Source organism: Triticum aestivum, chromosome 4D, assembly GCF_018294505.1.
Source record: "Triticum aestivum cultivar Chinese Spring chromosome 4D, IWGSC CS RefSeq v2.1, whole genome shotgun sequence".
In the NCBI taxonomy this organism is placed as follows: Eukaryota; Viridiplantae; Streptophyta; class Magnoliopsida; order Poales; family Poaceae; genus Triticum; species Triticum aestivum.
The window spans coordinates 260,961,920-261,106,098 of NC_057805.1; the positions used below are offsets into that span (position 1 = coordinate 260,961,920).

At 47.7% G+C, this 144,179-nt stretch overlaps 1 protein-coding gene across 1 annotated transcript in view; it reads left to right on the forward strand.

Moving 5' to 3' along the window:
* Positions 1 to 123, forward strand: part of LOC123097419 (E3 ubiquitin-protein ligase RNF25) — a 25,439-nt gene extending 25,316 nt beyond the window's left edge. The window contains exon 7 of the mRNA XM_044519134.1: positions 1 to 123. This exon is cut by the window's left edge and continues 418 nt beyond it. Within this exon, the coding sequence (XP_044375069.1) occupies positions 1 to 11 (11 nt within the window). The 3' untranslated portion in view covers positions 12 to 123.
* The last annotated feature ends 144,056 nt before the right edge of the window (positions 124 to 144,179 follow it).

Here is a 144,179-nt window from a genome sequence, read left to right on the forward strand (position 1 = left end):
CAGAAACTTGACAATAGCATTTTTGCAGCTCTATTTTATCGAACATGTATATTGACGGAGAGTACGGTGGTCAAACAAAAGTGTGACAACTCATTAGAAAGCAGAGTGAGTTCGTGCCACCGAGTCGAAGCCACATTCTGATGCAGAGGCAGAAAATGTCCCTCTCTCGCGACCCGGTAGCCAACCAGTCCCCTGCTGCCGCCGCAATGGCGTCGTTGTTCAGCCTACTGAGCCAGTCCCAGCCCGCCTTCCTTGCCTCCCCGCCGGCCCTGGCGCCCGGGGTGGTTCTTGATGTGGTGATGCCGTCGGGCCGCCCTGCTCGTTGTGCGGGTGAGGTTGACTTCCTTCCGGAGATGCCTCCCAAGCTGCCTTTGACGCTCTCGCCGGCCAGTTCTTTTTGATGGCTTTTTTTTTGTCTTCTAAAATAAGTTCCTCCTACCCAGCTTATTCTAGAACCCTGATCAAATTTATTTTTTTAGAAATCTAATGAGCTGGGTAGGGGCAGCTTATTTCAGTTTATTCTAGAAGTCATCAAAAGAATTGGCCGTAAAAGCGTCCCCATTGCCGGTGATGGAGTGTGACGGACAACTAAGAAGGGGCCAATTTTTTTCTAAAAGGGCAGTAATAGGCATTGGTCGGCCGGCCGTCGCTCAGCCGTCTGATTGGCCCCCTCCAAACTGTCTGATGCAACCCCCGATTTCGTCTTCCTCCTTTCTTTCTTCCCCGTAAATGCGTGTGAGAAAAAAAACAGAGGTTCATGCTCGCCTCGCACTTGTCCTTGGCCGCCCCATGCTCGCCGGCCACCTGCGCTGTCCGTGCTCGCCCTCGGCCGCCCTACTCGCCACCGCCATGGTGTCAATTTTCGATGCCATTTGTAGCGAAAACAAAGACGTTCCAGCAAAAATCAAGGATCCAGCAAAAAAATGATATGGTTCCAGCAAAAAGATAGATCGCGTACTTCCAGCAAAAATGAGATGGTTTCCAACAAAACATGGATATGCTTGTCGCAAAAATATGCATGGTTCCAGCATCGGTGGACGCTGGTTCCAGCTTTGCAACACACCGGTTGCAGCTCCGCCGGCGAAAAGGTTGTTGGAACCAGCAAAAAAGACAGTAGCAGAAAAAGAAGTCGATGCAGCAAACCAGCAAAAACACATTAGCATAAAAAGAAGTCGATGCAGCAAAAAACCTAGGTTCTAGCAACAAATAATGGTGGTTCCAACAAAAAAACACGTCGGTGGTGAGAGGTGTGTCTGGTTCCAGCATCGGTGGACGCTGGTTCCACCTTTGCAATACACCGGTTGCAGCTCTGCCGACAAAGATTGCAGCAATTCGCCCTGTCGGCAGTGGCAGGACACGGCACCGGTGATCCCCCATGGTTCCAGCACAACCCTCCAATGGTTGCAACTCCATCAGGTGCGGGTTGCAGCACCGCCATCCCCGCCGTGTGTTCCCCCATCGCTGCCCATATGCATCACCATCACATCTTTCATGCCGGCCACCTTGTGCACCGTGAGTCGCAACGCTTGTGTGCATGGGGTTGTTAGCAGGGGGATCTACACGAGTTGCGGTGGCCATCATTGGTGACGAGAGAGATGAGTAGTGGGTAGCTAGGAGTGATGCGGTGGAGGGGCGCGAGGTAGCTTTGTGGCTCGCTGGCGGGATTGCAGTGAGGGATTGGGGAAAATGAGTCAACGAGCATATAAGGTAGAGGAGATAAGGATGGTTGGAAGGGAGAGTTAGTGCGTGGGCCTTGGTAGGCATGTGGCTGTGTGGGGGATGTTCCCTTGAGCGAGCGAGTCGAGCATGTGGCTGCATGAGGATGTTTCCTTGAGCGAGCGAGTCGAGGTGACCGGGCCAATCTTCAGCCGGTCCGCCGGCTGGCAACGTTGTCCAAACTAAAATCAAAATATACGTGAAAACATGTGTGATTAATATAGTACTCATTGTAATAGAATATATCCGAATGCCGAATTAGAAATGATAACTGAATTTATGGCAATCGAAATTACAGTAAAGAGTTCTGCTCATGCGTTATTAACTAAACAAGCCTATTCTCTCTCATTTACCCTATGCCCCCACCCCGTAAAAAAAGCACATCCCTATTCACTCTCTGCCTCACATCGGGAAATTTTTTTGCCTCTCAGATCTAGCAGCCATGTAGCTCGTGTAGGAAAAAAGGGATTCATGCTGGCAAGCAATAGAGGAATTTGAAGGCGATGACCCATTCGTGATGGCTACCTAGGGACTCAAATAATAATTGGAAGGCTCTATGGAACCAACGGAGTCCACTAGGGTGTGTTTGGTTCGTGCGATAGCTTTGAGTGGCTATGGGTATCACCTACCACATGGTTAGGGATAGCCATTTTTTCTGTTTGGTTGGATGGGATGTCAAATGGTTAGAGATAACCATATATGCTTTTGGTTTGAGGAACAAGTAGTGGATAGGTTGTTGTGATAACCTCTTTTTTCAGGTGGTGAGATTACCCTTTATCCGAGCAATTTGAGCAAAAAATATGCTAGTGAGTATTCATGTCATTATACTATAACTTCAACATCATATACATATTCTGTAAAATCATTTTCTTTCTTTCAAAACCACCCATTTGACAATATTATCTACAACACTCTAGAAATCATTTTAACTGGAAAAAACCTGCTATGACCCTGAAGCATTTTCACTGAAGAATTATAATCAAAGACGTGCACAACGCATCACCCCTATAAATTCTGCTGATACTTGCTTACGTATTTAGTGCAGTGTATTAATCAGTGCTATCTCTGGGCACAATAGATATTTATTTGGTACATGACTACCTCAAACAAATTAAGATCCCAAATGATAAGTGTCACACGTGTGGCACAAACCTCCATTACCATCCATTTTGTCGCATCAAACAGATGATATCAGCGGAATCTTTTTGTTTTTTGCACTTAAAAAATGTCTTATCGCTTAAATAAAAAATCTAATTAAAAATCCGCTTTCATCATAAAATCAGTCTCGAAGAGAATTTCAAAAACTATATCCCATATTGATATGTTTCAATGACCTTTTTTGGGCCAAAAGCTACTATGATGTTACACTGAAGTTACCATAGTGTTTACAATAAAGTTGCCATGATATGTTTCATTTATTTTTTTCTTCTAGATTTAAAGTTACCATTGCATTTCAACTACTTTTCACAGCAAATTTTATTAATTGACCATGGCAATTTTTAGTAATTAACCACGACAAATTTAATTCATGGATCATGGCAATTTTTGTTTATAGATCATGGCAATTCTAGTATTTTGAGCATGGAAATTATTTTTGTATGAACCCTAGCAAATTTTAGTGCATGTATCATGGAAAATTTAAGTAATTCACCATGGCAATTTTATTTTCTGATTCATGGCAAATTTGAGTCACTGACTATGCATTTTTAAAGTAATTGACGACGAATTTATTTTTAATTATTTTGAATTATGAACCATGTCAAAATTATTTCATGGATCATGGCAAGATCATGGCAAATTATTTCATGGATCTTTTCTATAACATGTCAAAATTTACTTTTAGAAGAAAATCTTTTTGAAACATATCATGACTACTTCAGTGTAAACACCATGACAATTTATGTGCTGTAGACATGGCAACTTTTTACCGCCAAAAATTATCGTCGAAACATATCGATATGGGCTCTAGTTTCGATGACCTCGCCGCGACAGACTTAATGGTGAAAATGGATTTTTAATTGAATTTTCTATTTAAGAGATAAAACATTTTAAAGTTTGAAAAACCTAAAAGATTCTTGCTGCTATCATCTGTTTTTGTCCTTGTTTGCGTGCATGTGTGAAAGAAATAAAAAGACTGACGTGTCATAATGGGTGGCTAGAAGGGCGTTTAGCCTGACCTCCTTCAGCCCTCACACGTGTGGGCGGAATTGCTTCGTGCCATACATGTGACACCTATCAGGGTCCATTAAGATTTGTTCGTTGAAGGCGTAGTAGAGTTTGAGGTCGTGCCTGAAACATATAAGGCACAAAGAGACATATCAAGACCCGGACAAAATCGGCATCATGAACCCACAATTGAGCTCTTGTGCGCCATCAGGCCACCGTCGGCGCAATAAGGTCTGCATCATAAGTCACCGCTCACCCACAAGCGAGCTCCCCCGCGCCCGATAGAGGAGAGGGCGCGTACGTGCATGGACCCGTCCGCCGCCGTTGGCGCCGCCGCCGACTCTGTTGTTGGTCCGGCTGCTGCTTGCCGATCTGGCGATGCCGTCACTAAGGCTGCTGCTTGCCGATCTGGCGATGCGTCATTAAGGAGAGAAACGAGGGGAGAGAGAGGATAATTTTTCTGCTCGACGAGGGGTGAGAGGAGAGATAAATGATTCGGGGGTGACACTAAAAAAAGTGGTTGGCGACGTCCGTGACTTTTCCCTGCAGCACCACGCCAGCATTAGGACCAGGCGCCACTAGAGGAAGTAGCGCATGGACGTCAAGACCGAGCTCCCCTCGTGCGTGCTGCGCCCGTGAGTTCTGCGGGCTGCCACACCGTCACCCCGGAGCTGCGCCGCGTCATCTGGCCCGACAAGTTCAAGCCAGACCTACCTCCATGCTACGACGGCACCCCCGACCATGCGAAGTTCCTCCAGCTCTACTCGCTGAGCATCGAGGCAGTGAATGGTGACGACAAAGTCATGGCGAACTGGTTCCCCATGGCTCTCAAGGATGGCGTGCGCTCCTGGCTCCTTCACCTCCCGGAGGGATCGATCTCCTCCTGGAACGAGGTTTGCAAGTGCTTCATTGCCAACATCCAGGGCACCCGTGATCGCGCCCCTGCAGTGAACGACCCGCGGCACGTGAAGCAGCAGCCGGGCGCGACTCTGCACAAGTACATACAACGCTTCATGAATGTTCGCCTCAAGATCCCGAAGGCAACAGACGAGGCCATCATCTCGATGTTTACCGATGGCGTCAGGGACGTCAAGATGAAAGAGGAGCTTGCCATCCATGACGACTTGTGCTCGACCCTGGAGATGTTCAACCTGGCGAACAAATGTGCAAGGGCTGAAGATGGTTGCCTCTCCCTCCTCGAGCTTCCGGAGGCCGACCTCAAAGACAAGAAGGCCAAGGCTAAGGAGGTGAAGCGCAAGGGCCCCGCCGTGCTGGCAGCGGAGCCCGAGATGAAGCGCGTCCGTGACCATGATGAGCCTCCCAGGGGCAACCGTCCATTCTGCGTCTTCCACAACATACACCACCACAACACCAATGACGGTCAGCAGCTCAAAGACTCTGTGACGGACGCATCGGCCGCCGCCCCGAGTGCGGCGACCGTGGCTACGACCGTGGAGGAGGCCGCAGTGGAGGCCACTGGGACAACCGTGACCCTCGCCATGACTGGTGCGACCATCCCCGCGAGGACCGCTGGCGGGATCAGCCTTGCGACGGCCCCTAGCGCGACCAGCCTCATGAGGACCGTCCCCAGGGCATTGCCGCCCTCCCACCGCTGTCGTCGCCAAGGAGAAATGACGACAACCGACAGGATGATGGGGCTGGGGGCTTCCAGGAACCCTGTGCGATCGCTTGAACCACTCACTACAGAGCATTTCATGGCATGTGAAGTCAACCAACAGTAAGAAGGCATAAATATGAAGCTAAGCATGGCAAGAGCATGTCCATAGGGTGCATGGATCACTATCAAAACACATGTCAAAACTGAACTTAATGTTAACAGGCTGCCATCAACATTATTTAGCAAGTTGAGAGCGAGTTTACAACAAGCTACAGAAGGCTATAAATGCAAACAAGGGCATGGATGGGGAGCATAACATGTATAACAAAACACCCTCAGTGAACATCTCCCGATTAAGCATAGAACTCATGGTGACAGCAGGTTTACATGGCATCACAATGTCACAGCTACAGACTTAGCACAAATGACAGTCCCAGAAATCAGCAACATCATGGAGGCTTCTTTGCATGCTTGTGCTAGTCACCACAGAGATCCTAAAAATACAATACTTACACCACTGTAAATATGGCATGATGTAGTACAAAACACATGTAGAGCTCATGCTCATAGGATGCACACACAAAATGCAATGAAAAAGACAAATCACCAAGTTTTGATAGCAGACAGCAGTTAACATCATCTATCACTCTTGCAACTATGATTAGGGAATCAAGATGAACTCAAACAAGCATGGCACAGTGTAATGAAATGAAGTGCATCTCATGATGAACATTTTGATATATTACATGCACGAAACGGAGCTATATGCGTGGAGATAGAGCCACCCAAACAGGCACACATAAAATGGATTTTCAGGGACTTGCAAAAAAAAAACAGGCGAGCGCGGGTAAACTAAATGACGCTCGGGCGGGCTCTAGAAGGGGACTCACATAGCGGGCTCGGCCCAGGAAGAAAGAAGCAAGGCGGGCCGGCGCTGGACCTGGATCCGGGCCGGATGGGAAGCGGTGGCCCACGCGGGCCCACGAGGCCGGGCCGACGGGGACGTCGTCCTCCTCCCGATCGGGAGCGAGACATGGCGGCGGCGGCGCACCTTGAGGCTCTGTCGAGCCTCGAGGCCGGCAGGACGGCGGCGGGGATGAGCGGATCCGGCGCGGTGGTGCCCACGGGCAGCGGATCTGGCCGGCGGGCCCCCGAATCGGGCAAGGCGACGAGGCGGGGCGAGCTCCGGCGGAGGAGATCACTGGCGGCGGGGCGGAGTGATGCGGCGGCGGGGGACGCGGGATCGACGGTGCGGGGAGGAGCGGGAGGCGGGGCGCCCTGGCGGCGGGGTTGGTGGCGACGGGCGGCGGACGCGATGGTGGCGGAGTCTGGCGGAGGGCGCCGGCGACGCTCGCCGGCGGCGGGGCGCGGGGAGGCGCGCGCGGGGCAGCGCCCGCGGGTGTCGGCGGCGGCGGGATGGGCCCCACGGGCCCGATCCGGGCCCGGTGGGCCTGGCGCGATGCGGGGAAGCGGCGGGACAGGTGGCGGCCGCGGGTTGGAGGAGAGCGGCGGCGGTGGTGACGTGGCGGCGGGGGATTGGCCGGGGTGAGGTGGCGGTGGTCGTGTCCGGTGCCGGGCGGACACGTCCGGCGGCGCGGAGGAGCGGGGCTAGGGTTTAGACTACGATTTGAAAGGGGGAGGGACACATTTATAGGTAGAGGGAGCTAGGAGAGTCCAAATGAGGTGTGGTTTTCTCCCACACGATCGTGATCGAACGACCGAGAGCATGGAGGGGGTTAGGATGGGCTAGGTGGGCTGTGTGAGGAGGTGTTGGGCTGCAAAGGGAAGGGGGTTTTCGGGCTACGCGGTTAACCGTTGGGGCATCAAACGACCTCCAAATGGAACGAAATTTGACGGGCGGCCTGCCGGTGATATACCAAGGCCACTTGGCAAATCTCGGCCCATTCCGAGAACGTTTTTATCCCGCTCATGAAACAAGGTCTGAGAGGGGCGACGAGTGCGGCGAGAGTGTCGGATCGTGAAACGGACAACGGAGGAAAAGGACCGGATGCAAGTTTTGAAAAACATGATGATGCAATGCAGATGATGACATGGAAAAATGCAACACGCAAGCAAATGACATGGCAACAACGACGAATAACTAGAAGACACCTGGCGCATCGGATCCTGGGCGTTACAGCTGTGATGACGTGAGTCATGACGGCCAAGGCCAGGCGGGTGCCAGCGGGCACATATGGGACAGTTTCCTCTTCGGTGCTAAGGGAGCAAGGGCAGGCGCAGGTTCCTGAGGAAGGCCCCAAAGCTTTCCATTCCAGTGCAACGAGACCAAGACCACGAGCTCGGCAGGACGAATGTCATCGCCAAGCCCACTGCTGCGTCATGGCTTTGCAGGCGAAGACCACCTTTCGCCAGGATAAGATGTATTACTTCCCCCCTTTCAAAATTGGCCGTTGTGGGATCCCTTCCCGCCTAAGTTATGAGGGAAGAGGACCAAGGCCACTATAAATATAGGTTAATCACCACCGTAGAGGAGGATCGGTTCCATTTTGGACCCTCACACCCTAAGCCCTGGCGAGGTTGTTCATCCACTGTACTTGTTCATCCCCAACCTCCTCGTGAGGCCAATCCACCAAAAGCAGGAGTAGGATTTTACAACGCAAGGTGGCTCAAACCTGGGTAAATCTCTATGTTCATCTTCTTCCCCGCTCGCGCGAACTCGACGAGACTAGGCCATGGGGTGGTGAGCTTGAGGCTAGAGCTGGTTGGGATCACCGCACACGCCACAGAGTTTGAACCTTCTTTGATCCGCGGAGCCCTGAATCCAACATTTGGCGCGCCAGGTAGGGGCGTGTCGAAGCTCCGCGTCTTCATCAACCGCGCTCCGTTCCCGCTCCACCATGCCTATGGTTGAAGCTCGCCGAGTGCCGGGCCGCTCGCGTCGCTCAGACGGCGCCCGTGGGCCTGGGCGTCCCGCGCCGCTCTGCCTCTCCCGTGGCTAACGCTTCCACTGACCCTGCTGCTCACGAGCAGCAGGACTCGTCACTGCCAGCCTCCGTGGAGCGCGATGGCCGCATCGCCACTGCTTCTCTCACTCCCGCCACGACGTCGTCCTCCCATGGTCGCCGCGGGCTGGCAAACGCGCAAGCTGCGCTGCTCATGGCGTGTGAGCTATTGCGCTACTGTCCCGCCGACGAAATCTATGACGCTTGGCTCGGCCGCATCACCGAGCTCGTCAATGCCGCCGACGAGGCCCCGACGCCCTCCCACTCGCTCCGTCCCCCGCCACCCCGGGCGGGCAACATGGACCATGGCGCGCCTCCCCCTCCTCCTCTGCGCTGCGCTGACCCTGAGCCTAGGCGCGACCCGCTCCCGCGTGACCCGCTGCGTGGGGCGCCTGCACAGGATGAGGCAAGCTGCCAGGTGGTGTAGCGGCCACAAGGTGACGCACGTGCGCTCCCCGCACCACCGCGCCAGCATTAGGACCAGGCACCACTAGAGGCAGTAGCGCGTGGACGTCAAGACCGAGCTCCCCTCGCGCGTGTTGCGCCCGTGAGTTATGCAGGTTGCCGCACCTTCACCCCGGAGCTACGCCGCGTCATCTGGCTCGACAAGTTCAAGCCAGACCTGCTCCATGCTACGACAACACCCTCGACCGTGCGGAGTTCCTCCAGCTCTACTCCTGAGCATCGAGGCGGTGAATGGTGACGACAAAGTCATGGCGAACTGGTTCCCCATGGCTCTCAAGGATGGCGTGCGCTCCTGGCTCCTTCACCTCCCGGAGGGATCGATCTCCTCCTGGGACGAGGTTTGCGAGCGCTTCATTGCCAACTTCCAGGGCACCCGTGACCGCGCCCCTGCAGTGAACGACCTGTTGCGCGTGAAGCAGCAGCCAGGCGCGACTCTGCACAAGTATATACAACGCTTCATGAATGTTCGCCTCAAGATCCCGAAGGCAACAGACGAGGCCATCATCTCGGCGTTTACCGATGGCGTCAGGGACATCAAGATGAAAGAGGAGCTTGCCATCCATGACGACTTGTGCTCGGCCCTGGAGATGTTCAACCTGGCGAACAAATGTGCAAGGGCTGAAGAGGGCCGCCTCTCCCTCCTCGAGCTTCCGGAGGCCGACCTCGAAGACAAGAAGGCCAAGGCTAAGGAGGTGAAGCGCAAGGGCCCCACCATGCTGGCAGCGGAGCCCGAGATGAAGCGCGACCGTGACCATGATGAGCCTCCCAGGGGAAACCGCCCGTTCTGCGTCTTCCACAACGTACACCACCACAACACCAACGACGCTCAGCAGCTCAGAGCACTCTGTGACGGACGCCTCGGCTGCCGCCCCGAGCGCGGCGATTATGGCTACGACCGTGGAGGAGGCCGTAGTGGAGGCCACTGGGACAACTGTGACCCTCGCCAGGATTGGTGCGACCATCCTCGCGAGGACCCGTGGCGGGATCAGCCTTGCGACGACCCCTGGTGCGACCAGCCTCGTGAGGACCATCCCCAGGGCATTGCCGCCCTCCCTCCGCTGCCGCCGCCAAGGAGAAATGACGACAACCGACAGGATGATGGGGCTGGGGGCTTCCAGGAACCCCGTGCGATTGCCTGCATCCTGGGTGGTGCCCAGGCCCCTGCCCAGGCCTCTCGTGAGGTGAATGCGGCCCTCCCAAAGCTTGAGGCCGTGCGTCCCCTCAGGTGGTCGCAGTACGTCATTACCTTCAATTCCAAGGACCACCTCAAGTGCTCGGTCGCCGCAGGTGCACTTCCCATGCTCTTCATGCCCACCATCAGCAACGTCCTTGTCACCAAGACCCTCATCTATGGTATGCTCTCTCTGTGGAAATGTTCGACACGCTCCAAGTGCCTTATGACCAGCTCCTGCCCACCAAGCCTTTCTCAGGAGTGACTGATGGCTCCACCACGCCCCTGGGACAGGTGCACCTTCCTGTCACCTTCTGCAAGCGCGACAACTACCACACCGAGCTCATTGATTTCGACGTCGCCCACATCGGCCTCCCATACAACACCATCCTGGGGTACCCTGCCCTTGCAAAGTTCATGGCGGCAACCCACCATGGCTATAATGTCCTCAAGATGCCAGGGTGCAGCGGCATCATCATGGTCGCGTGCAACAAGAAAGATGCAGTCTGCTCTCTTGAGTGCGCCTACCGAGCCACGGCGGTCGAAAACTCCGACGACGAGGGCGACATCCTGCCTCCTGAGGCCACCCCCAAGAAGAAGAAGCAACTCCTCCCCAAGAGCCGCCAGGAGGCAGAGATGCTCGCTGGCGGTGCCTCAGGCTCCGCGCCCACTGCTGGGGCGCTTCTCCCTCCCGCATAGTAAGGCACGCTCAACGCCTTCCTTAGGCCAGGCTCGGGGGCTTCTGTCTGGAGGGCCTCTGACTTGACCGATGCGACGGGGGAGGTGCTCAGGCACCACCTGGAGGCATGCCTCGGTGTGCGTCCCCACAAGCAAGGCGCATGGCGCCAGGTGCGCGACAGTTCATCACCAAGGCGATCGAGGAGCTTCAGGAGGCGTGGGCCATGCGCGGCGAGCGCCGCCCCGCACGGTCTACTAGTGCAGCTGCCGCCCCCGACGTGGGTGGCGAGCTGCGCGTCTGCGTCAACATCCCGGGCCTCAACAGGGCCGCTTCGAAGGACCTCTTCTAGCCGTCGTGCATCGACCGGAGCAGGGGCTACCCGTTCAACTATGTTCGCATGCCGTTTGGCCTGCTGAACATGGGTGCCTCGTACCAGCGCCTCATGCAGCGTGCTATGGCGTCTCACGAGGCTAGACGCTTGGCGATCATGTCTAAGGAGGCCCCAGACCCTCGCGAGCCCCTTGGGCCTCGGGAGCTCCCCAGGCCTCCGAGTCGCCCAGCTCGTGAGGAGCGGCCTCCACGGCACGTTTCTTTAGCTACCTCGACGTTTCTACAACACCGGTGCAAGGTGACTTTTTGGTTTGTTCAGAAGAGGGCGCCCCTCAGGCTGCATTATCCTCAAGCTGTCTGGGCCTGCCCCTACAACTGTATAATTTTGCGTATGTACCAGAACTGGCTCTGCCTTTTATGAATTTCCTAAGTATTTCAACCTGCATGCCCGATGCCTCATCACCATGAATGTCGCTGCGCCCTCACAACCACGCCCTGGACCGCCTCATGATTAAGGGCTGGCATGGCTCTGTGCTCTTGTCAGTCCCTGCAGTGTTGATAAACCCAAGAGACTGAGCTCTGTCTCGCGGGCCAGCTCCCGTGTACGTCACCTTCCGGGGTCCTGGGTGCCTTGTCCTCTGCGTGAGCTAACTGAGAGCGGGTGAGTCATGGTGCGCGGCCCGGTTCATCCAACCGCAGTTCGGCGCTGCGGCGTCGTGGAAGCTGCGCGCCAGGTGTCCTTCTGCGGGATTGTTGCATGAGAAGACTGAGCATGACGTCTGTGCTCGGGTCCGTCCCTGCAGCATCCATAAACCCAAGCGATTGACCTCTGTCTGGCAGTCCGGCCCCATTCACGTCACCTCCTGAGGTCCTTGGTGTTCGGCCTTCTCATGCGATGGCCTCCGGAGGTTCATTCGGCGCAGGTTGCCCCCATCACACAAGTTTTATAAGCGCGCTCCACGCTAGAAGATTCAGGCGCAACCCACCTTGAGGTAGGGCCTCGTGAGTCCCGCACTGACTCACGGGTGCCCAAATACACCTCCCCTAGTTCTGCCGTGCTAGTCATGCATATGAATGAAATAGGGCTGTACGCGCCCGGAGACTCTAACACAGAGCTCCCATCCCACGCCAAGTGGAAGCCTCATGCTCCGTGCTGGCGGACAACACTGTCGAACAACGACTGTGCCCACGCCCAAGTGGAAGCCCCATGCTCCGTGCTGGCGGATGACACGGTTGAGCAGCGACTATGCCCATGCCTAAGTGGAAGCCCCATGCTCCGCGCTGGTGCAAAACAACTGAGCGCCCCTTAGGGGCTGCACCAATCTCAGGATGGCCTTTCGACCCTTCACGCAGCCCTGTCATGCAGCATTCCCCTGGGATGCACGTGCAAGGGGGCTGGACACGAGGGCTACACTCAGGCCAGGCCTGGCGCATGCCACGTCACCAGGTCCCTTGTACCTGGTCTTCTCTCACCCCTCCCAGGTGAAGGCTGGCGAGGAAAGGTATGGAGGGCTCCGGGCTAACCTCGCCGCTGCCCATGTTTCCTTCATGAGGGCTGGTCGCATGTCACGGGGTACCCCTGAGCATTGCGACTCAGAGGCCTCACTAGTCACTTAGCCCCTCGCCCCTTGGTTTTGTCCTGGCGATCCGGACGCCCCGATAGCGGTCGAGGTATGCATGAGGCTGGGCCCTGCCGATGCAGAGCACAAAGGCAAACAAGAAGGAAACTAAGCACGAAAAGGAAATCACGGAGTTCAAACAGTTATTACAAGCACCAAATGTTCTGCAAACTCGAACGAAGTCTTACGCCTCCACGAGGCATGATAAATGTCGCAAGGTAAAATCTAGGAGGATGGGTCATCGTCGCCATCGCTGCTGCCCGTTCCAGTCACGGCAGGCTCGTCGTCAACATCGTTGCCGCCGTCATCGCCACCACTTGCCTCCACCGCAGGGGGCTCAGTGACAGAAACGCAGGCGAAATTCTTCACCAGCGTGTCCACATGGCTCTTCACGGCTTCCGTAGTAGCAACATAGGATTTAGGAGCAACCGGGCCAACCACCACGTCAAAGTCGAAGCCGGGATCCTAGAGGTAGATGTGGCTGAAGACGCGCGTCGCCGCCGCGGAGAAGAGGGAGCGGCACTTGCCCTCTAGGAAGGAGTCCACCTTGGCGGTGGCACCTTCGAGCTCCTCGACAAGCCTGGAGGAGAGCCTTGCATAACCACCTTCGGGGGGTGCGCGTGGATCCTTGAAGCCTCGCCTGTAGCCTCTCGCGAGCCCTGAGCTCGAGGGAGGGGAAGGCGTCGCGCTCCGCGGATGCCTTCTTCTCGGCGGTGACAAGGGTCTTCTCCCTGGCATCCAGCTGGGCTATCGCCTCAGAGATGCACTGGGCATGGGATGTCTGGGCTTCGACCACGTCCTCCTTCAGCTTAGCCAGGCGCTCGCATTCCGCGGCCTGATCAACATTCACCTGGGACAGCACGGAGTCGCAATAGGCGAGCTTCGCCTCGTGGGCCTTGAGGTCCTCCTCCCACTGGTGGAGCCGCTGTGCATGCGCGGCCTGCTCCTCCTGAAGGGCCTTCAGATTGGCTTCCGCCTCTCCACAACGCTTCATGGCAGACGCTGCCTCGGTCAGTGCCGCGTCGCGAGCCGCCTTGGCATCGGTGGCCTCTTTCTTGCTTTCCGCGGTAGCAGCTTCGGCACGGCCCCAGGCCGTCCTGGTGGCTGTGTCGGCCTAGAGCCACCCTGAAACAAGCCCCAGGCGCTCCCTCATGAGGCACCTGTCGGTGTCTTGGAGGTCGGCCCGGATTCGGCCAAGCGCAGTGTAGGCCTCATTCAAGACGCTCTCTAGGTGGAGGCCCCCGAGCCTGCCCAGAGGGAGGCGCCGGGCCTGCCTTTCTACGCGGGAGGAAGGCAAGCCCCGGCAGTAGGGGCGGAGCCCTGAGTATTGCCATTGACCAGCTGTCCCTTTGCTTCAGGGCGATCCTTGGGGAGGAGCTGTTTCTTCTTTGCGGGGGTAGCCTCAGGAGGCGTGGTGATGTTCTCGCTGTCGGAGTTTCCAGCCGTAGCAGCCCGGTAGGCATGCTTGAGGGAGCAGACCGCGTCTTTCTTGTCACAGGCAACATTGATGACGCCGCTGCAACCAGGCATCTTGAGGACATTGTAGCCATGGTGGGTCGCTGCCATGAACTTGGCGAGCACGGGGTAACCCAGGATGGCGTTGTACGGGAGGCTGATGTGCGCCACGTCGAAGTTGATGAACTCAGTGTGGTAGTTTTCATGCTTGCTAAAGGTGACAGGGAGGCGCACCTGCCCCAAGGGGATGGTGGAGCCATCGTCACCCCTAAGAAGGGCCTGGTGGGCATCAGCTGGTCGTAGGGCACTTGGAGTGTTTCGAAGGTCGCGATGGAGATCACATTGAGGCCAGCGCCTCCATCAATGAGGGTCTTGGTGGCAGCAACGTTGCTGATGGTGGGAGTGCACAACATGGGAGCACACCGGCGGTGGACGAGCACCTGAGGTGGTCCTTGGAGGCGAAGGTGATGGCATACTGTGACCACTTGAGGGGCCGCACAGCCTCAAGTCTCGGGAGGGTAGCATTCACCTCACGGGAGACCTGGTTGAAGAGGCGGTTGCTTGAGCTCCGCCAAGGATGCATGCTATCGCACGAGGCTCCTGGTAGCCCCCACCCCCATCGCCACGCTGGTTGTTGTCGTTCCTTCTGGGCGGTGGCAGTAGCGGTGGAAGGGCAGCATTGTCCTAAGGGCGTGCCTCGCGAGGCTGATCGCGCCAGGCGCCGTCGCGAGGCTGGTCACACTGGCTACCCTCGCGAGGTTGGTCACGCTAGCCCTGGCGTGGGTTACCATTACGGTTGTCCCACCGGCCGCCGTTGGGGCCACCCCCGTGGCCGGCGCCACGCTCGTTGCGGTCTGGGCAACGGCTCAAGCGCTCATCGTGGAGTGCCTTGAGCTCCTGGCAGTCATCGGTGTTGTGCGTGCGCATGTTGTGGTTGACGCGGATAGGCGACTATCCCTCTCGGGCTCATCACGGTCGCGGCCGCGCTTCTGCTCGGGCTCTGCTACCAGCACGGCAGGACCCTTGCGCTTGACCTCCTTGCTCTTGGCCTTGCTGTCATCGAGTGCCGCGTCAGGGTCGTTGTGGAGGAAGAGGAGGCCTTCCTCGGCCTTGGCGCACTTGTCAGCGAGGTTGAATAGCTCCAGCGCCGTGCTCAGGGCATCGTTGATGGTGAGCTTCTCGCACATCTCGTCATCCTTGATGCCATTGGTGAACGCCATGATGATGGTTTCGTCCGAGGTGCGTGGAATCTTGTGGCGCATCTGGCTGTAGCGCTGAATGTATTTGCGGAGGGTTTCGCCAGGGCGCTACTTCACGCGCCGCAGGTCGTTCAGGGTGAGGCTGCGGTAGTGGGTGCCCTTGAAGCTGGCGACGAACTGGTCACAAAGGTCACCCCACGAAGAGATCAACTCCTCGGGCAGGTTCATGTGCTAGGAGCGCGCACCGTCCTTGAGGGCCATGGGGAACCAATTCGCCATGACCTTGTCGTCGCCATTCGCCGCCTCGATGCTCAGCACGTAGAGCTAGAGGAACTCTGTCGGGTCGGAGATACCATCATATCACGGGGGCAACTCTGGCTTGAACTTGACGGGCCAAACCACCCGGCGTACCTCGCGAGTGAAGGCTCGACAACCAACGCTGTTTGAAGGGGCTCCGCGTGCGAGGTGGGGTGATTCTGGCGCCCGTCCGCCATGACCTCCTGGAGGGCCCGTTCTTGGCGCTGCTACCTCAGCTCGAGAAGCACGCGCGCGTCTGGCGGCGCCCGGTGGATGATCTAGCAGCTGGCCTCGTCTCGGGTCGGCGCAGGCGCTCCACACGACGAGTCACGTGGCTGCGCATCAGGCCGGGGTTCGGCTTTGTCACCGCGCAGGGGAGGAGGCGGAGGCGCGACATGTGCCACATTACCAGCATGAGACGGCGGAGAACAGAGCAATTGGGAGGGCGCCGAGGCCTCGCCCACGGTGTTGACGAGCTCCGTGATGCGGCCAAGCCAGGCGCGTAGCCTTCGTTGGCCAGGAGGTAGTGCAGCTGTTCACGCACCATGAGCAGCGTGGCCTGCGCGTTCATCGGCCCATGGAGAGCATGGGAGGATGAGGCCATGGTGACGGCAAGTGAAGGTGTGGCGGTGCAGCCGTCGTGCGACACGGAAGGGTGTAGAGAGGAGTCATGCTGCTCGTGGGCGGCAGGGTCAGTGGCGGCGTTGGCCGCGGCTGAGGCGGAGTGGCGGTGGTCTCCACGGCCCATGGTATCCATCTGGGCGACACGAGCCCCCACAGTGCTCGGCATGAACACAGCGAGCGTCAGCCATGGAATTGGTGGAGTAGGGGTCGGAGCGAAGCGGAAGAACGGTGGAACACCCTTACCTGGCATGCCAAATGTCGGAATCGGGGCTCCGGGGACCCAAGAAAGGTTCGGACACTGGGTGCGCTCACTGAACCTCGCTAAGCCCTACCTCGTGATTCACGACCTCATGGCTGTCGGCATCCTGGGAACGGGGGTCCCCAGACTTGCCTGCCTGCGGCCCATGGCGTGGCTCCACTAGCGGCCCTGTAAGGCCCATCTTCACCAGCGAACACTCAAGACCCTCGCGAGGGGCCAAGCCTCGCGAGGCGGATGACGCAAGACCTCCTCAGGGGCGGCCTCACCAGGTTGGCTCGTGAGGGGCAGAGAGATCAAGGTAAGGGGCACCTCACGAGGTTCCTGTGACGCAAGCCATGACGACCGGGGCCAGGCGGGTGCCAGGCGGGCGCCAGCGCGCACAGTGTCCTCGTTTTCCTCTTTGGTGCTAAAGAGGCAAGTGCAGACGAGGAGTCCCGAGGCATCAGGGAAAGGTTTCCATATCAGTGCAACGAGACCAAGACCAGCAGGACGGCAAGATGGAGGTCACCGTGGAGCCCAAGACGACGTCACCACCAGAGCCTTTGGTAGGCGAAGACCACCTTTAGTCAGGATAACTTGTACTAGTCGTCTCCCTTCAAATTTGGCCGTTGTGGCATCCCTTCCCGCCAGCATTTGGGAAGAGGACCAGGGCCACTATAAATAGGGCTAGCCACCACAGTAGGAGGCAACTGATCCTGGGCTATTCAGATCATCCTCATCCACACAAACTCACCAAGCACAAGAGCACCTCTCCTCAGGAGGCTGTTCTTCCCTTGTAACTATTCTTCCTCAGCCCAAGAGGCAATCCACCACACCACACTGGAGTAGGGTATTACACCACATCGGTGGCTCGAACCAGTATAAACCTTGTGTCTCTTGTTCTGTGGCGCGTTGAGCCTTGGGATTGCCGTGAGGGCGAGTGCTAGGGGGAGGAGAGATCTTCGTGCGCACCCCAGTGTTCAAACCTCAAGGGTTTTGCCGGAACCCGAAATCTGACATTTGGCGCGCTAGGTAGGGGTGCACCGAAGCCTTCCTTCCGTCGATCCACGCTCTGCCATCACCGCGCCTTGCCCCCATGGCCGGCGTTGCTCTTCCGGCTTCGATGAAGGATGCCCATGGCGGGGCCAGGGGGCTTTGAGCCTTAGCCCCGCCTTGCAGCGCGTGCAGTGGCCACCCAAGTTCAAGCCAGAGATGCCGTCGCGTTACGACGGCATGGTGGACCCGTCGGCCTTCCTGCTGGCGTATGAAGAGGCCGTCCTAAAGGCTGGGGGTGATGACAAGGTCATGGCCAACTGGCTTCCCATGGCCCTCACTGGTGCACCGCGCGCCTGGCTACTCAACCTCCCAGGATCTACAGTGGCATCTTTGGAGGAGCTGCGCAGCCTCTTCGCTGCGCGCTTCGCGGCACCGGTGCCCCTCGCTGTCGTGGCCCTCCTCGGCGGCTCGCAAGCGTCGCCCTCGGGCCGTCATACCAAGCAGTTATTTCGCCATATCGGCGCCGCTTCCGCGCGGCAGGGAGCTCCCCCGGGTTGGGCGGCGCCCAAGGCCGACCTGACCTTCGACTTAGGGGATCACCCAGTCACCACCGTCGGCTCAGGCGTGCTCCCAATGCTTTGCACGCCCACCATCTGAGCGTAGCTGTCACCAAGACCCTCATCGACGGCGGCGCCGGCCTCAACGTACGCTCTGTGGAGGCTTTTAGCCTCCTTCACATGCCGCTCAAGCGGCTCCACCCTAGCAAGCCCTTCTCCAGGGTCGGCGGCGGCTCCGCCAGCCCCCTGGGGCAGATCCGTCTTCCCGTGACCTTCGGCACCCGCGACATCTATCGCACTGAGCTGATCGACTTCGACATCGCCCGTATTGGCCTCCCGTACAACGCCATCCTCAGGTACCCGGCTCTGGCTCAGTTTATGGCGGCGACCCATCCGGCCTACAACCTCATGAAGATGCCCGGGAGCAAGGACGTCCTCACCGTAGTCGGAGATACCAAGGAAGCTCTGGTAGCGCTCAGGCTTGCCCTCAAAACCGCCGCGGCAGCATGACCGGCTGACGAGGTCACCTCCGGAGTCAAGGAGGCCGCGCCAGCTAAGAAGAAGCAGTTGTTCACTCAAGATCGGGCAGAAACCAAGCAGGTGCCGGTCGAGGAAGATGGGTCCTCTGGAGCCACCTTCACCATAGGTGCCAACCTCGACCTAGATCAAGAGAAGGCATTGGTGAAGTTCTTGCACACAAACAAGGAAGTATTCGCGTGGGAACCCAAACAGCTGGTAGGGGTCCCAAGAGGGGTGATCGAGCATCACTTGAGGGTGTGCCCCAATGTGCGCCCTGTGAAGCAGAAGGCGCGACGACAGTCCACGGAGAAGCAGTCCTTCATCGTCCAGGAAACCTGCAAGCTGGAGGCGGCAGGTGTCATTCGCGAGGTTCGGTACCCCGAGTGGCTGGCGAACCCCGTCGTCGTGCGAAAGAAAGGTGGGAAGGAGAGCATGTGTGTCGACTTCACCAACCTCAACAAGGCCTGTCCCCAAGATCCATTCCCACTTCCATGCATCGACCAGATTGTTGACTCGACCGCCGAGTGCGACCTGCTATGCTTCCTGGATGCGTTCTCGGGCTATCATCAGATCAAGATGGCGGTAGAGGATGTGGAGAAGACGACCTTCCTAACCCCGTGCGGGGTGTATTGCTACACTTGCATGTCGTTCAGGTTGCGCAACGCAGGCGCGACGTTCAAACGGCTGATGCACATCGCCCTGGGTCAGCAGCTCGGGAGGAACGCTGAAGCCTACGTCGACGACATTGTGGTAAAGTCTCGGGAGGCGAGAACTTTGATTCAGGATCTGGAGGAGACCTTCGCGAGCCTGCGCCAGGTGGACTTGCGGCTCAACCTGGAGAAGTGCGTGTTTGGTGTCCCATCCAGCAAGCTGCTGGGTTTCCTCGTGTCCCACAGGGGGATTGAGGCCAACCCGGAGAAGGTCAAGGCGATCGAAGACATGAGCCCACCGCAAACCCTCAAGGAGATGCAGAAGCTTGCCGGCTGCTGACTTCGCTAGGGCGCTTCATCTCCAAGCTGGGAGAGCGCGCCCTACCATTCTTCAAGCTGATGAAGAAGAAGGGCCCATTTGAGTGGACCCCGGAGGCTGACAAAGCGTTTCAAGACCTCAAGAGATACCTGACCAGCCCTCCGGTGATGGTGGCGCCCCGCCCTCTCGAGCCCCTGGTGCTCTACCTTGCCGCCACTCCTTACTCTGCCAGCGGAGCTCTGGTGGCGGTTCGGGACGAGCGCCAGGCCAAGGATACGTCGCGCCAAACTACGCCCCTAGCCGGGGCGACACAAGACCCGGAGGGCACCGCAAGGGCTGCAGCAACGCCAACGGATGACTAGGCCCAGCAATGCGGCGTCCTTGGGCCTGCAGAGGCCCCAATGAACGACCGGGCTCCAGGGGTTCCACCACTTCCGGAGGCGCCACGACCTTCGACAGACGTAGGCCCCGTCGACGCGCCCGCCCACGTTGAGCACCCAGTGTATTTTGTCAACACAGTACTGCGGGACGCAAGGGCACGGTACCCCATGCCTCAGAAGCTCTTGCTCGCGCTCTTGGTGGCCTCACGTAAGCTACGACACTACTTTCAAAGTCATCCAATCAAGGTCGTCTCGGCCTACCCGCTGGAGAGGGTACTCAGGAGCCCCAACGCTGCTGGAAGGGTCGCCGAATGGAACATCGAGCTGCAGGCGTTCCAGCCGGAATTCAGCACAACCAGGGTCATCAAGGAGCCGCGCTCGCTGATTTCGTGGCAGAATGGACGGATGCCCCGGGGCTTGAAGCAGGCGAGGACCGATCCCTCTCGCCGGAAAGTGAAGTGCCCGACGGCGGGGTTATGTATTTCGATGGCGCGTTTGCACGCCAGTGCGCGGGGGCTAGAGCGCTGCTCATCTCACCCACTCAGGACAAGCTGTACTACGCTGTGCAGCTCTGCTTCCAGCAGGGCGAGAAGGTCTCCAACAACATCGCGGAGTACAAAGGCCTCATAGCTGGCCTTAAGGCTGCGGTGGCCCTAGGGGTGAAGCGCCACACCATCAGGGGTGACTCGCAGCTCCTCGTCAACTTCTCCAATAAGGTATACAAGCCAAGGGACGAGCACACGGAGGCATACCTCGCGGAGGTACGCAAAATGGAAAAGCAGTTCCTGGGTCTAGAATTGCAGCACGTGCCCCGTGGCACCTACAAGGAGGCCGACGACATCGCCAAAAGAGCATCCAAGCGACTACCCCAAGAGCCTGGCGTCTTCGAGGAGCGGCTCTTCAAGCCGTCAGCAGCACCTCCTCTTTCGAGGCCATCGCCGCCTCGGGAGGAGCTCCCCCAACCACCTGCCTCGGGAGCCCCGGCCTGCGGCCCGTCCTCGGGAGCGCGCCTACTCTTGGCGCTCGAGCCTCAGGAGGGGTGCTGGACCAAGGAGTTCAAGGAATACCTGACGCAAGGGACGCTGCCGGAGAAAGAGGAGGACGCGGAGCGCGTGGCCCAATAGGCCACAGCGTACTGCATCCAGGACAGTGAGTTATACAGGAAGCGGCCGAATGACGTTTCCTTGCGTTGTATCTCTAGGGAACATGGGAACGAGTTGCTAGCTGACATACACGGCGGAGACTGCGGGCACCACTCATCGTCACGAACCCTCGTCAGCAAGGCATTCTGCAGGGGGTTTTACTGGCCTACGACGCTCAACGACGCGACTGAGCTGGTGAAGTCTTGCGAGGCCTATCAATTCCACGCCAAGCAGATCCATCATCCGGCTCAGGGCCTCCGGACCATCCCTCTCTCGTGGCCATTTGCAGTCTGGGGGCTCGACATCTTAGGCCCGTTTCCGCGAGCGCCTGGGGGCCACCGCTACCTCTATGCCGCCATCGACAAGTTCACCAAATGGGCGGAGGTAGAAGCTGTCCGCGCCGTCCCGGCCGGATCTATGGTCAAGTTCATCAAGGGTCTCGTGAGCCGGTTCGGGGTCCCTAATCACATCATCACTGACAACGGATCGCAGTTCACTAGCAATCTCTTCAAGACATATTGTGCTAACCTTGGAACGCAGATCTGCTATGCTTCGGTGACACACCCTAGGAGCAATGGTCAGGCCGAACGCGCCAACGCGGAGGTCCTAAGAGGCCTCAAGACCAGGACCTTCAAGAAGAAGCTCGAGGCTTGCGGCAGGGGCTGGCATGACGAGCTCCAGTCTATGCTGTGGTCCATCCGCACCACCGCCACCAAGCCAACAGGCGAGACCCCGTTCTTCCTCGTCTACGGAGCAGAAGCGGTTCTCCCTCACGAGGTCAAGTATCGCTCCGCGCGGGTCCTGGCGTTTGATGAGGCGCAACAGGACGCCATGCGGGGGATGGACCTCGTGCTGGGGGAGGAACGCCGTCGCGAAGCCACGCTTCGAGCAACAAGATACTAGTAGGCGCTGCGGTGGTATCACTGTCGCAGCGTCCGCTCCAGGACGCTCGAGGTGGGTGACCTCGTCCTAAGGCGGGTGCTCTCCAGGGAAGGGCTACATAAGCTTTCACCCATGTGGGAGGGCCCATTTAAGGTCGCCCACGTCTCCAGGCCTGGTGCCGTGCGCCTGGAGATGCAGGACGGGGTCCCCATCCAAAACGCCTGGAACATCCAGCACCTCCGGAAGTTCTACCCATGAAGCAAGGCCCGGCGCCTGTGAAGCAAGGCCCAGTGCCTGTGAAGGTCTCCGCTCGTGACACTCTCACATAATAACGAGTGGGGCTGTACACGCCCCGGATTCTTAGGAGTGCCGCCCTCGGGCCTCGGGGGCTCCCTCCCACATCCTAGTGGCAGCACTTAGGTCCACGCTGGTGAGAAGACTAGACTAGGTGCCGGATGCGGCTTTTCATTTGCTTTCCATAGTTGGCTTGCTCCTATTTAATGAAAATTTGCCTTTTGGTGTTCCTTGCCGGCTTGGTTCCATCGCCTTTTGCCTCCGTTTCTGCCTTCAGTTCCTTGTTTTGACCCGTACTCTCCCTCGCATGCCTCGCGAGGGGGCTGGACAGGTGCCCTCGTGAGCATTTTCCCCGTTCTTCGCGAGGCACCCTCACTCGAGCTCGTAAGTTGGCGCACCTCTCTCAATCCGTGCTCCTCGGGTACCGCGATGTGAAGCGCTTGGTCGTGGCCGGCTGCGCCTGCGACCAGGGCTCGGAAGAATAAGAGTTTCCTAATGAAGTTTTGCTATTCCTAGACGCCTCCCAAGCCAAGGAGGCCTCGCCAGGCACTGGGAAGTGCGCGCCTCACGAGGCGAAAACTACTTCGAGCGTGCCAAGCAAAGTTATTTCTACGCGCCTACATAAAACGCCGATGCTGCAACGTGACACAGGAACGATAAACATAGCATAGCAACTTGGAAATCATGGTTCGTTGCGCGCCCCTGCGGGGCCCCATACTTGTCTCTCTCTTAATGCAGGAAGAAAAGGAAGAATGAAACAAAAGTGGCGCGTGCCCCCGCAGCAGTTCGCGAGGATGGGCCCATGGCGCTCTCCTAGGCTCAGCCAGACCCCTCCTCGCGCTTCACTGGAGTGCGGCGACGAGACGACCCGCTGCCGCCCTCGAAACAGGCGCGGCGGTGTGGCGGCTAGTCGTAGCCGCCGCTGCTGGAGCTGTCGCCGGAAGAAGAGCCGTCGTAACTAGACGAGCCATGGCCGACGCCAAGGACAAGCCCGCCTTCACCCTCGTCGCGGCCGTCGCCGAGGCTGAGCACCTCACCGCCGTCGTTGTCCTTAGGGCAACACCTGACGCGGTGACCATCTTCCCCGAACACCCTCACATAGAGGGTCGCATTGCCATCGTACTTGAAGTGGAGGGTGCACTGCCGGCCCAGGCCGCGCGCGTGGGCAAACGTCTGCCAGCCGCGGGCCAGGGCTGCGTTGCCCGCAACGGAGACCTCGACCGCGACCCATGAAGCCTTGCTGCAGTAGCCGTCCGCCTGCAGCCAGAGACCGCCTGGACCCGTGGCTGGTAGCTCGCCGGCAAAGAAGCGCGGGAGATGAAGCCAGGTGCCGGCCGGGTTCTCCGACCACACGACGAACTCCGGCAGCACCTCCGCCGAGTGGAAGCACGGCCGGGGAGGCCTCGCGACCATGGCGCGCCTCCCTTCATCGATGGGGCTGCCACGACCTGGGCAACTCCCATGGCGCGAAGAGGCACCGCCGCGGCCGCGAGGGGCCACGACGGGGGCCGCAGTGTGCTTGTGGGACGGCCGCGGCCCCTCTTAGGCGGTGGAGAGCCGGGCCCTTCCTGGCGGGCCTTCCCCTTTTCTGCGGTCGAGAACCTCTTTGCAGGCGCCATGGGTGTCGCTGCTAGCGATGAAGCAAGGGAGAAGAAGCGAGTGGAGTAGGAAGGGATGAGCGACGGGGGCTTCCCCCCCTCATTTATAGCGGGAGAAGGCTAACCGGCAATCCCCACGATCATAGGTAATGATGATTTTTCTCTGCATGCAGCAGGGACTCGTCAAGCCAGGCAGTTGCCGAGGCAGCGTGGGGAAGCGGAGACGCCCACGTCCCATCAATCACCACGTGTTAACCGAGGCCACAGGTTGTTGGGGCCCACGACGCTTCAAACTTGCCCCTTGGCTTCGCCTCGAAGCCAAGTCCGAGCGCACCTTGGGCCCGGGGGCTATTGTCGGCGTCCTGGGAATGGGGGTCCCCAGACTTGCCTGCCTGCGTCCCACGGCGTGGCTCCACTAGCGGCCCTGTACGACCCATCTTCACCAGCAAACACTCAAGACCCTCGCGAGGGGCAAAGCCTTGCGAGGCGGATGACGCAAGACCTCCTCGGGGGCGGCCTCACCAGGCTGGCTCGCGAGGGGCGGAGAGATCAAGGCAAGGGGCACCTCGCGAGGTTCATGTGACGCAAGCCATGACGAGCGGGGCCAGGCGGGCGCCAGCGCGCACAGTGTCCTCGTTTTCCTCTTTGGTGCTAAAGTGGCAAGCGCAGACGAGGAGTTCCGAGGCATCAGGCAAAGGTTTCCATATCAGTGCAACGAGACCAAGACCAACAGGATGGCAGGACAGAGGCCACCGTGGAGCCCAAGACGGCGTCACCACCAGAGCCTTTGGCAGGCGAAGACCACCTTTAGTCAGGATAACTTGTACTAGTTGTCTCCCTTCAAATTTGGCCGTTGTGGCATCCCTTCCCGCCAGCATTTGGGAAGAGGACCAGGGCCACTATAAATAGGGCTAGCCACCACAGTAGGAGGCAACTGATCCTGGGCTATTCAGATCATCCTCATCCACACAAACTCACCAAGCACAAGAGCACCTCTCCTCAGGAGGCTGTTCTTCCCTTGTAACTATTCTTCCTCAGCCCAAGAGGCAATCCACCACACCACACTGGAGTAGGGTATTACACCACATCGGTGGCTCGAACCAGTATAAACCTTGTGTCTCTTGTTCTGTGGCGCGTTGAGCCTTGGGATTGCCGTGAGGGCGAGTGCTAGGGGGAGGAGAGATCTTCGTGCGCACCCCAGTGTTCAAACCTCAAGGGTTTTGCCGGAACCCGAAATCTGACAACGGCAATGCTCCGGCATGCTCGAGCGTGGGGAAAGAAGGACAATAGACACGTCAGTTTACCCAGGTTCGGGCCACCTTGCGGTGTAAGACCCTACTCCTGCTTTGTGGTTGGATTGCCTCGCGAGGGAGGATGAGTACGAGTGTACAAGGGAAAATGAGCGGCCTCTGGAGGGTCTAGGGATCGTTCCCTCTCTACGGGGGTGCCCTATCTATATTTATACTGGGATTGATCCTCTTCCCCCGAAAACAAAAGGTGGGAAGGGTTGCCACAACGGCCAATTTGAAGGGGGACAGGAGTACAGCTTATCTTGACTAAAGGTGGTCTTCTCCTACTAAAGCTTCCTGCCATGATGCACCGGTGGGCTTGGTGATGACCTCTATCCTGGCGAGCCCGCCGTCCTGGTCTTCTAGCACCGATCGAGTAACCTTTGGGAACTGCTTTGGGAATCAGTGCGCTGTCCTTGCTCCCTTAGCATGAAGGAGGAAAGCCTCCTCATCTGTGCCTGCTGGCGCCCCTCTGGCTCCGCTCGTCGCCACGTGCGTCACCCACGTGAAGACGCAGGGTCGCGCAGCTCCGTTGCCTGATCCTTGATTTGTATTCCTCCACGAAGGGCCTCGAGAATATGCCTCGTGAGGCTCTCGATGACGCTTGATGATGCACACCTCGCGAGGGTCCTGCTTGTGAAGCCCTGTCGGTGGGCCAACTTTGGGCCTTCTGGTGACGTCGCGTCCTGGGCCACAGGCAAACGGGCCTAGGTACCCCCAATCCCATGGGCCTGACAGTCGATGAGGGGGTTCTTGACTTGTAAGTGCTTGAAGGAGGACGACTCGAAGATGTCATAGCTTGCTTGGAACTAGATTTGTCACCGGGGGTTGATGGAGCTCGAGTAGTAGTTGGTGGTGCCTTAGTTGTGGAAGCTTGGGAGTACGAGCCGTAGGCCTTGGATGAGTACTTGGAGTACTTGAAGTCATCCTGCACTTGTCATTCCACCTTGGTAGCTTGGTGCACAAGCTCGAGGAGGTTGGAGTAAGGTTGGCAGTCAGTTTTTTTATTTATTGGGACAAATGCATTTTTGCCCCTAGTTGGAACCTACGCACGGGTTTTGCCCTTACTTTTCAACTTTGCTCAGTTTTGCCTCTAGATTTGCCTCCGAGGTCGCGCGAATGCCCTTTGACCGTTTGACGAATACTTTGAAAATCCATACCAAATTGATATGAACTCTGAAAAATGCAAATAAGACATCAAAACGTTCAGATAAATATTACCTTTATGTGCATGTCATTTGCATTCAGGACACTACCCGAGGTTATTAATGTTATTAATATTATTAAAAATAAAAAGGTATAACAATAATTTTTGCATGAACAAAAATTATTTACAAATGTAGGTGATGTTTTCTGAACGTCCTGAAATCTTTTTTGCATTTTCTGAGTTCATATCAACTTGATATGAAGTTTCAATATAATGGTCAAAGTTGTTTGAACAATCATAACAAGTTGATATGAACTCGGAAAAATTGAAAAAAGATATCAGGATCTTTAGAAAACATGACCTACATTTGCATGTAATTTTATTCATGAAAAAAGTGTTGTTTATAAATTTTTATTTTTAATTTTGTTAATAACATTAAGAACCTCGGGTAGTTTAAATGGTGCTTTTATCCTGAAAGGAAATTATACACACATAAAGGTAATGCCTGTGTGAACATTTTGATTTCTTATTTGCATTTTTTGTGAGTTCATATGAATTTGTTATGAATTCTCAAAGTTTTAGTCAAACGGTCAAAGGGCATCAGCGCAACCTCGGGGATAAATCTAAGGGCAAAAATGAGCAGAGTCGAAAAGTATGGGCAAACCCCGTGGGTAGGTTCCAACTAGGGGCAAAAATGTAATTGTCCCTTCTTTATTGGGTGGTTGAGGCCATTCAAGAAGTGTGCCATTGTTTGCTCATCATCTTCCTTGACGTTGGCTTGTATCATGGCAATCTCCATCTCTTGGTAGTATTCTTCAAATGACCTGGTGCGTTGCTTGAGGAGTTGTAGCTTCTTGAAGAGATCATGCTATAGTGTGTGGGCACAAAATGAGCTCTCATGACATCCTTCATTTGGTTCCATGTCGTGATTGGTGGGAGGCCATCACCATCTTCTTATCTTCTTCATAATTGTGGATGCGAAATATCTTGTCGACCTTCAATGCCCATGAGAGATATTCTTCAGGATCGGTGCTTCCGGAGAACTTGGGCATGGTGAACTTGAGCTTGCCATAGCGTTGTTCTTCATCTAGTGTTGATGGTGGTGTCGGTCGTGTCTTGGAGGCGGGTCGTCATCCTCATGCTCCTCTTGGCTGGCTTGGCGTTGAGGCCTAGGGATTCTTGCCCGGTTCCTCCTTTCATGGCACTCCTCAAGGCAATGGCTTCATCTTGTTGCTCTTGCCAAAGCGCTTATTCTTGTTCAAGCACTCGACGGTTGCGTTCATTGATGGTGCGAGTGGCTTCTTGGAGAGCACGTTGTGCTTCAAGTGCTTGTTCCTCATGGAGTTGTTGCTCGTGCTATAGCTTGTCACCATCTTGGTTATATTGTCGCGACCATTGTCGAGCTTGCCCTTGGTCCAAGGCATCCTGTTCTTGACACAGATGTCGTTCGCGCTCTCGTAGGCGGTCTTGCAACTCATTGCCATGGAATGGATTTTGTGGAGCTTGATGATCTTGATGGTCGTCGCAACAATGCGAATGAGCTTGTGGAAGAATTGCGTCAGAAGAAGAGTCCGAAGAGTGGCGACTCAAGCGGCGCCTTCTTGATGACGAAGATGTGGAAGAAGTGTGATTTACCATCATCGCACAAAATTCTTCCATTTGAGATTATAGCTTGGCGTCAAGGTAGTCCCATTTTCTTCCTTCTGATTGGTGTAAGTCGGTGGTGAGTTGCTCGATGCGGTCACCCAAAGCTTCACTTTCTTGATGTAGTGCTCATCGAACACCAAAGAGATGACTTCCAGTGACATAGTCAATCGCTTCATCGTGCTCCGCGAAGAGCGGGTTTGATGTGCTTGGCCTATCCATCATAGTCAAGTAGGGGCCTGCAGGAAATGAGATAACAATACCAAAGTTACCTTTTCCGAAGATTGAGGATGCATCGAGTATCACTCGATGTAATGCTATAATAGTAGAATTGGTACCGGGTTCGTTTCTCACACCTACAAAAGTAAGGCTTGTCTAGGAGCTTGGTTATGATAAGTGATACGTCTCCAATGTATCTATAATTTATGAAGTATTCATGCTGTTATTTTATCATTCTTGGATGTTTTACAATCATTTCATAGCAACTTTATATCATTTTTTGGGACTAACCTATAGACCCAGTGCCAGTGCCAGTTGCTGTTTTTTGCTTGTTTTTTACATCGCAGGAAATCAATACCAAACGGAGTCCAAATGCAAAAAAACTTCATGGAGATTTTTTATGGACCAGAAGACCAACAGTGGGCCAAAGAAGCACCTGGGGGGGGGGTGCCCCGAGGGGGGGCACAACCCACCAGGGTGCGCCCAGGTGGGTTGTGCCCACCTCGGTGGCCTCCCGCACCCCCTCTTTGCACTATAAATTCCCAAATATTCCGAAACCCTTCGGGGTTAACCTAGATCAGAAGTTCCGCCACTGCAAGGCTCTGTATCCACCAAAAACCAATCTAGGCCCTTTCCGGCACCCTGCCGGAGGGGGGAATCATCTCCGGTGGCCATCTTCATCATCCCGGCGGCCACCATGATGAGGAGGGAGTAGTCCACCCTCGGGGCTGAGGGTTTGTATCAGTAGCTATGTGTTTAATCTCTCTCTCTCTCTCTCTCTCTCTCTCGTGACCTATATCATGGGCTTTGTTAATATTGATGGATCATATGATGTTTATCCCCTCTATACTCTTGATGTGATGAATTGAATCTTTACCCTTTGAAGTTTTGTCTTGTCGGATTGAATATTCAGATATGAGAACACATGATGTATATCTTGCGGTATGAATGCTTGAGGTGACAATGGGGTATCATATTGATTCACTTGATGTATGTTATGGCACTCAACTTGTGAATTCCCAAGGTGATATTGGGGTAATATATGCATAGGGGTTGATGCACGTTTTTATTATCTTTTCTCCGATAGAAACTTTGGGGTCTCTCTGTAGCTGTTTCTGTGGATTGAGTATTATGAATATGAATTTGCTTTGGTGTTATTTTAGTACGAACTCTTGATTAGATCAATCGGAAAGAATAGCTTGTGTTATTTTAGTACGAACTCTAGGATAGATCGATCAGAAAGAATAGCTTTGAGGTGGTTTCATACCCTACAAACAATTTCTATCTTTTGTTCTCCGCTAATAGGAACTAGGGGGTGATTCTTTATTGCACTTTGAGGGATAATCATATGATCTAACTATGTTAGCACTGTTGAGAAATTGCACTAGCGAAAGTACGGACCCTAGGCCTTGTTTTCAAGCATTGCAATACCGTTTTTGTGCCCGTTTAGTATTTGCTACCTTGCTGTTTTTATTTATTCAGATTATAAAAATATATTTCTACCATCAATATTACACTTTTATCACCATCTCTTCGCCGAACTAGTGCACCTATACAATTTTCCATTGTATTGGGTGTGTTGGGGACACAAGAGATTTTTTGTATTTGGTTGCATGGTCGTTTGAGAGAGACCATCTTCATCCTACACCTCTCACGGATTGATAAACCTTAGGTCATCCACTTGAGGGAAAATTGCTACTGTCCTACAAAACTCTGCGCTTGGAGGCCCAACACGTGTCTACAAGAATAAAGTTGCGTAGTAGACATCAATAAGTGGCACAAAATTCAGGCAAATGTTAGTCAATATATTGATAATGTTGAAGAGATTCACAAATTGCAAGTAGAGAAAGTAGATCAAAACCGAGGATATCACGTGGAACAAATACACGAAAGATAAGTGGGATCGGCACAACCAAGGAATGAGCACAAAATGTGAGACCATGGAAAATGCTCGTGTTGCACAGATACTAGAGAGACAATAGCTTGATTGCTCAAATGGGCTAGATACGCTTGTTCACCAACCTATTAGAGTAACGTGCCATCTTCAATCCCAAGTATGCTATGTATGTATGATCCACTATGATGTACTATCGAGATGGCTCAATGCTATTGCTTACAAGCTCTTTGTTTCTCCTCGTTTGCTTAAAATGCTTTTTTGCTATGCCAACATGCATGCATGATGCACGAGCCAATGTATGAGACAAGTATGTAAGATATGCATGGGAGAGACTTATGGCACAATGATGATAGAAAGATGATTGCATGCTAAGTAGCTATGCGGAGTAAGTTTATCATTAATGTGCACAAAGAGCGTGGCCAGACAATTCTGAACTCACTAGTCTCGATAGGTAAGGTACGCAATAGGCTTGAGGCTATCAATACAATGGCAAGGAGAATGTACAAAGTTGTCGTTGAGGTTACCGTCCTTGCTTATGGTTGGTGTGAAGGTGAAGTGGTCGTTGTCGATGTTGAGTCTGTGGTGATGATGGTGATGTCGAACTGTCCCTAATTAGCCAAAACACCTTAGGAAACTGAAACCGCAACTCAAAAGCTCAAACTAAATGGGTATTAGCGGGAGTGTGGTTGTGCAGAAGGTTAATGGTGAGGAAAATGATGGAAGCTGGAAAATAAAATGGGTGGCAAAAGTGTACTGTGACGAGCCCGTGCGCAAGGGGGTGCCGACAGCGCAAGAACAACTCGAAATCCGGTCTCAACAATTTTTTTCGCAAAAATTGCGCTAGTGGGAGGGGTTTCGGATGGAGGGGGGGGGGGCTGATCCACTTGCCAACCAGAAATTTGTGCACCAAATGAACAAAATCTTACAAGATCTAACAAATTACAAAACTTTTGGTAGGGCTATTTTTGTGGGGATTTCCGAATTGGGAGTAAAAGCAACAGAATTAGCCTAGAAAGTGTGTGTGTGTGTGGGGGGGGGGGTAGGGACTCCAAGATGTGAATCAACATATGCTCTGATCCAAGATGTTGTAGGGTGGAACCCTAGTTATGATCTTTTACACACTTGGAGGGGGAAAAGGGAAGAACAACAAGAGGAATCACTCAAACAAACCCAATCAAGGGAAAATAGCACAAGGTAAAGGTTCTTCTAAAATCCAAAGGAGATGCATTCTTGATGATAATCTTCTCCAAGAGGAGGTCTTGATATCCACTTGTGGATCTTCTCCTAAGAGGTCTTGATCTCCAAGAGGATCCATAGATGAGCAAAGCTCTCTCTAGATCATTACATACACTTTGCTAACCCTAACAAATGGTCTAGGCACGAGATATATAGGTGGCTGGAGGCAGACGAAGAGAGGGGCAAAACGGTCAACTTCAGACACGTCTGTTGGAAGGCCCATGTGCACGGGCTAAGTTGCCCCCATGCGCATGGGGGCCCCATAGGCACGGGGTGCCCAGGCAACTACAGTGGAGGGGCCCATGGGCATAGGGTCCTGGAGGCCCGTGTGCATGGTGTATGTCCAGTAGCTCTTTGGATAGTCCGTGCACATGGGGTCTAACAGGGACTGTGCACATGGGGTCTCCTGGGCGCGTCTCCTTCTTCTTGCCGCTGGTCTCCATATTCCATCCAGCCTTCCCATGCTTCTTTGTGGACTTGGTGAGGTTCCTTCGCTCCATGTTTGGGGTCGTCTTCATACCTAACGATACACAATGTTCCATGATGAGGTAGCAACCAAGTTCCATCTATATTCATTTCAAGCTCGAAGAGGAGTGAGTTCACCTCGCTTTCCATGGTACGTGCGCGAGCTCTTGTTACGGGTCCACTTGGTGATTGACGAGTCTGTGTGGTGTCCATGGGGATGATTGAAGGATGCTCCACAACACCTTGCTTCACTTAGAGATCACTTCGTGGCCTCCTTTGCTACCTTGTACGTCTCTATGCTGTCTGCAGTCCTATCCAGATGTGGGCGTCTGAAACGGTCTTTCTTATCCTTAATAGCCTTCTAGACATTATCGTTCCACCACCAGGTATCTTTAGCTTCGTTTCTACTTCCCTTGGTCACTCCAAACTAATTTGAAGTCACTTGCGAATGCAAGTCATCATCTTCATCCACATATTGTGTGCATCACCTCCTTCGTCACAAGGGCCCTCTTTAATAAACCTCTCCTTGAAAGCCTGAGTTGACTCCACCTTGAGCTTCCATCACTTTTTCTAGCAACTTTGGCACTCTAATCTTGCTTGACATGAATCTGAAAGCGGAAGTCAATCACCACAATCTTATGCTCAGGAACAAAACTCTCTCTAGGTATCACCTTACATTCCAGGCAAGCATGTTTGTCTTCTATTCTCAAGAGGACGGAATCAATCTAGCTAAGAGTGTTGACCACTACCAAAGTCACTAGATATGATTCTCTCTTTTTAAAGCACGGGTTAGCTACAATCATGTCTTAGGCTAGGGAAAAGCTTAAGACATCTTGTCTTTCTTGATTCCTGATGCCATAGCCAATGCCCCCATGCATCCCTTTAAAATATGTGTTAGATGTACCCACGTGGTCATTGAGGTCTCCTCCTATGAAGAGCTTCTCCCCAATAGGTACACTCCTAACCATGCCCTCGAGGCCATCCTAGAAGTCCCTCTTAGTGTTCTCATTGAGAACCAAGTCCCCAACTACCAGTTTGACCCGGATAATCCGGTCCCCACGCCTCTTGACATCTACCACTCTTTTTGTTTGCTTTTGAGCCTCTTGAGCCTCTTTTTGATCAAGATGCCTACTCCATTCCTGTTTGTAATTGTCCCCGTGTAACATAGCTTGAAGCCGATATCCTCCACATCATTCGCCTTCTTCTCCCTCCACTCAGTTTCCTCGACACAAAGGGTATCAACACCCCTCCTCATCATTGTATCAAGTAGCTCCCATAGCTTACCTATCAGGGACCATTGTTCCAGCTACCTAAGTGAATCCTCCTAGGTTTCATCTAGCTTCCTTACCCTCCGCACTCATCGAGTCAAATGAAAAGTCCCTTCCTCATTTTTGCTACCCATGAGCGTCGATGTAGCACGCCACTAAGGATGCGACGACCCGATTCTTGCTCACTTGTCATCATATCTAGATCAAGCCACGGCACACCACCACGGGGGTGATGGTGTTGGGGAACGCAGTAAATGAAAAAAATATCTGCGCACACGCAAGATCATGGTGATGCATAGCAACGAGAGGGGAGAGTGTAGTCCACGTACCCTCGTAGACCATAAGCGGAAGCGTTATTACAACGCGGTTGATGTAGTCGTACGTCTTCACGATCCGACCGATCCTAGTATCGAAAGTACGACACCTCCGCGAACTGCGCACGTTCAGCTCGGTGACGTCCCACGAACTCTCGATCCAGCTGAGTGTCGAGGGAGAGCTTCGTCAGCACGACGGTGTGATGATGGTGATGATGATGCTACCGGTGCACGGCTTCGCCTAAGCACTACGACGATATGACCGAGGTGGATTATGGTGGAGGGGGGCACCACACACGGCTAAGACAATGATCAACTTGTGTGTCTATGGGGTGCCCCCTCCCCCGTATATAAAGGAGTGGAGGAGGGGGAGGGCCGGCCCTCTATGGCGCGCTCTGGAGGAGTCCTACTCCCACCGGGAGTAGGATGCCCCCCCTTCCCTAGTTGGACTAGGAGAGGAAGGAAGGGGGAGGAAGGAGTAAGAAGGGGGGGCCGCCCCCCCACCCAATTCGGATTGGGGTTGGGGGTCCCCTCCTAGGCCGCCTCCTCCTCTCTCCCACGAAGGCCCATTAAGGCCCATGTACTCCCCGGGGGGTTCCGGTAACCCCCTGGTACTCCGGTAAATGCCCAAACTCACCCGGAACCATTCTGATGTCCAAACATAGGCTTCCAATATGTCAATCTTTATGTATTGACCATTTCGAGACTCCTCGTCATGCCCGTGATCATATCCGGGACTCTGAACAACGTTTGGTTCATCAAAACACATAAACTCATAATACCGATCGTCACCGAACGTTAAGCGTGCAGACCCTACGGGTTCGAGAACTATGTAGACATGACCGAGACATGTCTCCGGTCAATAACCAATAGCAGAACCTGGATGTTCATATTGGCTCCCACATATTCTACGAAGATCTTTATCGGTCAAACCGCATAACGATATATGTTATTCCCGTTGTCATCGGTATGTTACTTTCTCGAGATTCGATCGTCGGTATCTCAATACCTAGTTCAATCTCATTACTGGCAAGTCTCTTTACTCGTTCCGTAATGCATCATCCCGCAACTAAGTCATTAGTCACATTGCTTGCAAGGCTTATAGTGATGTGCATTACCGAGAGGGCCAGAGATACCTCTCCGACAATCGGAGTGACAAATCCTAATCTTGATCTATGCCAACTCAACAAGTACCATCGGAGACACCTCTAGAGCACCTTTATAATCACCCAGTTACGTTGTGACGTTTGGTAGCACACAAAGTGTTCCTCCGGTATTCGGGAGTTGCATAATCTCATAGTCATAGGAACATGTATAAGTCATGAAGAAAGCAATAGCAACATACTAAACGATCAAGTGCTAAGCTAACGGAATGGGTCAAGTCAATCACATCATTCTTTAATGATGTGATCCCGTTAATCAAATGACAACTCATGTCTATGGCTAGGAAACTTAACTATCTTTGATTCAACGAGCTAGTCAAGTAGAGGCATACTAGTAACACTCTGTTTGTCTATGTATTCACACATGTACTAAGTTTCCGGTTAATACAATTCTAGTATGAATAATAAACATTTATCATGATATAAGGAAATATAAATAACAACTTTATTATTGCCTCTAGGGCATATTTCCTTCAGTCTCCCACTTGCACTAGAGTCAATAATCTGGATTACACAGTAATGATTCTAACACCCGTGGAGTCTTGGTGCTGATCATGTTTTACTCGTGAGAGAGGCTTAGTCAATGGGTCTGCAACATTCAGATCCGTATGTATCTTGCAAATCTCCATGTCTCCCTCCTTGACTTGATCGCGGATGGAATTGAAGTGTCTCTTGATGTGCTTGGTTCTCTTGTGAAATCTAGATTCCTTTGCCAAGGCAAAGGCACCAGTATTGTGACAAAAGATTTTCATTGGATCCGATGCACTAGGTATGACACCTAGATCGGATATGAACTCCTTCATCCAGACTCCTTCATTTGCTGCTTCCGAAGAAGCTATGTACTCCGCTTCACACATAGATCCCGCCATGACGCTTGGCTTAGAACTGCACCAACTTACAGCTCCACCGTTCAATATAAATACGTATCTGGTCTGTGACTTAGAGTCATCCGGATCAGTGTCAAAGCTTGCATCGACGTAACTATTTACGACAAGCTCTTTGTCACCTCTATAAACGAGAAACATATCCTTAGTCCTTTTCAGGTATTTCAGGATGTTCTTGACCGCTGTCCAGTGATCCACTCCTGGATTACTTTGGTACCTCCCTGCTAAACTAATAGCAAGGGACACATCAGGTCTGGTACACAACATTGCATACATGATAGAACCTATGGTTGAATCATAGGGAATGACTTTCATTTTCTCTCTATCTTCTGCAGTGGTCGGGCATTGAGTCTGACTCAACTTCACACCTTGTAACACAGGCAAGAACCCTTTCTTTGCTTGATCCATTTTGAACTTCTTCAAAACTTTGTCAAGGTATGTGCTTTGTGAAAGTCCAATTAAGCGTCTTGATCTATCTCTATAGATCTTGATGCCCAATATATAAGCAGCTTCACCGAGGACTTTCATTGAAAAACTCTTATTCAAGTATCCTTTTATGCTAGCCAGAAATTCTATATCATTTCCAACCAACAATATGTCATCCACATATAATATTAGAAATGCTACAGAGCTCCGACTCACTTTCTTGTAAATATAGGCTTCTCCAAAAGTCTGTATAAAACCATATGCTTTGATCACACTATCAAAACATTTATTCCAACTCCGAGATGCTTGCACCAGTCCATAAATGGATCGCTGGAGCTTGCACACTTTGTTAGCATCCTTTGGATTGATAAAACCTTCAGGTTGCATCATATACAACTCTTCTTCCAGAAATCCATTCAGGATTGCAGTCTTTACATCCATTTGCTAAATTTCATAATCATAAAATGCAGCAATTGCTAACATTATTCGGACAGACTTAAGCATCTACGGGTGAGAATGTCTCATCGTAGACAACTCCTTGAACTTGTCAAAAACCTTTCGCAACAAGTCAAGCTTTGTAGACAGTAACATTACCGCCAGCGTCAGTCTTCTTGAAGATCCATTTATTCTTGATGGCTCGCCGATCATCGGGCAAGTCAACCAAAATCCACACTTTGTTCTCATACATGGATCCCATCTCAGATTTCATGGCCTCAAGCCATTTTGCGGAATCTGGGCTCATCATCGCTTCCTCATAGTTCGTAGGTTCGTCATGGTCAAGTAACATGACTTCCAGGATTACCGTACCACTCTGGTGCGGATCTTACTCTGGTTGACCTACGAGGTTTGGTAGTAACTTGATCTGAAGTTACATGATCATCATCATTAGCTTCCTCACTAATTGGTGTAGGAGTCACAGGAATAGATTTCTGTGATGAACTACTTTCCAATAAGGGAGCAGGTACAGTTACCTCATCAAGTTCTACTTTCCTCCCACTCACTTCTTTCGAGAGAAACTCCTTCTCTAGAAAGGATCCATTCTTAGCAACGAATGTCTTGCCTTCGCATCTGTGATAGAAGGTGTACCCAATAGTCTCCTTTGGGCATCCTATGAAGACACATTTCTCTGATTTGGGTTCGAGCTTATCAGGTTGAAGCTTTTTCACATAAGCATCGCAGCCCCAAACTTTAAGAAACGACAACTTGGGTTTCTTGCCAAACCATAGTTCATAGGCGTCGTCTCAACGGATTTAGATGGTGCCCTATTTAACGTGAATGCAACCGTCTCTAAAGCATAACCCCAAAATGATAGCGGTAAATCAATAAGAGACATCATAGATCGCACCATATCCAATAAAGTGCAGTTACGACGTTCGGACACACCATTACGTTGTGGTGTTCCGGGTGGCGTGAGTTGCGAAACTATTCCGCATTGTTTCAAATGAAGACCAAACTCGTAACTCAAATATTCTCCTCCACGATCAGATCATAGAAACTTTATTTTCTTGTTACGATGATTTTCCACTTCACTCTGAAATTCTTTGAACTTTTCAAATGTTTCAGACTTATGTTTCATCAAGTAGATATACCCATATCTGCTTAAATCATCTATGAAGGTGAGAAAATAATGATACCCGCCGTGAGACTCAATATTCATCGGACCACATACATCAGTATGTATGATTTCCAACAAATCTGTTGCTCGCTCCATTGTTCTGGAGAACGGTGTTTTAGTCATCTTGCCCATGAGGCATGGTTCGCAAGTACCAAGTGATTCATAATCAAGTGATTCCAATAGTCCATCAGAATGGAGTTTCTTCATGCGCTTTACACCAATATGACCAAAACGGCAGTGCTACAAATAAGTTGAACTATCATTATCAACTCTGCATATTTTGGTTTCAATTTTATGAATATGTGTGTCACTACTATCGAGATTCAACAAAAATAGACCACTCTTCAAGGGTGCATGACCACAAAAGATATTACTCATATAAATAGAACAACCATTATTCTCTGATTTAAATGAATAACCGTCTCGCATCAAACAAGATCCAGATATAATGTTCATGCTTAATGTTGGCACAAATTACAATTATTCAGGTCTAAAACTAATCCCGAAGGTAGATGTAGAGGTAGCGTGCCGACTGCGATCACATCGACTTTGGAACCATTTCCCACGCGCATCGTCACCTCGTCCTTAGCCAATCTTCGCTTAATCTGTAGTCCCTATTTCGAGTTGCAAATATTAGCAACAGAACCAGTATCAAATACCCAGGCACTACTGCGAGCATTAGTAAGGTACACATCAATAACATGTATATCACATATACCTTTGTTCACCTTGCCATCCTTCTTATCTACCAAATACTTGGGGCAGTTCCGCTTCTAGTGACCAGTCCCTTTGCAGTAGAAGCACTCAATCTCAGGCTTAGGTCCAGACTTGGGCTTCTTCACTTGAGCAGCAACTTGCTTGCCGTTCTTCTTGAAGTTCCCCTTATTCCCTTTACCCTTTTTCTTGAAACTAGTGGTCTTATTGACCATCAACACTTGATGCTCTTTCTTGATTTCTACCTCCGCAACCTTTAGCATTGCGAAGAGCTCAGGAACTGTCTTATCCATCCCTTGCATATTATAGTTCATCACGAAGTTCTTGTAGCTTGGTGGCAGTGATTGAAGAATTCTGTCAATGACACTATCATCAGGAAGATTAACTCCCAGTTGAATCAAGTGATTGTTATACCCAGACATTTTGAGTATATGTTCACTGACAGCACTATTCTCCTCCATTTTGCAGCTGTAGAACTTATTGGAGACTTCATATCACTCAATCCGGGTATTTGCTTGAAACATTAACTCCAACTCCTGGAACATCTCATATGCTCCACGCCATTCAAAACGTCATTGAAGTCCCGGTTCTAAGCCGTAAAGCATGGCACACTGAACTATCGAGTAGTCATCAGCTTTGCTCTGCCAGATGTTCATAACATCTGGTGTTGCTCCTGCAGTGGGTTTGGCACCTAGCGGTGCTTCCAGGACGTAATTCTTCTATGCAGCAATGAGGATAATCCTCAAGTTACGGACCCAGTCCATGTAGTTGCTACCATCATCTTTCAACTTAGCTTTCTCTAGGAACGCATTAAAATTCAACAGAACAACAACACGGGCCATCTATCTACAACAACATAGACATGCAAAATACTATCAGGTACTAAGTTCATGATAAATTGAAGTTCAATTAATCAAATTACTTAAGAACTCCCACTTAGATAGACATCCCTCTAATCATCTAAGTGATCACGTGATCCAAATCAACTAAACCATGTCCGATCATCACGTGAGATGGAGTAGTTTTCAATGGTGAACATCACTATGTTGATCATATCTACTATATGATTCACGCTCGACCTTTCGGTCTTAGTGTTCCGAGGCCATATCTGCATATGCTAGGCTCCTCAAGTTTAACCCGAGTATTCTGCGTGTGCAAAACTAGCTTGCACCCGTTGTATGTGAACGTAGACACGTGGTGTCTCGGCATGACGAACTTTCGCAATGGTGCATACTAAGGGAGAACACTTGTACCTTGAAATTTAGTGAGAGATCATCTTATAATGCTACCGCCGAACTAAGCAAAATAAGATGCATAAAGGATAAACATCACATGCAATCAATATAAGTGATATGATATGGCCATCATCATCTTGTGCCTTTGATCTCCATCTCCAAAGCACCGTCATGATCACCATCGTCACCGGCTTGACACCTTGATCTCCATCGAAGCATCGTTGTCGTCTCGCCAACTATTGCCTCTACGACTATCGCTACCGCTTAGTGATAAAGTAACGCAATTACATGGCGATTGCATTTCATACAATAAAGCGACAACCATATGGCTCGTGCCAGTTGCCGATAACTCTGTTACAAAACATGATCATCTCATACAATAAAATTTAGCATCATGTCTTGACCATATCACATCACAACATGCCCTGCAAAAACAAGTTAGACGTCCTCTACTTTGTTGTTGCAAGTTTTACGTGGCTGCTACGGGCTGAGCAAGAACTGTTGTTACCCACGCATAAAAAACCACAATGATTTTTCATCAAGTGTGCTGTTTTAACCTTCAACAAGGACCGTGCGTAGCCACACTCGATTCAACTAAAGTTGGAGAAACTGACACTCGCCAGCCACCTGTGCGCGAAGCACGTCGGTAGAACCAGTCTCTCGTAAGCGTACGCGTAATGTCAGTCTGGGCCGCTTCATCCAACAATACCGCCAAATCAAAGTATGACATGCTGGTAAGCAGTATAACTATTATCGCCCACAACTCTTTGTGTTCTACTCGTGCATATAACATCTACACATAAACCTGGCTCTGATACCACTGTTGGGGAACGCAGTAAATTCAAAAAATTTCCTGCGCACACGCAAGATCATGGTGATGCATAGAAACGAGAGGGGAGAGTGTAGTCCACGTACCCTCGTAGACCGTAAGCGGAAGCGTTATGACAACGCAGTTGATGTAGTCGTATGTCTTCACGATTCGACCGATCCTAGTACCGAAAGTATGGCACCTCCGCGATCTGCAAATGTTCAGCTCGGTGACGTCCCACGAACTCTTGATCCAGCTGAGTGTCGAGGGAGAGATTTGTCAGCACGACGGCGTGATGACGGTGATGATGATGCTACCGGCGCAGGGCTTCGCCTAAGCACTACAACGATATGACCGAGGTGGATTATGGTGGAGGGGGGCACCACACACGGCTAAGACAATGATCAACTTGTGTGTCTATGGGGTGCCCCCTCCCCCGTATATAAAGGAGTGGAGTAGGGGGGAGGGTGGCCCTCTATGGCGTGCCCTGGAGGAGTCCTACTCCCACCGGGAGTAGGATTCCCCCTTCCCTAGTTGGACTAGGAGAGGAAGGAAGGGGGAGGAAGGAGGAAGGAAAGGGGGGGGGGGGGCGGCCCCACCCAATTCGGATTGAGCTCTGGGGGGGGGGGGCGCCCCCTCCTAGGCCGCCCCTCCTCTCTCCCACTAAGGCCCATTAAGGCCCATGTACTCCCCGGGGGGTTCCGGTAACCCCCCGGTACTCCGGTAAATGCCCGAACTCACCCGGAACCATTCCGATGTCCAAACATAGGCTTCCAATATATCGATCTTTATGTCTCGACTATTTTGAGACTCCTCATCATGCCAGTGATCATATCCGGGACTCCGAACAACCTTCGGTTCATCAAAACACATAAGCTCATAATACCGATCATCACCGAACGTTAAGCGTGCGCACCCTACGGGTTCGAGAACTATGTAGACATGACCGAGACACGTCTCCGGTCAATAAACAATAGCGGAACCTGGATGTTCATATTGGCTCCCACATATTCTACGAAGATCTTTATCGGTCAAACCGCATAACGATATACGTTGTTCCCTTTGTCATCGATATGTTACTTGCCCGAGATTCGATCGTCGGTATCTCAATACCTAGTTCAATCTCGTTACCGGCAAGTCTCTTTACTCGTTCTGTAATGCATCATCCCGCAACTAACTCATTAGTCACATTGCTTGCAAGGCTTATAGTGATGTGCATTACCGAGAGGGCCCAGAGATACCTCTCCGACAATCGGAGTGACAAATCCTAATCTCGATCTATGCCAACTCAACAAGTACCATTGGAGACACCTGTAGAGCACCTTTATAATCACCTAGTTATGTTGTAACGTTTGGTAGCACACAAAGTGTTCCTCCGGTATTCGGGAGTTGCATAATCTCATAGTCATAGGAACATGTATAAGTCATGAAGAAAGCAATAGCAACATACTAAACGATCAAGTGCTAAGCTAACAGAATGGGTCAAGTCAATCACATCATTCTCTAATGATGTGATCCCGTTAATCAAATGACAACTCATGTCTATGGCTAGGAAACTTATCCATCTTTGATTCAACGAGCTAGTCAAGTAGAGGCATACTAGTGACACTTTGTTTGTATATGTATTCACACATGTACTAAGTTTCCGGTTAATACAATTCTAGCATGAATAATAAACATTTATCATGATATAAGGAAATATAAATAACAACTTCATTATTGCCTCTAGGGCATATTTCCTTCAGATGGATCAACCGTTGACATAGTTTTCACTAGACGCATCTCTCTTGAACACAAAACATAGGGTGGGTGTCACACCCTGCATTCTGTAACATGTCATTTGCATTAATAAAGCATGAAAATTTGGACCAACAAAAACTTTTGCATTATTTGGCTTTTATTTGGAGTTGGCTTTCTCTCTGTGATTTTCAAGTGCTCTTTAAAGTCAACTACTCCACTTTATATACTTCATCTCCCTGCCCCAAACTTCTGCCCAATGATCATGCCATGTGTATAGTGCAATATAGTATTTTCTTACAAAAATAAATTGGCCAAAAAGTATTTTCAAAATTTAGTTTTCCAAAAACCCCTGAATTGAGGCTTGCACTACAAGTACTTGATTTAGGGTATGAAAAATATTTCAAAGAGTATATTTGAAACCTATTAGATATAGGATTCCCATAAACCACAAAAATATAATTTAAAATTTTATTTTCCTATTTTATTTAAAAGCCTTTTCTTAAGGCCAGAAATGATCTTTAATAGGGAAAAATTATTTTATTGTTTCAAAAATATTTGACAAACATCAGGGAAACTCATTGGACATATATTTTCCATATATAAGAGTTTCAGCACATGGTCATGTTCAAAATATTTGACAAAACCTCCCAAAACCATTTCTGCCCATTTCAAGGATTTGAAATATTTCTACAGGAAATATTTTCATAAAAATCCAAGAAAATTCTAGAAAGTCACATATACATAATATGATGACATTTCAAAGTTTCAGCTCAATCCAAACTGTTTTGGTTCACAAAAGTGCCCCAAAACCATCTCTGTACAGATTCAAATTTGAACAACTTTGTACTACCAACTTTCTCTCCTTGACCCCAACTTTTGTGAGCATGTTCACATGACCAAATGAAGCCACTACACTAAGTGGTGCATCAAGGGGAAGTGATTTGCTCAACTAGATCTGCAGAAGTTCATTTCTGCTAATTTCTAGGGTTTACAAAAGTTGCATTGGCAACTTTGCCCAAATGAGCTCAAAATTGGTGGAAGGCCCTAGTTATATGTGACATTTCACCCTGTGGAGTCTCATGGCAAATGGAAATCATCTACTTGCCCAAACCAGCATCAAACACCTTCTGCCACTTTACCAAAATCCCATTTTTGGCCTCTTCCACTAATCTCCGTAGGCTCAACTTTCTACCACGACCCCTCCTAGTCCCCCTCTAGCACCTGTGTGCTTTGCTGCCCGAGGAAGCAATGATGAAGGGGGGCAGAACCCCATTTTTCTTCTCTGGACAGTGGATTCCTCCCTGTCTCTCAGCCTCCTTCTCTCCCCTCAGCTTTCCAGAGCATCCAAGGCTCTCCCCAGCTTTTGCCCACGCCCCCTTCAGTTGCCAGACGCAAGTGGACGCGCGCGGACGCGGGAAAGCTGCGAATGCCGGCCAAAGTCGCGCTCTGGAGCGCCTGGCAGGGCACCCGACCGTGGATGCCGCGTCCCCCGGCCACCTCGAGCCTCCCCCGCGCGCCAGTCGATGCCCATCGACGTCCGCTCCACGCCAGCAGGCCGCCCACTTGCTCCCGCGCCCTCCTCTCTCTCCTGCAGCTCGCGCCAGAACGCCGCCCCGCTCGGCCAATGCTCGCCTGAGCCGATCCCGCGGGCACACGTAGGCCGCGCCTACGATGGACCTCGGCCAGCCTATATAAGGCGACCCCGAGCCTCTCTCTCACTCCCTGTCGCTCCCCACACTCCTAGTCAACCTCCCGCACCACCCATTTGTCTCCAGAGCCGCTCGAGCTCGAGATCGAGCTCGAGCTCCACCGCCTCGGGTCGCCGTCGATCTCAGGGTACATGACCTCTCCGCCACTCCTCTTCCTCGATCTGGAACCGCCGCGGCTCACTGATCATTTCCCCTTTCCTCCCAGCTTCTTTTGCAGCCGGAAACGGCCGGAACGCCGCCTCCCGAAGCTCTTCCGCCGGTCTCCTCGTCGCCAGCGAACCCCAACACTCCGGCGACCGTCTCCACCTCCACCCGAACGGCGACTCCGCCCTGAGCACGCCGGTGCCCTCGGATCGTCTCGCCGTCGACCATAGTGACGCTGGTGAGCTCGCCTCCCTCTTTGGCCCGAGGTTGAAGACGACGGCCGTGGGGCCCGTCAGTCAGCCTCACATTCTGACGGGTGGGCCCCACCCGTCAGGTTTAAAACGCACGCGTACCGGTTCGCCCGTCGGCCGAAGGCGTATTTTGCATTTGCGCCTTCGGCGTGGCAGCCTCGCGCGGGCTGGATCCTCTCTGGGCCTGCTGTGCTGTGGCCTTTCTGGCCCAGTGGCACAGTGCCCTCTTGCCTTTCTTTTCTGTGCAACTTACAAAAATTCCACAGGATTAAATAAATATCCAAATGCAATAATTCTAGCTCCTAAATTCTTGTAAAAATCTCACCTATTTAATGGTGTAACTTTCATACATGCCCAACCAACTTTTCTGTGCTGTTCAAATTTAAATTCAAATTTGAGCAATTAAATCCTTGTTTGAAAATCCATTGCTCTGTGTCTGTAGCTCCAAATCCAGAAATAAGAATTTTCCCCTTCTTAGTTTTAACCCTAGTATTTAACAAAAATGAGTTGACATTTTTCTGAGCACTTTGGTTTTTCTGTTTTATTATTGCCTTATTTTGTCGTTATTATTTTGTGACGATAGATTTGCGTTGCTGATGAAGGAGTTGGACCAGAAGACTTTGAAGACCCAGAAGACTTTGCTGAGCCAGGCAAGCAGCCCTTTGACCATGTCTATGAAACCCTTTTTATGCATGTCATATAGCACTTTATTATTGTTGCATCGGATCATGATGAGATGGTAACCACTTTGGTGGGTTGCCTCGTTACTTCCTCATTGATACTTGCATTGTGCATGACCCTACCTTCTTATGAGGGTTATGTCGGTGGGAGAGATAGGATGCTAAACTAGATGCTACGCAAATGGGACGGGTATATGCATGGTGAAGGAAACCAAGTTGTTTTCAAAGGACTTTTTCAAAACCCCGTCGGGTGCCACTTATGCCCGAGGGAGATGGTGAGCTAGGTTACCGCTTGATAAATAAGTGGTGTACCGGAGCAAGTTGTGTGGGAGTGTTTTCAAAAACGGATTAGATTTAAGATTTGTCGACTATCCCAACCTTACATGCGCAACCACTCTACCCTTATATGCGAAGGGGAATTATTGATTACCTAGGCCGATACTAGCTTGTACCCCGCATTACTAGTGACGGGAGAGTCGTTGTTGCGCTCTCTTGGGACGGGGTCGTGCCAGGTAGGGCGGCCATGAATGTTTTCACAGGGCACCAGACACACCTTTGGTACCCCGTGCTTGTGGTATGTGATGAATATGGGAGCGAGGCTCCACAATTTTAAGATGTGAAATGTTGGGCACAGGGGTTACTACCAATCGAGTGGACTCTATGTTAGTGTCGTCTAGGGAAATATAGTGATCGGGTGCTTACCCTGGGTACTTGAGGTACCGCGGGTCGTGGATGACACAGAAGTTCCCCGGATCTTGTGGGTAAAGTGTGCAACCTCTGCAGAGTGTAAAACTATTTGAATAGCCGTGTCCACGGTCAAGGACAGTTGGGCGGTGCTGCTTAAACTACGTCCAGAGTTTTACAGACCGTGTGTGTTGATAAACCATTTGGGGTAAGTCAGATGGCTTGACACGATGATCAAGTTGGATTGGTGTCCAACTCCGCTTATGTTGATATCTGTAACTTGTTCATATAGATATCTGTACTCTCGTGATGCATACTTTACATGTTGATAGATCATGTCATTGCACTCAAAACTAGCTTTCTGCAAACTACCTACTTAGTGCTATATCATTGCATTATTGTGCCCTGTTCTAATCATGGGTTGCTTGCGAGTTCATTCAAAGTACTCATTGGCTTGCCACTGGTTATTTAATTGGCCAGGCATGGAAGAACAGGAATTCGAAGAAGAGTTCTTTGGAGACGAACATGCGAACTAGGACGTTTCCCAGTCAGAATGCCTGTAGAGTTAAGGCAGATGGCATGGGTTCTACTTATCGACGAAGATTTCCGCTACTTAAGTTTATTTGGTACTCAGCCCTTATGGCTTTATCTATGTAAGACTTGACCATAATGGTCATAATTTATGTAAGACGGTATGTATGGATGTAAGACTCTTGTTATTCAGCTTCTGTGTGTTCAGTGAGCATTGATCTCTGGGATCACTGTACACATGCATTCGGTGATCACGACTTACGAGTCAGGGTCCCCACATAGCTGGTATCAGAGCCAACCTGACTGTAGGGAGCCTTAGTTAGCATGAACATTAGTTAGAGTGAGACTATCTACAAAATTACCTATATACCTACGTTTTCTAAAAATATCCCAAACATGGGTCATATCTCCTCTTCTGACCCTTCCCCTTCCACTTTTGTAGATGCCGTCGTACCCGAGGACTTCCTGACCACTGGATTTCCCGTGCTTCTTGAGGACAGCCTCAAGAAGTGCCAGTTCACTCGAGCCCCCACCTTCTCCTATCACGAGCATTGGATCAACAACGCCAAGAAGGAGTATCACGTGGAGGTAGTCGTGAGGGCGAACGACTCTCCGACAAGCTGGTTCTTTGAAGGACCCCAGATGGCGACCCTGCTCCTCGCCGTTGAGACTGCTGCACTCAAGGCGCTGACTCGCCTTCGGGATCTTCTGCCAGAGATGGCAAGTGAGCCAGCCACTCGTTACCTGCCTTATCGTAAGGAGGGTGATGACGAGAGCAGCGCACCAGCTCCACCCATGGACGAGGGGCTTCCCCTCCGTTTCTAGACCTACTTCAGCTTGTGTGCTGACAGCCTTGCACAACACTTGGCCTCGGAGTCGATGGAGCTTCGAGGGAACTCCATGAGACCAAGGAACTCCTACGCCTAGCTCAGACAAAGGCGGACAGGATCAAGAAGGATGGTGCACCCCCTGGACAGCCCGTTGTTCCTATCGAGGCGGGCGACCCCCACAGGCTAAGCAGTTTAGGGATCATCTCGGCCACGTCGTATGACGGCGAAGGAATATCGCAACCTCTTCATGGTGCCACCAGCGAGCAGCGCCGTGTTCAGCTCCTCCACTCCCCCACTCCCTCAAGTGACGAAGAAACTGAGACAGATGAAGATGAGGAGGAAGACCCGGAGGAGCCGGAATACGCGACCGAGCATTCCACCACTTAGACACCGTTCGGGACTAGGATAGGCCAGTCCGTAACCCTTAAGGTAGGATAGGTCGTGTATCCCTTATGCGAAGTCGAGTCCATGTAATGGTTCAAATGAAACCATGTTGTGTTGTGTTTGCTTTCAACTTGTTTTGATGGAAGTCGTACTTTCCCTTCGGGAACTTGTAAACGACTACATCACCCATTTGGTTTTAATGCATGAGTTTGGCCCTTCTGGCCCTTGCTTAACTTAAAATTGTGTCACGCCCACCCCCTTACTAGGCATCCCATCTATATTGCTTTCCCTCATCTTTCCCAATCATGAGACCTTGACCGCTCCAACAGGATGCCTGTTGTAACACGTACTGGTGCCTCTACTCAGTAGCAAGAAGCCGGAGCAGGAGCTAGTCAGGACCAAACCCAAGGACAAGCTCCACCACCGCCACCACCTCCAAACATGGACATGACTCAGCTTCTCCAAGCCTTCCGAGAGGAACGCCAAGCCAACACTGTAGCCCTCCAGATGATAGCCCAGGCTGTCAACCGCCAGCCGGCGCGGAACGGCAATGGACGTTCCACGTTGGTAGAGTTCAAGAAGCATGCACCACCCACCTTCATCGAGACTGCTGAACCCCTGGATGCAGACGACTGGGTCCGCACCATTGAGGATTTGTTGGAACTAGTCGGCTGCACTGAAGACCGCGAGAGGGTGGCATATGCTGCCCACTGTCTCGGGGGAACTGCCAGAGCTTGGTGGGATGGATTCAAGGTCATGCATGCTAGGCAAAACATCACTTGGAATGACTTCAATATAGAATTCCGCAAGGCCCATATTCCTTCCGGAATCATGGCCATCAAGAAGCGTGAGTTCCGAGCCCTGAAGCAAGGAAGTAGCACTGTCAAGGAATACATGCAGAAGTTCAGTGTTCTGTCAAGGTATGCTCCTGAGGATGTCAGCACTGATGCTGCCAAAAGAGAGCGCATCATGGAAGGCCTTAACCAGACTCTGCAGTACTCGCTTGTTGTATGTGACTGCCCAACCTTTACTGATTTGGTGAACAAGGCACTCATGCTTGAGGACAAGCGACGTGCTTTGGATGATACCCGTAAGCGCAGGATGATCAGCAAGAGTAGCTCCAGCAACCAGAAGCCTCGCCCGTGGCAGCCAGCCCCGGTCAAGCCAACCTATCAGCAGCCAAGAGCCCCTGCACCCCGCACCAACTATCAGCCTCAGCAGTACGCCAACCCCAGGCCGGCTTAAAACAACCCCAATAACAATGCCGGCAAGAGCAACAACCCCAATCAAGTCACTTGCTTTGGATGTGGTCAGCCAGGACACTACTCCAAGAATTGCCCCAACAAGAAGCCCGACGCTCCGTGCCCCAATGCGCAGAACCCAGGACAAGGCCACGGAATGCCACCAAGGAACCAAGCTCCCCGCAACCCGCCCAACAATGGCAAGGGTCGTGTGAACCATGTCACTGCAGAAGAAGCCCAGGAAGACCCGGACGTCGTGCTGGGTACGTTCCTTGTTAACTCAGCACCTGCAACTGTCTTGTTTGATTCTGGAGCCACGCATTCATTTGTCACCCAAGAGTTTGCATTAAAAAGTGGCATGACCCCTACACCCCTGAATAACCCTATGGTGGTACAAACCCCCGGAGCAGAGATGAGAGCCAATGTAGGCTATAAGGGAGTCAGAATTGTCATTAACGGGGTAGGCTTCCTAGCAGACCTTATCGTCTTAAGATCACAAGGCTTGGATGTGATCTTAGGAATGAATTGGCTCATCAAGCACCAAGGCTTGTTAGATTGCGCCAACCGGACTGTCACTGTGACCAATGACCAAGGAGTCGAAGTTAAGTTTGCTCCCAACCCCTCCTCTGCTCAAGGCGCCCAAGTCAACTGTCTGTCAGAAGTTGGATTGGAGCAAGTGCCGGTAGTAAACGAATACCCTGATGTCTTTCCTGATGAGCTACCGGGAATGCCTCCTGACCGAGACATTGAGTTCATCATCGAGCTCATACCCGGAGCAGGACCCATCTATAAGAAGCCTTATAGAATGGGATCGGAAGAGTTAGCAGAGTTGAAAAAGCAATTGGAAGAGCAGTTGAGTAAGGGATTTATCCGCCCTAGTGCCTCCCCTTGGGGATCACCTGTTCTGTTTGTGGCAAAGAAGGACGGTACCATCCGCTTGTGCATTGACTATCGCTCCCTCAATGAAGTTACAATCAAGAACAAGTATCCACTTCCCAAGATTGAAGATCTGTTTGATCAACTCAATGGGGCCAAGGTGTTCTCCAAGATCGACCTCAGATCTGGGTACTCCCAGCTGAAAATCAGACCCCAAGAGCCATGACTGAATGGCAAACCCCGAGCAATGTGAAGGAAGTCAGAAGCTTCCTCAGACTCGCGGGATATTACCGCAAGTTCGTTGAAGGATTCTCAAGCATTGCCCGACCCATGACCCAGCTCTTGAAGAAGGACAAGAAGTTTGAATGGACGCCGAAGTGCGAAGAAAACTTCCAGGAGCTGAAGAAGAGATTGACCACCGCCCCAGTTCTGGCCACACCTGATATTCACAAAGAATTTGTGATATATTGTGATGCGTCGAGAGCCGGGCTTGGAGGTGTTCTTATGCAAGAAGGCAGAGTCGTAGCATATCTGTCCAGACAGCTACGTCCTCACGAAGAGAACTACGCTACTCATGACCTCGATTTGGCAGCTGTAGTTCATGCCCTGAAAACATGGCGGCATTATCTCCTAGGGAAGCGGTGTGAGATATACACGGATCACAAAAGTCTGAAGTATATTTTCACTCAGAAGGAATTGAACATGAGGCAGAGAAGATGGCTAGAATTGATCAAGGATTATGATCTCAGTGTTCAATACCACCCTGGAAAGGCTAATGTGGTAGCAGATGCATTAAGCAGAAAGGCTTGTTCCTTGAATGCTATGCTTAAGGAAAAGCTACCCGCCTTGTATAAGGAACTTGAAAGCTTCGGGTTGGAACTGGTTGCACCAGGATTCTTGGCCAACCTCGAAGTCAAGCCTACCCTGATGGATGATGTTAAGGAAGCTCAGAAGGGACACGAGAGTATTGAAGGCATCAAGAGGAAGATCAAGGCAGGCAAGGCCCCAGGATTCTCAGAGGATGAGCAAGGAATTTTGTGGTTCAGGAATCGCATTTGCGTACCCAACAAGGTTGAGCTCAAGAACTTGATCTTGCAAGAAGCTCATGACACCCCGTATTCCATCCATCCTGGAGGGACCAAAATGTATCAAGACCTGAAGGAAATATTTTGGTGGCACGGGATGAAAAGAGAGATTGCCACCTATGTTGCAAAGTGTGATGTATGCCAAAGGGTCAAGGCTGAATATCAGCGACCTGCTGGATTGCTGCAACCACCCAAGGTCCCCGAGTGGAAATGGGATAAAGTCGGAATGGATTTCATCACTGGACTACCTAGGTCAAACAAGGGACATGACTCCATCTGGGTCATAGTCGATCATTTGACCAAAGTAGCCCATTTCATTCCTGTCAAGACTACCTATGATGGCAACCAGCTGGCAACCCTTTACATCAACAGAATTGTAAGCCTTCATGGTGTTCCTAAGGAGATTGTGTCCGATCGAGGGACCCAGTTTACCTCGAGGTTCTGGAAGAAGTTCCAAGAGGCTATGGGTACCAAGTTGTCCTTCTGCACTGCTTTCCACCCACAGACCGGAGGTCAGATAGAGCGAGTGAATCAGATACTCGAAGACATGCTCCGAGCCTGTGTCTTAGCATATGGAGCTAAGTGGGAAGAATGCCTCCCTTTTGCCGAGTTCTCCTATAACAACAGTTATCAGTCAAGCCTTCGGATGGCACCATTTGAGGTGTTATACGGACGGAAGTGCCGCACGCCCCTCAATTGGTCAGAAACGGAGAAGGACTAGTATTTGGGCCCGATATCCTCCGTGAAGCAGAAGAGCAAGTTCAGCTAGCCAGAGAGCGACTGAAGACTGCCAAGTCAAGAGAGAAGAGCTATGCTGACACTCGTCGCCGACAAGTAGACTTCCAAGTCGGAGACCATGTATACCTGCGAGTAACTCCTCTTAAGGGAACCAAGCGTTTCCACGTTAAGGGAAAGCTCGCACCAAGATTTATCGGCCCCTTCGAGATCACCGCACGACACAGAGAAGTGGCTTACTAATTGGAACTGCCACCTAAACTATCCGATGTGCACAACGTATTCCACGTGTCACAACTCCGGAAGTGTCTCCAAGTTCGAGACAAGCCTGATCTTTACAAGGACGTCAATCACAAAGCCATTGACCTTCAGCCTAATTTGACCTACCATGAGAGGCCCATCTGCATTTTGGACGAGGCTGAAAGATGCACTCGAAGCCAAACCATTAAGTACTTCAAGGCCCAGTGGAGCAACCACACTGAAGCAGAAGCAACCTGGGAACGTGAAGACTACCTTAGATCCGAGTTTCCCGATCTCTTTTAAAGCCTAGTTTGGGAATCTCGGGGACGAGATTCTTGTTGGGGGGTAGGTCTGTCACACCCTGCATTTTGTAACATGTCATTTGCATCAATAAAGCATGAAAATTTGGACCAACAAAAACTTTTGCATTATTTGGCTTTTATTTGGAGTTGGTTTTCTCTTTGTGATTTTCAAGTGCTCTTTAAAGTCAACTACTCCACTTTATATACTTCAGCTCCCTGCCCCAAACTTCTGCCCAATGATCATGCCACGTTTATAGTGCAATATAGTATTTTCTTACAAAAATAAATTGGCCAAAAAGTATTTTCAAAATTTAGTTTTCCAAAAACCCCTGAATTGAGGCTTGCACTACAAGTACTTGATTTAGGGTATGAAAAATATTTCAAAGAGTATATTTGAAACCTATTAGATATAGGATTCCCACAAACCACACAAATATAATTTTAAAGTTATTTTCCTATTTTATTTAAAAGCCTTTTCTTAAGGCCAGAAATGGTCTTTAATAGGGAAAAAATTATTTTATTGTTTCAAAAATATTTGACAAAAATCAGGGAAACTCTAGTGGACATATATTTTCCATATATGAGTTTCAGCACATGGTCATGTTCAAAATATTGGACAAAACCTCTCAAAACCATTTCTGCCCATTTCAAGGATTTGAAATATTTCTACAGGAAATATTTTCATAAAAATCAATGAAACTTTTAGCAAGTCACATATACATAATATGATGACATTTCAGAAGTTTCAGCTCAATCCAAACTGTTTTGGTTCACAAAAGTGCCCCAAAACCATCTCTGTCCAGATTCAAATTTGAACAACTTTGTACTACCAACTTTCTCTCCTTGACCCCAACTTTTGTGAGCATGTTCACATGACCAAATGAAGCCACTACACTAAGTGGTGCATCAAGGGGAAGTGATTTGCTCAACTAGATTGCAGAAGTTCATTTCTGCTAATTTCTAGGGTTTACAAAAGTTGCATTGGCAACTTTGCCCAAATGAGCTCAAAATTGGTGGAAGGCCCTAATTATATGTGACATTTCACCGTGTGGAGTCTCATGGCAAATGGAAATAATCTACTTGCCCAAATCAGCATCAAACACCTTCTGCCACTTTACCAAAATCCCATTTTTGGCCTCTTCCACTAATCTCCGTAGGCTCAACTTTCTACCACGACCCCTCCTAGTCCCCCTCTAGCACCTGTGTGCTTTGCTGCCCGAGGAAGCAATGATGAAGGGGGGAGAACCCCATTTTTCTTCTCTGGACAGTGGATTCCTCCTTGTCTCTCAGCCTCCTTCTCTCCCCTCAGCTTTCCAGAGCATCCAAGGCTCTCCCCAGCTTTTGCCCACGCCCCTTCAGCTGCCAGACGCAAGTGGACGCGCGCGGACGCGGGAAAGCCGCGGATGCCGGCCAAAGTCGCGCTCTGGAGCGTCTGGCAGGGCACCCGACCGTGGACGCCGCGTCTCCCGGCCACCACGAGCCTCCCCCGCGCGCCAGTCGATGCCCCTCGACGTCCGCTCCACACCAGCAGGCCGCCCACTTGCTCCCGCGCCCTCATCTCTCTCCTGCAGCTCGCGCCAGAACGCTGCCCCGCTCGGCCAATGCTCGCGCCGCCCCTGTGGCCCGCCCGCAGCTCGTCCCGCTCCTCCTCTCTCTCCCTGGCACCCTAGACCACTCCCACGAACACCCCCGAGCCCTCCATTCCCTCTCTAACGGTCACCCGAGCCAATCCCGCGGGCACCTGTAGGCCGCGCCTACGGTGGACCTCGGCCAGCCTATATAAGGCGACCCCGAGCCTCTCTCTCACTCCCTGTCACTCCCCCACACTCCTAGTCAACCTCCCGCACCACCCATTTGTCTCCAGAGCCGCTCGAGCTCGAGATCGAGTTCCGCCGCCTCGGGTCGCCGTCGATCTCAGGGTACATGCCCTCTCTGCCGCTCCTCTTCCTCGATCTAGAACCGCCGCGGCACACTGATCATTTCCCCTTTCCTCCCCGCTTCTTTTGCAGCCAGAAACGGCCGGAACCGCCGCCTCCCGAAGCTCTTCCGCCGGTCTCCTCGTCGTCGGTGAACCCCTACACTCCGGCGACCGCCTCCACCTCCACCCGAACGGCGACTCTGCCCTGAGCACGTCGGTGCCCTCGGATCGCCTCGCCGTCGACCACAGCGACGCCGGTGAGCTCGCCTCCCTCTCTGGCCCTAGGTTGAAGACGACGGCCGTGGGGCCCGTCGGTCAGCCTCACATTCTGACGGGTGGGCCCCACCCGTTAGGTTTAAAACGCACGCGCGTGTGTACCGGTTCGCTTGTCGGCTGAAGGCGTATTTTGCATTTACGCCTTCGTCGTGGCAGCCTCGCGCGGGCTGGATCCTCTCTGGGCCTGCTGTGTTGTGGCCTTTCTGGCCCAGTGGCACAGTGCCCTCTTGCTTTTTCTTTTCTGTGCAACTTGCAAAAATTCCACAGGATTAAATAAATATCCAAATGCAATAATTCTAGCTCCTAAATTCTTGTAAAAATCTCACCTATTTAATGGTGTAACTTTCATACATGCCCAACCAACTTTTCTGTGCTGTTCAAATTTAAATTCAAATGTGAGCAATTAAATCCTTGTTTGAAAATCCATTGCTCTGTCTTTGTAGCTCCAAATCCAGAAATAAGAATTTTCCCCTTCTTAGTTTTAACCCTAGTATTTAACAAAAATGAGTTGACATTTTTCTGAGCGCTTTGGTTTTTCTGTTTTATTATTGCCTTATTTTGTCGTTATTATTTTGCGACGATAGATTGCGTTGCTGACGAAGGAGTTGGACCAGAAGACTTTGAAGACCCAGAAGACTTTGCTGAGCCAGGCAAGCAGCCCTTTGACCATGTCTATGAAACCCTTTTTATGCATGTCATATAGCACTTATTATTGTTGCATCGGAATCATGATGAGATGGTAACCACTTTGGTGGGTTGCCTCCGTTACTTCCTCATTGATACTTGCATTGTGCATGACCCTACCTTCTTATGAGGGTTATGCCGGTGGGAGTAGATAGGATGCTAAAGTAGTTGCTACGCAAAGAGGGACGGGAATATGCATGGTGATGGAGACAAAGTATTTCCAAAAGACTTTTCGAAAACCCCATCGGGTGCCACTTATGCCCGAGGGAGATAATGAGTTGGGTAGCCACTTGATGACGAAGTGGGGTACCAAGGCAAGTGTGTGTGTTGTTTTCCAAAATGGATTAGATTTAAGATTTGTCGACTGTCCCAACCTTACATGCGCAACCACTCTACCCTTATATGGGAAAGGGCATTATTGATTACCTAGGCCGATACTAGCATGGTGCCCGCATTACTAGTGACGGGAGAGTTGTTGGTCTCTCGGGACGGGGTCGTGTCAGGTAGGGCGGCCAGGAACATTTTTATGGGGCACCGGACACACCGTTGGTACCCCGTGCCAGTGGTATGTGACAAATATGGGAGCGAGGCTCCACAATTTTATGTTTTGAAATGTTGGGCACGGGGGTTACTACCAATCGAGTGGACTCTAGGTTAGTGTCGTCTAGGGAAAGATAGTGATCGAGTGCTTACCCCGGGTACTTGAGGTACCGCGGGTCGTGGAAGACACGAAAGTTCCCCAGATCTTGTGGGTAAAGTGTGCAACCTCTGCAGAGTGTAAAACTATTCGAATAGCCGTGTCCATGGTCAAGGACAGTTGGGCGGTGCTGCTTAAACTACGTCCAGAGTTTTACAGACCGTGTGTGTGTGTTGATAAACCATTTGGGGTAAGTCAGATGGCTTGACACGATGATCAAGTTGGATTGGTGTCCAACTCCGCTTATGTTGATATCTGTAACTTGTTCATACGGATATCTGTACTCTCGTGATGCATACTTTACATGTTGATAGATCATGTCATTGCACTCAAAACTAGCTTTCTGCAAACTACCTACTTAGTGCTATATCATTGCATTATTGTGCCCTGTTCCAATCATGGGTTGCTTGCGAGTACATTCAAAGTACTCATTGGCTTGCCACTGGTTATTTAATTGGCCAGGCATGGAAGAACAGGAGTTCGAAGAAGAGTTCTTTGGAGACGAACATGCGAACTAGGACGTTTCCCAGTCAGAATGCCTATAGAGTTAAGGCAGATGGCATGGGTTCTACTTGTCGACGAATATTTCCGCTGCTTAAGTTTATTTGGTACTCAGCCCTTATGGCTTTATCTATGTAAGACTTGACCATAATGGTCATAATTTGTGTAAGACGGTATGTATGGATGTAAGACTCTTGTTATTCAGCTTCTATGTGTTCAGTGAGCATTGATCTCTGGGATCACTGTACACATGCATTCGGTGATCACGACTTACGAGTTGGGGTCCCCACAGTGGGTGAACAAATTACTATTGGGCAACCGATAGAAAAGAGCATAGTTATGACTATATTCAAGGTAACGATCATGTATATAGGCATCACGACCGAGACAAGTAGACTGACTCCTGCGTGCATCTACTACTATTACTCCACCCATCGTCCGCTATCCAACATGCATCTAGGGTATTAAGTTCATGAAAAAACAAAGTAACGCCTTAAGCAAGATGACATGATGTAGACAAAGTAAACTCAATCAATATGAATAAACTCCATTGTTTTACCCTTAGTGGAAATAATACAAATGTTTCTTGTTCCCTTCTGCCATTGGTATATAGAGCACCGCAAAATTGGACCCATTACAAAGCACCTCTCCCCCTAAAGATAAATTAATCTAGTTGGACAAACCGAACGGATAGACCAAGAGAAATACAAAGCTATAACAACCATGCATAATGAAGTTTAGAGAAGACTCCATTACTTATCGTAAATATTCAGATCATTAACCGACAAATCATTGGATCCCAACAAACACACCACAAAAGAAGATTACAATAGTAGAACTCCAAGAACATCGAGGAGAACATTGTATTGAAGATCAAAGGGAGAGAAGAAGCCATCTAGATACTAGCTATGGACCCATAGGTCTGTGGTGAACTACTCACGCATCATCTGAAGGCATCAAGGATGATGTAGAAGTCATCCGTGATCGATTCCCCCTCCGGCAGAGTACAGAAAAAGGCCTCCAGATGGGATCGCGGAAGAACAGAAACTTGCGGCGGCAGAAAAAGTGTTTCGGGTGGCTCTCTGTTGGTTTCCCAATATTTGAGAATTTATAGAAGTGGAATTGGGTCAGACGGAGCCTCAAGGAGCCCACGAGGCATCAGGGTGCGCCCCCTAGGCGCGACTTGTTGCCTTGACGTCTCCTTGTACGTCCTCCGTTCTCCTCCCGTAGCTTCCAGGGTTTCTTATGTCTAGAAAAAAATGTCAAAAAGTTTCGTAGCGTTTGGACTCCGATTGGTACCGATTTTCTGGAAAACCGAAAACAGCAACTCGCACTAGGTTAATAGGTTAGTCCCAAAAAATGATATAAAATAGCATATAAAACATCTAGGATTGATACTATAATAGCATGCAACAATAAAAAGTTATAGATACGTTGGAAACGTATCAACATCTCCAAGCTTAAATCCTGCTCGTCCTCGAGTAGGTAAATGATAAAAATAGAATTCTTGATGTGAAACACTACCTAACATGTTCATCATGTAATCTTTTTTTAGGGTATGAATATTAAGATCCGAATGATTCAAAGCAATAGTCTATAATCCGGTATAAAGACATCAATACTCAGGCATACCAATAAACAATCGTGCCTTTCCAAATAAAAATGCTAAAGAACGCTATCCCTAGAAAATCATATAATATTGTCATGCTCGATATTCCTAACACAAAGTATTAATCATGTACAACCCTGACGAAAATACGATCAATTGGTTCATACTTTTTAATGTGCTTCAACTTTTTCAACTTCCGTGCAATACATGAGCGTGGGCCATGGATGTAGCACTATGGGTGTAATAGAATGCGGTGATAGAGATTAATTAGGGGAAGTCAAAAAAGGAAGATAGTCTCACATCGACGCGACTAATCAACGGGCTGTGGAGATGCCCATCAAGTGATGTCAATGCGAGGAGTACGGATTGCCATGCAACAGATGTACTAAGAGCTATAAGTGTATGAAAGCTCAACATGAAAACTAAGGGGTTCTGCATCCAAGTTGCTTGCTCATGAAGACCTTGGGAATTTGAGGAAGCCCATCATTGGAATATACAAGCCAAGTTCTATAATGAAAAATTCCCACTAGTATATGAAAGTGACAACATAGGAGACTCTCTATATGAAAAATATGGTGCTACTTTGAAGCACAAGTGTGGAAAAGGATAGTAACATTACCCCTTCTCTCCTTTTATCTCATTTTTTTGTTGGGCTCCTTTTGGCCTCTTTTTTTCATCTAGCTCCTCATCCCGACTTGTGTGGGAGTCATAGTCCCCATCATCCTTTCATCACTGGGACAATGATCTAATAATGATGATCATCACACTTTTATTTACTTACAATTCAATGTTACAACTCGATACTAGAATAATATGACTCTATATGAATGCCTCTGGCAGTGTACCAGGATGTGCAATGATCTAGCGTAACATGTATAAAAAATGATGAACGGTGGCTGAGCCACAAATACTGTGTCAGCTATATGATCATGCAAAGCAATATGAAAATGAAGGTGTACGTCATAATAATGGAAAGGTGGAAGTTCCATGACAATATATCTCGGAATGGCTACCGGAATGCCATAACCGGTAGGTATGGTGGCTGTTTTGAGGAAGATATAAGGAGGCTTATGTGTGATGGAGCGTATCATATCATAGGGTTTGGATGCACTGGCGAAGATTGCACCGACTCTCGAGGTGAGAAAGGGCAATGCTCGGTACCGAAGAGGCTAGCAAATTGCGGAAAGGTAAGAGTGCGTATAATCCATTGATTCACATTAGTCATAAAGATATCACATACTTATTGCGGAAGCCTATTATCCCTCGAAGCAAAGTACTACTAGTCTACTAGCGTGCCCCTAGGGGGATATATTGGTAGGAAAAGACCATCGCTCGTCCCCGACCGCCACTCATAAGGAAGACACTCAATAATAAATCATGCTCCAACTTCATAGCATAACTAGAGACTATACGTGTATGCTTCGGGAATCACAAACCTTAACACCAATATTCTTACTAAACCACAATCATTCACTAGTACCTCCCACATATTACCATCTCAATATCGCAAAACTATTGGAAGGAATCAAACTTATCATATTCAGTGATCTACATGAAAGTTTTTATTATATCCTTCTTGAATGCCTATCATATTAGGACCAATTTCATAACATGTGCGTATTGCCATTACTATTTACTAGACTCTCAAAAAGATATAAGTGAAGCATGAGAGTACAACTATTTCTTTAAACTATAACCACCACCGTGCTCTAAAAGATATAAGTGAAGCACTGGAACAACTGCCTAGCTCAATAGATATAAGTGTAGCACATAGAGTATCCTAACAAATCGCGAATAAATGTGGGGCAAAACTCGTATCATTTGATAAATAAAAATATAGCTCCAAGTAGTATACCGATGGATTGTAGACGAAAGAGGGGATGCCATCCGGGGCATCCCCAAGCTTAGATGATTGTGTCTCCTTGAATATTACCTTGGGGTGACTTGGGCATCCCCAATCTGAGGGTATTTTCGCTCCTTATTCCTTTATCCATCGTCATCTCACCCAAAACTTGAAAACTTCATCACACAAAACTCAACAAAAACCTCGTGAGCTCCGTTAGTATAACAAGCAAATCATAAACTTTAGGTACTATTAGGAACCCATTAATATTTTATTATTGCATAATGCCTACTGTATTCTAACTTCTCCATGACTTATACCCCCTGATATAATCCACAACATCATTAAAACAAGCAAACTATGCATAAAAAACAGAACAATCTTTAATGATCTGAACAAATACTTCTATAACTCCAAAAATTCTGAAAAATTAGGACAACATGGGAAATTTGTATATAAATAATGTGTAAAACATTCAGAATTTTGTCACGTTGCACTAAATTTTTAAAATTCCAGTGCTAGACGCAAAAGTTTCTGTTTTTTTCACAGAATCAAGTCAACTATCAACAAAATCATTCCAAAGGCTCGCACCAACACTAATTAATAAACACACACAATCATAACAGTAGCATAATTGTGTGAACACTCAAAAATAGAAAAGAAAAGAAGAAAAATAAGATAACTATTGGGTTGCCTCCCAACAAGCGCTATTGTTTTATGCCCCTAGCTAGGCGTAAGGCATAGTTTCAAATATTATCATCCTTCAAATCCAACTCCTCAATTACACATCCATGCTTCCTAGGAGGTTTAGCATACAAATTTTCAACAATCACACTCCTAGGGACAAACTTGAGAAATTTGTTTTCAATAAATGGTTCCTTTATCAAATCAACGAAGTTGAGGAGCACACTAATCATTTTAAGATCTTCTCCATCACTAGGTGTGGCACCTATATTCTTAGGAAGAGACATAAATTTAGGACTCTTTTTAGGAGTAGTTCTCTCAATAGTTTTAACGAAAGAAAAAGCGGAACCCAAATTATTAATAACTTCTTCCAACTTATCAATTCTAGAAGGACTTTGTTCTATTCTCTCATTAATTATAGGTTCCTTCTCTTTTGGCATATTCAATGTAGTTCCTATATTTGATCCAAATTGAGTTACTTGATTATGAATCTTTTTATCTAAATTTTCAATATGTTCTATGGCACACATTTTATTTTCAATAGCTTCCAATCTTTGCATCACATGTTCCAAAGTTAATGTTGTTTCATTACTAATCATAGGTGGTGATCCTACTAAATTTCCCACAGCATTGAAAGCATCCATAGGGTGACTACTCAAAAAATTCCCTCCAATAATAGTGTCAAGCACAAATCTATATCAAGTAGTAACACCCACATAAAAATCACGAAGAAGAACGGTAGTGGATTGCTTATGATTGGATATATTTTGGGCATCACAAATCATGTGCCACACATCTTTTAAACTTTCTCCTCCCCATTGTTTAAAATTAAGCATTTCATTCTCGGGGGTACAATCAATAAGATAAGAACTAGCCATAATGGCAAAGCAAGCAAACGAGCAAACAAAAATATTTTTGTATAAATTTTTTCAGAAGTGGGGGAGATGAAAATGAGAAGTAAAGGAAAATAATAATTAGAGCAAGTAGATGATAGTGTATGCGAAGGTACTTGATAGGTTTTGACGATGTCTCCCCAGCAACGGCGCCAGAAATTCTTCCTGCTACGTGTGAGTTGCGTTGGGGTTTCGCCGAAGAGGAGAGGAGATGCAACAGAGTAGAGATAAGTATTTTCCTCAGTGAGAACCAATGTATCAATCCAGTAGGAGAATCACACAAAGCCACGTGAATAGCACCTACACACACAAAAACAAATACTTGCACCCAACATGGGCAAGAGGGTTGTCAATCCCCTTGAACTCGTTACTTGCAAGGATTAATTTTGATAGTGATAGTCAGATAAAGTAAATTGCAAAATAAAATAAAAGAAATAAAATTGCAGCAAGGTGTTTTTGGATTTTATTTATGATAAAAGTAGACCCAGGGGCCATAGTTTTCACTAGAGGCTTCTCTCTCGAGCACATAACAAACGGCGGGTGAACAAATTACTGTTTGGCAATTGATAGAAAAGCGCATAGTTATGACGATATTCAAGGCAATGATCACGCATATAAGCATCACGTCCGAGACAAGTAGACCGACTCCTGCCTCCATGTACTACCATTACTCCACCCATTGACCGCTATCCAGCATGCATCTAGGGTATTAAGTTCACGAAAAAACAGAGTAACACCTTAAGCAAGATGCACATTATGTAGACAAAGTAAACCCAATAAATATGAATAAACCCTGTCGGTTTATCCTTAGTGGCAACAATAGAAATACGTGTCTTGTCCCCTTTGTCACTAGGACATAGAGCACCACAGGATTGAACCCATTACAAAGCACCTCTCCCACTGAAGATAAACCAATCTAGTTGGCCAAACCAAACGGATAGATCAGAGAGAAATACAAAGCTATAACAATCATGCATAATAAAGTTTAGAAAAGACTCCAGTACTTATCATAAATATTCAGATCATAAACCCACAATTCATCGGATCCCAACAAACACACCGCAAAAAAGATTACATCGGATAGAACTCTAATAGCATCAAGGAGAACATTGTATTGAAGATCAAAGAGAGAGAAGACTGTTTCCTCGACGAGACAATCTCAGATTGAAGCATCGACACGGCATACCTATGTCGGTGCAACAAACCCTGGGTTCGTTGCCCAGACTATGCACAGGCACAAGAACAAGATTGAGGCACCAGCTTAAGTCAAAGATTGAGGGACCAAGAGACTTGAAGAACCAACATGCAGTTCAGAGGGACCGAGATCAAGCCAGAGGAGCAAGATATCGGCAAGAGAAGAGCCTCCCTTGCCGGGCAGGCGAGCCCGGCAAGGGGCGAGGCCACCGATAGAAGCAGGCTACCAAGGCACCCCGGCAAGGTCTGCCGGGGCTCGCGGGGGCGGAACTACCCCACCAAACACTCAAGCATGACCCACGTCGTCAATCAGTGCGGTGTCAAGCCGCAGGGTGATTAAGTGGCAACCATTCGCCACATGGCAGCCATTTCCTACAGAAGAAACCCACATATGACACCCGTCCTGCGACGTGTCAAGAGAATAGGCACAGAGTTGGCAAGATATCCCGGCAAGCCTTGCAGGGCAACCAGTGATGCGACACTAAGCGGTGCATTTAATGCACCCTGTCAGCCCGCATAGTTAGGTATGATAGCACTGTTTCCTATCATATCAGTGGATAAAGACTACTTTGCCATTGTGGTGACCCCTTAATCTATAAAAGAAGGCCCATGGCACCCGTAGGAAGGGTTGGAAAGTTGACGAACCCACACCACCATACGCGCGTAGTCACTGCGGCCCTACGGCAACCCCTGCCGGGCAAGTGTACTACGTTCCACCATCCCCATTCCACCATCAATCCACTAAAGTAGGAGTAGGGTCTGACGCCTCGCGGCAGCCCGAACCTGGGTAAATTGCTTGTGTGCTCTCTGCCATGCTACCGTGCGCTGGTCTGCTCTTTGCGCAACGCGATGTTCCCCTGCCAAACCAGCAAGGGGCCTCCTGGTCCCATAGGTGGCCATGGATATACCGTGACATCTTTGGCACGCCAGGTAGGGGACTCTCTTGCGCGAACCTGAAAGCGTGCGCAGCGCGTCATCTTCATCACCATCTTCGTCTTTGACGACGCCATCGCCATGGCGCCTAAGAAGATGAAGTCCGGCCCTTTGGCCCATCCGTCCACCTCGAAGGCTCCGCCGCCCGCGGCCTCTAGTGCCTCGAAGGATGTGGGGGCGAGCGAGGACGTGAACGCTACTGGGGGCATGATTGGAGCAGGTGGCGCCATCGCCACTCCTCCCGTGACCGACACAGGGGCTGGAGATGTCGGAGGAGAACATCATCAACAACGCCTTGGCGGTCACGCTCCACAAGGTGCAGGCGAGGGGGTCACTCCGTCTGCACCCTCTCCTCCCACTGACGGGCACAACGGCAGCAACGGCGCTCGGTCTGGGGTGAGCCATCGCCCTCCGGCCGCTCCCACCGCAGGAGCGACTGCGGCCCATGTGCCTCCTCCCAGACGAGCCAACCAGACCGCTGCGCTCGACAGAGCCGCTGACCCTCGAGCACCACCGCTGCATGAGCCCGTTGCCCAGGTGGTCGTCCCACAGCTACGTGGACATGGCACCACCGCCGTTTCCACCGCTGGCACCATCAGGAGCCAGGCGATGGTGCGGCTGACGTCATCAACATCTATGCCAAGCACAACCACAGAGGCTATGGTGCGAGCTCAGTTGCTACTAAGGTTCCTGCCTGCGGCCGAGCAGATGGATGAATGGCGTGCCACCATCCAGAGCCTGCTCGGTTTCACCGAAGCTGGGGGCTCACGACGAGCTGGCCCGCTGTTGAGGACATAGCTATTGGGTATGACCCGCCCAGGAGGGGCCGGGTCATACCACTGGCGGTTCATCATTAACGAAAGCCCGTAAAGATGTTGAATATGGCGGTCCATGAAGAAGGCTTACTGAAGGGCCGGAGCCCAATGGCGGCTTACGGCCCACAGGTGTAAACTGTCGTATATGTGTGACTTGTATTGTAAGGCATGAGTAGTTAGTCACCGAGCCGGACACGTTGTATAAGCTGGCCGGGACTCCATGAGCCGCTGGGCGTCAACCTGTGTATATAAAGGGATGACCCGGTGGCGGTTTAGGGACAAGAAACAACAAATCGAGAACTAGGTCAAGCGTATTCGCTCCCTGGTAATCGAAACCCAAGCAATACCACCTCAAACTGGACTAGGCCTTTACCTTCACAGCAAGGGGCCAAACCAGTATAAACTCCTGTGTCCTTTGTCCTGTTTAAGCCCTTTAAGCTAACCTAGTTGTGATGGCTCCACGACTAAGTCCTTCCGCTAGGACATCTGCCGTGACAATTCCACGACAGTTGGCACCCACCATGGGGCCAGCGCATGGTGGTTTCGAGTTCTTGAAGGGCAGCTTTGAAGGGATCAAGGAATACGCTGTGGGCCGGATGACCAAGAGTCATCGCGGCAAGCTCTACATTGACGATGTAGGCTGGGGCCCTGAGGCCGGCTCAATTGAGTAGGGGTACCGGGTCCCCTTTGGCGGAATCCACATCTTCATCGGCAAGATCGGTGAACCGGGACCTGAGCCGGACATCTGCACCGACATCATCGAGATGGCTCAGCGTGCACGACCCGCCCTAGTTCGACCCGCTGGCAAGCGTGTCTTCGTCGGCTTCATCCATGGGGCGGAATTTGAGGAAGGATCTCTGTCTGGCGGTGAGACGGTCATCTATTCTGATGGTGAGTCGTCCACAGGCGAGACTACTTCATTGTATCAACTGCAAGACGGCCGGCTTGGGGGCTATTACGATGGTGACAGTATTCCGGACCACTATGAGCCGCCGAACAAGGTTGCGATCTTCATGGCTGGTACACAACCGATGCTTGGTTCAACAACCGCCGCGGCTATGACCTCCAGTTCAATGGCTGCAACGGCGGCTGGTGCTAGCAACTCGGCACGCCCGCCGGCTCAAGTTCTCACTGAATTGTTGGAGGCTCTGGCGACGCTGATGGAGGTAGAAGTAACCCCGTTCAACCAGGAACACCATAAGGTAGAAGTGGCTAAGCTGCGAGGTGAGATAGCTCAAGCCAAGGAAGAGCTGGCGGCTGAGAATGCCAGGATGGCTGCAAAACTGGCTATTTTGGAGGCTCGGGCACAACGAATCCAAGCCGATTCCTTCCGGCTCACATTGGATCAGAACGCTTCAAATGAAGTCATGAGGAGGAGGCACCGGAGTTGTCTGCCTTCGGTTTACGAGGCGAGGAATCTCTTCAACACGCCTGGCGCAGGGACCAGTGACCCGCCGGTGGTAAACCGGGCGGTTGAAGCACCTAGGGGTGGAGCGCCGGTCAGCCACGAGTGATGGGCTCTCCGCGTGTGAATAATACCCCGCCTCAGCATGTTTTGACGCCGTCGGGTCATTATTCCAACCCCCTGGACAATATGATTGCTGCTGCGACACGATTGGTAGCTCTGCCAGTTGAAGGCGAGTCTCCGATGGCGGTTGAAACACGGAGAGCCAGAGAACTTCTTCAGACAGTGTTGGAGCAGCAAGCGGCTTATTCCTATAGTCGTGAGCGGATTCACTCAACTCCTCGTCCAAGCCGGAGTTACAGCCGACACATTGACTCACCAGCGGTTTCAAGTACTGAACAGCGCCGTAACCAGCCCCGTGGGCATGACCCGGCACATGGTGGAGCCAATGCCCAGACTTTGTTGGATCAGGGCAAAGCGCGTAGGGAGGCCGAGCTAGCGGTTCAGCTAGCAGCTCATCAACACGCCCTGGCTTACCCGATGAATTCAGTGGAGGCAGGCATGCCTCCAGAAGCTTGGGTGTGCCGTGTTTAGCGCCGGCTCTATGTAACAAGCGTCTACCCAAGGATTTCAAGGGTCCTCGTAAGGTGCCTAATTACATAGCAGATCAGCCCCTAAAGCTTGGGTGGAGAGTTATGAGATGGCCATGGAGATGTTAGATGTTAGTGAAGCTGCATGCGCTAAGTATTTCACCATGATGTTGGAAGGGCCAGCTCGTACTTGGTTGAAGGGGCTGCCCGCCAACTCCATTGGGTCATGGGCGGAGCTGAAGGCCCGTTTTATTCAAAATTTTAAAGATACGTGCAAGCAGCCTATGTCAATCACGGATTTAGTCTCTTGTGTTCAAGGTGAGGGTGAGTCAACAACTAGCTGGGTGCGTCGGGTCTCAACTATCATACACTCATCAGATAGTATCGACGTCGGCTCAGCAGTTTTAATGTTGGAGAAAAATTGCCATTTCCTCCCCCTCAAACAGAAACTTGGGCGGCTTAAGCGCCATTGCAGTGACATGATGGAGCTCATGGCGGCCCTTGTCAAGTATGCCGACTCTGATGGTACCAAGGACGCCGAGTCCGGTGATGAAAGGACAGGCAAGGGAAAGAAGAGTAGTGGCATGAAGGGGCATCAACACAACCCGGCTAGTCAGGGTGGCAATTGCAAACGCAGAGCTGAAGGGAATCTAGACTTCGTGGCCAACACTGGTATGAGGAATAATAACCAGCAGCGCAGAGGGAGGCCGGCTCAGTATGGATGCTCAAAACTCGACCTTGAGGCGATGATGAATCAGCCGTGTCCGAAGCACGGAACACGTGAGCGGCCATCGGCCCATTTGTGGAAGGATTGTTATATCATGAGAGAGTTCAGGGATTCTCATCTTTTCCAGCATAACCATGGTCCGAATGGCGGTTCAGGGTCCGTCCCTCACGGTCCGTGTCATGGAGGTGGCCGTTCAAGTTTCGGTTTTCAAGGACAAGGTAATCACGGTGGTTATAGCCAGCAGAATAATCAGGGGAATCAGCAGCATCAATTTGGTTATCAGAGTAACCTGAAGCAGTTGAATAGTGGGCAGTACCACGTCTTCACCACAAGTTTATGTAAGCGGGATCAGAAGCTTCATAAAAGGGCAGTGAACACTATTGAGCCGGCGGTGCCCCGTTATTTGCGATGGTCTGAACACCCCATTCTCTGGAGCCATGAGGATCACCCGCCCCGGGTTGACAATCCGGGTCACTCGGCGCTGGTGGTGGCGCCTCAGGTTTGAAGATACAAGTTCACTAAGGTGCTCATGGATGGAGGCAGCAGCATCAATATCCTTTACTATGAAACTTTTCGTCGCATGGGATTGACCGACAAAAACCTTAAGCCATCGAACACTGTTTTTCACGGTGTGGTGCCTGGTAAGTCGGCATATCCAGTTGGTAAAATATCTTTGGAGGTTGCTTTTGGAGATGAGTATGATTCCAGATCTGAGATGTTGACCTTTGAAGTGGTTAAAATCAAGAGCCCTTCTCATGCTGGCGGCCGGCTTATGCTAAGTTCATGGCAAGGCCCTGTTATGTTTATTTGCAGCTGAAGATGCACTACTGCAGGATGGTCCAAACGCGACACTACCATCAGAGGCCCTTCGACGAAACTGTGTGCGATGCCATAATCGCAAATGGTGGTGTAAAAAAATCATCAAAAAAGGTGCAAAACGTTTGCGATGACAGATGCATCAAACACGGTTCAAAATTTAGTTGCGTGTGCGATGCAGGGCATACGGTTCAGCTCAATTAACTTTTTGGGATGAGGAGGCACAAAAGAAACGGGCAGCCAGACGAAGGCGTGTGCGATATACAGCTTACGGTTCACTGGGATGAACTGTGTGTGATTAGGCAACACAATGGAAACGGTTCAACTGAACAAGATGTGTGTGATACGCGGCAAACAGGTCCGTAATCTCAAATGTGTGTGAAGACCAATAATAACATAGACGATTGCTGCTAATAAGCTGTGTGAATTGCTCTGTCTATAGTAGAATAACATGTATATATATATATATAACTCAAATAAAAATCCAATTACATAAGTGACTATACAGATCATTCGCACACACCTCAATAAACAATTGCATGCATTCTAAAGTAGGAGAAACGATCGTCTAGTCATCTACTTCTTGTGACGCTCCTGCCACTGCTATGTGGCTTGATTCCTTGTCTGGGTCAAGAAGAAGGCAGTTTCTCATGTCAACGATCCGCCTATACATCTCGTAGCTTGTGTACGCGTCCATGGCCGCGTACTTGACATGTTGTTCATCCAGTCTCTTATGCCACACACTATGGCAGGCGTTCTTGTCCTTATTGCTCTCTTGCTTCATCTTTGCGTAGTAGGGGTCGATGATGGCCGAGGCGAGGTAAACTAGGGAGTTCAATTTGCTTTTGTCGGTGCCCCAGACCTTGTAGTGGTGCTGGATGTTGACAAGATTCGGGCATTTCAAGTCCGAAACCTTGAGCGCTTTTAGATCGTTGGTGGTGTCCACCGTAGCGAAACTGTAGTCGGAGCTCTTGATAAACCTGGAGAAATGCTCGCAAGGCCTTGTGGCAAGGTGGAAGTGGTAGACGAGGACGTCATGTCGCACGCGCAACTGGCAACGGCAACCTTCTGATCGTGCCCGGCACGACCGATGGTGTACTCGAGGTCGAAGCCGACCACTCGGTACTTGTCCTCGGCAAGGAACTGCTCCATAGTTTGGATGGAGCTCTCCACCGAGACCAGATCGTTCATGTACACCACGGAGAGGGCCTTCCCCCTCATGTGGGTGTCCACTACGTGATGCGTGGTGAACTGCCTTCCGTTGTCATCGTCGGCCGCTGGGAGCGCCATTGGAGCCACGGGGAGCACCATTGGAACCGCTGGATGTCTTCTCTGTATGTGTCCTCGTGGGTGTGCTTATAGTGTCGTGTGAGACGAGAGATGAAGGTAAATGGCCGCAGGAATAAAAGGGGGCCGGGCGGCGTGGATTCTCGGCGCGTCTGCATGGCAGTTTTTGCAGCGGGTAACTGCATCGTCGCGCCGCGCCCGGCGCAACCGCTTGCACACGAACGTGCGTGATCGTGCGCCGGCCCAAAACACTGGTAGCGCGCATGGAGGGACGAGGGCAGAGCACCCAGAGGGACGCGAGAGCAGAGCGCGCGCGGCGGGACGCGAGCAGAGCGCGCCGCGGCCGCCTGAACCGCAAGCAACCACACACATGGAGCAGTTGAACACGTAGGAAATGGTCGCCTACAAGCCGGCCGACAGTTGCGTCGCTGCGTAGAGAGTGGCTGTGTGGTACCACCTCCGTCTAGTCTATAGTCTCCTTTATATTCCGTGCCATACTTTGCCCTCAAATTTAACCAACAAAATGTTAATGCATGTTTTAAAAATTATATAATTGGAAACTATGTTCAAATACAAATCCAACTATATAATCTTTGGCGACATGCATTGGTATTTTATTAGTTAAATCATACTTATAAACCAGGACGGTGGTATAGTAGGTAATTAAATCGCAAACGTTTTTTTATTAACTGTATGTGTACGTGGCCTTTCGTCCTCCTCTCGCACATCTTGTCACCCCGCTGCCGCAGACGGCTTACAGCGCAAGCTTGCGTAGCGCGCGGGGGCGTTCTTTTTGCCAAACGGTGGCGCCAATGAATCGTCGATGAGCCCATTCCCGCGCAACCTCGCAGGTTCCCGCGCAAGCTTCCCGCCCGACTCGGTGAAATCCCCCAAAATCCCAATGCTTACCGGCCTGCTATAAAAACCCTCACGGCCTGCGAGTCCTGCGTAGCATTTTCCCCTCCATCCGTGTAGCTTATCTCGCCTGCTTCTCCCACATTCGCCACCGGTCCGTCGTCGTCGCTCAGCCACTCTGCCATCATCCGAGGATAGCTCTAGCTGGGAGGCTACACCGCGGCGGCGGCGCAGTCTCCGGCGTAGTGTAGTGCGGGTGGCGTCCCTGTTGGGTGTGCGCGGAACACCCACCACACGCTCCGCCGCCGGTGCCGGTCGGCAGCTGTTGCCGGCCTCTGTTGCCGCCACACCACCGTCGAAAGCCAGGGCCATCGCCCGCTCCGCCGCCGCGGCCCGAAGGCGGGAGATGGTCGTCGTGGCCGCCACCCCACTGCCGACCACTGTGGCCATCACCCGCTCCACCACCACGGCCCAAAGGCGGGAGGTGGTGGTCGTTGCCGCCACCCCGTCGTCGGCCGCGTGGCCGCCAGCCCACTGTCGACCGCCGAGGTCATCACCCGCTCCACCACCGCCGCCCGAAGGCGGGAGGCGGAGGTGGATGCCCGCACGTGTGACAACGACCTTGCGCGCTACACCGAGTTCCTGTGGGAGGAGGAGGAGCGCCTCGTCGAGCACGCAAAGAGCCTTACCGCCGCAGTGGCAGCGGCACACGCCGCCTCAGAGGTGAGGAGTCAGGAGATCTATGAGGGGAACCACCGCTTCGAGAGGGGTCGTCTGGAGCGGCAGAGGGCGTTCGAGGCGAGCGTCGTTGAAGCTGCATTAGCGGCAGGCACCGCATTGCGGTTGCCCAGCTCGTCGTTAGGCTCCTCCTCCGCCTTTTACTGAGCGCGCTCGGCAGAGGAGAGGCAGACGGAAGTAGTACAAAGCCCCTCCGCAGTAGTAGTAGTAGTATTTAGGGGCTATTTTGTTCAGTTCATCTGACAATAGATGTGGTGGAACTGTACGACGTACTTAAAATTAGCTAGTATATATAGTTGAACTAGCTATTTCAGTACGTGGTTGGCAACAATTGGGGAAAAGTTTGGTCGCTTCAGCTGTCAAGTTGAAATGTTTGTATAAATTAAGAACGACTGCTTAATCTATGAATGAAATCTATGCTTAATTACTGAATTTTAGTTGCAAAAATTAGATACTGCTAGTGATTTTTAGCTTCATATTTTGACAAATCGCAGTGTTACAAGGATTGACAAATCTTACCAAATTGTTTGTACGTGGTTCCACACGGGTGATCCAAAACAACCATTTGCGTTGAAGGGATGCACAAATCCTGTGCTACTCTCACTTTGCATACGGGTGTTCTATCTAAAACGTTTGCGATCAAGAGCTGCAGAAGTCCTGCTCGGCACATTTTCTCTTGGCTTCCTGGGGAAGCTGTCGGTTTGCATACGGGTGTTCTAACTAAAACGTTTGAGATGAGTGTTTTATATTTAAAAAGTGAATTAAACTGCAGCTTGTGCGCCATTAATGGAGAGGATGCGAGCAAGGCGGGCGGCCATGGAAGTCAAAGGGCTCGCTTCCCAGTGAGCCTGCGCAGCGTACAACTCGCACGCTTCCCGGTGAGCCTGCGCACTCAAGGACAGCTTGCACGCCTCTCGGTCAGTCTGCGCACCGGACAGCGCTCGCACGCCTGCCGTTCAGTCAAGGTCAAGCAGCTGTCCGCACGACACCTCCTACAGCCATTAAAACCAAGATACATGGCGTCACATGAATGGTTAACATAATTTTGGATTTACTAGAATTTAAGAACCAGGCATCTCAATGGTTTGCCGGCAATCAACGGTGCCCTGGTGTTTGAAATTCATTCCCATTTCTTGCATGGAACCTAAACATGCACCCAAGGACACATATTTGATTTTTCAACCAATTTATATGCACTTGAGGATGTGCATGTACTTCAAATTTGAATTATGCACATAAAACGCATTGAAAACTCAGTTAATGCATAAAAATGTCCAAACGAACCCCGAAAAATCACAAGAAATCACACAACACTCCTGTTGTTCTATGTTGACATGAGAAAAAAATTTGAAAGCAATAAGAGGCAACGAATATCGTTTCGTCCCCAAAGGTGGGACGTTCCCTACCGAAAACCATCATGCTTGTCGTGAGAAGCTCCGGTTTGTGAGAAGCATATACCCAAACCTGCCCCAAATGGTACAAAATTTGTACCACGACATGTTGATGCCGCTCCATGATACCATGCCAAGTTTCATGAATTTTAGACGAGTTTTGGATGTACTAGAATTTAAAAACCAGGCATCTCCATGTTTTGCCCGCAGTCAACGGTGCCACGGTGTTTGAAATTCATTCCCATTTCTTGCATGGGACCTAAGCATGCACCCAAGGACACAGATTTGATTTTTCAACCAATTTATATGCACTGGAGCATGTGCATGTAGTTAAAATTTGAATTATGCACATAAAACGCATTGTAAACTCAGTTAATGCACAAAAATGTCCAAGCGAACCCCAAAAAATCACAAAAAATCACACAACACTCATGTTGTTCTATGTTGACACGAGAAAGAAATTTGAAAGCAATAATAGGCAATGGATACCGTTTCGTCCCCAAAGGTGGGACGTTCCCTACCGAAAACCATCATGCTTGTTGTGAGAAGCTCCGGTTTGTGAGAAGCATACACCCAAACCTGCCCCAAATGGAACAAAATTTGTACCACGGCATGTTGATGCTGCTCCATGATGGCATGCCAAGTTTCTCGAATATCAGACGAGTTTTGGATTTACTAGAATTTAAAAACCATGCATCTCAATGTTTTGCTGGCAATCAATGGTGCCAAGATGTTTGAAATTCATTACCATTTCTTGGATGGGACCTAAGCATGCACCCAAGGACACATATTTGATTTGTCAACCAATTTATATGCACTGGAGCATGTACATGTAGTTCCAATTTGAATTATGCACATAAAACGCATTAAAAACTCAGTTAATGCATACAAATGTCCAAACGAACCCCGAAAAATCACAAAAAATCACACAACACTCCTGTTGTTCTATGTTGACACGAGAAAAAAATTGAAACCAATAAGAGGCAACGAATATCGTTTCATCCCCAAAGGTGGGACGTTCCCTACCGAAAACCATCATGCTTGTTGTGAGAAGCTCAGGCTTGTGAGAAGCATATACCCAAACCAGCCCCAAATGCTACAAAATTTGTACCACGACATGTTGATGCCGCTCCATGATACGGTGCCAAGTTTCATGAATTTCCGACGAGTTTTGGATTTACTAGAATTTAAAGACCGGGCATCTCAATGATTTGCCGGCAATCAACGGTTCCCCGGTGTTTGAAGTTCATTCCCATTTGTTGGATGGGACCGAAGCATGCACCCAAGGACACATATTTGATTTTTCAACCAATTTATATGCACTGGACCATGTGCATGTAGTTCAAATTTGAATTATGCACATAAAACGCATTGAAAACTCAGTTAATGCACGAAAATTTCCAAACGAACCCCGAAAATCACAAAAAATCACACAACACTCATGTTGTTCTATGTTGACACGAGAAAGAAATTTGAAAGCAATAAGAGGCAATGGATATCGTTTCGTCCCCAAAGGTGGGACGTTCCCTACCGAAAACCATCATGCTTGTTGTGAGAAGCTCCGGTGTGTGAGAAGCATATACCCAAACCTGCCCCAAATGGAACAAAATTGTACCACGGCATGTTGATGCTGCTCCATGATAGCATGCCAAGCTTCATGAATTTCAGACGAGTTTTGGATTTACTAGAATTTAAAAACCAGGCATCTCAATGTTTTGCCGACAATCAACGGTGCCCCGGTGTTTGAAATTCATTCCCATTTCTTGCATGGGACCTAAGCATGAACCCAAGGACACATATTTGATTTTTCAACCAATTTATATGCACTTGACCATGTGCATGTAGTTCAAATTTGAATTATGCACATAAAACGCATTGAAAACTCAGTTAATGCATAAAAATGTCCAAACGAACCTCGAAAAATCACAAAAAATCACAAAACACTCATGTTGTTCTATGTTGACACGAGAAAGAAATTTGAAAGCAATAAGAGGCAATGGATACCGTTTCGTCCCCAATGGTGGGATGTTCCCTACCGAAAACCATCATGCTTGTTGTGAGAAGCTCCGGTTTGTGAGAAGCATATACCCAAACCTGCCCCAAATGGAACGAAATTTGTACCACGACATGTTGATGCCGCTCCATGATACCATGCCAAGTTTCATGAATTTCAGAAGAGTTTTGGATTTACTAGAATTTAAAAACCAGGCATCTCAATGTTTTGCCGGCAATCAACGGTGCCCCGGTGTTTGAAATTCATTCCCATTTCTTGCATGGGACCTAAGCATGAACCCAAGGACACATATTTGATTTTTCAACCAATTTATATGCACTTGAGCATGTGCATGTAGTTCAAATTTGAATTATTCACATAAAACACATTGAAAACTCAGTTAATGCATAAAAATGTCCAAACGAACCCCGAAAAATCACAAAAAATCACACAACACTCCTGTTGTTCTATGTTGACACGAGGAAAAAAATTTGAAACCAATAAGAGGCAACGAATATCGTTTCGTCCCCAAAGGTGGCACGTTCCCTACCGAAAACCATCATGCTTTTTGTGAGAAGCTCCTGATTATGAGAAGCATAATCCCAAATCTGCCCCAAATGGTACAAAATTTGTACCACTGCATGTTCATGCCGGTCCATGATACCATGCCAAGTTTCATGAATTTCAGAAGAGTTTTGGATTTACTAGAATTTAAAAACCAGGCATCTCAATGTTTTGCCAGCAATCAACGGTGCCCCGGTGTTTTAAATTCATTCCCATTTCTTGCATGGGACCTAAGCATGCACCCAAGGACACAGATTTGATTTTTCATCCAATTTATATGCTCTGGAGCATGTGCATGTAGTTCATATTTGAATTATGCAGATAAAATGCATTGAAAACTCAGTTAATGCATGAAAATGTCCAAACAAACCCCGAAAAATCACAAAAAATCACACAACACTCATGTTGTTCTATGTTGACACGAGAAAAAAATTTGAAAGCAATAAGAGGCAATGGATATCGTTTCGTCCCCAATGGTGGGACGTTCCCTACCGAAAAGCATCATGCTTGTTGTGAGAAGCTCCGGTTTGTGAGAAGCATATACCCAAACCAGCCCCAAATGGAACAAAATTTGTACCACTTCATGTGGATGCCGCTCCATGATACCATGCCAAGTTTCATGAATTTCAGACAAGTTTTGGATTTACTAGAATTTAAAAACCAGGCATCTCAATGTTTTGCTGGCAATCAACGGTGCCCCGGTGTTTGAAATTCATTCCCATTTCTTGAATGGGACCTAAGCATGAACCCAAGGACACATATTTGATTTTTCAACCAATTTATATGCACTGGAGCATGTGCATGTAGTTCAAATTTGAAATATGCACATAAAACGCATGAAAAACTCAGTTAATGCATAAAAATGTCCAAACGAACCCCGAAAAATCACAAATAATCAAAAACACTCCTGTTGTTCTATGTTGACACGAGATAAAAAATTGAAAGCAATAAGAGGCAACAGATATCGTTTCGTCCCCAAAGGTGGGACGTTCCCTACCGAAAACCATCATGCTTGTTGTGAGAAGCTCAGGTTTGTGAGAAGCATATACCCAAACCAGTCCCAAATGCTACAAAATTTGTACCATGACATGTTGATGCCGCTCCATGATACCATGCCAAGTTTCATGAATTTCCGACGAGTTTTGGATTTACTAGAATTTAAAGACCGGGCATCTCAATGATTTGCCGGCAATCAACGGTTCCCCGGTGTTTGAAGTTCATTCCCATTTGTTGGATGGGACCTAAGCATGCACCCAAGGACACATATTTGATTTTTCAACCACTTTATATGCACTGGACCATGTGCATGTAGTTCAAATTTGAATTATGCACATAAAACGCATCGAAAACTCAGTTAATGCACGAAAATTTCCAAACGAACCCCGAAAATCACAAAAAATCACACAACACTCATGTTGTTCTATGTTGACACGAGAAAGAAATATGAAAGCAATAAGAGGCAATGGATATCGTTTCGTCCCCAAAGGTGGGACGTTCCCTACCGAAAACCATCATGCTTGTTGTGAGAAGCTCCGGTGTGTGAGAAGCATATACCCAAACCTGCCCCAAATGGAACAAAATTGTACCACGGCATGTTGATGCTGCTCCATGATAGCATGCCAAGTTTCATGAATTTCAGACGAGTTTTGGATTAACTAGAATTTTAAAACCAGGCATCTCAATGTTTTGCCGACAATCAACGGTGCCCCGGTGTTTGAAATTCATTCCCATTTCTTGCATGGGACCTAAGCATGAACCCAAGGACACATATTTGATTTTTCAAGCAATTTATATGCACTTGAGCATGTGCCTGTAGTTCAAATTTGAATTATGCACATAAAACGCATTGAAAACTCAGTTAATGCATAAAAATGTCCAAACGAACCCCGAAAAATCACAAAAAATCACACAACACTCCTGTTGTTCTATGTTGACACGAGAAAAAGAAATTGAAACCAATAAGAGGCAACGAATATTGTTTCATCCCCAAAGGTGGGACGTTCCCTACCAAAAACCATCATGCTTGTTGTGAGATGCTCCTGATTGTGAGAAGCATATACCCAAATCTGCCCGAAATGGTACAAAATTTGTACCATGGCATGTTGATGCCGGTCCATGATACCATGCCAAGTTTCATGAATTTCAGACGAATTTTGGATTTACTAGAGTTTAAAAACCAGGCATCTCACTCTTTTGTCGGCAATCAACGGTGCCCCGGTGTTTGAAATTCATTCCCATTTCTTGCATGGGACCTAAGCATGCACCCAAGGACACAGATTTGTTTTTTCAACCAATTTATATGCACTGGAGCATGTGCATGTAGTTCAAATTTGAATTCTGCACATAAAATGCATTGAAAACTCAGTTAATGCACAAAAATGTCCAAACGAACCCCGAAAAATCACACAACACTCATGTTGTTCTATGTTGACACGAGAAAAAAAATTGAAAGCAATAAGAGGCAATGGATATCGTGTCGTCCCCAATGGTGGGACGTTCCCTACTGAAAACCATCATGCTTGTTGTGAGAAGCTCCGGTTTGTGAGAAGCATATACCCAAACCTACCCCAAATGGAACAAAATTGTACCATGGCATGTTGATGAAGCTCCATGATAGCATGCCAAGTTTCATGAATTTCAGACGAGTTTTGGATTTACTAGAATTTAAAAGCCAGGCATCTCATTGTTTTGCCGACAATCAACGGTGCCCCGGTGTTTGAAATTCATTCCCATTTCTTGCATGGGACCAAAGCATGAACCCAAGGACACATATTTGATTTTTCAACCAATTTATATGCACTGGAGCATGTGCATCTAGTTCAAATTTGAATTATGCACATTAAACGCATTGAAAACTGAGTTAATGCATAAAAATGTCCAAACGAACCCCGCAAAATCACAAAAAATCACACAACACTCCTGTTGTTCTATGTTGACACGAGAAAAAAATTTGAAAGCAATAAGAGGCAACGAATATCGTTTCGTCCCCAAAGGTGGGACGTTCCCTACCAAAAACCATCATGCTTGTTGTGAGAAGCTCCTGTTTGTGAGAAGCATATACCCAAACCTGCCCCAAATGGTACAAAATTTGTACCACGGCATGTTGATGCCGCTCCATGATACCATGCCAAGTTTCATGAATTTCAGACGAGTTTTGGATTTACTAGAATTTAAAAACCAGGCATCTCAATGTTTTGCCGGCAATCAACGGTGCCCCGGTGTTTTAAATTCATTCCCATTTCTTGCATGGGACCTAAGCATGCACCCAAGGACACAGATTTGATTTTTCAACCAATTTATATGCACTGGAGCATGTGCATGTAGTTCAAATTTGAATTATGCACATAAAACGCATTGAAAACTCAGTTAATGCACAAAAATGTCCAAGCAAACCCCGAACAATCACAAAAAATCACACAACACTCATGTTGTTCTATGTTGACATGAGAAAGAAATTTGAAAGCAATAATAGGCAATGGATATCGTTTCGTCCCCAAAGGTGGGACGTTCCGTACCGAAAACCATCATGCTTGTTGTGAGAAGCTCCGGTTTGTGAGAAGCATATACCCAAACCTGCCCCAAATGGAACAAAATGTGTACCACGGCATGTTGATGCCGCTCCATGATAGCATGCCAAGTTTCATGAATATCAGACGAGTTTTAGATTTACTAGAATTTAAAAACCAGACATCTCAATGTTTTGCCGGCAATCAACGGTGCCCCGGTGTTTGAAATTCATTCCTATTTCTTGGATGGGACCTAAGCATGCACCCAAGGACACATATTTGATTTTTCAACCAATTTATATACACTGGAGCATCTGCATGTAATTCAAATTTGAATTATGCACATAACATGCATTAAAAACTCAGTTAATGCATACAAATGTCCAAACGAACCCCGAAAAATCACAAAAAATCACACACCACTCATGTTGTTCTATGTTGACATGAGAAAAAAATTTGAAACCAATAAGAGGCAAAGAATATCGTTTCGTCCCCAAAGGTGGGACGTTCCCTACCGAAAACCATCATGCTTGTTGTGAGAAGCTCCTGATTGTGAGAAGCATATACCCAAACCTGCCCCAAATGGTACAAAATTTGTACCACGGCATGTTGATGCCGCTCCATGATACCATGCCAAGTTTGATGAATTTCAGACGAGTTTTGGATTTACTTGAATTTAAAAACCAGGCAAATCAATGTTTTGCCGGCAATCAACGGTGCCCCGGTGTTTTAAATTCATACCCATTTCTTGCATGGGACCTAAGCATGCATCCAAGGACACAGATTTGATTTTTCAACCAATTTATATGCACTGTAGCATGTGCATGTAGTTCAAATTTGAATTATGCACATAAAATGCATTGAAAACTCAGTTAATGCACAAAAATGTCCAAACGAACCCCGAAAAATCACAAAAAATCACACAGCACTCATGTCGTTCTATGTTGACACGAGAAAAAAATTTGAAAGCAATAAGAGGCAATGGATATCGTTTCGTCCCCAATGGTGGGACGTTCCCTGCCGAAAACCATCATGCTTGTTGTGAGAAGCTCCGGTTTGTGAGAAGCATATACCCAAACCTGCCCCAAATGGAACGAAATTTGTACCACGGCATGTTGATGCCGCTCCATGATAGCATGCCAAGTTTCATGAATTTCAGACGAGTTTTGGATTTACTTGAATTTAAAAACCAGGCATCTCAATGTTTTGCCGGCAATCAACAGTGCCCCGGTGTTTGAAACTCATTCCCGTTTCTTGCATGGGACCTAAGCATGAACCCAAGGACACATATTTGATTTTTCAACCAATTTATATGCACTTGAGCATGTGCATGTAGTTCAAATTTGAATTATGCACATAAAACGCATTGAAAACTCAGTTAATGCATAAAAATATCCAAACGAACCCTGAAAAATCACAAAAAATCACACAACACTCCTGTTGTGCTATGTTGACATGATAAAAAAAATTTGAAACCAATAAGAGGCAACGAATATCGTTTCGTCCCCAAAGGTGGGAAGTTCCCTACCGAAAACCATCATGCTTGTTGTGAGAAGCTCCTGATTGTGAGAAGCATATACCCAAACCTGCCCCAAATGGTACAAAATTTGTACCACGGCATGTTGATGCCACTCCATGATACCATGCCAAGTTTCATGAATTTCAGACGAGTTTTGGATTTACTTGAATTTAAAAACCAGGCATCTCAATGTTTTGCCGGCAATCGACGGTGCCCCGGTGTTTTAAATTCATTCCCATTTCTGGCATGGGACCTAAGCATGCACCCAAGGACACAGATTTGATTTTTCAACCAATTTATATGCACTGGAGCATGTGCATGTAGTTCAAATTTGAATTATGCACATAAAATGCATTGAAAACTCAGTTAATGCACAAAAATGTCCAAACGAACCCCGAAAAATCACAAAAAATCACACAGCACTCATGTTGTTCTATGTTGACACGAGAAAAAAATTTGAAAGCAATAAGAGGCAATAGATATCGTTTCGTCCCCAATGGTGGGACGTTCCCTAGCGAAAACCATCATGCTTGTTGTGAGAAGCATATACCCAAACCTGCCCCAAATGGAACAAAATTGTACCACGGCATATTGATGCCGCTACATGATAGCATGCCAAGTTTCATGAATTTCAGACGAGTTTTGGATTTACTTGAATTTAAAAACCAGGCATCTCAATGTTTTGCCGACAATCAACGGTGCCCCGGTGTTTGAAATTCATTCCCATTTCTTGCATGGGACCTAAGCATGAACCCAAGGACACATATTTGATTTTTCAACCAATTTATATGCACTGGAGCATGTGCATGTAGTTCAAATTTGAACTATGCACATAAAACGCATTGAAAACTCAGTTAATGCATAAAAATGTCCAAACGAACCCCAAAAATCACAAAAAATCACACAGCACTCATGTTGTTCTATGTTGACACGAGAAAAAAATTTGAAAGCAATAAGAGGCAATGGATATAGTTTCGTCCCCAATGGTGGGACGTTCCCTACCGAAAACCATCATGCTTGTTGTGAGAAGCTCCGGTTTGTGAGAAGCATATACCCAAACCTGCCCCAAATCGAACGAAATTTGTACCACGACATGTGGATGCCGCTCCATGATACCATGCCAAGTTTCACGAATTTCAGAAGAGTTTTGGATTTACTAGAATTTAAAAACCAGGCATCTCAATGTTTTGCCGGCAATCAACGGTGCCCCGGTGTTTGAAATTCATTCCCATTTCTTGCATGGGACCTAAGCATGAACCCAAGGACACATATTTGATTTTTCAACCAATTTATATGCACTTGAGCATGTGCATGTAGTTCAAATTTGAATTATGCACATAAAACGCATTGAAAACTCAGTTAATGCATAAAAATGTCCAAACGAACCCCGAAAAATCACAAAAAATCACACAACACTCCTGTTGTTCTATGTTGACACGAGGAAAAAAATTTGAAACCAATAAGAGGCAACGAATATCGTTTTGTCCCCAAAGGTGGGACGTTCCCTACCGAAAACCATCATGCTTTTTGTGAGAAGCTCCTGATTATGAGAAGTATATACCCAAATCTGCCCCAAATGGTACAAAATTTGCACCACGGCATGTTGATGCCGGTCCATGATAAAATGCCAAGTTTCATGAATTTCAGAAGAGTTTTGGATTTACTAGAATTTAAAAACCAGGCATCTCAATGTTTTGCCAACAATCAACGGTGCCCCAGTGTTTGAAATTCATTCCCATTTCTCGCATGGGACCTAAGCATGCACCCAAGGACACAGATTTGATTTTTCAACCAATTTATATGCACTGGAGCATGTGCATGTAGTTCATATTTGAATTATGCAGATAAAATGCATTGAAAACTCAGTTAATGCATAAAAATATCCAAACGAACCCCGATAAATCACAACAAATCACACAACACTCTTGTTGTGCTAAGTTGACACGAGAATTTTTTTTGAAACCAATAAGAGGCAACGAATATCGTTTCGTCCCGAAAGGTGGGACGTTCCCTACCGAAAACCATCATGCTTGTTGTGAGAAGCTCCTGATTGTGAGAAGCATATACCCAAACCTGCCCCAAATGGTACAAAATTTGTACCACGGCATGTTGATGCCGCTCCATGATACCATGCCAAGTTTCATGAATTTCAGACGAGTTTTGGATGTACTAGAATTTAAAAACCAGGCATCTCAATGTTTTGCCGGCAATCAACGGTGCCCCGGTGTTTGAAATTCATTCCCATTTCTTGCATGGGACCTAAGCATGAACCCAAGGACACATATTTGATTTTTCAACCAATTTATATGCACTTGAGCATGTGCATGTAGTTCAAATTTGAATTATGCACATAAAACACATTGAAAACTCAGCTAATGCATAAAAATATCCAAACGAACCCCAAAAAATCACACAACAATCCTGTTGTTCCATGTTGACACGAGAAAAAAATTTGATACCAATAAGAGGCGACGAATATCGTTTTGTCCCCAAAGGTGGGACGTTCCCTACCGAAAACCATCGTGCTTGTCGTGAGAAGCTCCTGATTGTGAGAAGCATATACCGAAACCTGCCCCAAATGGTACAAAATTTGTACCACGGCATGTTGATGCCACTCCATGATACCATGCCAAGTTCCATGAATTTCAGACGAGTTTTGGATTTACTTGAATTTAAAAACCAGGCATCTCAATGTTTTGCCGGCAATCAACGGTGCCCCGGTGTTTTAAATTCATTCCCATTTCTTGCATGGGACCTAAGCATGCACCCAAGGACACATATTTGATTTTTCAACCAATTTATATGCACTGGAGCATGTGCATGTAGTTCAAATTTGAATTATGCACATAAAATGCATTGAAAACTCAGTTAATGCACAAAAATGTCCAAACGAACCCCGAAAAATCACAAAAAATCACACAGCACTCATGTTGTTCTACGTTGACACGAGAAAAAAATTTGAAAGCAATAAGAGGCAATGGATATCGTTTCGTCCCCAATGGTGGGACATTCCCTACCGAAAACCATCATGCTTGTTGTGAGAAGCTCCGGTTTGTGAGAAGCATATACCCAAACCTGCCCCAAATGGAACGAAATTTGTACCACGACATGTGGATGCCGCTCCATGATACCATGCCAAGTTTCATGAATTTCAGAAGAGTTTTGGATTTACGAGAATTTAAAAACCAGGCATCTCAATGTTTTGCCGGCAATCGACGGTGCCCCGGTGTTTGAAATTCATTCCCATTTCTTGCATGGGACCTAAGCATGAACCCAAGGACACATATTTGATTTTTCAACCAATTTATATGCACTTGAGCATGTGCATGTAGTTCAAATTTGAATTATGCACATAAAACGCATTGAAAACTCAATTAATGCATAAAAATATCCAAACGAACCCCGAAAAATCACAAAAAATCACACAACACTCCTGTTGTTCTATGTTGACATGAGACAAAAATTTGGAACCAATAAGAGACAACGAATATCGTTTCGTCCCCAAAGGTGGGACGTTCCCAACCGAAAACCATCATGCTTGTTGTGAGAAGCTCCTGATTGTGAGAAGCATATACCCAAACCTGCCCCAAATGGTAGAAAATTTGTACCACGGCATGTTGATGCCACTCCATGATACCATGCCAAGTTTCATGAATTTCAGAATAGTTTTGGATTTACTTAAATTTAAAAACCAGGCATCTCAATGTTTTTCCGGCAATCAACGGTGCCCATGTGTTTTAAGTTCATTCCCATTTCTTGCATGGGACCTAAGCATGCACCCAAGGACACAGATTTGATTTTTCAACCAATTTATATGCACTCGAGCATGTGCATGTAGTTCAAATTTGAATTATGCACATAAAATGCATTGAAAACTCAGTTAATGCAGAAAAATGTCCAAACGAACCCCGAAAAATCACAAAAAATCACACAGCACTCATGTTGTTCTATGTTGACACGAGAAATGTTTTTGAAACCAATAAGAGGCAATGGATATCGTTTCGTCCCCAATGGTGGGACGTTCCCTACTAAAAACCATTATGCTTGTTTTGAGAAGCTCCGGTTTGTGAGAAGCATATACCCAAACCTGGTCCAAATGGAACAAAATTTGTACCACGGCATGTGGATGCCGCTCCATGATACCATGCCAAGTTTCATGAATTTCAGACGAGTTTTGGATTTACTAGAATTTTAAAACCACGCATCTCAATGTTTTGCCGGCAATCAACGGTGCCCCGGTGTTTGAAATTCATTCCCATTTCTTGCATGGGACCTAAGCATGCACCCAAGGACATAGATTTTATTTTTCAACCAATTTATATGCACTGGGCATGTGCATGTAGTTCAAATTTGAATTATGCACATAAAACGCATTGAAAACTCAGTTAATGCACAAAAATGTCCAAGCGAACCCCGAACAATCACAAAAAATCACACAACACTCATGTTTTTTTATGTTGACACGAGATAGAAATTTAAAAGCAATAATAGGCAATGGATATCGTTTCGTCCCCAAAGGTGGGACGTTCCCTACCAAAAACCATCATGCTTGTTGTGAGAAGCTCCGATTTGTGAGAAGCATATACCCAAACCTGCCCCAAATGGAGCAAAATTGTACCACGCCATGTTGATGCCGCTCCATGATAGCATGCCAAGTTTCATGAATTTCAGACGAGTTTTGGATTTACTAGAATTTAAAAACCAGGCATCTCAATGTTTTGCCGGCAATCAACGGTGCCCCAGTGTTTGAAATTCATTCCCATTTCTTGGATGGGACCTAAGCATGCACCCAAGGACACATATTTGATTTTTAACGAATTTATGTGCACTGGAGCATGTGCATGTAGTTCAAATTTGAATTATTCACATAAAATGCATTAAAAACTCAGTTAATGCATACAAATGTCCAAACGAACCCCGAAAAATCACAAAAAATCGGACAACACTCCTGTTGTTCTATGTTGACACGAGAAAAAAAATTGAAACCAATAAGAGGCAACGAATATTGTTTCGTCCGCAAAGGTGGGACGTTCCCAACCGAAAACCATCATGCTTGTTGTGAGAAGCTCCTGATTGAGAGAAGCATATACCCAAAACTGCCCCAAATGGTACAAAATTTGTACCACGACATGTTGGTGCCGCTCCATGATACCATGCCAAGTTTCATGAATTTCAGACGAGTTTTGGATTTACTAGAATTTAAAAACCAGGCATCTCAATGTTTTGCCGGCAATCAACGGTGCCCCGGTGTTTGAAATTCATTCCCATTTCTTGCATGGGACCTAAGCATGCACCCAAGGACACAGATTTGATTTTTCAACCAATTTATATGCACTTGAGCATGTGCATGTAGTTCAAATTTGAATTATGCACATAAAATGCATTGAAAACTCAGTTGATGCACAAAAATGTCCAAACGAACCCCGAAAAATCACAAAACATCACACAGCAGTCATGTTGTTCTATTTTGACACGAGAATTTTTTTTGAAAGCAATAAGAGGCAATGGATATCGTTTCGTCCCCAATGGTGGGACGTCCCCTACCGAAAACCATCATGCTTGTTTTGAGAAGCTCCGGTTTGTGAGAAGCATATACCCAAACCGGCCCCAAATGGAACAAGATTTGAACCACGGCATGTGGATGCCGCTCCATGATACCATGCCAAGTTTCATGAATTTCAGACGAGTTTTGGATTTACTAGAATTTTAAAACCAGGCACTTCAATGTTTTGCCGGCAATCAACGGTGCCCCGGTGTTTGAAATTCATTCCCATTTCTTGCATGGGACCTAAGCATGCACCCAAGGACACAGATTTGATTTTTCAACCAATTTATATGCACTTGGGCATCTGGATGTAGTTCAAATTTGAATTATGCACATAAAATGCATTGAAAAGTCGGTTAATGCACAAAAATGTCCAAACGACCCCGAAAAATCACAAAAAATCACACAACACTCATGTTGTTCTATGTTGACACGAGAAAAAATATGAAACCAATAAGAGGCAATGGATATCGTTTCGTCCCCAAAGGTGGGACGTTCCCTACCGAAAAACATCATGCTTGTTGTGAGAAGCTCCGGTTTGTGAGAAGCATATACCCAAACCTGCCCCAAATGGAACAAAATTTGTACCACGGCATGTGGATGCCGCTCCATGATACCATGCCAAGTTTCATGAATTTCAGACGAGTTTTGGATTTACTGGAATTTAAAAACCAGGCATCTCAATTTTTTGCCGGCAATCAACGGTGCCCCGGTGTTTGAAATTCATTCCCATTTCTTGAATGGGACCTAAGCATGAACCCAAGGACACAGATTTGATTTTTCAACCAATTTATATGCACTGGAGCATGTGCATGTAGTTCAAATTTGAATTATGCACATAAAACGCATTAAAAACTCAGTTAATGCATAAAAATGTCCCAACGAACCCCGAAAAATCACAAAAAATCGCACAACACTCCTGTTGTTCTATGTTGACACGAGAAAAAAAAATTGAAAGCAATAAGAGGCAACAGATATTGTTTCGTCCCCAAAGGTGGGACGTTCCCTACCGAAAACCATCATGCTTGTTGTGAGAAGCTCAGGTTTGTGAGAAGCATATACCCAAACCAGCCCCAAATGGTACAAAATTTGTACCACGGCATGTTGATGCTGCTCCATGATACCATGCCAAGTTTCATGAATTTCCGACGAGTTTAGGATTTACTAGAATTTAAAGACCAGGCATCTCAATGTTTTGCCGGCAATCCACGGTGCCCCGGTGTTTGAAATTCATTCCCATTTCTTGGATGGGACCTAAGCATGCACCCAAGGACACATATTTGATTTTTCAACGAATTTATGTTCACTGGTGCATGTGCATGTAGTTCAAATTTGAATTATGCACATAAAACGCATTAAAAACTCAGTTAATGCATAAAAATGTCCCAACGAACCCCGAAAAATCACAAAAAATCGCACAACACTCCTGTTGTTCTATGTTGACACGAGAAAAAAAAATTGAAAGCAATAAGAGGCAACAGATATCGTTTCGTCCCCAAAGGTGGGACGTTCCCTACCGAAAACCATCATGCTTGTTGTGAGAAGCTCAGGTTTGTGAGAAGCATATACCCAAACCAGCCCCAAATGGTACAAAATTTGTACCATGGCATGTTGATGCTGCTCCATGATACCATGCCAAGTTTCATGAATTTCCGACGAGTTTTGGATTTACTAGAATTTAAAGACCAGGCATCTCAATGTTTTGCCGGCAATCAACGGTGCCCCGGTGTTTGAAATTCATTCCCATTTCTTGGATGGTACCTAAGCATGCACCCAAGGACACATATTTGATTTTTCAACGAATTTATGTTCACTGGTGCATGTGCATGTAGTTCAAATTTGAATTATGCACATAAAATGCATTAAAAACTCAGTTAATGCATACAAATGTCCAAACGAACCCCGAAAAATCACAAAAAATCACACAACACTCCTGTTGTTCTATGTTGACACGAGAAAAAAAATTGAAACCACTAAGAGGCAACGAATATCGTTTCGTCCCCAAAGGTGGGACGTTCCCTACCGAAAACCATCATGCTTGTTGTGAGAAGCTCCCGACTGAGAGAAGCATATACCCAAACCTGCCCCAAATGGTACAAAATTTGTACCACGGCATGTTGGTGCTGCTCCATGATACCATGCCAAGTTTCATGAATTTAAGACGAGTTTTGGATTTACTAGAATTTAAAAACCAGGCATCTCAATGTTTTCCCAGCAATCAACGGTGCCCCGGTGTTTGAAATTCATTCCCATTTCTTGCATGGGACCTAAGCATGCACCCAAGGACACAGATTTGATTTTTCAAGCAATTTATATGCACTGGAGCATGTGCATGTAGTTCAAATTTGAATTATGCACATAAAATGCATTGAAAACTCAGTTAATGCACAAAAATGTCGAAACGAACCCCGAAAAATCACAAAACATCACACAGCAGTCATGTTGTTCTATGTTGACACGAGTAAAAATTTTGAAAGCAATAAGAGGCAATGGATATCGTTTCGTCCCCAATGGTGGGACGTTCCCTACCGAAAACCATGATGCTTGTTTTGAGAAGCTCTGGTTTGTGAGAAGCATATACCCAAACCTGCCCCAAATGGAACAAAATTTGTACCACGGCATGTGGATGCCGCTCCATGATACCATGCCAAGTTTCATGAGTTTCAGACGAGTTTTGTATTTACTAGAATTTTAAAACCAGGCATCTCAATGTTTTGCCGGCAATCAACGGTGCCCCGGTGTTTGAAATTCATTCCCATTTCTTGCATGGGACCTAAGCATGCACCCAAGGACACAGATTTGATTTTTCAACCAATTTATATGCACTGGGGCATGTGCATGTAGTTCAAATTTGAATTATGCACATAAAATGCATTAAAAACTCAGTTAATGCACAAAAATGTCCAAACGAACCCCGAAAAATCACAAAAAATCACACAACACTCATGTTGTTCTACGTTGACACGAGAAAAAATATGAAAGCAATAAGAGGCAATGGATATCGTTTCGTCCCCAAATGTGGGACGTTCCCTACCGAAAACCATTATGCTTGTTGTGAGAAGCTCCTGATTGTGAGAAGCATATACCCAAACCTGCCCCAAATGGTACAAAATTTGTGCCACGGCATGTTGATGCCGCTCCATGATACCATGCCAAGTTTCATAAATTTCAGACGAGTTTTGGATTTACTAGAATTTAAAAACCAGGCATCTCAATGTTTTGCCGGCAATCAACGGTGCCCCGGTGTTTGAAATTCATTCCCATTTCTTGCATGGGACCTAAGCATGCACCCAAGGACACAGATTTGATTTTTCAACCAATTTATATGCACTGGAGCATGTGCATGTAGTTCAAATTTGAATTATGCACATAAAACGCATTAAAAACTCAGTTAATGCATAAAAATGTCCAAACGAACCCCCAAAAATCACAAAAAATCACACAACACTCCTGTTGTTCTATGTTGACACGAGAAAAAAAATTGAAAGCAATAAGAGGCAACAGATATCGTTTCGTCCCCAAAGGTGGGACGTTCCCTACCGAAAACCATCATGCTTGTTGTGAGAAGCTCAGGTTTGTGAGAAGCATATACCCAAACCAGCCCCAAATGATACAAAATTTGTACCACGACATGTGGATGCCGCTCCATCATACCATGCCAAGTTTCATGAATTTCAGACGAGTTTTGGATTTACTAGAATTTAAAGACCAGGCATCTCAATGTTTTGCCGGCAATCAACGGTGCCCCGGTGTTTGAAATTCATTCCCATTTCTTGGATGGGACCTAAGCATGCACCCAAGGACACATATTTGATTTTTCAACCAATTTATATGCACTGGACCATGTGCATGTAGTTCAAATTTGAATTATGCACATCAAACGCATTGAAAACTCAGTTAATGCATACAAATGTCCAAACGAACCCCGAAAAATCACAAAAAATCACACAACACTCCTGTTGTTCTATGTTGACACGAGAAAAAAAATTGAAAGCAATAAGAGGCAACAGATATCGTTTCGTCCCCAAAGGTGGGACGTTCCCTACCGAAAACCATCATGCTTGTTGGGAGAAGCTCAGGTTTGTGAGAAGCATATACCCAAACCAGCCCCAAATGGTACAAAATTTGTACCACGGCATGTTGATGCTGCTCCATGATACCATGCCAAGTTTCATGAATTTCCGACGAGTTTTGGATTTACTAGAATTTAAAGACCAGGCATCTCAATGTTTTGCCAGCAATCAACGGTGCCCCGGTGTTTGAAATTCATTCCCATTTCTTGGATGGGACCTAAGCATGCACCCAAGGACACATATTTGATTTTTCAACGAATTTATGTTCACTGGTGCATGTGCATGTAGTTCAAATTTGAATTATGCACATAAAATGCATTAAAAACTCAGTTAATGCATACAAATGTCCAAACGAACCCCGAAAAATCACAAAAAATCACACAACACTCCTGTTGTTCTATGTTGACACGAGAAAAAAAATTGAAACCACTAAGAGGCAACGAATATCGTTTCGTCCCCAAAGGTGGGACGTTCCCTACCGAAAACCATCATGCTTGTTGTGAGTAGCTCCCGACTGAGAGAAGCATATACCCAAACCTGCCCCAAATGGTACAAAATTTGTACCACGGCATGTTGGTGCTGCTCCATGATACCATGCCAAGTTTCATGAATTTAAGACGAGTTTTGGATTTACTAGAATTTAAAAACCAGGCATCTCAATGTTTTCCCAGCAATCAACGGTGCCCCGGTGTTTGAAATTCATTCCCATTTCTTGCATGGGACCTAAGCATGCACCCAAGGACACAGATTTGATTTTTCAAGCAATTTATATGCACTGGAGCATGTGCATGTAGTTCAAATTTGAATTATGCACATAAAATGCATTGAAAACTCAGTTAATGCACAAAAATGTCGAAACGAACCCCGAAAAATCACAAAACATCACACAACAGTCATGTTGTTCTATGTTCACATGAGTAAAAATTTTGAAAGCAATAAGAGGCAATGGATATCGTTTCGTCCCCAATGGTGGGACGTTCCCTACCGAAAACCATGATGCTTGTTTTGAGAAGCTCTGGTTTGTGAGAAGCATATACCCAAACGTGCCCCAAATGGAACAAAATTTGTACCACGTCATGTGGATGCCGCTCCATGATACCATGCCAAGTTTCATGAGTTTCAGACGAGTTTTGTATTTACTAGAATTTTAAAACCAGGCATCTCAATGTTTTGCCGGCAATCAACGGTGCCCCGGTGTTTGAAATTCATTCCCATTTCTTGCATGGGACCTAAGCATGCACCCTAGGACACAGATTTGATTTTTCAACCAATTTATATGCACTGGGGCATCTGCATGTAGTTCAAATTTGAATTATGCACATAAAATGCATTGAAAACTCAGTTAATGCACAAAAATGTCCAAACGAACCCCGAAAAATCACAAAAAATCACAGAACACTCATGTTGTTCTACGTTGACACGAGAAAAAAATATGAAAGCAATAAGAGGCAATGGATATCGTTTCGTCCCCAAAGGTGGGACGTTCCCAACCGAAAACCATTATGCTTGTTGTGAGAAGCTCCTGATTGTGAGAAGCATATACCCAAACCTGCCCCAAATGGTACAAAATTTGTGCCACGGCATGTTGATGCCGCTCCATGATACCATGCCAAGTTTCATAAATTTCAGACGAGTTTTGGATTTACTAGAATTTAAAAACCAGGCATCTCAATGTTTTGCCGGCAATCAACGGTGCCCCGGTGTTTGAAATTCATTCCCATTTCTTGCATGGGACCTAAGCATGCACCCAAGGACACAGATTTGATTTTTCAACCAATTTATATGCACTGGAGCATGTGCATGTAGTTCAAATTTGAATTATGCACATAAAACGCATTAAAAACTTAGTTAATGCATAAAAATGTCCAAACGAACCCCCAAAAATCACAAAAAATCACACAACACTCCTGTTGTTCTATGTTGACACGAGAAAAAAAATTGAAAGCAATAAGAGGCAACAGATATCGTTTCGTCCCCAAAGGTGGGACGTTCCCTACCGAAAACCATCATGCTTGTTGTGAGAAGCTCAGGTTTGTGAGAAGCATATACCCAAACCAGCCCCAAATGATACAAAATTTGTACCACGACATGTTGATGCCGCTCCATGATACCATGCCAAGTTTCATGAATTTCAGACGAGTTTTGGATTTACTAGAATTTAAAGACCAGGCATCTCAATGTTTTGCCGGCAATCAACGGTGCCCCGGTGTTTGAAATTCATTCCCATTTCTTGGATGGGACCTAAGCATGCACCCAAGGACACATATTTGATTTTTCAACCAATTTATATGCACTGGACCATGTGCATGTAGTTCAGATTTGAATTATGCACATCAAACGCATTGAAAATTCAGTTAATGCACGAAAATGTCCAAACGAACCCCGAAAAATCACAAAAAATCACACAATACTCATGTTGTTCTATGTTGACACGAGAAAGAAATTTGAAAGCAATAAGAGGCAATGGATATCGTTTCTTCCCCAAAGGTGGGACGTTCCCTACCGAAAACCATCATGCTTGTTGTGAGAAGCTTCGGTTTGTGAGAAGCATATACCCAAACCTGTCCCAAATGGAACAAAATTGTACCACGGCATGTTGATGCCGCTCCATGATAGCATGGCAAGTTTCATGAATTTCAGACGAGTTTTGGATTTACTAGAATTTAAAAACCAGGCATCTCAATGTTTTGCCGACAATCAACGGTGCCCCGGTGTTTGAAATTCATTCCCATTTCTTGCATGGGACCTAAGCATGAACCCAAGGACACATATTTGATTTTTTAACCAATTCATATCCACTTGAGCATGTGCATGTAGTTCAAATTTGAATTATGCACATAAAACGCATTGAAAACTCAGTTAATGCATGAAAATGTCCAAAGGAACCCCGAAAAATCACAAAAAAACACACAACACTCCTGTTGTTCTATGTTGACACGAGAAAAAAATTTGAAAGCAATAAGAGGCAATGAATATCGTTTCGTCCCCAAAGGTGGGACCTTCCCTACTGAAAACCATCATGCTTGTTGTGAGAAGCTCTGGTTTGTGAGAAGCATATACCCAAACCTGCCCCAAATGGTACAAAATTTGTACCACGACATGGTGATGCCGCTCCATGATACCATGCCAAGTTTCATGAATTTCAGATGAGTTTTGGATGTACTAGAATTTAAAAACCAGGCATCTCCATGTTTTGCCGGCAGTCAACGGCGCCCCGGTGGTTGAAATTCATTCCCATTTCTTGCATGGGACCTAAGCATGCACTAAGGACACAGATTTGATTTTTCAACCAATTTATATGCACTGAAGCATGTGCATGTAGTTCAAATTTGAATTATGCACATAAAACGCATTGAAAACTCAGTTAATGCACAAAAATGTCCAAGCGAACCCCGAACAATCACAAAAAATCACACAACACTCATGTTTTTTTATGTTGACACGAGAAAGAAATTTAAAAGCAATAATAGGCAATGGATATCATTTCGTCGCCAAAGGTGGGACGTTCCCTACCGAAAGCCATCATGCTTGTTGTGAGAAGCTCCGGTTTGTGAGAAGCATATATCCAAACCTGCCCCAAATGGAACAAAATTTGTACCACGGCATGTTGATGCCGCTCCATGATAGCATGCCAAGTTTCATGAATATCAGACGAGTTTTGAAGTTACTAGAATTTAAAAACCAGGCATCTCAATGTTTTGCCGGCAATGAATGGTGCCCCGGAGTTTTAAATTCATTCCCATTTCTTGCATGGGACCTAAGCATGCACCCAAGGACACATATTTGATTTTTCAACCAATTTATATGCACTGGAGTATGTGCATATAGTTCAAATTTGAATTATGCACATAAAATGCATTGAAAACTCAGTTAATGCACAAAAATGTCCAAACGAACCCCGAAAAATCACAAAAAATCACACAGCACTCATGTTGTTCTATTTTGACACGAGAAAAAAATTTGAAAGCAATAAGAGGCAATGGATATCGTTTCGTCCCCAATGGTGGGACGTTCCCTACCGAAAACCATCATGCTTGTTGTGAGAAGCTCCGGTTTGTGAGAAGCATATACCCAAACCTGCCCCAAATGGAACGAAATTTGTACCACGGCATGTGGATGCCGCTCCATGATACCATGCCAAGTTTCATGAATTTCAGACGACTTTTGGATTTACTAAAATTTAAAAACCAGGCATCTCAATGTTTTGCCGGCAATCAACGGTGCCCCGGTGTTTGAAATTCATTCCCATTTCTTGCATGGGACCTAAGCATGCACCCAAGGACACATATTTGATTTTTCAACCAATTTATATGCACTGGAGCATGTGCATGTAGTTCAAATGTGATTTTGCACATAAAATGCATTGAAAACTCCGTTAACGCACAAAAATGTCCAAACGAACCCCGAAAAATCACAAAAAATCACACAACACTCATGTTGTTCTATGTTGACACGAGAAAAAAATTTGAAAGCAATAAGAGGCAATGGATATCGTTTCGTCCCCAATGGTGGGACGTTCCCTACCGAAAACCATCATGCTTGTTGTCAGAAGCTCCGGTTTGTGAGAAGCATATACCCAAACCTGCCCCAAATGGTACAAAATTTGTACCACGGCATGTTGATGCCGCTCCATGATACCATGCCAAGTTTCATGAATTTCAGACTAGTTTTGGATGTACTAGAATTTAAAAACCAGGCATCTCCATGTTTTGCCGGCAGTCAACGGTGCCCCGGTGTTTGAAATTCACTCCCATTTCTTGCATGGGACCTAAGCATGCACCCAAGGACACATATTTGATTTTTCAACCAATTTAACTGGAGCATGTGCATGTAGTTCAAATTTGAATTATGCACATAAAACACATTGAAAACTCAGTTAATGCACAAAAATGTCCAAGTGAACCCCGAACAATCACAGAAAATCACACAACACTCATGTTGTTCTATGTTGACACGAGAAAGAAATTTGAAAGCAATAATAGGCAATGGATATTGTTTCGTCCCCAAAGGTGGGACGTTCCCTACCGAAAACCATCATGCTTGTTGTGAGAAGCTCCGGCTGGTGAGAAGCATATACCCAAACCTGCCCCAAATAGAACAAAATTTGTACCACGGCATGTTGATGCCGCTCCATGATAGCATGCCAAGTTTCATGAATATCAGACGAGTTTTGGAGTTACTAGAATTTAAAAACCAGGCATCTCAATGTTTTGCCGGCAATGAATGGTGCCCCGGAGTTTTAAATTCATTCCCATTTCTTGCATGGGACCTAAGCATGCACCCAAGGACACAGATTTGATTTTTCAACCAATTTATATGCACTGGAGTATGTGCATGTAGTTCAAATTTGAATTATGCACATAAAATGCATTGAAAATTCAGTTAATGCACAAAAATGTCCAAACGAACCCCGAAAAATCACAAAAAATCACACAGCACTCATGTTGTTCTATGTTGACACGAGAAAAAAATTTGAAAGCAATAAGAGGCAATGGATATCGTTTCGTCCCCAATGGTGGGACGTTCCCTACCGAAAACCATCATGCTTGTTGTGAGAAGCTCCGGTTTGTGAGAAGCATATACCCAAACCTGCCCCAAATGGAACAAAATTTGTACCACGGCATGTGGATGCCGCTCGATGATACCAAGCCAAGTTTCGTGAATTTCAGACGACTTTTGGATTTACTAAAATTTAAAAACCAGGCATCTCAATGTTTTGCCGGCAATCAACGGTGCCCCGGTGTTTGAAATTCATTCCCATTTCTTGCATGGGACCTAAGCATGCACCCAAGGACACATATTTGATTTTTCAACCAATTTATATGCACTGGAACATGTGCATGTAGTTCAAATGTGATTTTGCACATAAAATGCATTGAAAACTCACTTAACGCACAAAAATGTCCAAACGAACCCCGAAAAATCACAAAAAATCACACAACACTCATGTTGTTCTATGTTGACACGAGAAAAAATTTGAAAGCAATAAGAGGCAATGGATATCGTTTCGTCCCCAATGGTGGGACGTTCCCTACCGAAAACCATCATGCTTGTTGTGAGAAGCTCCGGTTTGTGAGAAGCATATACCCAAACCTGCCCCAAATGGTACAAAATTTGTACCACGGCATGTTGATGCCGCTCCATGATACCATGCCAAGTTTCATGAATTTCAGACGAGTTTTGGATGTACTAGAATTTAAAAACCAGGCATCTCCATGTTTTGCCGGCAGTCAACGGTGCCCCGGTGTTTGAAATTCACTCCCATTTCTTGCATGGGACCTAAGCATGCACCCAAGGACACATATTTGATTTTTCAACCAATTTAACTGGAGCATGTGCATGTAGTTCAAATTTGAATTATGCACATAAAACACATTGAAAACTCAGTTAATGCACAAAAATGTCCAAGTGAACCCCGAGCAATCACAGAAAATCACACAACACTCATGTTGTTCTATGTTGACACGAGAAAGACATTTGAAAGCAATAATAGGCAATGGATATTGTTTCGTCCCCAAAGGTGGGACGTTCCCTACCGAAAACCATCATGCTTGTTGTGAGAAGCTCCGGTTTGTGAGAAGCATATACCCAAACCTGCCCCAAATAGAACAAAATTTGTACCACGGCATGTTGATGCCGCTCCATGATAGCATGCCAAGTTTCATGAATATCAGACGAGTTTTGGAGTTACTAGAATTTAAAAACCAGGAATCTCAATGTTTTGCCGGCAATGAATGGTGCCCCGGAGTTTTAAATTCATTCCCATTTCTTGCATGGGACCTAAGCATGCACCCAAGGACACAGATTTGATTTTTCAACCAATTTATATGCACTGGAGTATGTGCATGTAGTTCAAATTTGAATTATGCACATAAAATGCATTGAAAACTCAGTTAATGCACAAAAATGTCCAAACGAACCCCGAAAAATCACAAAAATCACACAGCACTCATGTTGTTCTATGTTGACACGAGAAAATTTTTTGAAAGCAATAAGAGGCAATGGATATCGTTTCGTCCCGAATGGTGGGACGTTCCCTACCGAAAACCATCATGCTTGTTGTGAGAAGCTCCGGTTTGTGAGAAGCATATACCCGAACCTGCCCCAAATGGAACAAAATTTGTACCACGGCATGTGGATGCCGCTCCATGATACCAAGCCAAGTTTCATGAATTTCAGACGACTTTTGGATTTACTAAAATTTAAAAACCAGGCATCTCAATGTTTTGCCGGCAATCAACGGTGCCCCGGTGTTTGAAATTCATTCCCATTTCTTGCATGGGACCTAAGCATGCACCCAAGGACACATATTTGATTTTTCAACCAATTTATATGCACTGGAGCATGTGCATGTAGTTCAAATGTGATTTTGCACATAAAATGCATTGAAAACTCACTTAACGCACAAAAATGTCCAAACGAACCCCGAAAAATCACAAAAAATCACACAACACTCATGTTGTTCTATGTTGACACGAGAAAAAAATTAGAAAGCAATAAGAGGCAATGGATATCGTTTCGTCCCCAATGGTGGGACGTTCCCTACCGAAAACCATCATGCTTGTTGTGAGAAGGTCCGGTTTGTGAGAAGCATATACCCAAACCTGCCCCAAATGGTACAAACTTTGTACCACGGCATGTTGATGCCGCTCCATGATACCATGCCAAGTTTCATGAATTTCAGACGAGTTTTGGATGTACTAGAATTTAAAAACCAGGCATCTCCATGTTTTGCCGGCAGTCAACGGTGCCCCGGTGTTTGAAATTCACTCCCATTTCTTGCATGGGACCTAAGCATGCACCCAAGGACACATATTTGATTTTTCAACCAATTTAACTGGAGCATGTGCATGTAGTTCAAATTTGAATTATGCACATAAAACACATTGAAAACTCAGTTAATGCACAAAAATGTCCAAGTGAACCCCGAACAATCACAGAAAATCACACAACACTCATGTTGTTCTATGTTGACACGAGAAAGAAATTTGAAAGCAATAATAGGCAATGGATATTGTTTCGTCCCCAAAGGTGGGACGTTCCCTACCGAAAACCATCATGCTTGTTGTGAGAAGCTCCGGTTTGTGAGAAGCATATACCCAAACCTGCCCCAAATAGAACAAAATTTGTACCACGGCATGTTGATGCCGCTCCATGATAGCATGCCAAGTTTCATGAATATCAGACGAGTTTTGGAGTTACTAGAATTTAAAAACCAGGCATCTCAATGTTTTGCCGGCAATGAATGGTGCCCCGGAGTTTTAAATTCATTCCCATTTCTTGCATGGGACCTAAGCATGCACCGAAGGACACAGATTTGATTTTTCAACCAATTTATATGCACTGGAGTATGTGCATGTAGTTCAAATTTGAATTATGCACATAAAATGCATTGAAAACTCAGTAAATGCACAAAAATGTCCAAACGAACCCCGAAAAATCACAAAAAATCACACAGCACTCATGTTGTTCTATGTTGACACGAGAAAAAAATTTGAAAGCAATAAGAGGCAATGGATATCGTTTCGTCCCCAATGGTGGGACGTTCCCTACCGAAAACCATCATGCTTGTTGTGAGAAGCTCCGGTTTGTGAGAAGCATATACCCAAACCTGCCCCAAATGGTACAAAATTTGTACCACGGCATGTTGATGCCGCTCCATGATACCATGCCAAGTTTCATGAATTTCAGACGAATTTTGGATGTACTAGAATTTAAAAACCAGGCATCTCCATGTTTTGCCGGCAGTCAACGGTGCCCCGGTGTTTGAAATTCACTCCCATTTCTTGCATGGGACCTAAGCATGCACCCAAGGACACATATTTGATTTTTCAACCAATTTATATGCACTGGAGCATGTGCATGTAGTTCAAATTTGAATTATGCACATAAAACGCATTGAAAACTCAGTTAATGCACAAAAATGTCCAAGCGAACCCCGAACAATCACAGAAAATCACACAGCACTCATGTTGTTCTATGTTGACACGAGAAAGAAATTTGAAAGCAATAAGAGGCAATGGATATCGTTTCGTCCCCAATGGTGGGACGTTCCCTATCGAAAACCATCATGCTTGTTGTGAGAAGCTCCGGTTTGTGAGAAGCATATACCCAAACCTGCCCCAAATGGTACAAAATTTGTACCACGGCATGTTAATGCCGCTCCATGATACCATGCCAAGTTTCATGAATTTCAGACGACTTTTGGATTTACTAGAATTTAAAAACCCGGCATCTCAATGTTTTGCCGGCAATCAATGGTGCCCCGGTGTTTGAAATTCATTCCCATTTCTTGGATGGGACCTAAGCATGCACCCAAGGACACATATTTGATTTTTCAACCAATTTATATGCACTGGAGCATGTGCATGTAGTTCAAATTTTAATTATGCACATAAAACGCATTGAAAACTCAGTTAATGCATACAAATGTCCAAACGAACCTCGAAAAATCACAAAAAATCACACAACACTCCTGTTGTTCTATGTTGACACGAGAAAAAAAATTGAAACCAATAAGAGGCAACGAATTTCGTTTCGTCCCCAAAGGTGGGACGTTCCCTACCGAAAACCATCATGCTTGTTGTGAGAAGCTCCTGATTGTGAGAAGCATATACCCAAACCTGCCCAAATGGTACAAAATTTGTGCCACGGCATGTTGATGCCGCTCCATCATACCATGCCAAGTTTCATGAATTTCAGACGAGTTTTGGATTTACTAGAATTTAAAAACCAGGCATCTCAATGTTTTGCCGGCAATCAACGGTGCCCCGGTGTTTGAAATTCATTCCCATTGCTTGCATGGGACCTATGCATGCACCCAAGGACACAGATTTGATTTTTCAACCAATTTATATGCACTTGAGCATGTGCATGTAGTTCAAATTTGAATTATGCACATAAAATGCATTGAAAACTCAGTTAATGCACAAAAATGTCCAAACGAACCCCGAAAAATCACAAAAAATCACACGACACTCATGTTGTTCTATGTTGACACGAGAATTTTTTTTGAAAGCAATAAGAGGCAATGGAAATCATTTCGTCCCCAATGGTGGGACGTTCTCTACCAAAAACCATCATGCTTGTTGTGAGAAGCTCCGGTTTGTGAGAAGCATATATCCAAACCTGCCCCAAATGGAACAAAATTTGTACCACAGCATGTGGATGCCGCTCCATGATACCATGCCAAGTTTCATGAATTTCAGACGAGTTTTGGATTTACTAGAATTTAAAAACCAGGCATCTCAATGTCTTGCCGGCAATCAATGGTGCCCCGGTGTTTGAAATTCATTCCCATTTCTTGGATGGGACCTAAGCGTGCACCCTAGGACACATATTTGATTTTTCAACCAAGTTATATGCACTGGAGCATGTGCATGTAGTTCAAATTTGAATTATGCACATAAAACGCATTGAAAACTCAGTTAATGCATAATAATGTCAAAACGAACCCCAAAAAATCACAAAAAATCACACAACACTCCTGTTGTTCTATGTTGACACGAGAAAAAATTTGAAAGCAATAAGAGGCAACGAATATCGTTTCGTCCCCAAAGGTGGGACGTTCACTACCGAAAACCATCATGCTTGTTGTGAGAAGCTCCGGTTTGTGAGAAGCATATACCCAAACCTGCAACAAATGGTACAAAATTTGTACCACGGCATGTCAATGCCACTCCATGATACCATGGCAAGTTTCATGAATTTCAGACGAGTTTTGGATGTACTAGAATTTAAAAACCAGGCATCTCCGTGTTTTGCCGGCAGTCAACGGTGCCCCGGTGTTTGAAATTCATTCCCATTTCTTGCATGGGACCTAAGCATGCACCCAAGGACACAGATTTGATTTTTCAACCAATTTATATGCACTGGTGCATGTGCATGTAGTTCAAATTTGAATTATTCACATAAAATGCATTGAAAACTCAGTTAATGCACAAAAATGTCCAAACGAACCCCGAAAAATCACAAAAAATCACACAACACTCATGTTGTTCTATGTTGACACGAGAAATAAATTTGAAAGCAATAAGAGGCAATGGATATCGTTTCGTCCCCAATGGTGGGACGTTCCCTACAGAAAACCATCATGCTTGTTGTGAGAAGCTCCGGTTTGTGAGAAGCATATACCCAAACCTGCCCCAAATGGTACAAAATTTGTACCACGGCATGTTGATGCCGCTCCATGATAGCATGCCAAGTTTCATGAATTTCAGACGACTTTTGGATGTACTAGAATTTAAAAACCAGGCATCTCCATGTTTTGCCAGCAGTCATCGGTGCCCCGGTGTTTGAAATTCATTCCCATTTCTTGCTAGGGACCTAAGCATGCACCCAAGGACACAGATTTGATTTTTCAACCAATTTATATGTACTGGAGCATGTGCATGTAGTTCAAATTTGAAATATGCACATAAAACGCATTGAAAACTCAGTTAATGCACAAAAATGTCCAAGCGAACCCCGAACAATCACAAAAAATCACACAACACTCATGTTGTTCTATGTTGACACGAGAAAGAAATTTGAAAGCAATAATAGGCAATGGATATCGTTTCGTCCCCAAAGGTGGGACGTTCCCTAGCGAAAACCATCATGCTTGTTGTGAGAAGCTCCGGTTTTGTGAGAAGCATATACCCAAACCTGCCCCAAATGGAACAAAATTTGTACCACGGCATGTTGATGCCGCTCCATGATAGCATGCCAAGTTTCATGAGTATCAGACGGGTTTTGGATTTACTAGAATTTAAAAACCAGGCATCTCAATGTTTTGCCGGCAATCAACGGTGCCCCGGTGTTTGAAATTCATTCCCATTTCTTGGATGGGACCTAAGCATGCACCCAAGGACACAGATTTGATTTTTCAACCAATTTATATGCACTGTTGCATGTGCATGTAGTTCACATTTGAATTATGCACATAAAATGCATTGAAAACTCAGTTAATGCACAAAAATGTCTAAACGAACCCCGAAAAATCACAAAAAATCACACAACACTCATGTTGTTCTATGTTGACACGAATTTTTTTTTTTGAAAGCAGTAAGAGGCAATGGATATCGTTTCGTCCCCAATGGTGGGACGTTCCCTACCGAAAACCATCATGCTTGTTGTGAGAAGCTCCGGTTTGTGAGTAGCATATACCCAAACCTGCCCCAAATGGTACGAAATTTGTACCACGGCATGTTGATGCCGCTCCATGATACCATGCCAAATTTCATGAATTTCAGACGAGTTTTGGATGTACTAGAATTTAAAAACCAGGCATCTCCATGTTTTGCCGGCAGTAAACGGTGCCCCGGTGTTTGAATGTCATTCCCATTTCTTGCATGGGACCTAAGCATGCACCCAAGGACACAGATTTGATTTTCAACCAATTTATATGCACTAGAGCATGTGCATGTAGTTAAAATTTGAATTATGCACATAAAACACATTGAAAACTCAGTTAATGCACAAAAATGTCCAAGCGAACCCCGAACAATCACAAAAAATCACACAACACTCATGTTGTTCTATGTTGACACGAGAAAGAAATTTGAAAGCAATAATAGGCAATGGATATCGTTTCGTCCCCAAAGGTGGGACGTTCCCTAGCGAAAACCATCATGCTTGTTGTGAGAAGCTCCGGTTTTGTGAGAAGCATATACCCAAACCTGCCCCAAATGGAACAAAATTTGTACCACGGCATGTTCATGCCGCTCCATGATAGCATGCCAAGTTTCATGAATATCAGACGGGTTTTGGATTTACTAGAATTTAAAAACAAGGCATCTCAATGTTTTGCCGGCAATCAACGGTGCCCCGGTGTTTGAAATTCATTCCCATTTCTTGGATGGGACCTAAGCATGCACCCAAGGACACAGATTTGATTTTTCAACCAATTTATATGCACTGTTGCATGTGCATGTAGTTCACATTTGAATTATGCACATAAAATGCATTGAAAACTCAGTTAATGCACAAAAATGTCCAAACGAACCCCGAAAAATCACAAAAAATCACACAACACTCATGTTGTTCTATGTTGACATGAATTTTTTTTTGAAAGCAATAAGAGGCAATGGATATCGTTTCGTCCCCAATGGTGGGACGTTCCCTACCAAAAACCATCATGCTTGTTGTGAGAAGCTCCGGTTTGTGAGAAGCATATACCCAAACCTGCCCCAAATGGTACGAAATTTGTACCACGGCATGTTGATGCCGCTCCATGATACCATGCCAAGTTTCATGAATTTCAGACGAGTTTTGGATGTACTAGAATTTAAAAACCAGGCATCTCCATGTTTTGCCGGCAGTAAACGGTGCCCCGGTGTTTGAATGTTATTCCCATTTCTTGCATGGGACCTAAGCATGCACCCAAGGACACAGATTTGATTTTCAACCAATTTATATGCACTGGGGCATGTGCATGTAGTTAAAATTTGAATTATGCACATAAAACACATTGAAAACTCAGTTAATGCACAAAAATGTCCAAGCGAACCCCGAACAATCACAAAAAATAGCACAACACTTATGTTGACATGAGAAAGAAATTTGAAAGCAATAATAGGCAATGGATATCGTTTCGTCCCCAAAGGTGGGACGTTCCCTACCGAAAACCATCATGCTTGTTGTGAGAAGCTCCGGTTTGTGAGAAGCATATACCCAAACCTGCCCCAAATGGAACAAAATTTGTACCACGGCATGTTGATGCCGCTCCATGATAGCATGCCAAGTTTCATGAATATCAGACGAGTTTTGGATTTACTAGAATTTAAAAACCAGTCATCTCAATGTTTTGCCGGCAATCAACGGTGCCCCGGTGTTTGAAATTCATTCCCATTTCTTGGATGGAAACTAAGCATGCACCCAAGGACACATATTTCATTTTTCAACCAATTTATATGCACTGGAGCACGTGCATGTAGTTCAAATTTGAATTATGCACATAAAACGCATTAAAAACTCAGTTAATACATACAAATGTCCAAACTAACCCCGAAAAATCACAAAAAATCACACAACACTCCTGTTGTTCTATGTTGGCACGAGAAAAAAAATTGAAACCAATAAGAGGCAACGAATATCGTTTCGTCCCCAAAGGTGGGACGTTCCCTACCGAAAACCATCATGCTTGTTGTGAGAAGCTCCTGATTGTGAGGAGCATATACCCAAACCTGCCCCAAATGGTACAAAATTTGTACCACGCCATGTTGATGCCGCTCCATGATACCATGCCAAGTTTCATGAATTTCAGACAAGTTTTGGATTTACTAGAATTTAAAACCAGGCTTCTCAATGTTTTGCCGGCACTCAACGGTGCCCCGGTGTTTGAAATTCATTCCCATTTCTTGCATGGGACCTAAGCATGCACCCAAGGACACAGATTTGATTTTTCAACCAATTTATATGCACTGGAGCATGTGCATGTAGTTCAAATTTGAATTATGCACATAAAATGCATTGAAAACTCCGTTAATGCACAAAAATGTCCAAACGAACCCCAAAAATCACAAAAAATCACACAACACTCATGTTGTTCTATGTTGACTCGACAAAAAAATTTGAAAGCAGTAAGAGGCAATGGATATCGTTTCGTCCCCAATGGTGGGACGTTCCCTACCGAAAACCATCATGCTTGTTGTGAGAAGCTCCGGTTTGTGAGAAGCATATACCCAAACCTGCCCCAAATGGAACAAAATTTGTACCACGGCATGTGGATGCCGCTCCATGATACCATGCCAATTTTCATGAATTTCAGACGAGTTTTGGATTTACTAGAATTTAAAAACCAGGCATCTCAATGTTTTGCCGGCAATCAACGGTGCCCCGGTGTTTGAAATTCATTCCCATTTCTTGCATGGGACCTAAGCATGCACCCAAGGACACAAATTTGATTTTTCAACCAATTTATATGAACTGGAGCATGTGCATGTAGTTCAAATTTGAATTATGCACATAAAATGCATTGAAAACTCGGTTAATGCACAAAAATGTCCAAACGAATCCCGAAAAATCACAAAAAATCACACAACACTCATGTCGTTCTATGTTGACACGAGAAAAAAATTTGAAAGCAATAAGAGGCAATGGATATTGTTTCGTCCCCAATGGTGGGACGTTCCCTACCGAAAACCATCATGCTTGTTGTGAGAAGCTCCGGTTTGTGAGAAGCATATACCCAAACCTGCCCCAAATGGTAAAAAATTTGTTCCACGGCATGTTGATGCCGCTCCATGATACCATGCCAAGTTTCATGAATTTCAGACGAATTTTGGATTTACTAGAATTTAAAAACCAGGCATCTCAATATTTTGCCGGCAATCAACGGTGCCCCGGTGTTTGAAATTCATTCCTATTTCTTGGATGGGACCTAAGCATGCACCCAAGGACACATATTTGATTTTTCAACCAATTTATATGCACTGGAGCATGTGCATGTAGTTCAAATTTGAATTATGCACATAAAATGCATTGAAAACTCAGTTAATGCACAAAAATGTCCAAACGAACCCCAAAAAATCACACAACACTCATGTTGTTCTATGTTGACACGAGAAAAAAATTTGAAAGCAATAAGAGGCAATGGATATCGTTTCGTCCCCAATGGTGGGACGTTCCCTACTGAAAACCGTCATGCTTGTTGTGAGAAGCTCCGGTTTGTGAGAAGCATATACTCAAACCTGCCCCAAATGTTACAAAATTTGTAGCACGGCATGTTGATGCCGCTCCATGATACCATGCCAAGTTTCATGAATTTCAGACGAGTTTTGGATGCACTAGAATTTAAAAACCAGGCATCTCCATGTTTTGCTGGCAGTCAACGGTGCCCCGGTGTTTGAAATGCATTCCCATTTCTTGCATGGGACCTAAGCATGCACCCAAGGACACAAATTTGATTTTTCAACCAATTTATATGCACTAGAGCATGTGCATGTAGTTCAAATTTGAATTATGCACATAAAACGCATTGAAAACTCAGTTAATGCACAAAAATGTCCAAGCGAACCCCGAACAATCACAAAAAATCACACAACACTCATGTTGTTCTATGTTGACACGAGAAAGAAATTTGAAAGCAATAATAGGCAATGGATATCGTTTCGTCCCCAAAGGTGGGACGTTCCCTACCGAAAACCATCATGCTTGTTAGGAGAAGCTCCGGTTTGTGAGAAGCATATACCCAAACCTGCCCCAAATGGAACAAAATTTGTACCACGGCATGTTGATGCCGCTCCATGATAGCATGCCAAGTTTCATGAATATCAGACGCGTATTGGATTTACTAGAATTTAAAAACCAGGCATCTCAATGTTTTGCCGGCAATCAACGGTGCCCCGGTGTTTGAAATTCATTCCCATTTCTTGGATTGGACCTAAGCATGCACCCAAGGACACATATTTGATTTTTCAACCAATTTATATGCACTGGAGCATGTGCATGTAGTTCAAATTTGAATTATGCACATAAAACACATTAAAAACTCAGTTAATGCAAACAAATGTCCAAACGAACCCCGAAAAATCACAAAAAATCACACAACACTCCTGTTGTTCTATGTTGAGACGAGAAAAAAAAATTGAAACCAATAAGAGGCAACGAATATTGTTTCGTCCCCAAAGGTGGGATGTTCCCTACCGAAAACCATCATGCTTGTTGTGAGAAGCTCCTGATTGAGAGAAGCATATACCCAAACCTGCCCCAAATGGTACAAAATTTGTACCACGGCATGTTGATGCCGCTCCATGATACCATGCCAAGTTTCATGAATTTCAGACGAGTTTTGGATTTACTAGAATTTAAAAACCAGGCATCTCAATGTTTTGCCGGCAATCAACGGTGCCCCGGTGTTTGAAATTCATTCCCATTTCTTGCATGGGACCTAAGCATGCACCCAAGGACACAAATTTGACTTTTCAACCAATTTATATGCACTGGAGCATGTGCATGTAGTTCAAATTTGAATTATGCACATAAAATGCATTGAAAACTCAGTTAATGCACAAAAATGTCCAAACAAACCCCAAAAAATGACAAAAAATCATACAACACTCATGTTGTTCTATGTTGACACGAGAATTTTTTTTGAAAGCAATAAGAGGCAATGGATATCGTTTCGTCCCCAATGGTGGGACGTTCCCTACTGAAAACCATCATCCTTGTTGTGAGAAGCTCCGGTTTGTAAGAAGCATATACCCAAACCTGCCTCAAATGGTACAAAATTTGTACCACGGCATGTTGATGCCGCTCCATGATACCATGCCAAGTCTCATGAATTTCAGACGAGTTTTGGATGTACTAGAATTTAAAAACCAGGCATCTCCATGTTTTGCCGGCAGTCAACGGTGCCCCGGTGTTTGAAATTCATTCCCATTTCTTGCATGGGACCTAAGCATGCACCCAAGGACATAGATTTGATTTTTTAACCAATTTATATGCACTAGAGAATGTGCATGTAGTTCAAATTTGAATTATGCACATAACACGCATTAAAAACTCAGTTAATAAGAGGCAGTGGATATCGTTTGTTCGCTATCGAAAACCATCATGCTTGTTGTGAGAAGCTCCGGTTTGTGAGAAGCATATACCCAAACCTGCCCCAAATGGAACAAAATTTGTACCACGGCATGTTGATGCCGCTCCATGATACCATGCCAAGTTTCATGAATTTCAGACAAGTTTTGGATTTACTAGAATTTAAAAACAAGGCATCTCAATGTTTTGCCGGCAATCAACGGTGCCCCGGTGTTTGAAATTCATTCCAATTTCTTGCATGGGACCTAAGCATGCACCCAAGGACACATATTTGAATTTTTCAACCAATTTATATGCACTGGAGCATGTGCATGTAGTTCCAATTTGAATTATGCACATAAAACGCATTAAAAACTCAGTTAATGCATAAAAATGTCCAAACGAACCCCCAAAAATCACAAAAAATCACACAACACTCCTGTTGTTCTATGTTGACACGAGAAAAAAAATTGAAAGCAATAAGAGGCAACAGATATCGTTTCGTCCCCAAAGGTGGGACGTTCCCGACCGAAAACCATCATGCTTATTGTGAGAAGCTCAGGTTTGTGAGAAGCATATACCCAAACCTGCCCAAATGGTATAAAATTTGTACCACGGCATGTTGATGCCGCTCCATGATACCATGCCAAGTTTCATGAATTTCCGACGAGTTTTGGATTTACTAGAATTTAAAAACCAGGCATCTCAATGTTTTGCCGGCAATCAACGGTGCCCCGGTGTTTGAAATTCATTCCCATTTCTTGCATGGGACCTAAGCATGCATCCAAGGACACATATTTCGTTTTTCAACCAATTTATATGCACTGGAGCATGTGCATGTAGTTCAAATTTGAATTATGCACATAAAATGCATTGAAAACTCTGTTAATGCATAAAAATGTCCAAACGAACCCCGAAAAAACATAAAAGATCACACAACACTCCTGTTGTTCTATGTTGAGAAGAGAAGAAAAATTGAAAGCAATAAGGGGCAATGGATATCGTTTCATCCCCAAAGGTGGGACGTTCCATACCGAAAACCATCATGCTTGTTGTGAGAAGCATATACCCAAACCTGCCCCAAGTGGGATAAAATTTGTACCACGACATGTTGATGCCGCTCCATGATAACATGCCAAGTTTCATGAATTTCAGAAGAGTTTTGGATTTACTAGAATTTAAAAACCAGGCATCTCAATGTTTTGCCGGCAATCAACGGTGCCCTGGTGTTTGAAATTCATTCCCATTTCTTGCATGGGACCTAAGCATGCACCCAAGGACACATATTTGATTTTTCAACCAATTTATATGCACTGGAGCATGTGCATGTAGTTCAAATTTGAATTGTTCACCTGAAATGTCTAGAATACCAATTTAATGTATAAAATGTTCAAACGAACCCTGAATAATTCCAATTCTTTTACGACACACATATAGTTGCATGTTCACTCCAGATAAAAGGTCTAGCAATTCAAACACCGTCCATTGCCGCTGTGACCCCATTATGTAATTCTAATCAAGATATAAAATCAGGTAGATCTCACACAGTTTATTATTAGCAACCGTGCGAGATGTAGTACAAAATATCTTGGAGCACTGTCGGTGTATAGTACACCTATGGCTTACGCGAGAAGGTGCATCGGCTATAGTCCACAGCTGGCGTATCAAGCACACTAGCTCGCTCCCCAAATATCATTTCAATGTTCGATCGTCGCCGGTGAAAGATGGGCACGTGGACCCGCGTTGTGAGGGCAACTTTGGTGGCCCACTCCGGCGAGAGCGCGGCCGCAGCTGCCATGCGCGTGCTAACAAGGTGAATGAGCGCGGCCGCAATTTGCGACCGGGCGGCAAAGGCAGCCCAAACGGTCGCTGTTGCTTCTCAGGTGGTGGCAGCAACATCTGCCTCGGGGATAGCAACTGGCGAGAGCGGCACAGCAGCTATCCGTTCCGCAGCGGCGGCCTTAGCCCTGATGGAGGCCGCCCACAACCATGTCGAGGCCTCCCGCGCCCAGCTCTTGGCGGTCACCACACAAATCGAACGAAGCTTCTCCGACAACAGTCGGCAACCCATGGCCGAAGAGCTGGCAATCGCCGATAGCGTTCGAGCAGCCATCTGTTCCTCCGCCGCATACCTTGCAACGACGGAGCCCGTCCAAGCCCAGATCGCATCCGCCCACGCCCAGCCCGTGGCGGCCTTTTCCAAAGAGATGGCGGACGCGGATGGTGAGATGCTTGCCGAGTATGGTGCGATGGATGCCATGGAGCCCCTTCCCCAGGAGACCGTCGGGTGCGAGCTGGACATGGAAGCGGCGGCGGAGATCGACGAGCACCAGCCGTAGTAGTACTCTTTGTTTTGTTTAATTTAGAGCGCTGGTCTTTAATTTGTTAGAGTAATGTTTAGGTCAGCTAGCTCTGTTTAATTGCTAAACTTGCTCGATTAAGAAGTGTGGGTGTGCTGTAGTCTCCTTTGTGTACCCAAATTATGCAATGACGTGGATGACCACTGTAACCATGGAAATTCAAACCAAAACTTTTGACGTTCAAACTCATCACACACGGGTTAAGCTATCTGAATCGTTTGTGATGTCCACATATCGTACACAGTTCTGAATAAGGGACCGTGTCTTATGACACTTTGTGCGCCAGTTTTTGGCTGAAGCGATTCCAAATTTTCGGCTTCCGCGGAAATATCTACCTCCCCGCCCCTCCCCCTTACCAAAAGCAACATTTCCCCTCTTTCGCCTTCCTTCCAAGTTGAAACCTTCACCCTTTCCTTGCAGCGCTGCCGCCTCCTCGCCGACGACCCTCTTTCATGCTGCTCGTCTTCCTTTATCCAGGCAGGTAATCCACACCCGACCCCCATCCTCCACCTCCTTCCACATCCCACATGCCCCGACTGCCGGCGTGAGCGCGACACCTTCCACCCAAATCACTGACCCCTCCACCAAATAAGCGCTGGCCTAAGCCATGGTGCATGCAGTATAGCCAGGACCTCAAGGAGCATTTGGCAGCGGAGAAGCAAATCGCGGCCGCACGCGTGGATGAGGTCGCGATGGCTGCCATTCGTGCCGACCCCCAGATCTTGGAGGAGCACCTTGCCAATTGGTAGCTACGCCGGTTAAGCATGCTCGGTTTACCCGTTGCGTGTGCTGCTCCTGCCTTTCCTTCACAAAATCTAGTGAATTGTGCTATCTAATTTCACCATGCAATCTGTTGCTCTAGTGTATATGTTCTATATGTCGTGCAGTGTGGTGCTCACTTATTAACTGTTTTGTTAATTAGTTATCGTCTTCAGTTAACTGTTTGGTTCAATTATGCAAATGTGATGTTCAATTCTTCAGGCTGCAATTTTGTATTGTCTTCCATGTGAGAAATAAATTGAATTTATCTTTCCAAAATTGTGGGTGCATTCTGTTATTGTATACCATGTGAGGAATAAATTGAATTTGGCTGTAGTAAATACATGAGAAACAAATACAATTGGCTGTAGTTAACTGTTTGGTTAATTCTCTGATCTTCTATTAGGAGTATGTCATATTGTGCAATGTGGTGCTCAGTTAATGTTTGGTTCATTTGTTGTGGTGTTTAGTTAACTGCTTGGTTCAATGTTATATTGTGCAATGTGGTGCTCAGTTAATGTTTGGTTCATTTCTTGTGGTGTTTAGTTAACTGCTTGGTTCAATTCTGCAATGCGATGTCCAATTGTTGTGGGTAGAATTTTGTATTGTTGTGCATGTGAGGAATAAATCAAATTTGGCAGCACTTAATACATGAGAAACATATACAAGTGCTATATTTCCTAGTTCTTAATCATGCTTGGTTTGGGTAAATGGGTTTTCCGTGTGGCTTCAATTAATCTGATGAATCTGCAATGTGCTTATTTTTCATCAATGTATTTTACTGATAGCATGCGAACCCTTACTTAACCTGATGACTAACTACCTTATATGTGTTGCAGGGAAACAATGGGAAGCACTGAGGTTTACAATCGAGGTTAGCACGTGCATGGTCCGTTGTCTAATAGCACATTACTGTGCAATTGCAGGAACCATTCTAATATTTTGGTTTTTAACAATTTGGTCTTGCACATGTAGGTCCTGCTGTCAGAGGTTTTGACCCACTGTTCGACCCTTTTTGCATATGGGGAAATGAGTTGTCCATGAATATCAATCAAATCAAGAAACTCGGAAAGATTGTTAGGATAAAGAAATTAGTGACAAAAAACAACAAGATCTTTGTCTGCACAATGAAGAAGACATCGGTTCACTACAAGATGGTACTAACTATTATACCTTGCCTTTTTTTATTCCTTTGCCCCATTTCCAATATAGAGAAGATCTTTATGCACATCCTTTTTTCCAGGCCTTTCCAAAGTAGTTCACTGTTGATTACCTCTCAAACCACCTCTATGGTCAGGAGGCGAGGAAGATTTTCATACAACACCCACGTTTCAATATTGAAGTGTTCCTAAAGAGGACGAAGGACAGACGGTCAATCATCCACAGGCACTGGCCTAAAGTTGCAAAGACCTTCAACATGAATGGAGGCTCAATATTCTCCTTCCGCTTCAGCAGTTTTCCAGATGAGATGCATCTGTCTACATACCGTCTATGATGCTAATTTCGAAAGGTTCTACATGTTGCATGTGGAACTTGCTGCTGGTGCAGTTGTGTAATGGGGTAGCTAAGTGCTGAAGCTATATCATGTTGTACTCTGATGTGTTTCAATTATGAAATTTTGCTTCCTTAATATGGAAATGAAATATATTGTGTGCTTAATATGAATGTCAATTAGATTAATAAATTGATTATTAACAATAGGGCAATTAGCCTGCTAATTGGGTTTTGATATTGCAAACAGTTGTTGAAAAAATACCGTGGGCGATGACCTCAGGCAACGCACACAGTTTCTAGGCATAAACTGTGTTGGATCGATGAACAATCACACACGACTTTCTCTTGAAAACTGTTTGCGTTAGGCCACCTTGCGCGAACGTTTACCACATAAAAACTGTGTGTCATGGACAGCCTTTGCCACACAGTTTCTTCTACGGACCGTGTGTGATACATTCAATGACGCAAATGATTTAATGGGAAAAATTGTATGTGATGTACCTGTGAATGGAAAAGTTTTCCTTGGAGCGACTGTGTGGGATGTGCATACGAACGGAAATGTTTAGCGGGGACTGACTGTGTGGGATGTACTTGCGATCGGAAACAATTTTGCCATATAATTGTATTTTTTAGCTCTACTGTACGTATTTCCGTATTTGAGTGCTCGCCGGTTGCACACGACCTCATTTTGCCGAACGTGTGTGCCAGGAGGGCATATCCCCGACGGTTTCTGGGTCGTGTGGGAAGGAGCCCCCCCTATCGCCCACACTCACTTGGCGACGGTTCCAAATGCCGTCGCGCAAAGGGGTAAAAAACCGTTTGTTTAGGACCGACGCGCACCAGTGATGCCGGGTTACAAGCGCACTATAACAGTGCATGGGAGTCGCAAAATAGCCTTGGAGTGTGAAGAAGGCGATGCTGCTTACGCCGAGTCTGTTTGTGCAACAGAGGAGTTGAAATTTTACAAGGATAATGTTGACCCGGCGGATATGACATCTTTGAAGAAGCCAACCACAGAGCATGACCCCTTATTGAAGTTTAAGTCGGCAGATGACACTAAGCTAGTTGACTTAATTTGGATCAGAAATAGGAAAGCATGCTCATCGGGTTTATCCGTGAGAACCGGGACATCTTCGCATGGAAGTCTTCAGACATGCCATGTGTACCGAGGGAACTCGCTGAGCACACTCTTAATATTGATCCTAAGTTTAAACTGGTCAAACAATTCCTTCGCGGTTTCAATGAAGAGAGGCGCAAGACTATTGGTGAGGAGGTAGCCCGGCTCTTGGCGGCTGGGTTCATTATTGAAGTTTTTTCACCCTGAGTGGCTGGCTAACCCGGTGCTGGTACTTAAGAAAAATGGCACCTGGCACATGTCTGTGGATTATACGGACTTAAACAAGGCTTGTCCGGCTGATCCCTTTGCTCTCCCCCATATTGATCAGATTATTGATGCTACGGCGGGTTGTGAGCGTTTAAGTTTTTTGGACGCTTATTCTGGTTATCATCAGATCAAGATGGCAGTTAAGGACCAGGAGAAAACAACTTTCATCACTCCCTTTGGAGCCTTCTGTTATGTGTCTATGCCTTTTGGGCTCAAGAGTGCCCAGGAGCCTTACCAACGGTGTGTGCAGAATTGTCTTCATGATCAGATTGGGCGCAATGTTCATGCCTATGTGGATGATAATGTGGTGAAATCCAGGAATAAAGAAACCTTGATAGATGATTTAAAGGAGACCTTTGACAATCTCCGGGTTTACAAGATGATGCTTAACCTGGCCAAGTGTGTTTTTGGTGTTCCAGCAGGCAAGCTCTTGGGATTTCTAGTTTCAGAACGGGGTATTGAAGCTAACCCAGAAAAATAAAGGCTATCACCTCTCTGGCTAAGCCGGCGTGTATCAATGATGTTTAGCGTTTGACGGGTCGTATTGCGGCCTTAAGCTGGTTCATAAGCCGGTTGGGTGACAAGGCTATCCCTCTGTACCAGATGATGAAGAAGACAGATCACTTTGTCTGGAGTGATGCTGCTGATTAGGCATTCGAGGCCTTGAAGAAAAAATTGGCTGAGCCGCCGGTTCTTTCTGCTCCCATTGATAAGGAGCCTTTGTTGTTATATGTGGCTGCTAATAGCCGAGATGTTAGTGTAGCAATTGTGGTGGAAAGGAAGGAATCAGGCAAGGAGCATCCGTTTCAACGGCCGGTTTATTACATCAGTGAAGTGCTTACTGAGTCCAAGCAGAGGTATCCGCATTGGCAGAAGCTTGTGTATGGGGTGTTCATGGCTAGTCGAAAGCTCAAGCAGTATTTTTTGGGTCACCCATCACTGTGGTTAGATCTGCTCCTTTAGGGGATATTGTTCAGAACAAAGAAGCCACAGGTCGGGTAGCCAAGTGGGCCATTGAGCTTGCACCTCATGGTTTGAAATATATGCCTCGAATAGCCATTAAGTCTCAAGCACTTGTGGATTTCATAAATGATTGGACAGAGCTGCAGATGCCTGAGGAGAAGCCGGATAAGACTTATAGGACTATTCACTTTGATGGATCTAGGCAGTTGGAGGGTTCGGGGGCTGGAGTTGTCTTGACTTCCCCATGAGGTGATAAATTTTCTTATGTTCTCCGGTGATGTTCCATTGTACTAACAATGCAGCTGAATATGAAGCCTTGCTCCATGGTCTTCGGATGGCTAAGGTGATGAACTTAAGCCAGGTGAGGTGTTTTGGCGACTCAGATTTGGTGGCTCAGCAAGTTTCAGGCACTTGGGATTCCAAAGATCCACTCATGGCGGGTTATGATTGTTTCTGCTTAATAAACATCAGTTTATGATTGTTGGTGGTTTGAAGCCTCCGGGTCTTCCTGCACCTCCTCTTCATGTTCAGCTCCTTGGTTATCCACCAGCTGTAAGTCAGGCGTAGCCCAGTTGATACCGGCCCAAGCGACAACAACCGCCCGTACTGCTGGCCGAACGGAGGGGGCCGTCCCCACGGTGCAGTCCCCACCACGGCAGCCGATGCGAGCGCATCTGAATCAAGACCCCGAGGATGTCTCGATGGCCTCTTCTGACCCTCGAGCACGTCCAGGCCAACGTCGAGCCCTGGAGGATAGGCGGCGGGGAGACGCGCGTGTCGTCATAGATCGGCACCACGACGACCTTCGCCAGACCGACGGGCGCAACAGCCTCAACATCGACGAGCCTGCGCTCGGTGTTGGCGGGTGCCTACCTTTCAAGGTCGGCTCCCCTGCCTTTACACGAGAGCTATGAAAAGTCCGTTGGCCGTCCGTTCGCACGTTCAAGCCAGAGATACCTGAGAAGTACGATGGGAGGCTGAACCCGGCAGAGTTCCTGAGCATCTACACCATCGCTGTTCAAGCTGCCGGGGGAAGAGATGAGAAGGTGTTCGCCAACTACTTCCCTTTGGCCCTCAAGTCCAACATGAGGTATTGGCTGATGCACCTGCCAGAGAACTCCATTTCGTCATGGGCAGACCTGTGCCACGAGTTCTGTAGCGACCAGACCTCAGACGGTCAAGTCTCTGTGCTTAAGTGTCATCCCTGGATCGGTATTGCTGACACACACAGTACTCGAGGATTTATAACAGAGTTCAACCACACACTTATTACATCGGGTGTCTCAAAAGAGTACTTATTATCATAATATGGCCGAAGGCCATCTAAATAAGATAACCGCGGAAGCATCGAAGGTAAATGAGTCCATTCAACTCCACGGCAATACTGAGTGTATGACAACGGCCTAGCGCACCTTACTCTTCGTCTGAAAATTCCGCAACAGGATACGTTGCAGCTGTGTAGGTCAACACATGGAATATGCTGGCAAGATAACACCATAGAGTAATTGTTAAGGATATAGACCTTAGAGTCACCCGCCAGGAGGGGCCGGGTTACTCGTATGGTTGTTGCTAGAAGCCCGGAGCCAAGCTTGAAGACGATGGGCCAGAGATGGGCTTAAGACCCGGATATGGCTTAAGGCCCGTAGTTATAATCATTATTATGGTAGAACTTGTAGTGTACGGCAAGAATAGTTGGGAGTCCGAGCCGGACACTCTTATGAGCCGGCCGGGACTCTGAGAGCTGCTGGGCGTCAGCCTCCCTATATAAAGGGACGACCCGGCAGCGGTTTAGGGACAAGAACAATCTCGACGAAAGCCAGGCATAGCAGTTAAGCTCCCTGGTCATCGAAACCCTAATCAATACCACCGCAAACTGGACGTAGGCTTTTACCTTCACCGTAAGGGGCCGAACCAGTATAAACCCTCGCATTCCTTGTCCCGCTTAACCCCTTCAAGCTTCCTAGTAGCGATGGCTCCACGACTAAGTCCTAGCTCGAGGATATCTGCCGTGACAATTCCACGACAGTTGGCGCCCACCGTGGGGCCAGCGCACGGTGGATTTGAGTTCTTGAAGGGCAGCTTCGAAGGGCTCAAGGGATACGCTGTGGGCCGGATGACTAAGAGTCGTCGCGGCAAGCTTTACATCGACGATGCAGACTGGGGCCTCGACGCCGGCTCAATTGAGTACGGGTACCGGGTCCCCTTCGGCGGAATTCATGTTTTCATCGGCAAGGTTGGTGAGCCGGGCCCTGAGCCGGATCTCTGCACCGATCTCATCGAGGTGGCTCAGCGCGCACGACCCGCCCGGGCCCGGCCTGCCTTAAGGCATGCTTTTGTGGGGTGTATCCACGGAGGACTCTCTGATCGATCTGGATCTAGTGATGAGACGGCCGCCGGCTCTGACGGCGAGTCGGCCACCGGTGAGTCAAACTCGTTGTATCAACTTCAAGATGGCAGGCTCATGGGTTGTTCCGATGGTGACAGTATTCCGGACCTATTTGAGCCGCCAAGGCGGGTGGGAGTCTTTATGGCCGGTGCACAGCCTGTTCAGAACCCCGCGGCTGGAGTAGGAAACCCGGTGCCTTCTCCGGCTCAGGTACTGATGGATCTCACGGACAAGATGACGGCCCTGTTAACCGCCACGGTTGACCCGGCGGATCAAGCTCAGCATGATGCGGAGGTGGCACAGTTAAAATTGGATCTAGTGAAAGCTAAGGAGGACCTCGCAGCGGAAGGGATCAGGATGGCTGCGGAGAGGGCGGCCCTCGATGCCCAAACTCAGTTGATCCAGGCGCAGTCCTTCCAACTCACGATGGATCAGAACGCGTCCAATGAGGTCATGAGAAGGAGGTATCAAAAGATCCAATCTCGGCTCCCGCCGGTTTACGATCCACGCAACCTCTTCAGCACGCCAGGTGCAGGGTATAGTAACCCGCCAGGGGTCATAGTGCCCGGGTCTGGGCCCCCTATTCAGCCACGAGTGATGGGGCCTCCCCAGGTGCCCCCTGCCACACCTCAGTATGTGCCAACACCCCCGGGTCATTATAATAACCCGCTGGAGAACATGGTTGCTGCGGCAGCACGGCTGGCGGCTCTCCCAGTTGACGGCGACTCTCCGACGGCTATTGAAACCCGGCGAGTCAGGGAACTCCTTCAGACGGCACTGGCGCAGCAAGAGGTGTACTCCTACAGCCGGGATAGGATCACTCGACCCCTCGTCCGGGTCGGAGCCCGAGTTACAGCAGGCACATGGTCTCAGCGACCGGCTCAAGCAACGTCCGACGCCATGACCCGCCCCCTGGCCATGGCCTGGCTTATAATGGAGCCTGTCACGCAGCGGACCAAGACAGAGCGCGGCAAGAGGCGGAGCAGGTGCCTCAATTGACGGATTACCAGACCCCCCGGCTTATCCGACGACTTCCGTTGACGTGGGTATCCCTACCAGGACGGGAGGTGTCCCCTGTTTAGTGCCGGCTATCTGCAATGAACGTTTACCCAAGGACTTCAAAGGCCCTAGGAAGGTGCCCAACTACACGGCTGACTTACAACCCGCAGCCTGGATCGAGAGTTGTGAGATGGCCATGGAGCTACTGGAGGTCAGTGAGGCGGCAATGGCCAAGTACTTCACCATGATGTTGGATGGGACTGCCCGCACTTGGTTAAAAGGGCTACCACCGAATTCCATCGGGTCCTGGGCTGAGCTGAAAGCCCGGTTCATCCAAAACTTCAAAGATACCTGTAGGCAGTCTATGTCAATTGTGGATTTGACTAACTGTAAGCAGCAGGAGGGTGAGTCTACGACACATTGGGTTCGCCGGGTTAAGGAGATCATACACTCGTCAGACAAGATGGATGCCGGCTCAGCAGTCTTAATGCTGGAGCAAATTGTCGTTTTGTGCCCCTGAAGATGAAACTCGGGCGGCTTAAGAGCGACTGTAGTGACATGGGTACACTAATGGCGGCTCTTGTCAAGTACGCCGATTCTGACGGTACCAAGGATCCCCCTTCAGATGATGAAAGGACAGGGAAGGGAAAGAAGAATGGCAATGGCAAGGGTCCTCAGCATAACCCGGGGAACCAAGGAGGAGGCAAGCGCAAGGCAGATGGCAGCCTAGAGTTTGTAGCCAACGCCAGCGCACAAGGCAATAACCAGCGACGCAAGGGGAGGCCCCCTCCCCGAGGCGGCGGGTCAGGACCGACACTGGAGCAGCTGTTGAATGAGCCTTGTCCAAGGCATGGCTCTAGAGAGAAGCCAGCGACTCATCTATGGAAGGATTGTGCAATCATGAAGGCCTTTAAGAACTACAATGGCCCGGGCGGCGGCTCAGGCGCTGGCGGTTTTCATGGCTCGGGCGGCGGCTCAAATTCTAATCCTCAGAACGGTCAAGGGGGCTTTAATCAGCAGTCTGGCCAGGGTCATCAGCAGCAGCAGGGAGGTTATCAGACCAATCCAAAGCAGCTTAGCGGTGGACAGTATCATGTGTTTACCACCAGTCTGTGTAAACGAGATCAGAAGCTTCATAAGAGGGCAGTAAATGCCGTTGAGCCGGCGGTTCCACGCTACTTGCGGTGGTCTGAACAGCCCATAGTGTGGAGTAGGGAGGATCACCCTCCTCGGGTGGATAACCCGGGTCACTTGGCCTTGGTAGTGGCTCCTCAGGTAGGAGGATATAAGTTCACTAAAGTGCTCATGGATGGAGGCAGCAGCATCAACATCCTCTATTATGAGACTTTCCGTCGTATGGGGTTGATTGATAAAAACCTCAGCCAGTCCAACACTATTTTCCATGGTGTGGTACCGAGTAAGTCGGCTTATCCGGTCGGCAAGATTGAATTGGAAGTGGCTTTTGGAGATGAGAACAACTACAGGGTGGGGAAATTGACCTTTGAGGTGGTCAAGATAAGAAGCCCGTACCATGCTATATTTGGACGGCCGGCTTACGCCAAGTTCATGGCGCGGCCGTGTTATGTGTACTTACAGCTCAAGATGCCAGGTCACAATGGGACCATTACGGTTCACGGCAGCCGGAAGGTGGCCTTGGAATGTGAGGAAGGCGATGCGGCTTATGCAGAATCTGTTTGCGCAATAGAGGAGTTGAAGTTTTACAAAGATAATGTTGACCCAACAGACATGACCTCTCTGAAAAAGCCAACTACGGAAAATGAGCCGACGATGAAATTTAAGTCGGCTGATGAAACTAAGCTCGTTGATTTTGTCCCAGGAGATTCATCTCAGCAGTTTAGCATCAGTGCAAATCTGGATCCGAAATAGGAAGGCACGCTCATCGAGTTCATCCGTGAGATTAGGGACATCTTCGCATGGAAACCTTCTGACATGCCAGGTGTACCTAAGGAACTCGCTGAGCACACTCTCAATGTTGATCCGAAATTTAAGCCGGTCAGACAGTTCCTTCGGCGGTTTAATGAAGAGAAGCGGAAAGCCATTGGTGAAGAGGTGGCCCGGCTCTTGGCGGCCGGGTTTATTGTTGAAGTCTTCCACCCAGAGTGGTTAGCTAACCCGGTGCTCGTACTCAAGAAGAACGGCACTTGGCGGATGTGTGTAGACTACACGGACTTGAACAAGGCGTGTCCGGCTGATCCATTTGCCCTTCCCCGTATTGATCAAATTATTGATGCTATGGCCGGTTGTGCGCGTTTAAGTTTTCTGGACGCTTATTCTGGATATCATCAGATTAAAATGGCGGTTAAGGACCAGGAGAAGATGGCGTTCATCACTCCCTTTGGAGCCTTCTTCTATGTGTCCATGCCCTTTGGACTCAAGTGTGCATAGGCGACTTATCAGCGTTGCATGCAGAACTGTCTTCATAAACAGATTGGGCGCAATGTTCACGCCTATGTGGACGATATTGTGGTTAAGTCCATAAAGGAGGAAACCCTGATAGATGATTTGAGAGAAACCTTTGATAATCTCCGGGTCTACAAGATGATGCTTAACCCGACCAAGTGTGTCTTTGGTGTTCCTGCAGGCAAACTCTTGGGCTTTTTGGTTTCTGACAGAGGCATTGAAGCTAACCCGGAGAAGATCAAGGCCATCACCTCCCTGGCTAAGCCGGCGTGTATAAATGACGTTCAGCGCTTGGCGGGTCGCATCGCTGCATTAAGCCGGTTTATAAGCCGTCTGGGTGAGAAGGCCATGCCATTATATCAGTTGATGAAAAGACTGATAACTTTGTCTGGAATGATGCAGCTAATACTGCCTTCGAGGATTTGAAGAAGCAGCTGGCAGAGCCTCCAGTCCATGCTGCTCCGGTTGATAAGGAGCCCTTATTATTATATGTAGCGGCGAACACACGAGCCGTCAGTGTGGCTATTGTGGTGGAGCGCAAGGAGGAGGGTAAGGAGAATCCGGTTCAGCGGCCGGTTTATTATGTCAGCGAGGTGCTCATTGAGTCCAAGCAGCGGTACCCGCATTGGCAGAAGCTTGTGTATGGTGTGTTCATGGCGAGCCGGAAACTTAAGCATTATTTTCAGGGTCATCCCATCACAGTCGTCAGTTCTTCCCCTCTTGGTGATATCATTCAAAATAGAGGGGCCACAGGGAGAATTGCTAAGTGGGCTATAGAACTTGGACCTCATGGTCTCAAATACGTGCCACGCACTGCTGTTAAATCTCAGGCCTTGGTGGATTTCATCAATGATTGGACAGAGTCACAGGTGCCCGAGCAGAAGCCGGATAACACATATTGGACTATTTACTTTGATGGGTCCAGGCAGTTGGAGGGCTCGGGGGCCGGAGTCATGTTAGCTTCTCCTAAAGGTGACAAGTTCCATTATGTGCTACAGTTGCTGTTTCCTTGTACTAACAACGCGGCTGAGTATGAGGCCTTGCTCCATGGTCTTCGGATGGCTAAAGAGATGAGCTTAAGCCGGGTAAGGTGCTTCGGCAACTCAGACTTGGTGGCTCAACAAGTATCAGGGAAGTGGGATTCCAAGGACCCTCTCATGGCGGCTTATCGCCGCGAGGTTGATGCCATTGCTGGACATTTTCAGGGTTACCAAGTGGAACACATCGACCGCAGGAAGAACGAGGCGGCAGATGCTTTAAGCCGGCTGGGCTCTCAGCGAAAGCCGGTGCCGCCTAACACTTTCCTGGACGTCCTGTATAGCCCTTCTGTTAAGTTGCCTACAGAGGAAGACTTGGCTATCCCTGACCCGGAGGCACGACTGGTGGCGGCTCTCCATATCATACCAGACTGGACAATGCCGTATCTGGCTTACATGACCCGGGGCGAGTTGCCCGAGGATGAAACCTTGGCCAGGCAAATAACCCGGCGGGCTAAGTCAATGATTGTTATCAATGGGGAATTGCATCACCGCAGTGTGACGGGAGCGTTTCAGCGTTGTGTTTCCCCTGAGGAAGGTCAAGAAATCTTGCGTGAGATTCATGAAGGGGATTGTGGCCATCACGCCGGCTCAAAGTCTCTTGTGGCCAAGGCTTTTCGTCATGGTTTCTATTGGTTGACGGCTCATGCTGATGCAGAGGACTTGGTCAGTAAGTGTGATGGTTGCCAAAGGTTCTCGCGACGGGCTCATATACTGGCTCAAGAGCTGAGGATGATCCCAATTACTTGGCCCTTTGCGGTCTGGGGGCTTGATATGGTTGGGCCTTTCAAAAGGTCCAAGGATAAGAAGACCCACCTTTTGGTGGTAGTTGACAAGTTTACCAAGTGGGTTGAAGCGGAGCCCGTTAGCAAGTGTGATGCAGCCACGGCGGTTCAGTTTATGAAAAAGGTGATCTTTCGCTTTGGTTTTCCGCACAGTATTATCACTGACAATGGCACCAATCTCTCCAAAGGCGCCATGGAAGAATTTTGTCAACGAGAGCATATCCGACTTGATGTTTCCTCAGTAGCTCATCCTTAATCCAATGGTCAAGCTGAGAGAGCTAATCAGGAGATTCTGAAGGGCATCAAGCCCCGGCTTTTGGTCCCTTTGCAACGGACGCCGGGTTGTTGGGTGGAGGAGTTGCCCTCCGTGTTATGGAGCATCAACACTACTCCTAACAGGTCTACAGGTTTTACACCTTTCTTCATGGTTTACGGGGCAGAAGCTGTCCTCCCCAGTGACATCCGTCATGACTCACCACGAGTGGCGGCTTATGTTGAGGCGGATAATGAGCAGGTGCGCCAAGATGCTCTTGACTTGCTGGACGAACAGCGTGATGTGGCAGCAGCCCGTTCAGCGATTTACCAACAAGACCTGCGCCGTTATCATAGCCGCCGGGTTAAATCCCGGGTCTTTCAGGAAGGGGATCTCGTGCTCCGGCTTATCCAAGATCAAACTGATACGCACAAACTATCCCCGCCTTGGGAAGGGCCCTTTGTGGTCAGCAAGAACTTGCACAACGGGTCGTATTACCTCATTGACGTCCGGGATCACAAAGATTCACGTAAGTCGGAGGAAGAGACCCGTCGGCCGTGGAACATAGCTCAGCTTCGGCCTTACTACACTTGAGCCACCGGCTTTCATAATGTACATATTTCTCTCAGCCATGTATATATTATGATAAAGCAATAAAGCAGGACCTCTGTCCTTTTTCTCCTCCAAATGTGCATATGTTTTCTTTGCAAGATCAACATGGTAACTTGAAGGAGGATCCGGCTCATGATCGTATTCGAATCTAGCCGCAGGTAATAAGGTCACTTGGGGGCTTCCTGTTCAAACATGGGTCGTATTCGAACCAAAGAAGAACATAGCTGTCGATACCCATTTGATTGGCAAAGTGCCGAGCTCATTGGGAGGTTTTCTCTGATCATATTTGAATCATAGTTTAACCCCTTTGAGAACCGACGTGGATCGTATTCGAATCAGCGTCGTTAAACAATTCTTAAAATCACTTGGGGGCTTCCTGTTCAAACATGGGTCGTATTCAAACCAAAGAGAACATAGCTGTCGGTACCCTCTTGATTGGCATCGCCACACCCACTGGGGGCTATATGATCGTATCCGAATCTTAGCTTAACCCCTTTGGGCCGGGTCTCTGGTCGAATTCGAACCGGAAGCCCCCAAGTTCTTCTGCTTTATCACAAGATTTCTCTGATTATGTCAAAGTGTGTACAGCCAGGTCTCGCTTGGCCGGTTTAAATTTTGATTTCTAGTGTTGGTTCAGCACAATAGGTGTCATTAAAACAGATACACCGGAGTTAAGGTACCACCCTTATTACCCAGGTTATCTAAACCGGAAATGCGCAGGCAGGCCGCTAAGTGTGTTATCACGGCCATATTAAAGACATGATTAAGGGTCAATCTTTTTGATTCATATTCGGGTTATATATCTAAAACCGATGATTCTCAGTGCGGTAAGCCGCCCAGAGACTTGTGATTTGTCCTTGTATGCAGGATAGTTCAAGGCAATTATTTGAGACTAAGGAGAATGAATGACCCGGAGAAATATCAAAGAGACAACTTCAATAGACTTCAGCATTCAATATGTGCACGATGGCACGACAGAGATAAACTGTTGCACCTACTCTATTACAAGACTCATCGAGTCCAAAAGGGTGGAGCATTGTTTGGTAAACCGGCTGCAAAAGTTAAGACGCTTGCTGGGTGGAAGTCTCCGGCTCATCTCTTCCTTCTCCTCCGGCTGTCCCCAAGGTCTGGAAGGTCGACGACTTCCAGTCGCTCAGCGCTTCGAATTGGGCTTCCTCGTCAATTAACCCGGCCGGGTCAATCTCCGGGGCAAAGGTGTGCTGACGAGCCGGCGGAATTAAACTCAGAGCTTCATAGCGAGGGGTTGGAATCCTCTGATTTTCCGCATTATAACCCGGCTGGTACTTGGTCAGATCCGTGTCGTTTCCAATAAGAGTCGCCACCGGGCGCACGATCTTCACGCAGGCAGCGAAGTCTTTTTGGTCGAAAGCCGTGCCATCCTCCTTCAGACTTGGATAGCCGAGGGCGATGTCTGCCGGGTCCAGCTCCGGCAGGAAAGCCTTGGCCCGGCTCAGCGCGGCGATCGCTCCGGATCTCGCGGAGGCCCGTCGCAGCTCTTGGATACGTTGCGGGAGGACGGCGAGCCGACGAAGAACCTCCGCCAAGTGAGTCGGCACCTCGTTGGATAAGGCTACCACAGCTAAGGCACGTTGTGACCCGGTGTAGAGTTGCTCCACCAGGGTGTACACGGCCTTTAGCTTGGTTACTACACTCTGGTTGAGGTTGGCACTTCTGAAACATGTTTCATAGAGCAGGACAAGCCGCCGACCAGGGTGAGTTATGAGGCATTAAAATTTTCAACTGAATAAAAGCCGGCGGATGACTCACCAAAGATTGCAGCAACCATTTGAGACACTTGGCGCTTTAAGCCGGAGAGTTCGGCCGTCTTCTCTGACAGGGCCCTCTCCGCCTGATCAACCCGGTTCACCAATGCGGCCTTTTCTTCGGCCCACGCTTTTCGTTCAGCGTCAAACTCTGTCTTCAGCTTCTCTTGTGAGGCGATGCTGGACACGAACTTGACACGAACTTGGCATTTGCCTTCCGGGTCTCCATCTCTTGTATCTTCAGCCGGTTCTTGAGGTCAGCGAGGTCAGCCTCCAGTTTCTTGCCAGCAGCCTGTATAAATGTCCGGGTTATGACATGCACAGTTGCTACACAAATTTAAAGTCCCAAGTGTTTTCCAAGCAAAGACACTTGGCACTTGGGGGCTAATGCATGTTCAACGTTTCTATTTCCCAATTTCCGGTTCATGGAAGCAAGCCGAAAGATAAGTCCCAAGTGTTTTCTAAAGCAAAGACACCTGGCACTTGGGGGCTAATGTGTATCGAAGGCTCTTATCTACAAATTACCGGTTTAGTTGGCTAAGCCGGAACTTCAGTCTACAACATATTTAATCATAAGTTGTTGACTTAAGGGCTAGCATGGTAAAAGTAACTAGGCAGTAAGTAAGAGGACAGAGGATAATACCTCAGATTTCTGCTGGATCTGGGTCACCATGGCAACCTCTGCATCCCGGCTCTTGTGCACTTGGTTGATGTAGCCGGAGACGAGCTCTCCAATGCTCAGGTTGGCATAGTCAGTTAGATCCAGACTGACCCGGTGGGGCTGCAGTACTTCCCCCTTGGCAGAGCACTTGGCCAGTGCCGTAGGCCTCCCCGGCTCAACAAATTCTGTCCGGGTGATTTCCACGTACGGGTCATTTGTTGGCTGAGCCGAGCCGGAGGCCTCCGGGTCAGCAGAAGCTTCTACAGGTGCCTTGTCGATTGGAGTGGTGGCTTCGGGGGCGGAGGCAGCTGGCGGTTCTTGAACCGTCACCTCCGGTTCAGGCAAATCCGGCTCTCCGGCCGACTTGGTTTTCTTCGCTCTCTTGGTGAGCTTTGCCTGGGCACTGAAAGAACAACAAAGGTTAGTACAAAAAGTATGAGCAAAGATTAGAACAACATGAGATGGTTATCATTACCCGGGCACGGTCTTGAAAGTTGGCAGATTCGACTGCATATAATCGCCGGAAGAAGGGGAAGTCTCCTGATAATTTGAATCAGAGGAATTGAGCAGTTGGCGTATAACACCCGCAAAAGGATGAAAAGGGTACAATTTTGTGGTCACCTCGGTCCGGCGTTTCCTTGATGCATCAGGTAACCCGGAGGAGAGGTCAGCGTCCTTGTTGGTCCGGGTATGCCGCCGGCTTTCATGAACCTGTCGCTTCAAAATAAATTGAGGATCTTGGTAAGCTAAAGGATGGGAAAAGCTTACTTTCCGGGTTACTCTTCAGGTTTTCAGCCGTGGCAAGGGTTCCGAGTCGGAGGAAAGTATTGTTACCTCTTCAACCACCGGGTTACTGGCTCCGGTGTCCTCCTGTTGATAAACAACATTGATAAGGCGGACAGAACTAAAGCAACAAGTATAACAAGAGCTTACAGGTTAGGAATTACCTCAGACTCGGAGCTGTCACTCAGCTGCAACAGCTCGGAAGCAGTGGGCCGACTTCCCTTCTTACGGGGAGCGGCTTTCTTGGCGGCTTTCTTCGCCTTTCTGGCCTTTTTGGCGGCGTCATGATCATACTTGACCCGCCAGAACTTGTCATCAGCCTGAAAAATACAATGATGAATTCTTAAAACGGTTCAGATGAAAGTTATATGCAGAAGAAGATAAAATGTTAACGTCAGCGGCTTACCGTTGGGGCTGGGTTGGTCTTGCAGAAGGGGGCTAACCCGGTCCTCCCGCAGTCTGCCAGGCTCTCCTTCAGAAGAGCCTTGGTCATATCTTCCGCAACGTCTTCAGGAAGATCGTTGCGGCTGTGTCTCTGAGGGTCATCCTTTCGGCCCGTGTACTCGCACATTAAGCCGGGGCGACGGCTCAATGGGATCACCCGCCACGATATCCAGACCCGGACCAGATCGATTCCATTCAGACCATTGCCCAGGAGAGCCTTGATCTTGTTGATGGTGGGGAGCAGAGGTTGGCGCTCCGCTTGAGTCAGCTTGTCTGACAGTGGGTAAGTCGGCTCCAGACGCGAGGGGCGAAAGCCGGGCAACGGACTCTCGTCAGCCGGCGACGTGTCTTGGCAGTAAAACCACGTCAGATTCCAGTCCTTGGGGTGGCTGGGCAGCTCTGTGTAAGGGAAAAGGCAGTCCCTACGCCGCTGGATGGAGATGCCACCTAACTCCAGACTTGGCCCATTGGCGCACTCATTCTGACGGTTCAAGTAAAAAAGCTCTCTGAAGAGCAGCAGACTAGGTTCTTCTCCAAGGTAAACCTCGCAGAATACTTGGAAGTTGCAGATGTTGGACACTGAGTTGGATCCTATGTCCTGAGGCCGCAAGTCGAAGAAGTTCAGAACGTCTCTAAAAAACTTTGAGCCGAGCGGTGCGAAGCCCCGGCTCATGTGATCCGCAAAAATCACTACCTCCCCGTCCTTTGGCTGTGGTCTCTATTCTGACGGGTCGGGGGCACGGTAGGACATGACGTCCTTCTTGGGAAGATATCCAGACTTAACAAAATCTGCTAGTGTCTCACTGGTGACATTGGACCTCATCCAGTTGCAAGTGATGGAGGCTTTGGGAGCTTTGGGAGGCATGGTGAAAGTCGGTAGTCTATGACAAAAAGGAAAACGTCCGGATTAATTATAAGCCGGAGGAGATCTACAGTTCAAAGCCAAGGTGGCGGCTTATGAAGGGGACTAATGGTATATACCTAAGTACAGCGGGTTATTTAAGCCGCAGGGGTATTCAGAATAATTTGATTGTCTACGGCCTTGTCACAGCTAAGCCGGAGGATTCTACGGAGCATGGTTTTCTTTAACCCGGAAGGTTCTATGGCGTGTGGTTTCTTTAAGCCGGAAATGTAAACCGCCGTGATTCAATGGTTGCAGTTTTTTACTAAGTGTGGTAAAACAGGTTTCACACTTTGCAGTAACTATTTTGGATCAAAATGGTCGGGCGAAAGAAATGTTTCTAGACCTAGAAACAGAAGCGAGGGAGTTCTTGGGCTCGAACAAGGCTCTTATGGAGTAAAAAGAGGGCTGCTTGCATATAAAATGGGTGCTAAACAGTCACCGCAATAGTTCTATGCAGGTCTAAGATCAAAAGGAGGCAGTAATAATCAAATCTACTGAGGCCCGCGATGAACTACGAGGAACACGGATGAACTACTCGAACCCTACTGCGGATCTGTTCTACAGGCAGAAGAAACTTATAGGGGCTGGTGAGTCGCGAAGGTCGTCGCGTTTCTCTGGTCAAATCAGGGTGATGCAGCGACCTGAGTTGGTGACGACGAGAAGACCCGTGGCGGCGGCAGCAGCAGAGCTTGAGCAGGGGAGCAGTGGCGCGAGGAAGAAGACGAAGAAGGGAGAAGTGGCTGAAAGCCCGTCAGGCCGGCCTATTTATAAGGGAGAGCTCATAAGTGGGCGCGAGAATCAAGGAGACCACGGCGTGGTTATCTCCTCATGAGACGCCTCGATTTTTGGGATGACAGTAAATGTAAAGATCCATTGCGGATCTAGCGGAGTAAAAAATGGGTTTAATGGAAGATGACGTCACGGCGGATTATCCGGAGTCCAGAGGATGACGTCACGCCGGGTTATGGTCTTCACACAATTGTAAGCCGGCGATTTTCTGTCGAAGGGATTGACGATTGACATGAGCCGGCTCAAATCAATCTGGGGCCTAATGTTGAGGATATAGACCTTAGAGTCACCCGCCAGGAGGGGCCGGGTTACTCGTATGGTCGTTGCCAGAAGTCCGGAGCCAAGCTTGAAGACGATGGGCCAGAGATGGGCTTAAGACCCGGATATGGCTTAAGGCCCGTAGTTATAATCATTATTATGGTAGAACTTGTAGTGTACGGCAAGAATAGTTGGGAGTCCGAGCCGGACACTCTTATGAGCCGGCCGGGACTCTGAGAGCTGCTGGGCGTCAGCCTCCCTATATAAAGGGACGACCCGGCAGCGGTTTAGGGACAAGAACAATCTCGACGAAAGCCAGGCATAGCAGTTAAGCTCCCTGGTCATCGAAACCCTAATCAATACCACCGCAAACTGGACGTAGGCTTTTACCTTCACCGTAAGGGGCCGAACCAGTATAAACCCTCGCATTCCTTGTCCCGCTTAACCCCTTCAAGCTTCCTAGTAGCGATGGCTCCACGACTAAGTCCTAGCTCGAGGACATCTGCCGTGACAATTCCACGACAGTAATGAACAAATAACAGCTATCACTACATGCATATTTGGCTGGTGGAGGCTCTACTGTTATCATTTGCATAAAGCTAATTTTTCCATACAACAAAGGAATATATTTTATGTAACTACAAATTTTGTTGAAAATATTGAGAAGGTAAACCCAACTCAATCCCAAATTAACATTAAGTAAAGTGATGAGATCAACATAATAACTCAAGTACCAGATACTCAAGATGTCCATAACCGGGGACACGGCTAACCATGATTAGTTTGTACACTCTGCAGGGGTTTGCGCATTTTCCCCACAAGACTCGATCTCCTCCATTGAATTTCTCGCACTGCATGATGTTTGAGAAGCGGATGACCGAGACACAGCCTTTCCGAAGAGGTCCCCTTAACCGATAGATAGGCCGGTACACCTACAATCCCCTACATCTGCTAGCCCATCATGGAAAGGATTCCCACAACATACTCAACTATGTCAGTGCCCATAATGGCTTGTGGCTGCACACGGAAGTTTCTAGCAGGAGGGTCACACAGGTACACCAGGATCTCCTTGGACAACACAGGATTCCCCAGGTGCCCACAACCAATCCACCCAGATGTGTATTTAAGTAGCCACCTTAAGTTTCCCTTTGTTAATATTACTCTCGCAACTTTCATGAATCTCACAAACCAATCCACGTCTACGAGCATAGCATAACAGTATAAGCACAACGTAGTGAGACCCAGGGTTTGAATATAAGACAATAGGTTCCTACCTCATCAACTACTTCCCAAATACCCACATGTTATCACATCCTACTCATGCTATTTTGAGGATTGAAACTAATGCATAAAAACTGGGTAATAATGGGGTATGATCAAAGTGCTACTTGCCTTGCTGACGATCAAAAAACCCTAGAGATTCGTAGTAGCAAGCCTCGTACTCCGGAAACTCTATCATGAACAAACAACAACATTCATAAGCACTCATGCAAACCAAAAGAAAAGATCTAAATAGAAAGCTCAAGTGAAGAGCTTCGATTTGCAAAAAGGATCAATCGAATCAGAGTTACGAAACACAAACTACGATCAAAAGAAGTTCAAATCCAAAAAATCTTGAAACCAAATTTTAAATTTCCAAAATCATGTTCTAGTTGATTATCTGGATAGAGGGGAACAAGACGAAGATTTTGGCGTTCGTTTCACTGGATTTTGATAAACGAGCAAAAAGTAGAGAGGGTTTAAAGATCAGGGACTAATCTGCGATGAAAATAATTACGAATAGGTCCATGGCCGAAAATTAAACTAAAAATAAAAATCTATCGGACGAACGTCTGGTAACAGAAACTAATGAACGAATTCGTTCGTTAAGAAATCTAAACGAGTGAACGCTCGCTATTTAATCTAACTGAATAAAAATAATCCGATCTAAAAGCAAAACCGAAAAAAACTAAAGAACCGGATCAGTTTTTACCGGTTCGGCGGTTTTCGGCGAAAACCGGCGGCGACTCGGAAACGGCGGTGGCAGCAGCGAACTCCGGCGAGCGGGGCGGCGGGCGTCGGCGCGGCACGGCTCCGGCATCGATGGGAGGCGGCGCGGCGCGGGCGGAGTGCCGCAGCAGCGAAGGCGAGCAACGGCGGCAGGAGGTGGGGCTGCGGCGGCAACTGGTGAGGAGGACAGGGTGGCGGGGCGGCGGCTTATAAGGAGGGGGTGGCGGCCGACTTGGGGAGGGGGTCGGGCGCGGTGGCGTGCCGGCATCGGACTCCGGCGGAGTCCGGATCCGGGACGTTGGCGGGAGGCGGTGGCGCAAGCGGGCCGGCTGGGCCTCGGCCCAGTTCGGTCTGGGGAAAACTTTTTTTTAAAATATTTCGCCGAAACGGAAAAATCCAAATTAAAATAAATAAAAATCCTAAAATCCCAAAAATAATTTTCACGGTCCTCTACTAATATTTAGGACAACGTGAACATTTTTCTGGGCTAAAAATGCAATTTTTCCTAATTTTACCTGAATAAAATCTCAATTAAAATTCAAATAAATAAATATTTTTATTTAAAATTATATTCCCATTATTTTCTCACTGTTTTTTGAAGAAGTCATATTATCTTCACTCATTATTTTAAATATTTCAAAATAATTGGAAAAATAATTTCAAATAAAAGTCATCTTGATCCAATTTACCAATTTTGAAAAAAAATGGAATTTTATGAAAACCTCCAACTCTCTCAAATGGTCCTTGAGTTGCTTAAGGTCTCTAGGATCAAAATGTCCAAATAAAACCAATTCAGAATGCAAAAATCATGGATGCATATGATGACCTAATGTTTAACATCCAAATTGAAAATTGGGATGTTACAAACCTACCCCCCTTAAGATGAATCTCGCCCTCGAGATTCGGGTTTGCTAGAAAATAGGTGTGGGTTGTCTTTCCGTAGGTCTACTTCTCGCTCCCAAGTGGCTTCTTGCTCGGTATGGTGGCTCCACTGAACTTTGCAAAACTTGATGACCTTGCTGCGTGTAACTCGGCTGGCAAACTCGAGAATCTTGACGGGTTTCTCCTCGTAGGTTCGGTCACTCTCCAACTGAATTGCTTCCATGGGCACTGTATCTCTCAGAGGAATATCGACCATCTCTGCATGGCACTTCTTCAACTGGGAAACGTGAAACACATCATGAACTCCTGATAAACCTTCGGGTAATGCCAACTTGTAGGCCACCTCTCCCATACATTCCAAAACTCGGTATGGTCCTACAAATCTTGGGGCTAACTTTCCTTTGACTCCAAATCGTTTAACTCCTCAAAGTGGTGACACACAGAGATATGCTCCATCTCCGATGTCATAAGCTACCTCCTTGCGTTTAGTGTCAGCATAACTCTTCTGTCTGGACTGAGCTACCTTCAGTCTATCACGAATCAACTTAACCTTCTCTTCAGACTCCTTGATTAAATTTGGTCCGAACAATTGTCGGTCTCCAACCTCATCCCACATCAATGGTGTCCTGCACCTCCTTCCATACAAAGCTTCAAAATGGGCCATCTTCAAATTGGCTTGGTAGCTGTTGTTATATGAGAACTCTGCATAAGGCAAATTATCATCCCAACTAGATCCATAATCCAACGCACAAGCTCTCAACATGTCCTCCAGAATCTGATTGACCCTCTCAGTCTGTCCATCTGTCTACGGATGAAAGGCTGTACTGAACTCTAGCCTGGTACCCAAAGTCTGGTGTAACTGATTCCAAATCTTCGAAGTGAACTGTGTTCCTCTATCTGATACGATGGTCCTCGGAACTCCATGCAGACATATGATTCTAGTCATATATATCTTGGTCAACTTCGCGCTCGTATAAGTGGTTTTCCCAGGGATGAAGTGAGCCACTTTGGTCAAGTGATCAACTACTACCCAGATGGAATCATAACCTGATCATGTCCTGGGTAATCAGGTGATGAAATCCATGCCAAGCTTATCCCACTTCCATTTGGGTAACGGCATAGGCTGAAGTAATCCTGCTGGCTTCTGGTGCTCTGCCTTAACTCTCTGACATACATCACATACGGCTACATACTCGGCAATATCCTTCTTCATTCCTGTCCACCAGAAACGTTCCTTCAAATCCAAATACATCTTGGTGTTTCCTGGGTGAATCGAGTATGGCGAGTCATGAGCCTCCTCAAGTATTAACTTCCTAATCTCTGAATCATTGGGCACATAAATACGATCCTCAAACCATAAAGTCTCGTGCTCATCCTCACGAAAACCTTTGTCTTTTCCTTTACTCAACTTTTCCTTTATCTCCGAAATCTCCTTATCAGTCTTCTGGGCTTCTCAAATCTTTCCCAACAATGTGGACTGAACTTCCAATGCTGCAACAAAACCACTCGGAACTATCTCCAAACGAAGTTCCTTGAGATCGTCGGCTAACTCTTGCGGTAATCCTCTGGTCATGAGAGTATTAACGTAGCTCTTGCGGCTCAAAGCGTCTGCTACAACATTTGCTTTTCCTGGATGATAATGCAATTTCATATCATAATCCTTTATTAGCTCCAACCATCTCCTCTGCCTGAGGTTCAACTCCTTCTGCGTGAAGATATATTTCAAACTCTTATGATCTGTGTATACATCACAACGGTTTCCAATAAGAAAATGTCTCCAGGTTTTGAGTGCATGCACTACGGCTGCTAACTCCAAATCATGCGTGGCATAATTCAACTCATGCGGTCGAAGCTGTCGTGAGGCATATGAAACAACTCCTTTGTCTTGCATAAGTACACCTCCAAGTCCCAGGTGAGAAGTGTCGCAATAAACTTGGATGTCCTTGCGTATATCTGGAAGAATTAACACTGGGGCTGTAACTAAACATTTCTTCAACTCCTAAAAACTGGCCGCACATTCTTCGGTCCATTTGAACTTGGTGTCCTTCTTCAATAACTCCATCATGGGCTTCGCAATCTTGGAGAAATTCTCAATGAATCTCTGATAATATCCTGCGAGTCCAAGAAAACTTCGTATCTCTCCAACTGAGGTGGGTGCCAACATCTTAGTGACAGACTGAACCTTAGAAGGGTCTACTGCTATACCTTCTCCTGATATAACATGTCCGAGAAATCCAACTTCCTTCAACCAAAACTCACATTTGCTGAACTTGGCATATAACTGATGTTCCCTGAGCTTCTCAAGAACCAAACACAAATGTTCCTTGTGTTCTTCTTCATTCTTCGAGTACACCAATATATCATCAATGAACACCACAACAAACTTATCCAAGAACTCCATGAATACCTTATTCATCATACCCATAAAGTGTGCAGGGGCGTTAGTCAATCCAAATGACATGACAGTGTACTCATATAGCCCGTACCTTGTGGTAAAAGTTGTCCTGGGTATATCCTGTTCTCGGATCTTTAGTTGGTGGTATCCTGATCGAAGATCGATATTGGAGAATACTTTAGCTCCCTGTAGCTGGTCAAACAAATCATTTATCATCGGTAGTGGGTATTTGTTCTTGATCGTTACCTCATTCAGTGCACGATAATTAACAACCATGCTCAAAGATCCATCCTTCTTCTCAACTAAGAGCACAGGGGCTCCCCACGGTGATGAACTTGGTCGAATGTAACCTTTCTCCAATAACTCCTTAATCTGCTTCTTAATTTCCTCCAGATCATTTGTGGGCATCTGATACGGTCTCTTCGATATTGGTCTGGTGCCTGGCAATAGCTCTATCAAAAATTCTATGACTCGATCTGGTGGCATGCTTGGTAATTCCTCTAGAAAAACATCTGGATAATCCCTCACAACTGGCACTTCCTCCCGAACAACTCCTAAAAGTGAATTTACTTGAGTCCTCCTTGGTGCATGCCTAGACACATACTTGATCCTTTTTCCCTCTGGGGTGGTGAGGAGAATTGACTTACTCGCACAATCGATATTTCCCTCGTACGTCGATAGCCAATCCATGCCTAGTATCACATCCAATCCTTGTGACTCCAAAATTATTAGGTCTGAGGGGAAAACATGCCTACCTATGGTTAATGGCAGCTGAAAACATCCTCCGCTAGCCATATACTCCGCTCCTAGTGAGCTTACTAACATATGGGGTCTTAAGGGCTACGGTGGGTGTCGGTGTCAAAACAGGCGGATCTCGGGTAGGGGGTCCCGAACTGTGTGTCTAAGGTCAATAGTAACAGGAGACGGGGGACATGATGTTTACCCAGGTTCGGGCCCTCTTGATGGAGGTAATACCCTACTTCCTGCTTGATTGATCTTGATGAATATGAGAATTACAAGAGTTGATCTACCACGAGATCGTAATGGCTAAACCCTAGAAGTCTAGCATGTATGATTGTGATTGCCTCTACGGACTAAGCCCTATGATTTATATAGACACCGGAGGGGCCTAGGGTTGTACAGAGTCAGTTTACAGAGGAAGGAATCTTCATACCCGAATGCCAAGCTTGCCACCCACGCAAAGGAGAGTCCCATCCGGACACGGGAGGAAGTCTTCTGTCTTGTATCTTCATGGCCCATCAGTCTGGCCCACGTTACATAGCCCGGACGCCCGAGGACCCCTTAATCCAGGACTCCCTCAGTAACCCCTGAACTGGGCTTCAATGATGATGTGTTCGGCACACAGATTGTTTTCGGCATTGCAAGGCGGGTTCCTCCTCCTACTCCAAAGCAGCCCTCGAGCACAGAGAACGTGTCCGACTCTGCAAAACAAGCTCCACAAAGAGATAATATTTAACAAGTCCCATCTACTGACATCTTCTATAGTGAGACACCAAGTCTCCGCCCGGTCATTATTTTGAACCATTTTTTAGCCTCTCGCTCCGTGTTTCTAGATGCGGTTTCTTGTCGAAGCAGAGATCGTGTCCCGTTATTGTGGAATTCTCATCAATATGGGTGTGGGTAATCCAACCGCACCGTCTGCATGGCCCTTTGGCAATAGGCGAGTTTTAAGGCGAATGGGGAGGCGCTGGATATTCGCTGCCTTTATAAAGAGATAAGGATTCACCTTTTCACCCACGCCTTCTTTCTCTCTGCCCACCCATTCTTGAGCTCCAGCGCCCAAGCTTCCATCCTTTCCGCCTCAAAAAAGCACTCCGACCATGTCCGAATCTGGAGCGCAGGGCAAGTGGATGGCCTCCTCCGTCACGGAGAAGGACATCACGAAGCTCCGGGAGGCGGGGTACTTGGCCCAGGAAATCGCCCACCGGCTTCCAGCCAAGGGGCAGATCGTCCCCACCCAGGAGCCCCATGAGAGGGTGGTATTCATCCCCCACTTTGTCCGCGGGTTAGGATTTCCTCTCCACCCATTCGTTCACGGACTCATGTTCTACTACGAGCTAGATTTCCATGATCTGGCCCCAAACTCCTTCCTCAACATCTCGGCATTCATTGTCGTATGCGAGGCCTTCCTCCGCATCCCACCTCACTTCGGATTGTGGCTGAAGATCTTTAATGTGTGGGGACCCCGACTCATAAGTCGTGATCATCGAATGCACGTGTAAAGTGATCCCAGAGATCAATGCTCACTGAACACACAGAAGCTGAATAACAAGAGTCTTACATACATACATACCATATTACACAAGTAGAACCATTATGGTCTAGTCTTGAGTATAACTTCGCAGCGGAAATCTTCATCAATAACTTGGACCCATGCCATCTGCCTTAACCCTACAGGTATTCTGACTGGGAAGCGTCCTAGCTTGCATGTTCATCACCGAAGTATTCTTCATCATATCCTGTTCTTTCATGCCTGGCCAATAAAATAACCAGTGGCAAGCCAATGAGTACTTTGAATGTACTCGCAAGCAACCCATGTTTTGGTTCAAGGCACAATAATGCATGATATAGGTAAATTTTTGCAGAAAGCTAGTTTTGAGTGCTATGACATGTTCAACAACTTGCATAGCATGCATCATGAGAATTCAAGTAACCCTAAGGACAGGTTACATATATCAACATAAATGGAGTGGGCACCAACCCAACTCAATCATGTCAAGTCCTTTGACTTGACCCAAGTAGTTCTTTCCACTCATCCATACACGCTCACCAGGTTTCGTAAACATGTGGACGTAGCCCAAGAGCGGTTACCCAACTGTCCTTGACCATGGACACGGCTATTCGAATAGTTTTACACTCTGCAGAGGTTGCACACTTTACCCACAAGATCCGGGGAACTTTCGTGTCATCCACGACCCGCGGTACCTCTAGTACTCGGGGTAAGCACCCGATCACTACCTTTCCCTAGACGATACTAACATGGAGTCCACTCGATTGATAGTAACCCCCGTGCCCAACATTTCACATCTTACAATTGTGGAGCCTCGCTCCCATATTTATCACATACCACTGGCACGGGGTACCAACGGTGTGTCCGGTGCCCCATAAAAATGTTCTTGGCCGCCCTACCTGGCACGACCCCGTCCCGAGAGAGCGCACCAACAACTCTCCCGTCACTAGTAATGTGGGCTCCAAGCTAGTATCGGTCTAGGTAATCAGTAATGCCCTTTCCCATATAAGGGTAGAGTGGTTGCGCATGTAAGGTTGGAATAACGGTCACAACTTAAACCAATCCATTTTTGAAACCACACTCACATATCCTTCTCCGGTACACCACTTCTTTGTCAAGTGGTTACCTAGCTCAACATCTCCCCCGGGCATTAGTGGCACCCGACGGGGTTTTCAAAAAAAGTCTTTGGGAGCATACTTGCCTCCATCACCATACATATACCCGTCCCATTTGCGTAGCATCTACTTTAGCATCCTATCTACTCCCACCCGCATAACCCTCGTAGGAAGGTAGGGTCATGCACAATGCAAGTATCAACATGGAAGCAACAAAGGCAACCCACCGAAGTGGTTACCATTTCATCTTGATCCCGATGCAAGAATAATAAAGTGCTATATGACATGCATAAAAAGGGTTTTGTAGACATGGTCAAAGGGCTGCCTGCCTGGTTCATCAGAGTCTTCAAGTCTTCAAATATCTCTGGTCCAACTCCACGCATTTCGTCTACTTCGTCAACTATCGTCGAAAGCAACCATAATAAGCAACACAACAAGGCAGAAAATAAAAGTGCTCTAAAAATATTAATTTGACTTTTCTAGGATATCTCTAGTTATATGAAAACTAACCAGAGTGGTTTCATTGGGATTGGATCAATGGGTATTTCTGAACATTTCAATATGGTGGAATCAAGGGGTTTATAGATTTGCAAGAAATGTACAGAAATATATTTTTGAAAAATGAGCAAAGGCACCCATTTAACAAATCATGACTTTAGAAACATCTAGGAGTTGGTTTCACTGGATTTGGAGTTCAAATGAATATCCTATGATTTTGCAAAGTTGGCTATACATGAAGAAATAGACCATTATTTGAGGTGATACAGAAAGTATTATTAAAAATGTTCATAAACTAAGTTATGAACTTAGAAGTATCTAGGAATTTGAATCATGGCATTTGGATCAATTTTGAGCTCTCTGTGATTTTCTAAAGTTCATCACAGAAATGGAAAATGGGGTTTTGATAAATATGTGTGAAGATAAAGTTCCTGGAAAAATGTGCAAGTTGCACCATGAGATAGATCATGAGTTTATCAGCTACTAGAAATTTGAATCATCAAATTTGGAGTTAGTTTGAATTATTTGTGGATTTTACAAATTGTACAGAAAAGAAAAAGGGAAAAGGTTTTTACCCAAACGGGCTGGATCTGGGCGGCAACCGCGTGCACTGGGTGAGACATAGCGGGGCAGCGCACTGGGCCTGGCCCAGCCGCACGGCCGCACGGGGCGACAGGCGGTGACGCCGAAGGCGCCCGCCCAGAATACGCCTTGGCCTCGGGGAGACGACTCCCGAAGAAGCCGTGTCCACTTAACTCGCGGGCCCGACCCTGAGGGTCGCCGACACGCGGGACCTATCTGTCGGGTTCATCCCCAACCTCCCGCTCGAATAGAGCAGGGGCAGGGGCGGTGTCGACGGCGGCTTGCCGGTGCCACAGGCCACTGTTTCCGGTGAGCTGACCACCGGCGTGCTCAGGGGACCCGGCCACGTCCAACCGTGGGTGGCATGGTCGCCCAGGGGCACTGGGTTGAGCAGGGCGTCGGCCGCGGCAGACGAGGCTGGCGGTAATGATGGAACTCGACGGCACGACCACGGGGAGGAGAGGGAGAAGCGCGGGAGGGGCTCGCGGTGATGGTGGAGGTGCTCTAGTGCGTCCAAGAGGGGAGGAGGAGGAGCGGTGGGTGCAAATTTAGGCGGAGTCCGGCGGCTCGGCTCCGGCCATGGGGAGCGACGGAGGGCACCGGGAGAGGTTTGGCTTCGTCCAGTGGGTCTTTGGGAGGGAAAGAGGGCGAAGGGGATCCAGAGGGAGGCCTGGGGAGGCTCTATATGGCGAAGCCACGGCTCACCGTGGACGCGGCACAGGGGTGGCCACGGCAACAGCTCGGGCGACCAGGAGAGAGGGCGAGGGACTGTCTGAGGCGTTTGTGGGCGTGGTGCTGGGTGCAGGGAAGGGATAGAGAGAGCGGGCGAGCTGCTGGCGGAGCCACGGGCTCGCGCAAGCATTGGCCGAGCGGGCGGAGCTCTGACGCGGGCTGCAGAGGAGAGAGGAGGGCGCGGGAGCAAGTGGGAGACCTGCAGGCGTGATGCGGACGCCGAGGCGCGTCGACTGGCGCGCTCGGGCGGCCCGAGGTGGACGGGAGGCGGCGTCAACGGTCGGGTGCACGGTAGCGTGCTCCAGAGCGCGTCTTTGGCCGGCATGTGCGGCTTTTTCCCATGTCCTCACGTAGCCACTTGCGTCTGGGGGCTCTGGGAGGGAGTAAACAAATTGGCAAGGGCATTGGATGCCTTGGGGAGCCAGTAGAGGAGGGGAGGGGTGGAGAGAGAGTGAAAATGCTGCTGTCCAGAGAAGAAAAGTGGATCCCTGCCCCCCTTCATCATTGCCTCTCGGGCAGGGAAGCACACCAGTGGTAGAGGGGAACTAGTAGGGGTGGTGGTAAAAAGTAGAACTCATGGAGATTAGTGGAAGTGGTCAAATTGGTGTTTTTAGAAAAATGGCAGAAGGTGTTTGATGCTTGTTTGGTTAAGCAAATGATCTACATTTGGCATGAGACTCCACAGGGTGAAATGTCACATATAATTAGGTCCTTCAACCAATTTTGAGCTCATTTGGGCAAAGTTGCCAATGCAACTTTTGTAAACCCTAGAAATGAGCAGAAATGGACTTTTCAAGATTTAGTCATGAAAATCTATTCTCCTTGATGCACCACTTGGTGTAGTGTCCGCATTTGAGGTTCTGAACATGTCCACAAAAGTTGAGATCAAAAGGAGAAAGTTGCCAATGTAGAGTTGTTCAAATTTGGTTCTGGACAGGAAAGGTTTTGGGGCACTTTGATCAAGATAACATTCTCTCCAACTTGTGATATTTGGTCTAGATGAATAAATAGACCATTTAAGCATGTTCACAAGGTTTGAGAACATTTGGACATGTTTGGCAATGTAAAGTTGCTCAAACTTCAAAATGGACAGAAATGGTTTTGAGGGGATTTGATGATGTTATATTGTTCTCCAAGACATAAGACTTGGCAAGATCATCAACCGTTTCATATGTGACATGCTAGAATTTTCTTGGAATTTTTGGGGAATATTTCCCTTGTAAATATTTCAAACGCTTGAAATATCCAGAAAGGGTTTTTGAGGGATTTGACCAATATTTTGAACATGACCATGTGTTGAAACTCTTATATATGGACAATATATGTCCACTGAGTTTCCCTAGGTTTTTCCCAAATATTTTTAAAGCATTAAAATAATTTTAACCTATTAAAGACCATTTCTGGACTTAAGAAAAAGCCTTTAAATAAAATAGGAAAATAACTGTTAAAATTATATTTTTGTGGTTTGTGGGTGTCCTATATCTAATAGGAGTCAAATATATTTTTGGAAAGATTTTTACTACCCTTAATTAAGTACTTGCAGTGCAAATGTCAATTCAGGGGTTTTTGGAAAACTAATTTTGAAAATACTATTTGGCCAAATTATTTTTGTAAGAAATTATTTTTATGTTCTATACACATGGCATGATCATTGGGCAAGGATTTGGATCAAGGGGAAGGATTATAAGTGTTGGAGAATTTATTTGATTTTTAGAGCACTTGCAAACAACAATCAAACATTCGATCAAAGCAAAGACAAAACACTGAAAAGTTTTTGTCAAACCACATTTTATCATGATTTATTAGCTTAAGTGTTGTGGCATGAAAATCAGGGTGCGACATAATGTGAAGCCGAAGGTGGTGGGCGGTCAACACGCAGAGTGCGGAGGCGCTATGGTGAGAAAGTTGTCCAATGTCCCATGGCCCAAAGGTACCTTCGTGGAGACCGTCAAAGGGTGGCAGCAGCAATGGTTCTACATCACAGAGCCCCGCGACACCACCTGGGCCGCGGCTCCCGAATTCATGTCCGGGGCCCCAATGCGGATCACCTCCTGGCTAGAGAAGGGTTTGGACTCGGCTTCGTCAGACGAGCTGACAGCGCTGCAGACACGCATCAAGAGCATGGTGGACAAGAACATCAAGCTTGTCAATGTGATCTAGGTGATGCTTTTTTGCCGGATCCTTCCTTGCCAAAGCCGGAATTGCAATTTGTGGGAGTTTGATCCGGCCAAGCACCAGACCTTGGAACAGTTCTTTGGTGCTACGCACAAAGGCATCTAGAAGGTGCTTTTTAAGGCCAATGAGACGTGGCCGAAGACGACCGAGGACCGTGGGTACAACCTAACCCATCCCGCCAGTCCGGTAAGTTTTTCGTATTCCAAGGTGCATCCTTCACCTGTACATACAAGGAAGATGTCTAAGCTTCCCTATCTATCTTTTCAGGGCTAGACAAAGAAGGCGGAGCGGATCCAGTGTCCAGCTCCGCTGCGTGAAAACCCAGCAATCCCACTTCTGACGAAGATGCTGGTTTTGGCGCCCTACCAGGCGTCGGAGAAGAAGGCCAAGAAGAAGGCCAAGGAGACCAGAAGTGGCCTCCGCCGTAAAGGCACTTCGGACGTGACGTCCGAAGACGCCAAAACCCACTCCTCTCCCGCCACCGAGAACGACGAGGAGGAGGAGGAAAGTACCTCTCCCCCCGAGGGGGAAGGAAGAAAAGGGCGGCCTCCATGGATCTGGAGGCAGAGGCGTCAAAGAAGGGGAAGGTCTCCCTCGCGGACAACTCCGCGTTGGACACTGATAGAAGCTCCGAGTGGCGCCCCAGGGAGAAGCCCCTGGCCGAATCGTAAGTACTCAAAGGCACTTATACACACATATATCCAACTTCTTTACTTTGTGGTTTTAATATGTCGAATCATGCGCAGCAGTCCGGCCCACGCCCGCCCCCAGCGATCCTCATCTTCGGGGAATTTGCTGGATCCGAAGGAGATGGACAGCGGGTCACTTCTGGCGGCCTCCTCTCCCAAGGACATGGACGACGCCGAGGTGTTGTCCCGAAGGACCTCCCCAGGCTAGGGAGAGATACAGGAGCCCGTCAGGGTGGCACCAGAGGGTGATACCTTGGCCGCCGGACACATGGGAGCAAATCCCCCCGGAGACTGGCGATGTGGGCCATATCCAATTGGGTCCCCAGCCGAATACTATTCCGGAGGCCCATACGGCTCCGGAATCAGGCAAGCATCCTCCTTCAAAAGAAGGAGGTGCACCTATTCCGTCGGTGACCTCTGTCCATCGAGAGGCACCAGATACTCTACTGGAAGCGCTGCAAAGTGCTTCCATTATTGAGGAACACTGTATCCTCATGGGTATGGTGGTTGAGAGGGTTCAGTCTGCTAAGAGCGGACTGACCGAAGCCTGCGCCAGCCTTCTAACAGGCTTTGAGGTAGCGACGTAATTTATGCAAAAAGAATGTCGTAGTATAGACAGTAGCCTCTGAGACTCTGTCCAATGTTCAAAAAGAAAGGCCGAACAGAGGATCGAATAATTTTCGCAAGAGACTTAGCATATGTGTCTATGTGAATAAGCAGGCGTCTATGCTGGCTGCGACCTCCCATTCTGCCGAAGTCTCCAAACTGAAGCTGAGTCTGGAGCGGGCCAAGGAAGAGCTCGGTCGTGTGAAAAAACAGCCAGAGGACAAGCAAGGTATGCAATGGCCTATGCAGATCTAGAAAGATATGAATTGTTTGTGTTGATGATGGTATCATGATATTTCGTAGGAGCTGTGACCGAGGTGGAGACCCTCAAGAACACGCTGGCCGAGGCCCAGAAGAGAGCGGCAAAGGAACAAGCCACCCGCGAAAAACACGAGGCCATGGTCGGGGAGGTCCAGCAGGAGCTCCTGGATGCCATGAAGAAATGCGAGTCCTTGGAGCGCAAGAATGCGGACCAAGAGTCCGAACTTTCTAAGGCCCGCCAAAGCGCACAAGAAGCCCGGGTTGAAGCCCAGGGCGCCCTCCAGGAAATCCAGGAGGCCAGGAAAATCGTGGCGGGTAAGGCCTTTATTATGCAGAGCAAATTTGTGAAGAAAAGGTACCTCTTACTGACCCGGATTTGGAGTTCTCTAGGAGCGTTTGCAGATCTGCCGCGCAGTGTTGCTGATGCTGCATAGTTCTTCCAAGCCGAAGAGGGGAGCTCAACGGAGAAGCTGTTCTGGTCGCAGTACCTTGCGCCAGAGCATCCGGTGCCCTTTAGCGACCAGCTGAAACAGCTGACCGAACTGCATACGGTGGCTGAATTGGCCATGAAGGATTTGATAATCCATCTATGGCCTGCCGAAGCCATACCCAGCAGCTACTTCGGGCTCGTGAAGCGGCTGGTCGATGCCTACCCTCGGCTTGATGCCATCAAGCGGTCAGTCTGCATCGAAGGTGCGCGGATGGCCTTCGCCCGTGTCAAGGTGCAGTGGGCTAAGATGGACACCGTCAAGCTCGTGACCGAGGGACCGCTCGCGGGCAAGGAGCACCGCACGCCCGAGCGGTATTTTGATGATGTCCTGAAGGGATCCTACATTGTAGAGGGCCAGTGTGCAAAAGACATTATCTTTGTATGAAGACATTCATGTTATCCCGTCCTGTATTATGAAACAAAGCCGATATGTAATATAATGCTTGTTGTTTATTTAAAATTTTGCCTCACGTGCGGCCGTTTTATTAAATCTGAGAGTTGGCCAGTCGTCGGCTTCAGCCCCCATGTAGGTAGTACGGGGGTGTTCGGGTTGAAACCTAAACACTCTTGATCCAAGAGTTTGGTCCTTGAAGGAGGTGTTTAGCGCAGCGAACGAGGCAATCGGACTATGTGGCTTTATCACCCTCACTTAGCGATAGGAGTTTGACAATAGAAATGTAGGCGCAACCCCTAGTTAGTATTTGTTAATCCGGACTAGGGTGATGTAGACACCTGATCGGGTGGAGGCCGATCCGTCGCATAATGCGGGAAAAAATTGCAAGAGATTTTAACCTTCGAATAGCTGACCAGCTCTCGCCACATCATGACAATCAGTTTTTGGCTTTCTCTACTGAGGTGTTTACCCGGTTAAACCAGAAACACAATCGCAGTAGTTCTCCCTTTACTACCCTAGCCGATAGGACGGAACATAAGGTAGCAAGCACAGGAGCCGGGCAACCCAACTATTGACCATAGACATGATTCGGAGCCGATGCATATAATGCTAAATTCGGGGTGCCGAACTATACTACAAAAAGTGTTCGGACTTTGTTGCCGTAGTATGGAGCGCAATGAAGCCCCTGGCGAATTAAAGCGTACCAAAGTGTACGGGTGCAATCGATAAGAATAAAATGAAGTAGTAAGCCAGTGCCACATAAGTTGGGCCGCAAACTGTTTTCATTATAATTTGATTAATACGTCAAAGCGTATTTGTACAAATAATGCGATAAGCAACAGGGCTATTTAACATGCCGAGACCAAGGGGGAGCTGCATGCGGGTCCTGAAAACAGGTAGAGTGGTTGTCAAGAAGATCACCTAGAGATTCCCCCATACGTCTATGCTGCTTGCCGCCTTGGTATATCCATCCTTCGAAAGGATCGATGATCAAGCCGTTGTGAGGGGCCTATGGAAAAGAAACCAAAAAAGGATAAAAAGAAAAGGAAAAGTATGTGTGCCCGGGGGAGGTCGAGCCGTATTATGGACCGCAATCGAGTTGTGCCTCCGTCTTTGCCCATGGTATTTTGAGTGTGTAGTTATGTACACACGGTACGTATGCCGCCATTTGGTCGGGACTGAGACGGAGGCCGAATTGCTAGTCGAGCTCCTGACGAGCTGGACTGTCATGCTGCGGAGTAGTCCGAACTCGTTTAACAGTGTCCGGGAGCTTGGCCGCTGAATTGATGTTCTGCTTGATAATGCCGCTCTGTACTTCCCCTGCCAGGGCTGCGGTGTGCTCCTCGGTACGAAGGGAGCGTTCCGTGTTTCCATTGACTGTTATGACACCGCGTGGTCCGGGCATCTTGAGTTTGAGATAGGCATAGTGTGGCACCGCATTGAATCGAGCAAATGCAGTTCGTCCGAGTAGTGCGTGATAACCACTGCGGAAGGGGACGATATCGAAGATCAAGTCTTCGCTTCGGAAGTTGTCCGGGGATCCGAAGACGACTTCCAATGTGATTGAGCCCGTGCAGCGGGCCTCTACACCTGGTATTACTCCTTTAAAGGTACTTTTTGTGGGCTTGATCCTTGATGGATCAATGCCCATCTTGCAGACTGTATCTTGATAGAGCAGGTTGAGGCTGCTGCCACCGTCCATGAGGACTCGCGTCAGGTGGAATCCATCAATGATTGGGTCGAGGACCAGTGCGGCTGAACCGCCATGACGGATACTGGTCGGATGGTCCCTGCGATCGAAGGTGATCGGGCAGGACGACCATGGGTTGAATTTTGGGGCGACTGGCTCTATC